The following is a 144179-nucleotide window of genomic DNA, read 5'->3' as shown; positions in this document are numbered from 1 at the left end:
ACCGCAGAGGTCAACACCACAGCAACAGCCGCCCTGCCGAACATATAAACTCAGATATCCCCTCAATTAACGAAATAAACGCGGCAATAGCGCAATTAAAAAAACAGCAGGTATCGACAATCTGCCAGCAGAATTCTATAAATGCGACCCACAATATTTCGCCGAAATACTTAAGGTAGGGTCACATTAGGCAAATATTTGCTCCAGCGACCGACATTGTCCGCTTACTGAGATCAAGTGAGTGTTAATAATACGTTGAATTTATGCTCACTTGCTCTCAGTAAGCGCACAATGCCGGTCGCTGGAGCAAATATTTGCCTAATGTAACTCTACCTTTAAGCCTCTAATAACGAAAATCTGGGAAACAAAAATGATTCCATCGGAATGGAAAGAAAGTCTTATTATTAAAATACCTAAGAAAGGGGACCTTAAACTTTGCAGCAACTGGAGAGGAATAGCTTTAACACCAACGATATGCAAAATCTTTAATAGAATTATACTCACCCGTATACTTGATCCACTAGATAAATGTCTTCGCAAGGAACAAGCAGGGTTCAGGCCTAATCGTTCCTGTGTGGACCAAATAAATAGTCTACGATTAATAATCGAGCAGTGCAACGAGTTCAACACGCCATTGTATTTAACCTTCGTCGATTTTGAAAAAGCCTTCGACGCTTTAAATAGAAATAAAATCTGGGAGGCACTTAAGAACAAAAGTGTCCCTACCAAAATAATAAACCTGATAAAAGCTCAATATACGAACTCAACGATGAGAGTTTTTCACAATGGCAAAATAAGCGAAGCATTCAAAACCATCAGCGGAGTTAAACAGGGATGTCTGCTTTCTCCTCTCCTTTTCATAACAACTCTTGACGAAATATTGTCATATTCATCCAATCAAAACAAAAGCATCCCCTGGAGGATACATCATAACCTCGAAGATTTGGAATATGCAGACTACATCGTGCTACTTGCAACAAGCAGAGAAAATATGCAAACTAAAATTAATCAACTTTCTGAGCAAGCAGCAAAATTCGGCGTGTACATAAATGCTGAAAAAACGAAGAGTATGCTTATTAAATCAAACCAAAACCCTTCATTCTTTCTGAACGGGAAACTAATTGAAAATGTCAATAACTTCTGCTATCTAGGTAGCAACAACAACCCTAGCGGCGGAGCAAATGATGATGTCGACATCCGCATTCAAAAAGCCAGAGGTGCATACTGCAGCCTAAAAAATATTTGGAACTCTGGTGCATATTCTCCAAAAACGAAACTGCACCTTTATAATGCCTGCGTCAAGTCAGTACTACTGTATGGATCTGAAACCTGGCTAGTGAACGAAAGAATTAAAAATAAACTGCAAGTTTTCACTAATAGATGTCTTCGCAACATTTTAAAAATATGGTGGCCAAGAATTATCTCAAATGAAGACCTCCTACAACTGGCTCAACAAGAAGATATTAACATACAAATAAAACGACGCAAATACAACTGGATCGGTCACACACTCCGTAAGCCTTTTGATGATATCTGCCATGAAACACTAAGCTGGAATCCCCAGGGTAATCGCAGCAGAGGACGGCCAAAAACCACTTGGCGAAGAACCATTTCCAATGAAACCGGAAAAACATTCAATGAGTTAAGATACATTGCATCGGATAGAGTAAGATGGAGATTCTATGTGAATAGTTTATGTTCCTGATGGAATATGCTAATAAATAAGTACTTTTCGCACCCATTAGTACGAATTCCCAAAACTACGGGGCCGACCATGTAATACCCTACACCTTTACCCCTGGAATTAGCTTTCCACATATCAAAATTTCTTTATGGAACAAATAAACTTATTGTAAGAAGTAAATTTGTGGATTCTGGTACCGTATCACATCAACCTTAAATAATAACATAAAATTTGTTTCACAAACATCCCAAAAGGGACAACGCTCAATGATATGGAACCCTCAGCTTATCTCCGAGTCCAAACGGCGTGTCCTAAGACACCACTTGTAGAGTAGTTTTACATGACTGAAATATTCAGAAAATGTCGAAAACCTTTCTTAAGAATATTTTGCAACCGTTGAAAATACGATTTTGCCTGGCTGGGGAATCGTTTTGAGAAAAAATTGTAAGCATCTTCCTCTACCTAAACTCGTACCTCGTGCAAAATTTTGTGATTATTGAGCTATAATTGCGACCTCTAGCGTTTATGGTTACACTATAATCAAATAACAGGGTGTATTAGGCTGTAACTCTGTTATCTTATCATGTACACCAACGTAATTGACATCAATAGAAAGGTCAAGCGTTCTTCCAAGGAATATCTCTTCCAGGAAAAAAGATATAAGCTGTATATTAAAAATTTTCACAATTTTCACACAAAAGTTGTGGTCCATTTAACCCTTTAAATATTATCTGATCGCCATCTCAGATTGCAAGCTTCTTCTTTGTCATATACTCTTACTTTATTTAAAATTTCGAGGCGATCGGAATATTATTGCGACCTACAGAGCAGCTACAAAATCGGATAAAAATTATGTTTTTGGTCCATTTCACCCGTTAAATATTTCACGATCATCACCAATTAAAATAGCGATCTATTCTGATGTGAAACCGACCTCCATACCAAATTTCGTGACGATCGGTCCATAATTGTGGCCTGGGGGGTTACTCTGTATTGCGATGCGTAAGAAAAATTGTACCGAATCAAGTAATTGGTACTCTCTAATGCGTTTTCGCATCTCCTTTCGCATCTAATTTTCGCAAATCTGGTATCAGCGCACTCTGTAATACGAAAGCGTGTGTCAAACTCGTGCGATAAGCGCAAATATCTTGCGTTAACAAAATATCAAACGCAAAGGAAACGAATCATGTAACTTAGCACAATTAAATGTTTGTATTTCTATCAGAATTGTTTATTCTTTTAGGGAAATGTTGTTAAATGTTAACGTATAATAATTTAATAAATTATTATTAAAAAATCAAATTACAATTATTAATTATTTGCGGCAATGGAAAGTACTCTTCGTCGTGTCTCATATTTCATAGGTTTTAGTAATAATGGTGATACAAGTAAAAAAGTTAAGACCCATATCTCGGAAAGTATAGACTTAGCTCTGGAAAATTAAATATCGTTATAATCAGGGTACCAAGGGCTGCCTATGGTAAAAATTTTAGACCCATCCGAGAGGTGCTTCTAAACGACACTTGTTCCAAATTCTGGCTTAAATCTAGTTTAGTAAAAACCCAGTGAAGGTATTATAACAAATGGCACCATTTTGGAAAGGTTGAAGTATGAGCTATAAAATTACGTGAATTAATTGAGCACCCATAATGGGCCCTTTTTCGACTTTTTGAGGGTTTTATGGAAAAACCCGGGTCCAAAAAGAGGTATTTTGGTTATAACTTCTGAACCCCTGGAGATAACCCCATCATATGACCACTTGTTGTGATAGGTAGTTTCATAAGCTTTCCAACGATACCCATTTGTAAGAATCGGTTCAGTAGAACCGGGTCTATCGGGTACCGGGTACGCGGACTTTCGGGTCGAATAACCGGGTAACCGGGTCCGTCCCCCAAGAAAATTTTATATTCCCGTAATCAGCGTAAAAATACCTACCTCTGGAAAAAATTTCAAAAAAATCGGAGAGTTTTTACTAAACTAGATTTGTTTCCAAATTCTTTATTTTTCACCCAAAGTAGTAGGCAATGCTTATTTTTCACTGTATTTTTTATAAATTGTAAAACACTTTGTATAGTTAAATGGAATAATGTTTTGAGGACCAATAGCAAGAGATTTGCACAAGAAACCGCATAGCTTTTACATAATTTGTTGCTATAAACGAACAATTAAAATGAAAATTTCTAAATTTTGGTTTTTGCAACACATTAGTTGCCTAAATATACATAACCGCATCATTATTGAGAAGAAAATTTTTTTTCTCCTTGTTATCCGTTCCGCCACCGAATCCATAATTATTTTTTTGTTATAAATGATTAGCATGTTTTAAAAACGCACGTACAGAACAAAATCTTTTTAAAATGTTGTTATTTACAATTTTTTTGACATTTCTTTTTCTCATTCTTCGTTATTGTTTACATTGTGCAGCCAGCGTTGCCATATTTTCGGTTTATTTTGCGGAAGCGTTTGCGTTTGTGATACAGAGTACCAAATTGTACTCTTAACGCATTTAACTTTCGCATCGCATTTGCTTTCGCATCGCAATACAGAGTAACCCCCCTGGAGTTTGATTACAATTTATAATGGACAGACAGACGGGCGGACACACATCTCAAAATCGCTTTATCTCGCCGAAATATAAAGATTGAATTGGTCTCCGACGAATATTTCGCGGTGTTACATGAATTTTTACCAAAACAAACTATAAATTTCAGATTTCCAGCTCTATCCGATCACTCAAATCCAAACCTTCCCAACCTTGATTTCCCTTTCAAAATTCAAAAATATACACTGGTACCAAATATAGTAACTTATAGTACTTTTCGTACACTAATAGGTCGAATTTCCAAAAATCCTTTAGTACATCTCTCGAACTCTCCATCAGTGACCCTCATTCCAAATTTCAGAATTCTAACTCTACCTGATCGCGAAATACAAATGATACCATATTTAGTACCTTTTAGTACTTTTCGTATCCTTCTTGTTCGAATTTTCAAAAAACCCAGCCTTATGTGACCCCATCGGACCAAGAGTGACCCCCACACAAAATTTCAAGGTTCTACCTTCAGCCGTTTAGCCTGGGCGTTGATTACACTGTGAACCGAAATTTTGGGGGGGTGGAAAATTCCTTTTGGGGATGAAAGCTCTTGGTGATTATATACACGCAGAGAAAAAAATATGTTTGATCCAACAATATTCCAAGAGCAAAATATGCATTGTTAACATATTGTTGGATTCCTCATGTAGTATTGTAAATCCAAAAATAGTTTGTGTCAACTGAACAATATTTCTCTCTTTTCTTCGAAAATTTGTTTCTCTTCTCTCGCTATTCGATGCCGTGTTGAAAAAACAATTTTGGTGAGTTGTGGTGTGTTTGTATGACATGCTGCCTTTACCTTTGTTTTTGTGTGTATGTACTTGTGAGACTCTTGTTTTTATTTGTTTCTGTTTTGTTTCATTCTTCTTTCCTTTTCATGTTTGTTGTGGTGTTTATTCCTTATGTTGTGGTGGCTGCTTGTGGCTTTTTGTTTGTCTTTGTTGTCAACTAAAGTAGCAAACCATGTATTGCGTTCATCAATGCTCGTAATATTATACGCGATATTTACATCAAAGTTGTGTGGAAAGTGTATATGAGAAGTATATACACTCAAATCAAAAAATTTAGTATCTGGTTTCAAGAGCTGACAATATGTTTTGTAAAAAATTTAGATTATGATTGTTCCTACAATCGGTATTGTTAACGATTTTTACAATATTGCGGAAATTCGAAAGTTGTTTTTGTTTTCTATGTTCGGAACAAAAGATGGTATTTTTGGATTTGGATTACAATATTTGTACAAAACAAACACATTTTTGGAACCAAAATAAATATTTTTGTTCCAACAAAACCGAAAAATTTTATTTTAGCGGCTCTTAAAATAAAGGACGAAAAGGACATTGAAGGAAACGAGTTAGAAGGTCAAAATCCTCTACGAAAATAATCCTCATTTGATTTGGCTGAAGAAATGTGATCTCAAAAATAATCTAAAACCACAGCGGACAAATATATAACGCTAATATCTGAGGGCTTATAGGGTCTCCAACAAAATATTCATCACACCATATCTCAAAAGTTCGACTCACGGCGGATCTGTCCTTCTAGGTTCTGTATGTATGTACCAAGAGCTTTCATTCCCAAAAGGAATATTCCACCCCACAGTGATGGCACTTACATGGGAAGGTGTGACAAAAATACTTCTAAATGCTATATCGAACTGAAATTGTTATCAATGGGTCATAGTGGCCTAAAAACACTCTACGTAAAATATTGTGGTCCTCGGTCCAAAATTTCGCGTGGTTCACATGAAACGAATCATCTGGAATTTAAGTATTTTACTGTTACCAAGACATTGTTCAACCAAATTTGCTGTAATCCGGTATCAGGAGTTATTATTGCATTGTAAGCATCCCCACGAAAAATGTCAGTATTGGTCCATGATTTGGTTTACTCCCCTATGATTTATATATCGATTTATTTGGGCAGATGTCAACAAAATATTATAAGCGACTATGTTCTTATAATGATCTCAGACTTCCGAACACCATCTTATAAAGAATTGTCATATCGGTCCACTTTTGACCACAGCCTCCATATAGGGTTACCATCCTTTTCTGGTACTTAATAAGATTTAACCACATTTGTCTGCAGAATTACTTGTAATAATGAATTTTTGGTTCTCAATGCGGGGAAAAATCTCCACTTGTTAGCGTGGTCCAACATTAGCGTGTCACAAAAATAAAATAAGTTATTTGTTAAAGTAAATACCCCCAAATATTTATTTTTGCGAGTTTTAGTTACAACTCTAAGTTATCATGGCCATAGAAATCGCTAATGATACAAAAAACTTTATATTGAAACCACATTTAGGAAAGGATAATAAAATTACTTAAACATATTCCAAAAAATATAGATTCAGCAACTAAAAAGGGGTGTTAAACTTTTGGTCATAACTGCCAAAACCGCAAATTTCCGCAATAAGTCTATACAGTTTCGAAATCAACAGGCGCTAGGCTACAATTTGGCACTAGTGGCCATTTGTTCGAATTTGTTGAAAGTGACTAAAAGTTTAAGGAAATCCATACATCTAAATTAAATAATTTCATTTTTACCAATATTATAACCAAAATATTTGGCAACCCTTGCGATTTAGAGGAATTTTCATAACTAGAAAAATGAAGATTAGGCAATTTACTAAATGAGTCATCTTAAGTTAAGGCATTAAAAATAGTCCTTTGTATCATAAATTCGCTTAGAATATAAGTATTTTTTCTCATTTTTTAATACATATTTTTCTTCAAAATTAGTCATGTTCATGAGGCGTTTTTTCCTTAAGAACCGCGAAAAATGGAAAAAATAAGTTGAGTATCGAAAAATTTGGAACGTTTTGAAGCTATTGGCATTTTTAAATTTTTGAAACGACGACATGATTTTTTTGATTTTTGTCGTTGGGCACATCCACTGTGCACCCCCCACACTTTGAGCTCCATTTTGTTGCACAGTGTTATAGGTCAGCCAGTCATCATTACTAAACTCTTTTATAAGTACATATAGATTATAAATGCACTATAAACTAGAAAATAATTTTCCATGGTGGAATCTCTCAAATAAAGGGTTTGTTTTTAAAATTAAAAATGATGACAACATTAAACGGCAAGCGTTTTATTTGGGAGATTCCATCATGAAAAGTTATGTTATAGTTTATAGTGAATTTATAAATAGATCACTGTAACTTAATTTTTAAAATATTTTTCTCATCTATGAACACTGTAGTTTCAGAATCCGCAAAATCTTCCCAGGTGTAAGCTCCTTTCATTTAAAGTTGGTTCAAGAGCACCGTGGATAGTATATGTCATGTTCAAGTATAGAACGTATCTGTCCACTCCTCCGGTATATCCCCCACAAAAGTTCAAAAATTTTAGCTAAAAAGGTGTGCACGATAACATTCGAAGGAATTAACCGAATTGGTCATAACTTACCCCCTGTTTTTGTAAAAAATGTTATTGTCCTCACACGAATTGTCAAATTTTGTAGATCGATTTACTCGCCTTAGCGCAAATGTGGAACGCTGATTTTTTAATGAAGAATTCTTTACAATATATAGAACGTGTCTACGAAGAATTAGTAGGTCTGTATGTCAACTAGGGGCTGAGCTATGGATGCCCAATTTTTTACGAATATAGACGATCGAACAAAAAATATTTACAAAAACAGGGGGTTAATATTACTTAAAGACATATACATATCAGGTTTGGACTAAATCGGTATACTCCTTCGTATACGTCCCACGCAAATTTGGGAAAAATGCAGTTTGAGGACTTGTTTGGGATAGTTTTTAATTTTTTGGCAACATGTTGTGTATGCGACCCTAGTTACGATGGTATTTTTTTTAGGGAGCAAGTCCAAACTTCCTGAAAACTAGGTCCAAAAACCCCTGTAGACGTCAGAAGACTTATATGAGGCTGAAGGTATCTCTGTGTCGGCAAATCGACTGTTACACTTTTACTTTACTTTATAGAGACCATCGAGCATGCAGATAGCTTTTGTCACTAATAAAGAACTTCATTATCTAAGAAATTCTTTCACTCCTGGCAAATTATTTGTTAATCCCCACCCATATTCATGTGTACTGTGACAAGCATTTATACTAAAAATTCGTTATCTTTTAAACAATGCATGTACCTTAGTTCTTCTAACTACTCAAGTAGCTAATCAGCAACATATGTATTTGTTTAAGAATAGTCTTAAATAAATTCTACAATAGACTAATCTGGTGGCGTCACGAATGAATGAAAGAACGCTTTTCATACATAAAAAATAAATATTTTACACGTAAATGTTAATTTAATTGTTCAGATGGCAGTCAAGCAGGCGGTTGGTTAGACAGGTGGATTGGCAATTGTGATGACGGAAATGGAACTAGCTATTAGATTTGTTATTGTCGGAGACATATGTATGCCGGTCCAAATAGAATGAATACCTACTTGTTGAAAATAGCAATGCTATTGTTCTTCAAAAGTATTTACTTATCGCACATTTATTTGTATTTTTTTTTTGCGCGTCAGTCAGTAATGTGCTTGCGGGCAAACATTCATATATTAAGGGAATTCCTCTGGAGATAAGTAGCCCGCCCAGCTCAGGCTTTACTGTTGTTGAAGAGCATTTTTTTATCGTTAAAATTATCATGGTAATTATAACTGTCAGAATGACTCAGTACCAAATATGTGAAATGTACAAAACACGTTTGTGTGGCGACAGTCAAATCGCCACAGACACACAAGATAATTGTGTGATATTATTAACATACATTTTAACGGGTTTTATATAATCTGTATTTTTTTATATTTCGCGGAAAAGGAAATTAATGGGAATTTTGAGATATGAAGTAATGATTTTGGGAGATGTGTTTTGGTATAGTGACAACCTTTTTATACCCTCTGCCTTTAGGCTAAGGAGGTTATATGAACTTTGCCAAGATTACAATGTGGCCCATCGAAATAATGGTTTTGGACCCCAAATATGTTTGGACGGATTTCGTCCGATTCTATTTAGATAATTTGGAGTGGATTTAGCACCGTATGTTGGGCTGGAGCGCATAACTCTCGAACGTCTTAAGCGATTATCCAAACCTAGATTAAGTTCGAGATGGTCCATATCGGTCCACACCATCACCAATTTCGCTAAAATGGTGCACAGGATAACTGTCGATTGGTCCAAATTTGGTCCTTATATTTTATCCAAACCTAGATTAAGTTCGAGATGGGCCATATCGGTCCACATAATCACCAATTTCGCTAAAATGGTGAACAGAATAACTGTCGATGGAAATATATCGTAATATTTCTTTCAGACATAGATTAGATTTGAAAATGCGCTATATCGGTCCACTACTTTGGGTACCTTCCATACAAATTTTCAAACATTTCCCAAAAATTCAGTTAAGAACACGCTATGAATCAATTTTAACTTTGAACATTAAAGGAACCAAACAAGCGAAAATTTTGTATTTTATCAAAAAAGAAAATGACACGAAAAAAAAGTAAATTTTCCATTTTGCAACAAAACAGTTGACTTATTTCCACAACAAAATTGTTTTAAATTTGCACAAACATAAGGTCTGTTCGATAATTTCGCAAGTAAAAAGTACTTGCAAGTACTCAGCAAATTCTCAGTAACTTCTCTCAATGAATTTTACTCTCTCGATGCTAAAAATTTGCAGAATGTTATCGAACAACAATTTGCAATTACTTGCAAGAAGTCAGCTGATTTGACAAATAAGTTTGGCGGACAAAATTTAATTTAACAATTGAAGGTAGTTAACGAAAATTATTTGATTTTCCACTGAAATTTAAATAAATATTTGCAGCAAAATGAAAATAGATCCAGTGTCTTCTGCAGGGGCGCCTACATTGTGTTCCTCCTACTCCACGGATGCACCGCTTTTGCTGGGATTTGATACCTTTTTTTTCTAAGTTTTGGTTTGGCTTGAGGTCAGCAAATTAAAAACATTTTATTTTGTTTTTAATATTATTTTTATTTTCCGATATTTCGGTCATCTCCGACAACCGTCATCAGGGATTTAATCTTTAAAAAGAGCAAATTACATTTTTATATAAAAACATTAACAAGAAATTTGTTTTTATCACAATAATTACATTTGTTATACCCTCAGCCTTTAGGCTAAAGAGGGTATTTACACTTTGATACGGCCAAAAATGTGCCGCATCGAAATAATGGTTTTAGACCCCAAGTATGTTTGTACGATATCCGTTTCAGACAATTTTGAGTAGATCTAGCAATGTCCGTCCGTCTGTGTCTGGCTGGCTGGCTGGTGCGCACGATAACTCTCGAAATATTTTGTCCAGATTTGATTTAAGTTGGAAGATGGGCCATATCGGTCCACTCCTTAAGGTACCTCCCCCACAAAAGTTCAAAAATTGTCCGCACGATAACTCTTGAAGGGAGTAACCGAGTTGGTCCATACTTTGTATATCGTAAACATTCTACAAGAGGAAGATGAGGTTCCAATATGGCCTCAATCGGTCCACTCCTTCGAGTACCTCCCACACAAAATTTCGGAAAAGTTCAGTTTCGGGCCATCTCTCGAATCACTTTGATTTTTATTTTAGCAACTTCTATTCACTGCCCTCCATACGACGGTACAAGTTTCATTAGGGGCATGTCCATACTTCCTGAGAAAATAGCCTGAAAGTTGTAAAAAAACTCCTATGACACCGTGTGAGGTGGTTGGAGCGCAAAATAACTTTAGCACGGATCTGCCGATTCGGTCCAAAACTTGGCCTTAGTAATATTTTGTCCAAACATAGTCTAAGTTTGAAGATAAGCCATATCGGTCCACTCCTTCATATACCTCCCCCACAAAAGTTCAAAAATGTTCGGAAAAATTGTTCGTACGGTAACTATTGAAGGGAGTGGCCGAATTGGTCTATACTTTACACATCCTAATATATCTACCAGATATGGATCAGGTTCAAATATGGACTATATTTGTCCACTCCATCCGGTACCACCCACACAAAATTTCGGATAAGTTCACTTTAAGACCTCATATCGAATCAATTAATTTTTGTTGAAGCAACTTGCATTCGCTGCCTCAATTACGATGGTAAAAGGTTTTTTAGGGGCAAGTCCATACTTCTTGATCAAACTGCCCGAAGAATGTAAAAACCCCCTATGGCACCATATGTTGTGGCTGCCATTCCTCTTCGTATCTCCTTCGGATATCTTTTGATCTTTAATCCTAATCAACATTTTTGTCGGTTCAAACGCCCAAAATTTTTAAACCCCCTAAATACACACATATTTTTGGGAAAAAATTGTTTCCATACACACAGGCTGAGGGTATATCTCTGTCGTCAAAGCCGACTGATACTTTTTTTTACTTGTTTGGGAAAAAATTGTTTCAATATATACAGGCTGAGGGTATATCTCTGTCGGCAAAGCCGACTGATACTTTTTTACTTGTTTTATTTTGTAATCACTAAAAATTTACTTCCTCATCTTTTCAGAAATACTTTCCAACCAAAGTTTTTGATGTTTTTCTATCAAGTTTCTGTAGATTTGCGCACAGTGATCTGTGTCTGTCTTGTAATTCATCCGATTTTCTGCCGGAACATTTATTATGTGGAGCATTTCTAGCATAAATCTTCGCTTGTAGTTATTTTCTTGCGTTAAAATGTCCACATTTTTGAAGTTAGGAGTGTGTTCTGTAAGAGCACAATGGGCGGCAAGTGCAGTTTTTTGTTCCATAGGTCTGTTTTTTGCTTTCTGGTCCGACTTATGTGCACTTAACCTAGTTTTAAGCTTGGATTTTGTTGTCCGAACATATACCTTATGGCATATGTCGGACCCGTCACCATTGCATTTCACTTTGTAAACGACGTTAGACTTGTCTTCTGGTGGAACTTTGGACTTCGTACGACTAAAAAAGTTGTTATTCGTATTTGTACTTTTTAGTGCCAACTGAAGGTGTTCTTTGTTATAAAGATAAGAGTGAGAGAATCTTTCTGAAAAACCTGGAACATATGTCGCGCGTTTATCGGGCATGTTCTGAAATTCACCGTGCATCCATTTCACATCACATATGCACTTCACCTGTGAAAGCAATTGCTGTTCTGTATTTCACGTGAAAAGAGCTTTCATATTTCAGGAAAGAACTTTAGAAAGCTTTATTAGAGCTTTCAAACTTTATCAATAACAATGAGAAAAATATCAGTCTATGTTGGCGCATCAACGAATACACATGCGTGTGTGGGTATGTACGCTTTGTTCTTTTGATTCTTTACGAAGCAGACGTAAACAAAGAAACGAACTCTTACTAGAGCTCGCTCGTACATGTTGAATTTAGTACTTCAAGAACAAATACATTTTTAAATCATATTTTGTTAAGAAAATTAAATATTTTTTAAATGCTCATAGAAAACAAATTAAATTTTAGTTCTATGCAGTTATTTGTAGAAATTTTAAATTATTTTCTTTAAAAAATAAGGATTCACTCAGCTCTCGCCATCGAAATTTCAGTGTGAGGAATACTCCCCAACTAGGTGTAAAGTGTGTTGCAAAACAGCTTTAGGTGTGTTCGATACACGTGAGGTGCAGAGGTGAATGCCAGAACATGCCCGTATACATCTTAGGGGGGTTTTGCTCTTTATTATCCTTTTTGCATCGAACTTGGTTGATAAGATCTTTCACCGTTTTATTGGGGAAATCATTCATTTTTAAAATATTTCTGATTTTAGTTATATTTTCGGTATGAAATTGTTTGTCGCTAATGTTTAACAATCTGTGGATAAAGTTCGTTGCAGTATTTATTTTAATTCCTCGTGTATGTTTGGAGTTGAAGTTGATTAATCTTCCCGACGATGTGGGTTTTTGATACCAGTCTAGTATTAGTTTATTACCTTGTCTAAGTACTAAAGAATCCAGATATGGTAATTTGTTATTGAACTCACACTCCATGTTGAAACGCAACTGATTATTGTACTTATTTAGAGTCTCTAATGTGTTTTGAACCTCATCCGTTTTTATTGAACTCGTCGACATATTTTGTTAGAAATCTTGGTTTTATTGTTAGGTTTTCCATTGTGTCGTCAAGTAGCTTATCCATCACTATGTCGGCTATAATGGGAGAAACTGGAGAAGCCATTGGCATCCTTTTCAATTGTTCGTATACTTTATCGCGGTATACAAAGTATCGAGAATCCTTTATGCATAGTATCAGGATTTCTATAAAGAGGTTTATAGGAATATTCGTATGTTCCTGGAGAATATACCACTTTGTATTAATGACCAAGTTTACAGGAATACTTGGAAACAACGATATGACATCGAAGGATATCAATATTTCGTTGTCGTCAATGTGCTGGTGATTTATTCTGGATTTGAATTCTACAGCATACTTTATGTTGTATTTGGACTCTATAGTCAAATGTTGAAGAATTGGTGCCATATACTTGGAAAGCTCGTACGTTGGAGAGTTAATGAAGGAACAAATTGGTCGTAATGGAGTTCCTTCTTTGTGGATTTTTGGCAATCCATATATTTTTCCGGGAATTGAGGTTCTCTTTGAAAGCCTGTTCCTCTCTGTCTTACTGATCACGTTTAAGACCAATAACTTTTGGACCGATTTATTGCTCTTTTCTTGTAATCCAGTAGTCCGATCCTTTCTCATTCTCCTATATGTACACATGTCCATGAGTATTGCGTTCATTTTTGATTCGTAATCCGTTTTCAGCATCGCTACTGTCTTTCCTCCCTTGTCGGAGTTAAGTATTAATATGTGCTTGTTCTGTTTAACGAATTTTGTAGTTTCGCCCACTGTGTTTAGTGTAAATCGGTCTATTTTTCCTATTGTTGTGTTTCTCATGTGTTCGTTAATGAGTGTTATGAAATTGATTCGTGCATTTGATACCTTTAAAATAGAAAAATAGTCTTCACAAACTACAAAATAAGTTATTTTACTTACCACCTCGTTTTCCATAATTTATTTAGTTATTTCTTCCCTTTTTATCTTAATTATTTTAATAACCAAACGTTTGTTTATGTTTTTTGCCAAGAATTGCAATGTCCTCCACAAAACGTTCGAATTTAAACAAGTGAGAAAAGGCTATAGTCGGTACGGGGCCGACTATGTGATACCCTACACCACTACCTCTGTGCATTATCTTTTCACTCGAAAACATTTCTTTTAGGGAGATACGAAAGTTCTCACCTATCTGGCTTTTATACCAAATTACTTAATGCGAACTGAACCAAAATAATTAATATTTAATTTTATATTTGGCTACTACTACTGTTGGTTATGTCGAACCAACATCATTAAGTTTCTATCTCTGTGAGGAAATTTTGTGATGATCCGATCAAAATTCCGAAAAAAAGGGATGTGTTACCGACTATTGCGATATCTCCGGTGTTTGGCCACATACGCTAAACTACTTTGCATAATTTTAAAGATGGAATTTTCTACTTATATCTTCAGGCTTTGCTTTTAGATGGTCCCCAACCAAAGGTGTGATATCCGTCATTATTATTAAAATCGCAAAAATGAAAAGTTTAGTTCTATAAGCGACTATTGCGATATCTTCGTTGTTTGACCACCTACATCGTAACATCGTTGTAAAGGTGATATTTTCTACTTTCATTGCCAGGTTTTGCTTTTTATACACCCCTTATAAACGCTGAGATATAGGCTTTGGATTAAAATTGACTTTTTCTCCAAATAAATTTTTTGCTCATTCCGACCCCTAAATATTATCCGACCATCATCAAAATCAATAGGCTTCTTCCTCTGTGAGACCCCATTAACCCTTAAAATTTCTCGACGATCCGATCAAAATTGCGACCTGTAGCGTGATTTCCAAAAAAAAAAATGGATAAAATGGATGTATTACCGACTATTGCGATATTTCCGTTATCTGGTCACCTACGCCGACCTAGTTTGCATCATTGTAAAGATGGAATCTTCTACTTTCATAGCCAGGCTTTGCTTTTGGAAAGTCTCCAACCATAGCTGTGATATTCGTCATTATATTTAAAATCGCCAAAATGAAAATTTGGGTTTTATTTGCGACTATTGTGATATCTTTGTTGTTTGATCACATACTTTACATCATTAGAAAGGTGATATTTTCTACTTTAATTGTCAGGTTTTGCTTTTGGTATACCCCATACAGAAGCTGAGATATTCGCTTTGGAAAAAAACGTTGTCCACGTAAGTTTTTTGCCCATTCCGACCCCTAAATATTATCCGACCATCACCAAAATCAATAGGCTTCTTCCCCTCCGGGACCCCCATCAACATCCAAAGGTTTAGATGGACGGACGGACACACATAGCCAGATCGACTCAGCTCGTCGAGACATTCATTTTCGTATATATAAGTATGGGTCCACGACCATTATTTCGATGCGTTAAAAACTTGTTGGCCAAAACCAACTTATAATACCCTCCCCACATTGCACAGTTGTCGCAATCACAAAATTTTTGGCCAAAATTATTTTTTTGAAGTTTCATATTTTTACTAGCAAAATGCCCGCTACTTCGTATGCGGAAAGGGAATAATACACAAATAAACAATATTTCATATGAAAATGGTGGACACTGAAAATTTTGATGAACTAATACCTATTTTAATTGATATTTAATTTCTTTTAAGTACTGCTCATATACCTAAAGTTCGAATTTCCAAAAAATACCTAATTTAAATTCCAGTCCATGTTTTATTAGAACGGTACGGGCATTTTGAAGATTTTATTCACATTTTCCAACGGAAGTATCTGTAATTTCGGCATTTGTGATACCAACATGTAGAAAACCTTTAGTCACTTACTTAATGCGCACGCTTTGTTTGACATGGCCCCTATATAACAGTAATTTTTTACTCATTTTAATTTAGCCCCTTTTATACACAGGGGATAACATATCTTCTTGTAAAACAATAGTCACATAGATCAATGAACTTTTTAAAACGTTCACAATAAAAAAGAAATAATTTTTGCACACATAAGAACGAATTTCCAAAATCTGTCCCAATCCTCCGCGCAAAAGTAATCATAATTCCAAATTTCACGATACTTTTCGTACACATAAGTACGAATTTCCAAAACTACCTCAATCCTGTACTCAAACAGTAATTATTATTACATATTCTAGGTTCCCAGCTCTATCTGTTCACACTAATCAGAATTGTACAAAATTTTTTACCACTTAGAACTTTTCGTACACATAAGTACAATTTTCCAAAACTATTTCCATAACTCAATCCTACCCTACAACGGTAATCGTAATTCCAAATTTCCGGTTTGCAGCTCTATCCGTTCACCCAAATCCAAATTGTACCAAATTTAAAACAGTTTAGTACTTTTCGAATACATAAATACGAATTTCCAAAACTACCACAATTCTATACTCTAACAGTAATGCCTATTCCAAATTTTAGGATTCCGCCTCTATCCATTAATCCAAATCCAATTTGTACCAAATTTAGTACACTTTATTACTTTTCGTATACATAAGCACGAATTTGCAAAGCTACCTACATAACTCAATCCTGCACTTCAACAGTAATCCTAATTCCAAATTTCAGGTTTCCAGCTCTATCCGTTCACCCAAATCCAAATTGTACCAAATTTAGAACAGTTTAGTTCTTTTTGTACACATAAGTACACATTTTCAAAACTACCACAATCCTATACTTCAACAGTAATCACTACTCCAAATTTTAGGATTCCGACTCCATCCATTTATCCTAATCTAAATTGTACCAAATTTAGTACTATTTAGTACTTTTCGTACACATAAGTACGAATTTTCAAAGCTACCTCAATAATCCACATTTCAGGTTTGCAGCTCTATCTGTTTACGTAACTCCAAGCTGTATAAAATTTAGTACCATTTAGTACTTTTCGTGGACATAAGTACGAATTTACAAAACTACACCCATATCTCATTCTTACACTTTAACAATAATCATAGTTCCAAATTTCTGGTTTCCAGCTATATCCGTTCATCCAAATCCAAATTGTACTGAATTTAGTACCATTTTAAACTTTGCATACACATGAGTACTAATTTCCAAAACCATTTCCTTTTATAAACACCACTTGCCAACCTTGATTTCCATACCAAATTCCAAGTTTCCATGCTAAATCCATTCAAAATATACAATTGGTACTACATTTAGTACTTTTCGTATACTTACAGGTCGAATTTTAAAAAACCCTTTCGTACATCTTTCTAACTCTCCAACAGTTACCCTCATTCCAAATTTCAGAATTCTAGCTCTTCCCCTTTGTCTAATACAAAGGGTACCATATTTCGTACCTTTTAGTACTTTTCGTACCCTTCTAGGTCGAATTTCCAAAAACCCAGCCTTATCTCACTCCTACACAGCGACAGCAATCCACAGTCAAAATTTCAGCTTTCTAGCTTCAGCGGTTTCGTCTGGGCGATGATATGTCAGTCACTCACTCACTAAACTCTTTTATATGTATAGATTATTACTTCCTTTTATAAACACCACTTCCCAACCTTCATTTACAACCCAAATCCAAGTTGTACTAAATATAGTACTTTTCGTTCACATAATATACGAATTTCCAAACCTATCTCAATTCTACACTCCAACCGTAATCTTTATTTCAAATTTCAGGTGTCGAACTTTATCCGTTCACCCAAATCCAAGTTGTACTAAATTTTGTACCATTTAGTACTTTTCGTATACATAAGTTCGAATTTCCAAAACTACCCCAATATCTCAATCCTATACTCCGTCAGTAATCTTAATTCCAAATTTCAGGTTTCCAGCTATTTCCGTTAACCCAAATCCAAGTTGTACTAAATATAGTACTTTTCGTTCACATAATTTACGAATTTCCAAACATATCTCAATTCTACACTCCAACAGTAATATTAATTCCAAATTTCATGTTTCTAACTTTATCCTTTCACCCAAATCCAAGTTGTACTAAATTTAGTACCATTTAGTACTTTTCGTCCACATAATTACGAATTTCCAAAACTACCCCCATATCTCAATCCTATACTGCGTCAGTAATCTTAATTCCAAATTTCAGGTTTCCAGCTATTTCCGTTAACCCAAATCCAAGTTGTACTAAATTAAGTACCATTTAGTACTTTCATACACATACATATGTACGAATTTCCAAACCTATCTCAATCCTATACTCCAACAGTAATCTTAATTCCAAATTTCAGGTTTCGAACTCTATCCGTTAACCCAAATCCAAGTTGTACTAAATTTAGTACCATTTAGTACTTTCCGTACATATAAGTACGAATTACCAAAATCACCCCCATATCTCAATCCTATACTCCGTCAGTAATCTTAGTTCCAAATTTCAGGTTTCCAGCTCTATCCTTTCACCCAAATCCAAATTGTACTAAATTTAGTACCATTTAGTACTTTTCGTACACATGAGTATGAATTTCCTAAACCATTTCCTTTTATAAACACCACTTCCCAACCTTCATTTACATACCAAATTCAAAGTTTCTAGCTAAATCCGTTCAAAATATACAACTGGTACTAAATTTTGTAACTTTTAGACATTTTCGTACACTTAGAGGTCGAATTTCCAAAAACCCTTTGGTACATCTTTCTAACTCTCCATCAGTTACCCTCATTCCAAATTTCAGAATTCTAGCTCTTCCCGTTTGCCTAATACAAAGGGTACCATATTTAGTACCTTTTAGTACTTTTCGTACCCTTCTAGGTCGAATTTCCAAAAACCCAGCCTTATCTCACGTCTACACACCAACAGCAACGTACAGTCAAAATTTCAGCTTTCTAGCTTCAGTGGTTGCGTCTGGGCGATGATATGCCAGTCAGTCACTCACTCACTCACTCACTCACTCAGTCATCACTAAGCTCTTTTATATATATAGATAATTTTTTTGCGCGGAATAATAAAAAACACTTCAAACCATCCGAAAATAATTGGTTTTTCTAAATACCATTAATAGCCGCTCGTTGGTGTAATGCTAAAGTTGAAAAATTTTTGTATAAAAAATAGAACAGACTGTGTGCTGTAAAATATATACTTTTTGGTGTGCTGTGTGGTCGAATGGGTATACGAAATTCAGACCAAAGTTATTATGAATCTGGAAGCTGATAATAAGTGCTTTCATAATATATAAAGAAAGAACGAAGAAAGTTGTAATATCTGGGTAGGGAGATAAAAGTTTGTGTGTATATTGAAAATTATTTTTTACAAATATTTTTGAAATCTTCTTAAACTTTAGAAAAAATGTAAAAATATCGTCTCCTCCAAAAAATTTTTGGAAGCTGGCAGGGGTATGTACTATCATATTCAGATGAAATATTTTGCCTTATTTTGCCTTTTTTAGAAAAAATGTATTTTTCTACTTTAAGTTGAGTGAAATTTTTTATAAATTGATGTTTTTATTGTATATAGTATTGAACTGAAAATGTGGGATAAAGACAAAGTTTCATCCGATTTTTCTTAAAATTGATATTTAAGGTTTTAATAGTATAAAAAACATTTCTGCAACATTTTTTGAAAATTGGCCCACACTGTGACATAGCCGTACCGTCCGATTTAAGATATTTTAAAGATTTTAGCGATATTATTTAACCGATTCGGCTCTAACTTTGCATTTTGACTTCATGGAAAGTATAAACTGTTTGTACCAAATATTTTGGTTAAGACCTCCCACAACGGCGCCTCACTATTTAATTAATTTTCGCTGTTTTTGGCGAAAATACATTTCATTTGTTGCGAAAGAAAACAACCTTAAACATGGAATGAGCCCACTTCACTGTCGTATTCGATTTTTCGAATTTTTATTACATTTGGGGTACAAATGTGAAGTAAAAAAATGGCAGATTTGAGGGCAAGAAGACAAAGAAAATGTTTCTAAAAGGAAGCAAAAAATTCAAAACGACTTCTGGACAGAGTTTGGAATTCGCGTTGACGTTCCCAAAGTTGGTGGTTTTGGTTCCACTAATGATGGTAACACATCCCGTCGTGCTTTTGGTAGTTACCAGAAGTTTGCTCAAATTATCGGAATTAAAGAAGAGATTGTTTACCGCCTTCATATAATTCTTGTATGTTTAACATGTCAATTTCCCCTTGATTTGGAAAAATTTGAAAAATACTGTTTCGAAACAGCTAAATATATTCAGGGCCATTATCCTTGGGTAGCGATGACACCAACAGTGCACAAGGTCTTGATTCATTCTAAGCAAATAATGCAGAATGTTGTGTTGCCAGTTGGATGTTTTGGAGAGGATGCTGCTGAATGCAGAAACAAAATATATAAAAATGACAGATTATTACACGCTAGAAACAGTAGTCGTGTCAATAATCTCACAGACGTATTTAATAGAGCATTGGATACATCTGATCCACTTATATCATCTATACGCCTAAACGCCCGCTTACAAGAAAGAAAGCGGTTAAACCTGTCATCTGAAGTAATCGAATTGTTAGTTTGTGAACTAAACGATGAATTACGGCCCGCGAATGATACTGATTGTGATGAAACCACAGATGAAGAATTCGAAGAAGAATATGGCGATGAAAATATAGTTCTGGAAAACGAAATATCTACATATATTCAATAATTAATTAATTTAAAACTTAATAGAGTTCTTTTATTTTCTTTACTTAATAGTATAAAACAATCTTCTTAAGCCTGTTTTAAGTCATACTTTTATAAAAAGAGTAAATTTTGAATTATGTTTACCGCATTTTATTTTGTTTTACAACTCATGTTTGTACTAAAACATCACATTTTGTACCCTAACATTTTGTATGCCTTTGCATATCTAAAAACCTAATAAATAGTACTATATTGTACCTTATGATTGCAGAAACGCGTTTTAACGGATTTGCAATAAATATTAATATTATTATAATAAATATTAATCTATTTATAAACGAAAAGTATACATTATGTTGTATTAAATAATTTTGGCCAAAAAAAATTTAATTGGGACAACTGTGCATTGTGGTTTAGGGTATAAAAACATTTTGATTTATTGAATTTTGATACTCCAAGAATGGAAAGGATTTTAAACTACTCCAAAAGAAATACAGCATTATATTTAAAAATTATATATGCGAATTTTATAACCAACCATTGTGTTTTTTGACAACAAACAGAATGAAACAACCCCTTGATGTTAGACATATGCCAAAGGTGGTTGTTGTGCGACGGGAAATTTGTTTCCGACATATCGATCCGAATTCGGAAGAAAAACATTGATATATTTGAAGGGAAATTTACTTAAGAAATTCTCTCCGATATCGGAACGAAATCTGAACGAACTCCTTTACGAAAAATCGGAACGAAATCTGAACGATTTTACTTCCGAAATTGTTCAGATGTGTCGGACATCCGTTTTGGGAGGTATTGATTTAAACCCACCCCAACGTACACCTCTCTCTTACGCCGCTGACTGCAGCATTATTTCCTCAGACAGAGTTGTAAAAACGATAGAGGTTTTACAACTCTGTCTGAGGAAATAATGCTGCAGTCAGCGGCGTAAGAGATGAGGTATACGTTGGGGGTGGGTTTGGTGCCTTAGCCACGTAAAAATTGAAAAGAAGTGTGGATAGTACTCCACCTTGGGGGTTACTCTCTATTGCGATGCGTAAGAAAAATGCGATGCGTAAGGAAATTAAATGCGTCTCTAATTCGTTTTCGTATGTCCTTTCGCAGCTATTTTTGTTCCTTTTTCCTTTCTGGCATCGTCGCAATCTGTAATACAAAAGCGTATGTCAAAATCGTGCGTTAATGCAAATATCTTGCGTTAACAAAATACCAAACGAAAACGCATCCCAATACAGAGTAATTCCCCTTATTTGTTCCTTTGTTTGGATTTTACACCTTTGAATTCGACATATGATTGTCTTCCAATCATATCATTTGCAAACCATCATTTTAGGGTACTGGGAAGGGAGGTCTCTCTAATGTCATTTAGCAGAGTAGTAGGCTGACCGTGTCGATGGCCTTCGACAGATCTAAAGCCACGAGAATGGAGCGTTTGTTATTTTTTACTTCTGCGATTTTCGCTGAGATCTCGCAAAGGGCTGTAGTGGTACTTCTCTCTGGACGGAAGCCGTGTTGGTGTTCAGCAAGTTTATAGAATTTCTTAGATAGGAGATAAGGGAGTAGGATGGTGGTAGGATTACCGTAAATGGGCAGGTCAACAGTTTTCGGGAGGGGTATAATTTTCCATATATAAGGGATTTCTTGGCAGGTTTACAATTTTCGGGAGGGGTATAATTGTCCATATTTTCAATACATAAGGGATATTTATTGCAGTGGAGCCTTTAGCTGCTTTGATGGCGTTGATTACTGGTTATGTGAAAATGGGTTATGTGGTGTTATGCGAAAAGGGGATGGGTGCTTGATTATTCGAAAAAAATATGTATACACCAAAATCTGTGTATACGGAGAACAAAAACCTATGTCACCTAAATTCCCCGTGAATTTTGTCTTCTGCCGTTTCAACTTAAAGGTGAAATTTTTCATTCATTTGGTCAATTGTTGGTAATTTTAGGATACTTTGATTAGCTTATTGGCCTTTCATACTTTAGCAAATAAAGCAAGGAGGTGTACTGCTTTTCATTCCAGCGTTTCGTCAGAATTCTTTCTTACAAAATATCATCGAGATTATTGTGTTTAATTTCCAACCCTATGAAAATATCAATGCAGGTTATTAAAATGTATTATCGAATGAATAACACGTTAACATTCCAATTTGTGTGTGTTGAAATATTTTTTAATGAAAATTTATAATCATTTATTAATTGGTTAATTAACTTGAATAGTTAATAACTTACCGCGTGTGAATTGAATATAAGCATGCACAATCAACCTACTAGCCTTTGACGAGGATGATGATGATGCAAGTTGTGTCACATTGACATTCTTCAAATGCGGTTGAGACAAAAAAAAAAAAAAACTTACGAGGAAAAAACCATTTTATTCTGATGGATTGCAATTATTTACAATTGCATTTCGTTTCAATTCGTCAAAGCTAATTAAAGTTTGAATTCATTTGCCGCAAATATGTTTCCATAACAATGAATACCAATTAATTAATTAATTGATAGATTGGACTGAGTGGTGATTTAGATAAGATATTGAATGGATAACATGAGCAAAGCTGGCGGCTGACTAGCTGAGAACGTTATAAAATGAAAGTTTTTTTCCAATTGTATTTTGCAACCATACTTTACAATTTTAGTACTCTTTTTTGTATTATTCAATGTTAAGAAAAAATGTTGTGGCATTTGAGAAATAGTTTAGGTTTTTTATAAAATAACACTTGCGTTGCAACTTAAATGGCGTTTTAGAACATTTTTTTTAATAATGTAAAATAATGTCATTCATTTGATTAATTCGACACATAAATGAATGATGTTTTAATATTATGTGAAATCTATGGAGTAATGCAAACAAGTACAACAAAACTTGTCGATAAATGGTCAGTTACTTACTTTCTTAAGAAAACGACAATTGCGATCTTTTATTTTTAGTATTCACTTGAATTTATTTCACTCTTAGAATATATAGATGCGAATAAATTAATAATAAATTGGATTGGATACTCCATGTATTATAAACATTATTTATTGTTTTTTTTTTTTTGGGGGGGGGTTTCTCATATGGGTTTATGTCGTATATGTCTAGTATTCGTTATTACGCTTGTTCGTACATACGAGTATATGTGTATATTGTTAATAAATATCGAAAAATATTTGATATTATTCAATAAACTGGGATGGGACACAATAATAGATTTATAATATGTTTGTATATTGAAATTTGAATATAATAATACCGTTATTAAAGAATTAAAGTCATTATTATACAATAATATTATTGTTATATGGAGAGAGAAAAAGGGAGGGAGGGAGAGAAAACACAAGGTGCTAAACATTTAAACATGCAAATATTTTCAAGTATTTGAAATTGGCCTGGGATTTTGAATATATAGAATAACTAACATTCATTCATTGCATAGCTATTGCTTCCGTATATTATGTGGTTGGAGTGGGAGTACTAATAATAATTGTAAAGATTACAGTAATAATAAATAATTACTTAAAATTTATATGATTACAGCTTAAAAATTATGGTATAAAGTTCTAACAAACAAATAATATATGTCGTATATTTTTTTAAATATTATACAAAAAAACATCATAACAAATTGTTTTAAATTTTAGAAGAAAAACAAAGGGCTAACTTTTTCTAATGATTTACACCATCATCTTAGATGTGAAAAAAGGAAAATCCAAAAAAGAAACAAACAAAATAATAAATTATAAATAATAATAATAATAATTCACAACATTAGATTTCTTTCTGGGATTTATTGTTCAAAATAGTCCATGGTCTTAATAAATTTCACCACCGAACCAAATAATGTCCAATGAAATTGTTCTTCACCATTCAACTTTTCGCCAATAAAGCAACTGATATATTCCACAGTTGATAATAGATATGGGGGATTAGCCTAGAAGAAAGAGATTGGATAGGTAAGAAATAAAATTCTTTTGAAATTTCAGTGTAGTTTTTCAAACTTACCATAATTACAACATAAATGAGTACGGGTAAAATATCATCGGCAGCTGGTACTCTACCACTGGACATGGTCAAAAGACTCATTATACTGGATATACATCTGTACAAAAAAAAAGAAAGATAACGTATATAAAATAAGAATCCTCCTTAGATTACGAGGTTGAATAAATGAAAAATAAATACGATTCAGATTTCATTCCTAAAATATCGGTCTGTGGAACCAATATAAAATTCTCTGTGACAATGATTTATACCCCCAACGACGACCAAATACCAAATTTCAGCCATTTCGTTTGGATGATGTGGCTGACTTCCCAGCAAACCAAACGTCTGATGTCCGACACGTCTGAACAATTTCTGAAGCAAAGTCGTTCAGATTTCTTTCCGATTTCTAAACAATTTTTCGGAGACGTATAGCTCAGATTTTGTACCGATTTCGGAACGAATGTCGTTAAGATGTCGTTACGATTTCGAATCAGATATCGGACGTATCGTCCGAATTTTGTTCCGATTTCGTTAGGATGTCGGTACGATTGGTTTGCTGGGTTGTTAAAAAATGCAACACAATGGCAAGCACTTATTGTTGTTGTTGTAACAGGTAGTCTGCAACCAATCGTTTTTCCCTGTAAGGATGTTGAAAACATTAGTAATGTTTGTGTGTCAATTGCGGATTGGGGATGTGGGAATTTGTGTGGATTCGTCGATGAGCTGGGTTATTGTGTTGATGTATGTGTGTATGAGATGATATTGAGGGTGTGCTGGCCCAGCAAAACAATCGTACCGACACCGTAACGAAATCGGAACAAAATTCGGACGATACGTCCGATATCTGATCCGAAATCGTAACGGCATCTTAGCGAAAGTTGTATGAAGTGGTTGACATAATTTCGGAACGAAATGTCGGATCGACATCGGATCGATTTCGTAACGAAATCTGAAGAAAATCCTTGGGAAATTCGGAAAGGAAATTTCTTTCCGACATTCGTTCCGAAATCGGTACAAAATCTGAGCTATTCCGTCTCCGAAAAATCGTTTAGAAATCGGAACGAAATCTGAACGACTTTGCTTCAGAAATTGTTCAGACGTGTCGGGCATCAGACATTTGGTTTGCTGGGGGGTTATTGTGTTAATGTTGTATGAAAGGGGTGATATTGTGGATGGGAATGTGTGTAAGGTTCTTGATGGAGTGTGTTCGGTGCATATAGACATTTGATTTGCTATTGTTCGGGGAGCTGTAAGAAAATGGCCACTTCCACTGGTCTTGTCCATAGGTCCACAGGGCCCAAATTTGTGGACCTAGCTGGGCAAGAGAATAGGTGCGCTGTGTTGTGCGGGCTTTGTCGGCAATCTGTCGAGGATGCCTGAAACTATTCTGGCTTCATAACAGTTGAGAATAGTGCTCCATCCAGACCTTAATTGTGCCAGGATTGTTCTGGTCCGTGTGGGTAGGAGTCTTTCACTGTCGTATATGGCTGGGGGGTGTTCATTAAGGACGATGTTGCAGCGGTATCTTACGATGGTTTGGGAAACCGTAAGAGTGTGTATCTGCCGCAGGCCTGCCGCTATTCACAATCTGTTGACGTCAGATGGAACTACGTCTTGGATGTCAAGCAACATATTATGTTGCCGTACCGACAGCATCCTAGTCTCCTCATGTACTCGACATCTGCACACATCCGGTAGCAATCCGAAGCGCACTATTTTGAACCACTTGCAGTTTACGCCATAGCGTTTTGCTCAGGAAAGAAGTCCATACTGGGGCGGCATAGCTCAGCACTGAGCGACTGATGGCCTTATATGTCGCGATGAGCGTTTCTTTATCCTTTCCCCAGGAGGTGCCTGTTAGAGCTTTCAGGATCTAATTTTTCGATTGGACTTTACTTTTTATATACGCGTCCAGGAAGTAAAGAAGGTGGCAGTCGATTTCGTTGGCGAGATTACTAGGTTTCTTCCATGCATGAAGGTGGCAAGGTAGCTGTTAAGGCGTGCACTTATTTCCTCGACATTGACTCCGGATGACATTATTGTACAATCATCCGCCTAGGAAACCACTTTTACGCCAGGTGGTGGTGCAGGAAGCTTTGCAAGGTACGCGTTAAACAGGAGCGGTGACAGAACTCCGCCTTGCGGGACGCCCATTTTAATTTTGCGATACTGGACTTGCGGCCTCTAAACTCCACATATGCCTGTCTACCAGCGAGATAATTGGGCAGTGTGGAGTCCATGATGTCACCAATCAAGACCGAGTGATCCACTGTGTCATATGCCTTGGAGAGATCTAACGCAGCGACCACAGTACGCCCTGGCGATCGGTTTCGATTGAGGCCATTCGCAATACGTGACGTAATCTCATTTAATGCCGTTGTGGTGCTGTGAGCTTTACTAAATCCGTATTGATGGTCTACTGGCTGTAAATGTTCGGCGAGTGTTGGTAGCAACAGCGCCTCCAAAACCTTAGTCATTGGTGACAATAAGGAGATAGGGCGGTATGACTCTCCTAGATTGTCCGGTTTTTCTGGTTTCAGAAGCGGAACAACCTTTGCAACTTTCCATATCTCCGGTATTACCAGTTGGTTAACCGAGAGAAACAGAAGTTGCGCAAGAAATTCCGTCGCTGCTGGGCCGAGATGGCCTTGGAAATTACAGCTTTAACTTCAGTCCGTGTGAAGGAGCAAGGCGTTGGCTCACGTTGACCGATCCTAATCACCATATGGTGGATGGTGCCCCCCACCAAGGCATGTCAGGAGGGATCTTCATTATCCAGAAGGATAGGTCCAACGTTACAAGAGATAACCCCTGGATCAGCAAGCCTGTCAAGCAGTTTTGAATAGCATTCACACAGATGCAGTCGCAGATACCATAAACAACTATCGTGTAAATGCGGTACTGGGAGAACATCCCTCATCTATTAAAGCTGAGAAGCGTCAGCTCCCACGACAAACCAGAGTAGTTTTGACACAACTTCACTCCGGATGGTGCAGCCTTCTGAATTCCTTTAGTAAATCGATTGACAACACCGTACAAATCATCTGCCCAGTATGCCGCTCAGACGAGCAATACTCCCTGCACCTTTTCAAATGTCCTGCCAAACATACCCAACTAACTCCAGTAGCTTTGTGGTTACAACCACATTCCTACAACTGTTAATAGACTTGGTCATTGCCGGCAGCTATACAGTTGCTGGGTTTATGAAACGCATCTCTATCACCTCCCGCCTGGTTCTCTGTCCCGGATTGACCCGAGACCACACAACCGGGCAGCGGCTGCCACCTCAGTGTACATGTGTTTGTATTTGTTTCGTTTTTCTGTGCTGGGAGCGGCATATCCCGGAATGTCTGCTCCGGATTCTTTTGGTCCGTGCCGGGACGGAGGAAAACCCAGGACCAATATATATGTGCTCGGTTTGTCACATCCGCATCTTCACCCATATCTTATCTTCGGTGAGATGCAATAGATGTCAGGAGTGGGTGCATTTAAAGGGTTGCTCTGGACTTGCCCACGCGAGGGACTACGATAGGGACTATGTTGCTGCATGCTGCGCGAACACAGTCCCCAGTGAGTCGTCGGATTACGAAACTCCCTCGTCGTGTGACTACGAAAATCCCCCGCAGTCCCCTCGACAACAACCGCACGCGCAGCGTCTAACACCAGCCGTTGCTGTTCCAATCCCAGAAAATGCATCCTTTTTGCAATTTAATTGCAATGGGCTCCGAGGTAAGATCGATGAAAAAGTGGACTTTATGAATCGGAAGAAGATCAAGGTCGCGGCGGTGCAGGAACCATGCCGAACGACCACAGCTCAGTACGTTATGATGGTTACAGCGTAATAAGGAAGGATCGCACCAGATGAGGTGGGGGATTAGGTTTCCTTTTGCACCAGTCTGTTCAATACAGACCTATCTCGCTTGAGCCTGCCTCTAATGACCCGTACATGGAATGTATGGGGGTAGCAGTCAGGTGTGGAACTGCCGAGATAGAGTTGCTGAACGTATACATCCCGCCGAGAAATAGCTGTATCTCAGATTATAAGCCTGACATTAGCCCGCTTTTGGAAGGTCATAATCGTCTGGTCCTGGGGGACTTTAATGCGCATCATGAGATGTGGCAGAGAAGTATAGCACTGGCTGAGCAGATTGATAGCTCTACGTTTTGCTCGGTCAATGAGAACGCCCCTACCAGAATTAGAGGAGCGTGTCACAGTTCGCCAGACATTACCATCGTGTCACCTGGTCTGACAAATGACGTCACCTGGCAATCCGTCATTTCCCTTGGATCAGACCATCTCCCCATAATTGTCTCCATCAGCAGACCACCCGATTTCATCACCTTTGAACGCCGCACATTCGTCAATCATGGGAAAGCTAATTGGCCGAGTTTCAGAGAGTTCACCAATCACCGCTTCAGAGAATTGCCCAATCCTTCTGATGTTCGGGTAGCGGAAAGGACGTTCCGAGACATCGAATACCCGAAGTAAGACCAAATTTCCCAGCAGAGGCGACGGGATTAGCAAATGAGCGTGATGAGCTTCGTCGAATCAACCCCGACGACCCCAGAGTCAGGGAGCTGACACTGGACGTTAACAGGCCGGTCGGCGAACATAAGCGGAACAAGTGGTTAAATCATCTGAAGAGTTGCAACATTGGAGCCGGTATAAGCAAATTGTGGACAACGGTTAAGTCACTCTCGAACCCCGGAAGGAGGGATGACAGGACCTTAGTCACGTTTGGCGACGTTACGTTGACTGACCCGAAGAGGTGTGCAAGTTACTTCAATCGACTGTTTGTCGAGCACCCCGAGAGTGACAGGGCGAAGAGAAGAGTGTTAATTCGCACTAGATCTCTTCCTGCCGAGGATGAACCACCACCGTTTACAATGGATGATGTAAATCATCCAAAGCGTTGGGCCCTGACGGAATTTCCTCGGTAATGTTGAAACAGCTGGATGAGCCGGGAGTGGAGTATCTCACTAAAGTTCTCAACCTGTCGCTAGCCAGCTTTACAGCTTTAACTTCAGTCCGTGTGAAGGAGCAAGGCGTTGGCTCACGTTGACCGATCCTAATCACCATATGGTGGATGGTGCCCCCCACCAAGGCATGTCAGGAGGGATCTTCATTATCCAGAAGGATAGGTCCAACGTTACAAGAGATAACCCCTGGATCAGCAAGCCTGTCAAGCAGTTTTGAATAGCATTCACACAGATGCAGTCGCAGATACCATAAACAACTATCGTGTAAATGCGGTACTGGGAGAACATCCCTCATCTATTAAAGCTGAGAAGCGTCAGCTCCCACGACAAACCAGAGTAGTTTTGACACAACTTCACTCCGGATGGTGCAGCCTTCTGAATTCCTTTAGTAAATCGATTGACAACACCGTACAAATCATCTGCCCAGTATGCCGCTCAGACGAGCAATACTCCCTGCACCTTTTCAAATGTCCTGCCAAACATACCCAACTAACTCCAGTAGCTTTGTGGTTACAACCACATTCCTACAACTGTTAATAGACTTGGTCATTGCCGGCAGCTATACAGTTGCTGGGTTTATGAAACGCATCTCTATCACCTCCCGCCTGGTTCTCTGTCCCGGATTGACCCGAGACCACACAACCGGGCAGCGGCTGCCACCTCAGTGTACATGTGTTTGTATTTGTTTCGTTTTTCTGTGCTGGGAGCGGCATATCCCGGAATGTCTGCTCCGGATTCTTTTGGTCCGTGCCGGGACGGAGGAAAACCCAGGACCAATATATATGTGCTCGGTTTGTCACATCCGCATCTTTACCCATATCTTATCTTCGGTGAGATGCAATAGATGTCAGGAGTGGGTGCATTTAAAGGGTTGCTCTGGACTTGCCCACGCGAGGGACTACGATAGGGACTATGTTGCTGCATGCTGCGCGAACACAGTCCCCAGTGAGTCGTCGGATTACGAAACTCCCTCGTCGTGTGACTACGAAAATCCCCCGCAGTCCCCTCGACAACAACCGCACGCGCAGCGTCTAACACCAGCCGTTGCTGTTCCAATCCCAGAAAATGCATCTATTAGGGTAACCCTAGTACTACCACATAAAATGCAACAATCTGGCAGCATCATAGCAGTGTTGCATGCATCAGTAGTTTTAAGTTATTATCTCTCTCTACTCATTGTCAGTACACAGTCAGTTAGTTACTTTGCAACCACCAATTAATAGACATCTCATCTGTACATATTTCGTCATATTTCATTGTTCTTCATAATTAATACTTTATTTCAACTCATAAAACAACTTAAAGTTTTATTCAATAAATGAATTGATTGTTATGTTTAAACATCGTCTTTCATTCAATCGACCACCTCCGTAAGAACATAACAATTTGGCGACGAGGATTGTGAATTGAAAACAGCACTCAGTAACAAAAGGAATTTCACAATTTCATCAGAACTTTCAACAAGGCTGCGTAATAACATCAAGACATCGCACACAATAAAAGTTGTGGCAGGAAGATTTTCAAGGAAAACATCAAAACGCACAGGCGCAAGTTCATCAGGAACATTCTAACAAGAATTTTCAAGAAATCTTCAGCGATCAACACTCACACAAACAACAGTTTGCAGTCTCACACATACAGAATTTTTTTTCAGCTCAACACACACACCATAGCAACGTGGGAAATTTCATCATTTTTGCAGCGCACACATACAGACATACGACGGCAGCGTCTCTAACAAAATTGTAACGGCTGAAAACACAGACACTAGAAAAATCTAGACATGTCGGAACAAGCGAATATTGTAAAATTACTTGCACAGCAGCAAGAGCAAATAGCTAAGCAGCAGGAACAATTTGCGCAACAACAGGAATTACTAAATAAACTCACACAATTCATCGCTGGACAACAACAAGGTGCAAACACAGTTTCATCATCAATTCCAGGTGAATCATCAGTGGCAAAAGCCCACCTCATGGAATCTTTAGCTAATTCCATGACGGATTTTCACTATGAGCCTGACAGTGGTTTATTATTTGAATCGTGGTACAATCGTTTCAAACACATCTTCGAAAGGGAAGCAAGTGCACTGGACGATGCAGACAAAGTAGGACTTTTGTGGAGAAAAATGTCCAACCACATTCATGAGCGTTTCAAGAATTTTGTTCTACCAAAACAACCCCAAGAACTTTCATTGGCAGACACAATCAAACATCTTACAAAGCTATTTGGCCGAACAGAAACACAAGTAAGTCTACGTTATAAGTGTCTCCAAATCACAAAGATGGAAAATGAAGATTTTAAAGAATACGCCAGTCGTGTCAATCTTCAGTGTGAACTTTTTAAACTGGATGACTTAACTACAGACCAGTTCAAGTGTTTAATTTTCATACTTGGTCTTAAATCATCACAAGACAGTGACATCAGAATCCGTTTATTAAGGCATCTCAATGAAAGTAAGGAAGTAGTCAACCTAGAAAAGCTAGTTGATGAAACACAAAGCATTTTGGATTTGAAAAGTGACACAGCACTAATTGAGGGAAGTCAAAAACAGTGCAACAAAATTGGTAAGCCTCAACAAAAACAAAAGATACCAAAAACAGCATGTTGGTATTGTGGAGATATGCATTATGCAAAACATTGCCCCTACTCCAAGCACAAGTGTACCAAGTGTCAACAGATTGGTCACAAAGATGGTTTTTGCAACAGCATGCACAGGCAGAGCAAATCAAAACACAACAACAAACCTCAAAAGAGCAAAACCAATCACGACCAAAATTCTAAGAAGAACAGTGTGACTCATCAGAATTTCAACAAGAATAAATCAAAATTTAATACAAAAACTATATTGTCAACAAAGCAAGTACACTTCAAGGAATTAAGAAAATATGTCACAGTGAGTATTAATTCAAAACAAGTGAAATTACAAGTGGATACAGCCTCCGACATAAGCATAATTTCTGAGTCAACTTGGAAACGCATAGGAAAACCTGAAACAACCCCAACAACAGAGACCGCCAATGCTGCAAATGCTGAGGAGATGAAATTTCTAGCTAAATGTTCAACCGAAGTCTCAATAGGAGATAAATGTGAAATAGTGGAATGCTATATTTCAGACGTGGAATCACTAAATGTAATGGGCATAGATTGGATTGAGAAATTTAATCTATGGAACATTCCAATTACAGCATGGTGTCATCAAATAAATTTCAACGATGAAATATCAAAAATAAAATCATCATTCAAAGAAGTATTTGACAACAGTTCAATGGGTTTATGTACCAAAACAAAAGTAAGCATCAAGGTACTTCCAAATGCAAAAGAAGTTTTTATACCAAAAAGACCAGTTCCATACGCAGCACGCAGTGAAATAGAAACCGAACTGCAACGTCTTGAAAATTTAGGTATAATAACTCCAGTGGACACATCAAAGTGGGCAGCACCTATAGTCGTAAGTAAACGCAATGGAAAAGTAAGAATTTGCGGAGACTATTCAACAGGTCTAAACAATGCCATAGAACCTAATCAATATCCGTTGCCTACACCAGAAGAGATTTTTGCAGAATGTCACAACTGCACAGTTTTTACCCATTTGGATCTATCAGACGCCTACCTACAAACAGAAGTAGATGACGACAGTAAGGAGTTGTTAACAGTCAACACCCACAAGGGATTGTTCAAATTCAACAGATTACCTCCAGGAGTGAAATGTGCACCAGGTGCATTTCAACGAATAATGGATCAACTATGCACAGGTATAGATGGCGTTAAGGCATATATCGATGATATTATGATTGCCAGTCCAAACATTGAAAAGCATAAGCAATCCTTACAAACATTACTGCAACGTATACAAGAATTCGGATTTCGTCTAAAATTTGAAAAATGTGCGTTCTTTCAAAGCTCAATTATTTATTTGGGACAAATAATTGATAAAACAGGAATACGTCCAGATCCAGAAAAAATCAAAGCAGTTCAACAGCTCAAAGTGCCTGAAAATATATCCGAGGTAAGATCTTTATTAGGTTCAATTAATCACTATGGAAAATATGTTCCTAATATGAGAAATCTGAGAAAGCCTCTTGATGACCTTTTAAAGAAGGAAGCTCGTTTCAAATGGACAACCGAGTGCCAGGCAGCACTAGATAAATTCAAAAGTATTCTTTCATCAGATCTCTTGCTCACACACTATGATCCAAATTTACCAGTCCATATAGCAGCTGACGCATCAAGTCATGGTATTGGTGCTGTTATATATCATACATTTCCAAACGGAAGTATGAAAGCAATTCATCATATTTCAAGGTCATTGACTCCTGCAGAAAGAAATTATAGTCAAATTGAAAAGGAAGGTCTCGCTTTAATTTTTGCAGTACAAAAATTTCACCGCATGATACTTGGTCGAAAATTCACTCTTCATACAGATCATAAACCATTATTAGCCATATTTGGGTCTAAAAAAGGCATACCTGTTTATACAGCGAATAGACTTCAAAGATGGGCGCTAATTCTACTTGGTTATGATTTTGACATCAAGTATACGAACACTCAAGACTTCGGACATGCCGATGTTCTCTCAAGGCTTATAAAATCTCATGAGAAGCCTTCAGATGATTTCATAATAGCATCAATCAACTTTGAGCAGGACATACAAAAAGATTTAAATGAATCAATATCAAAATTTCCAGTAACAAATGCTATGATTGCAGAAGAAACTAAATCTGATAAAATTTTTCAGAAAATTTTATCATACATGAAAAAAGGATGGCCTGAAAAACAAAATCAAGTGGACCAACAAGTAGCACCTTATTTCAAACATAAGGATGAATTATCACAGGTTGACGGATGTCTACTTTTAAATTCAAGAATAATCATTCCACAAAAATTCAGGAAGAAAATTTTAACACAACTTCATCGTGGACATTTCGCAATTGAAAAATGCAAAACGCTCGCAAGGAGTTATGTCTATTGGCCCAACATAGACAGAGATATTGAAGACTACGTCAAAAGATGTCAAAATTGTCAATTAGTATGTAAAAATCCAGTCAAGACAGACTTATCATCATGGCCATTAACAACAAGACCGCTAGAACGAGTTCACATCGACTACGCTGGTCCAATTAAAGGATTTTACTACCTCTTAATAGTGGATGCATACTCAAAGTATCCAGTCATTTATCAAACATCGTCAATCACAGCTACGTCTACAATCAAATTAATGAACGAATATGTTTCACAATTCGGAAACCCGGAGCAGCTCGTGTCAGACAATGGAACACAGTTCTGTTCTAACAATTTTGAGCAATGGTGCAAGGAAAGAGCCATTCAACATACACGCACAGTTCGTTTTCATCCCAGCTCAAACGGACAAGCCGAAAGGTTTGTTGACACTTTCAAAAGATCACTCAAAAAAATGGAAGGGGAAGGAACGATACCGGAAATACTTTGCAAGTTTCAAGAAGTATACAGATCTATGCCAAATGTAAATTCACCAAATGGTTCATCACCTGCAGAAGCATTTATAGGACGCAAAATGAGAACCATATTCGACGCTCTTAGAAAGCCTTCAACATCAGCTCTGGAAAGAAACGAGAAAATGGAAAATCAGTATAATGCCAAGCACGGAACTAAGCCTAAATCGTTCAAGCCAGGAGATTTAGTATATGCAAAAGAGTTCCGTCACAACAAATCAGAATGGGTTCCTGGAGAAATAATCAACAGAACAGGTACAGTCACTTACGACACAGCAATATGGGTCGGAAGTCGCAAAAAGTTAATCAAGGCTCATGCAGATCAACTTCGAACAAGATTAGCAGATGAGGTTCCTCCATCATCAGACAACGCATTACCTCTTGATATATTACTTCAAGACTTCAACATTCAATTGCCTCCTACGGATCATACAGCATCACAACAGTCAAGTGAAGATTTCATTACTCCACCAAGTTCACCCATCATCAACTATCAACCAAGAAGGATCACACAGAGAAGACAGCCAGTTGAAGTAATATCCAGAAGCCCGGTTCAAACTTAAAAGGGGAGATATTAGGGTAACCCTAGTACTACCACATAAAATGCAACAATCTGGCAGCATCATAGCAGTGTTGCATGCATCAGTAGTTTTAAGTTATTATCTCTCTCTACTCATTGTCAGTACACAGTCAGTTAGTTACTTTGCAACCACCAATTAATAGACATCTCATCTGTACATATTTCGTCATATTTCATTGTTCTTCATAATTAATACTTTATTTCAACTCATAAAACAACTTAAAGTTTTATTCAATAAATGAATTGATTGTTATGTTTAAACATCGTCTTTCATTCAATCGACCACCTCCGTAAGAACATAACAGCATCCTTTTTGCAATTTAATTGCAATGGGCTCCGAGGTAAGATCGATGAAAAAGTGGACTTTATGAATCGGAAGAAGATCAAGGTCGCGGCGGTGCAGGAACCATGCCGGACGACCACAGCTCAGTACGTTATGATGGTTACAGCGTAATAAGGAAGGATCGCACCAGATGAGGTGGGGGATTAGGTTTCCTTTTGCACCAGTCTGTTCAATACAGACCTATCTCGCTTGAGCCTGCCTCTAATGACCCGTACATGGAATGTATGGGGGTAGCAGTCAGGTGTGGAACTGCCGAGATAGAGTTGCTGAACGTATACATCCCGCCGAGAAATAGCTGTATCTCAGATTATAAGCCTGACATTAGCCCGCTTTTGGAAGGTCATAATCGTCTGGTCCTGGGGGACTTTAATGCGCATCATGAGATGTGGCAGAGAAGTATAGCACTGGCTGAGCAGATTGATAGCTCTACGTTTTGCTCGGTCAATGAGAACGCCCCTACCAGAATTAGAGGAGCGTGTCACAGTTCGCCAGACATTACCATCGTGTCACCTGGTCTGACAAATGACGTCACCTGGCAATCCGTCATTTCCCTTGGATCAGACCATCTCCCCATAATTGTCTCCATCAGCAGACCACCCGATTTCATCACCTTTGAACGCCGCACATTCGTCAATCATGGGAAAGCTAATTGGCCGAGTTTCAGAGAGTTCACCAATCACCGCTTCAGAGAATTGCCCAATCCTTCTGATGTTCGGGTAGCGGAAAGGACGTTCCGAGACATCGAATACCCGAAGTAAGACCAAATTTCCCAGCAGAGGCGACGGGATTAGCAAATGAGCGTGATGAGCTTCGTCGAATCAACCCCGACGACCCCAGAGTCAGGGAGCTGACACTGGACGTTAACAGGCCGGTCGGCGAACATAAGCGGAACAAGTGGTTAAATCATCTGAAGAGTTGCAACATTGGAGCCGGTATAAGCAAATTGTGGACAACGGTTAAGTCACTCTCGAACCCCGGAAGGAGGGATGACAGGACCTTAGTCACGTTTGGCGACGTTACGTTGACTGACCCGAAGAGGTGTGCAAGTTACTTCAATCGACTGTTTGTCGAGCACCCCGAGAGTGACAGGGCGAAGAGAAGAGTGTTAATTCGCACTAGATCTCTTCCTGCCGAGGATGAACCACCACCGTTTACAATGGATGATGTAAATCATCCAAAGCGTTGGGCCCTGACGGAATTTCCTCGGTAATGTTGAAACAGCTGGATGAGCCGGGAGTGGAGTATCTCACTAAAGTTCTCAACCTGTCGCTAGCCACCCTTATTGCATCCGAAGTCTGGAAATGGGCAGGGTGGTCCCGCTACTGAAGCCAAGCAAGGATGCCAGCAGAAGTGAATCGTACAGGCCGATTTCGCTTTTGTCATCTGTAGCGAAGACCCTTGAGGCCTTAGTCCTCCCCAGCATTAGAAATAACTATCGAGTTGCCGATCATCAGCATGGATTCCGTAAGCAGCACAGCACGACAACAGCGCTGCACGCCATCTCCACACATATTTGTCGAGGACTCAACCAGGAGCGGCCGTGTGATAGAACAGTGATGGTGACATCGAGCAGACAACCCTCCGGCCAAGTCTGAAACGTTGGATAATCAACTATATGTGTGGTCGCCAGTCGTATGTGGAATTCAGGAACAAAAAATCCAAGCCCCGTAGAGTGAAACAGGGAGTTCCCCAAGGAGGGGTGATATCTCCGCCAGACGGCATTGAGATCGTAACGTATGCGGATGATTGTACGATCCTGGCGTCAGGTACCTGAAGAGCGTCAGCTGCCACGACAAACCAGAGTAGTTTTGGCTCAATTACGCTCGGGATATTGCAGTCGCTTAAATTCCTATTGGGCGGGAATCGATCGCACCGTGCAAGACATCTGCCCAGTATGTGGCTCGGGCCCGCACGATACTAAGCACCAATTCAACTGTCCCGATAAGCCCACTCATCTGACTCCAGTGGATCTGTGGTTACATCCCATCGAAGTATCCAACTTCCTGGAACTGGAGATAGACCCATAGCCAGATAACAGTTCAACACTTTTTCGTTTAAATCCAGTGTAAGACTACTTTTCGGATCGTGATGCGACCTTGAGTACAACAGTACAATTTTCCTCTTCTACTCCCCTAGATAAGGGCCTAGAAATGTTCAAAACGCCAGAGCTCTGGCAAATTTTGAATTTTTTGAAAACATTATTAATTGGATTTTATTTGGGTAGCCGCTATTGCGCAAAAAAAGTTCAAAATCTTTGCATTATGTGCAGCGAAATCCAGGTTTTTACTGCATATGGGATTTGTGGCGTATATTATAACGGTTCCAAAAATCAACGCAAGTAGTGTTTTTGTAATATATGAAGGGTTAGTGTAGACTGTGTTGTTAGGATCTGTCAGTGGATGTATAATTTTGCCAAAAAATGCACAAACATTTTCTCCTAAATTCAGTTTATAGCCAGCGTTTGAAAATGTCCAAAAAACTTTGTTGTTTCCCACGAATATGCTACCTCCTTTAAGGAAAATCGAAAATTTTTTATTGATTTATTATAAAGTAGAAGTAGCATAGAATATGTGGTAACATTTACATGTCAATCGGAACAATATTGCCTGAGATATCAGCTTTGGAAGGGAAATATTTATTGTGTTTTGTATGCAACATAGAAACTAAAAACGCGCCAACTCTAGCTCGAAAACTAATGAGCCGATTCTCGTACAATTTTGTGGAGTTAATAAGGACATCAAAATGTAGACCTTCATCGATCGACTTTATTTTGAATTTTTTTGCTCGTTTCATGACCAGTCAGTTTTTTATGCCAAAAATTGAAAATTTTTTTTTTGGTCCACCATTTCAGTAAAACATCTACTAAAAAAGTTTGGTAGTTTTCTTGGAAAATTGCCTTCTTTGGGCTTTACAAGTGGGGCTTACCCCATCTGTTAAATGACATTTTGGCCCACCTCTTCTCATTTTTTCTTTATACAGGCATTGGCTAAGAGAATTTAGCTATTGACAAAGCCTACAGATTTTTTTACTCGCATTGTCTAGTATTTACAAAACATTACTTACCTTACAACACACTGAAGTTTCTCGCGAGGCGTTTTATAGGCTGATATAAATGACAGTTGTTGCTGGGCAAAACTCCATGGGGCTTCGGATAAATAAATTTGTGGTATGCACAAAGCGGGATGAGATGGCGTTATTATATTTTGTAATTTGCGTATATGTTCCGAAAGCACCCTAAAATTAAAAAAAAAACATTGCAATTTAAAATATTTAACACAAAAACTAATATTTTAATACTTACGTATCTCTTGACAAGTCGGCATCCTCATTGGGGAACATAACCTGTTGATAGATGCTCTGCAATAGAATGCGTTCCAGTGCCAAACGCGCCTCAATGGCCTGCCATTCAGGCATACCATTTAGTATGCCACCTGCTGCCACCAATTCCTCCACCAGACTATCAAGAAACTCTTCGATTAAATCGATTTTATCATCCGACACGGTGAGACGGGCAAATTCTTCTTGGAATGTCACAAATCTATCTTGCTTCTTTTCAAAGAAAATACGCATACACAATGCCATTAGATAACGATTACATGTGGTGCTTTCACTCCTCAGCCTAGATTCAAATTGATCTATATTTTCCATTATCATGAGAAGATTTTGCCGATAACGCATTAAATATTGCAAATAACTTTGGCGTTTTTGTATATCGTTTTGTAGCTCTTGCATTAGCTGGGTATGCTGTGAAACGTCAAGCGTTGATATACAGCGAATGGCTTCCGAAACATAGGAGATTTGTTGGAAATTTTGTAGATTTATAGCTTGAGCCAATTGGATTTGAAGATATGTTAAAAGGGGAGACATGTTGGCATGCTGAAAGAGAAATGCAGAATTAAAAGTTATTTGGGGGTTGACATTGTGTTTGGTTTTGCCTACCGTGGTATGTCTAAAATCTCCAGAATGTAAATCAGTCTTTGACAATACAGTTCGTATCTTCTTTTTGATAATGTTGAAGGTTAAGGTCTTGTCATGCATGGATGGATGTTGATTGTTGCTGGAAATGGAATAACATGTTAATTATAGAGCTTCTGTTTTGTTTTGTCACTGCTTAAAATCCTTACCTTAACAGTTCTTTACTTGACTCCTCAATTGTTGAACCACCACCTCCTACAGCTCCCCCACCACCACTTGCACCATTACCAATCGATGAATTTGTAGCCTCACTTGAGGTACTAACTTTCCGCCGATATTTTGCCAAAATATCCTCACTAATGTCATAATAACTCCTATCCTGTGTTGATGCAGCCGCCGCAGCTGCTGCCGCCGCACTTGTACTGGGTAAATTGGCACCTAAGATATCCAGTGAAACCTCGGATGTGTTGTTGGAAAATGAAACACTGCGTGGACATTGTGTTATATCATCACTATTCGCACTGGCATGTCGAGACTTGTGGCCTCGTCGATGTTTAAAGATGCCCTGTTTCAATTTGTTGAAAATACCCGCCGAGTTGGAGGTGGATGCAGCATTTAGACCACCATTGCTACGTAGCGAATCGGGTAAACGTGATGAAGATGACCTTTGTTGTCTACTAGAGCCAATACCAGACGAACCGCCAACACCTCCTGCTGATGTGGATGGTCCTCCATGTGTCGTCTTATCAGCTGAGGCATCAAAACTTATACTCTTGGGTATGGCTCCAGTTGATTTTGTTGGTTTGCCAGAGGAGGCTGATTGTGTCATAATACCACCACCACCACCACCTCCGCCACTGCATGATGCCACCATATTATTTGTCGGTGTATTACGGGCAGCCTCAAGTGAATTATCCATTGTTGAATCGTTGTCATTATTATTGTCTTGGATTTGTAAATCTGAAGTCTTATTGCACAATTGTAATAATTCATCCGACGACTGTTGCTGCCGTTTATTGTCACTTGGAGGCGATAGATTTGGCATGGCTGATATTCTAGTGGGAACGGTGTTGAGGACAATTTCATGATTTTCATAATTTAATGACTGGTGTCGGCGCAAGTTGGGTGTAGAATTTCGGTCCGAAGATTCTCGTCCACCCTTGAGGGCCATAATACCATTACGCCTACCATCATCTCCTGCCGTCCTTTGTAGGGTGGTACTTTGCCTTCTCTCCACAAGGTCATCAGATAGCCCGTCTAAATGTTGTACCGGTGGATCGGGTGGGGCTATAGAGGGAGGTGTCAAATCTTTGTCATCACAAAAATCTGAAAAGTCTATTAAATCTTTTGATTCATTACTGGCATTGTGTTTTTTCCGTGACGATGAGGAGGCAAATGGAGACGGCAATTTACCGGCTGCACCTTGTTCTTCCAGACTCAAGCTTTGATTAGAAATACTACTTTCCGCCGATGTTTGTCTTCGCATGCGATTACGATGGGCATTGGCGGCAGCCGTTGATGTGCTGGGTGTAAGAAATGCATCTTTATCAGCTCCCGCCTCATCATTGGCAATACTTTTATAGTTTTGTTGAAAACTATCCTCAGCTGTGCCATGTTGATTTGTGGTCCGTACAGAACTCCTGGCCAATGAACTACCATCCCTATAATGATGTTGCGAGGCACTATTCGCTATGGGATTGGAGTTGTCATCATAAGAATTAATGGCATCATAAAAGGCGGAATCTTCTTGAGAACGATCACTGGCATTACCGCCACTGCTGCCTCCACTTAAATTCACATCATCCACACTTCCTGTTGAGGGAGGTTTGGCTGCTGCAACATTCTGTGTAGCCATAGAAGGTCTGGTGGAATTGCGATTAGCCCTGGCTCCTGCAGCTCCCATACCCGAGAAAAATTGTTCCGACAAGGAAGGCCGAGGGTGATGGCGATTTGAGGGTGCCGATGATATGGCCGCTGCCAATTGGTTTCTCTCCCTCTCGGAACGCATACTAATCAAGGAGGTATCTGACCTGGCCGTTATGCTGGCATTATCATCTGTATCCACCTCATTTAACTTCTCCGAATCTGAGGCCAACACATCTGTACTCCAATTCGATTCGGATCTTTGATCCGAAGCATCCAAATATCCGGCACGAACATCAAAATTATTATCTCCCGGCAATATGACAGCTGCTGGTATCAATGGTGTGGAAAAATTCCTCTCCCGTTCCCTTTCCACCGCATCCACGGCCTCTGAATCACTGGCCAATACATCTGTGGACCAGGTATCTGATATAATGGACACAGTTTCATCACCCTCGAATTTCTTAATTTCAAATTTACAAAATTTATCTTCAATATCAGATCGAGCCTTGGATATGAGTTTCTGCATTTGTGGTGTAGGCATGGCATTGTTGAGAGACTCTCCATCCGTCACCATGGAGGAGGGTGTATCTCTGCCACTAATATTTGGCGTTCCTCTGCCCGAAACATTGGCTGATACCATATCGGAGAGATTGTCGTTTTCTGCATTCTCTTCCAATTCCAAAGAACTGGTCACAGAATGATTAGAGGGTACCTCACTGACGGCCTCCAAATTATCCGAATTACCAATGGAGGCATCATCATGTGATAGGGAAAATCTGGGGGTTTTATTGTGTAATGGCCTTAGAACATCTGACATGCCATCAATACCATCGAAACCATTTACCACAGACGACTTATCCACTGTCGATTCTTGTTGATAGTTTTCAGTATCCACCAAATCACTATTATCCTGGCCTATGCTATTCATTTTCAAGACTTCTTCTTCCGATAATGGTTGTAACTTTTGCTCACCACTACAGTTGTAAAGATTGAAGATCAATATTGGTTCATTATCTACAGCTTCGGGTGGAGCCAACGATCTCGTAGGGGATGAATGATTAGAGTTGTGATTGGATGGGGGATTATCCAAACCGTTGCCATTATTGTGATGGCCATTTACCATCAACGAATTACCCGCCGCCGAGGAGGAGTTCGAGGCTTCATTATTGCCATTATGACTAAAACTCATGGTCTTGGCCAGCTTACTTTTGGTAGCTTTGCTAATAAGCGACTGTTTAGATTTCGATTCTTTAACCGGTGACGAATCATTGCCTGCTGCTGCCTGCTGCAATGCCTCAGAGCTGCCATTATGATGTGTACTACTTTCCGGCAAATGCTTGAGGATTTTCTTCAACTTTTCCTTATCTTCGTCGGGCACATCATACTCATCTGAAGCCGTCAAAATGCGAAAGAAATCCACAAAATAATTTAAATCCCTTTGAGTGGCCAACAACTGGGTACGTTCAAAATCACTTTGTTGCGCCAATATGGCCACCACATCTTCTCCCGTCTGCGTAACCAATAGCAAATCAATTAAACGCGTAACCATATTCGATTCAAATTTTCCATAAACCTCAGCATAGCGTGCATCAATTTCATCATGTTTTGTCAATGCCAACATTTGTATAATTTGACCAATTTGCATGAGGTTAAAGCGAACTTGTTCCGATATGGGAGCATCTATGATACCCATTACATCGGGACTAACGATGGCCGGACAAATGAAATGTGTAAATACCATATCGGTTATTATTTCATTCATTATCTTTTCGGAGAAATGATGCGACTGTTTCAACTGGTGGCACATTGTCTGCACCAGCCAACGCAGTGTGGAGGGAAATAGTGACCAATTATACATTAAACTATCGATAAAGGTCTTGGCTAAGTTATGTAGCTTTGTTATTGTCTCTTCGTGGAATTTATCAATGTTGTCGGCATATGAAGCTGCATCCTCGGGACCAAATCTGAAAGCAAAGCAAAAAAAAGAAAAAAAAGTTAATTAAATTTTTAGAAGCCGTAAATATGAGGGGTTGTGAGGGCCATTTCTCTCTGTCCACTCCTTTGGGTACCTCCCTCGAAAAAATTCAAACGATTTTGCTCGAACCGATTTGGACCAAACTTTGCACTCATTCCAGACATTGATCAGCTTCGAATATAGACTATATCGAATATTCATTCTCTCTCCTCAGGCAGATGAGCCACTTATGATATGAGGTGGCATCCTGTTGTCGCCGCTCAGGTTACAATAAACCGCATATACGTTACGATCTCAATACCGCTTGAAAGGGTGGAATAAAGAAGAGGTAGATGTTGAACAGTTCCGGAGGTATCACCCCACCTTGGGGAACTCCCTATTTTCACTCTACGTGGGTTCGACTTCTTCCTGAATTCCACTTTCAATTAACGTCCACATATATAATTGGTTCAAATTTGGCCGGAGCGAAGTCTGATCGATATCCTCAACAACGTAGAGTTGTTGAAAGCATCAAAGATTTTTGATATGTCAAGCGCCACAAACACTGGTGAGTCCTCGACTAACATGTGTGGAGGTGTCGTACGGCGCTGTGCTGCATACGGAACCCATGCTGATTGCGGGCAAATATATAGCTATTTCTGACCCTGGTGAGGAGTAAAGCGTCAAGAGTTTGGCTGCGGACAACAAAAGCAATTGGCCTGCACGATTCACCTTTACTGGCAACCATGCCTAACTTCAATAGCGGGGCCACCCTACCCATTTTCTACACTTCGGGAAAGGCTAGCGATAGGTTGAGAACGTTAGTGAGATACTCGACTCGCGGCTCATTCAGCTGTTTCAGCATTACCATGGAGATACCATCAGGGCCCAACGCTTTGGACTATTTAGCGTTCCATTGTAAATTGTGGTGATTCCTCCCCGGCAGGAAGAGATCTAATGCGACGTAGTACTCTTTTCTTCGCCCTGTCTGTCGATTAAAATAACTTGCCCACCTCTTCGGATCAGTCAGCATAACGTCGGCAAATGTGACTGAGGTCCTATCTTCCTTCTTTTCAGGGTTCGAGAGTGACTTAACCATTGCCCACAATTCCACAATGATTTAGCCACTTGTTCCGCTTATGCCCACCGATAAACGTGTTAACTTCCAGTGTCAGCTACCTGACCCTGGTGTCACTGGGGTTGGCACGACGAAGCTCATCACGGTCATTTGCTAATACAGTCTCCTCTGCTGGGAAATTTGGCCTCCTTTCGGGTATTCGACCAGCTGGTATATGGCGAGTGGCTACATCAGTGATAATGAAGAGATGAGAATACACCCTGTTGCAGTTATCAGGGCGGCATTCTGACGAATAGCTTATCGCGTTAAATGTGGTCAACAAGGGTTCTCCGGCTACAGCAGTGATGATGTTTAGGAACGTCTTTTCTACTACCCGAACATCAGAAGGTTTGGGCAGAACTATAAAGAGGTGATTAGTGAACTCTGTGAACTCGGCCAATCATTTTTCCCATGATTGGTCAAAGTGCGGCGTTTAGAGGTGATGAAATCGGTTGGTCTGCTAATGGAGAAAAAGGATGCATTTCCAGGGGTTGGAACAGCAACGTCTGGTGTTAAGTGCTGCATGTGTGCGGCTGCTGTTGGGTCATGGTTTCTCATGAAATCCACTATTTCCTTGACCTTACCTCGGAGTCCATTACAATTAAATTGCAAAAAAAAAAATGCATTTGCAGGGGTTGGAACAGCATCGGCTGGTGTAAAGTGCTGCATGTGCGCGGCTACTGTTGGGGAACAGCGGGGGAGTTGCGTATTCTAATGACAACGACTCACTGGGGGGCTGTGTTCTAGTCGTAGTCCCTGAACAACACCTGAGAAAGACCCACTCCCGACATATATTGCATCTCACCGAAGTTTGTGTGGTGCATGCGGATGTGGCAAACTGATTTTCCTCCGTCCCGGTACGGACCAAAATAATTCCGCTTCAAGCACAGAAACACAATACAAATAAAAACATGTGTACACTGAGGTGGAAGCCGCTGGCCGGAATACGAGTCTTGTGTGGTTCCGGGTAAATCCGGTATCGAAGATCCCGCTGCAGTGGGATTGAGGTGTGTCAGTGGATAGTTAGCCCATATTTTTATGATAGCTACCCCTCACACACCTACAAGTAAAAAAATATCAGTCGGCTTTGCCGACAGAGATATACCTCAGCCTGTGTAAATTGAAACAGTTTTTTCCAAAAAAATTTTTGTATTAGGGGGTTTCAAAATTTTGGGCGAATGTTGATTAGGATTAAAGTTCAAAAGTTTTGCGGAGGAGGTACTTAAAGGAATGGACCTACATAGACCATGGGGGTGCCATAGGGGGTTTTTACAACCTTTTTCCTCAAGAAGTATGGACTTGCCCCTGAAAAAACGTTTACCATCGTAATTGAGGCAGTGAAAGTAAGTTGACTCAACAAAAATCAAAGTGATTCGATAGCAGGTCTTAAAGTGAACGTATCCGAAATTTTGTGTGGGGGTTTTTTGAACTTTCAGGCTATTTTCTCAGGAAGTATGTACTTTCCCCTGATGAAACTTGTACCTTCGTATGGGGGCAGTGAATACAAGTTGCTACAACAAAAACCAAGGCGATTCGAGAGAAGGTCCTAAACTGAACATTTCCGAAATTTTGTGTGGGAGGTACCCGAAGAAGTTTACCGATTGTGTCCATATTGGAACATCTTCTAAGTCTGGTAGAAGTTTTACGATGTGCAAAGTATGGACCAAATCGGTTACTCCCTTCAGGAGTTATCGTGGGCACAAACCTTTCGAATATTTTCGAACTTTTGTGGGTGAGGTACCGGAAGGAGTGGACCGATATAATCCATCTTCGAACTTGAACTAAGTTTGGACCAAATATTACGAAAGCCAAATTTTTGACCGAATCGGAAGATCCGTTCGAGAGTTATCTTGCGCTCCAACCACTACACACGGTGTCATAGGGTTTTTTTTTGTAACTTACAGGCTATTTTCTCAGGAAGTATGGACTTGCCCCCGATGAAACTTATAGCGTCGTATAGGGGGCAGAGGCTAAAGTTGCTACAACAAAAATCAAAGCGATTCGAAAGCAGGTCCTAAACTAAACTTTTCCGAAATTTTGTGTGGGAGGTACCCGAAGGATTGGATCGATTGAGTCCATATTGGAATCTCATCTAAATCTGGTACAAATTTCACGATGTGCAAAGTATGGACCAAATCGGTTACTTCCTTTAAGAGTTATCGTGCGCACAAAATTTCCGAACATTTCCGAACTTTTGTGGGGGAGGTACCGGAAAGAGTGGACCGATATAACCCATCTTCGAACTTAAACTAAGTTTGGACATAATGTTACAAAAGCCAAATTTTGAACCGAATCGGTTGATCCGTTCGAGAGTTATCGTGCGCTCCAGCCAGCCAGACAGACAGACGGACGGACATGGCTAAATCAACTCCAAATTGTCTGAAACACATTTCGTCCAAACATACTTGGGGTCTAAAACCATTATTTCGATGAGGCACATTTTGCCCGTATGAAAGTGTATATACCCTCATTAGCATAAATGCTGAGGGTATAAAAAACGAAAAAATAAAATAAAACACTCACCTTCGTATTCTCTCCTTGCTACTAAAACCCTGGATAACTTTTTGTGGATCCAAATCAAGTATGGTATCTGTTTCAGTCAATACACTCATGATGGGTTGAAAAAGGGCAGCTGTTAAAAATATTTTCGCTGAAAACATTGATTCATTTAAACGATGATAAAGGCGGGAAAATGATGAAGCATTTGCTCTCAGCAATCGACGGGGGTTATCACTGGTGACAATTTGTATTTCAATAAGTTCACGCAATAATTTCAATGTCATCTCCACATCTTTCGTGTTGATGGCATTACCAAATAGGCCTGTGCTTATCGTCTGTACTACTGAATTCATGTGATGTGGGGAGATTTCAGCAATGCTATCTCCCGTCGCCAAGGATACAGCCAAAATATATGGAGATTTGTAAAGATAATTGAATAATTCTTCATAGGCAATGGCATGCTGAAATAATGGAGAGAGAGGTAACAATAAAATGTTAATTTCAAAGGCTGATGGTGGTTGTATTACTCACTTCATAATTTAAAACCTTCTTGGAATCAATAAAATTAGATTTTTCGTGGTTATTGGCACGCCGACAACACAATGATGGTCCCAATTCTGGACGTGATACAATCAAATCATTGAGATTCCGCCTTTGTTGGGCACAAATATAAGCTAACTGCAAATGATATAACAAGAACAACAAAATAACTTTTTACAACAAAAACAAAACAATATTATAATTAACAACAACAAAATTGTTATCTGCCATACGGCTTAATATTGCACGTTATTAAAATATAAAATAAAAATAACTAAATGGCTTTGTTTCCCGCCATCGTCATCATCATCAGCACCTATCCTACCTACCACTCACCTTTGTTATCGATGTTGAATTCTCCGACAATGCTTCACTCAGCTGTGCAAATGTTGCCTGCTCCTGTTGTATGAATAACTGTTCTTGTCTCAGTGTACGTGCTAAATCCATTATCTCTAAGAGATTTCCTTCCGTATTCGATTCCATTTTGCTTTGTTTTTTATATTTCAATTTTTTTTTACAGCGAGTATTGCTTCTGTGATTTTTACTACAAAGAATCACCAACTGCGTTCTCCGATTTTGATTTCTTTTTTCTTCGGCCTTTATTAAACATTAAATATTGCGATACTGAAAAGTAGAAATGTTGAATAGCTATTCACAATTAATGGCCAAATTATAAGGAAAAGGAGAAACTACAAACAAAATATAATAATATTCTATACTAATACTGAATATAAACTTGAACTTGTGCGAGGGCGTTTCTAAAAGCGCGCTATGTTATCAAGGCATGTCTGGCATTAGGACACCAACAACAACAATAATAATATTTTAATAATTACTTGGACTAAATTATTGTGCAAGGCGCTAACAAGTACTTGATGACGTAGATAAACATATCGTTTTCAATACGATGTTGGTATGAAAATGTTTGGCTAAATATATTGGCTAGTCGGAGGGCAAATATGCAAACTGTCGGATATAAAAATTCTCAAGGGAGTCACTGTAGTGACTATCCAAAATTCTGTACATTTTTATCTCGAACGGATCAATGGATTTGATCCAAACTCTTTTGTACGGCACTAAAACTGAAATGATTGATGAGCACGAAACTTACAAATTGAGACTATATTGCTTCACTCTTCGGGAACCTCCCACACAAAATTTTAACATTTTTCTCAGAAGTGCTGTCTGTTTAAAAGGACATGTCTTGGATCATTTTCAGAAGTTTTACAGCGGGTTATTATCGCGGCACTACATTTTTTTGGAAATACGTCCATTCTTCCTGAGATAAATGCCCAAAAGCTCTAAAAAACCCCTGCCGGCGCCCAGTAAAATGACTGTTGAGCACACAATCCCACTGCGTCGGATTCTTCGATATCGGATTGACCCGGAACCACACAACACCCGTGTTGTGGACTGCGGACTATATGTGGAATATATGTATACATATCTATAACATGCTTTGGTGATGGGAAAAACTGTCGGATATAAAAAAATTCTCAAGGGAGTCACTGTAGCGACACTATTCAAAATTTTGTACATTTTTATCTCGAACGGATCAATGGATTTGATCCAAACTCTTTTGTACGGCACTAAAACTGAAATGATTGATGAGCACGAAACTTACGAATTGAGACTATATTGGTCCACATCTTCGGGTATCTCCCACACAAAATTTTAACATTTTTCTAAGAACTGCTGGATCATTTTCAGAAGTTTTACAGTGGGTTTTTCTCGCGGCTCTACAATTTTTTCGGGGATACATCCATTCTTCCTGAGATAAAGTCCTAAAAGATCTAAAAAACCCTGTCGGCGCCCAGTAGAATTACTGTTGAGCACACAATCGCATTGCGTCGGGTTCTTCGATATCGGATTGACCCGGAACCACACATCACCCCTACCAAAATTATGTACACAGCGGCTTCCACCTCAGTGTATATATGTTTGTATTTCTATAGTTTTTCTGTATTGGGAGCAGATGCTTTTTTTGGTCCGAGCCGGGACGGAGGAAAACTCAGAACAAATATGGATGTGCTCGGTGTATCACATCCTCATCCACCAAATTCAAACTTCGGTAAGATGCAATAGATTCCGGGAGTTGGTATATCTCAGGGGTTGCTCTGGACTCGTCCATGTGATGGAATACAACCGGGACTAAGTTGCTGTATGTTGGGTGAACACATCCTCCATCGTCATCAAAATACGAGGCTACCCCGTACCACACAACTGCAGCCGCACACACTTAAAACCAATCCTTGAAAATGCATCCTTTTGCAATTCAATTGCAATGGACTCCGAGTAGGATCGAGGGAATAGTGGATTTCACGAATCGCAGCGGCGCATGAAAGCAGGCGCAACAACAACTGCAGCTTACAGCGTTGTGATGGTGGTACTTTCCGGTTGCAACAGTATGTTCAATATGGACCTATATCACCTGAACCTGGCTTTAATTACTTGTACATGGAATGTATGCGGTTCAGGGACATACGCAGGGGGGGGCACTGGGGGTCCGCCCCCCCCCCCCCCCCCCCCCCCGAAATGGTTTGGTCGACTAAAATTTTTTGAGCTACTTTAAGTAATTATTACGTTTTTTCACTAAAACAATTTTTAGTTTTGGAATTATCAAAAGAAAACTTAGATTGTTCTGAATGTTATGTACTAAAAATGTAATTTATGAACAAGTTGTCTAAGAAATATTTATTTTTTTTTTTTGTTTGAATACTCTTTTTGAGAAAACTTCCAGTGAAATCTGAATGACTTCTTTTTCTCATGTAGTTTCATTATCAAATAATAAAGGGTCGAGGAATTCATAATGAATATAAAGGTCTTGAGGCTTTAAACTCATTCTGTATTCAAAAAATTACGAGCTTAGTATTGTTCGGATTGGAAGTGCATGGAATGACATTTTTACATTTTTCCGTGGAGTATATCCCTAAAACCAATAAGAAAATTGTTTTACTGCCTTAATTTTTTTTATTATTTATTTAATGGAGAAAAATTATTGTGTTGTGCGTCATAAAGTGCTAATATCTGCTATAAGTAGCATACCCACCTGAATTTTTTCTATCATTAAAAAAGTTGTACCTAAAAACAACCGCAAACAAAATTAATGCTCAAACATTGGTTAAATGGTATTAAAATCTTCTGTAATTTCGGGCATTAGGCTAACGATAAAAATCTACCTCATCGAAATAATGGCTTTTGACTTCTCATATGTTTCGACAAAATCCGCTTCAAATAATTTGGTGTCGATATAGCCCAGTTCTTTCGTCTATCTGGCTCTACCGCATGATAACTCTCGAACGGATCAACCGAACATTAAGCAATATCGTTCCATTTCTTTTTCCCACAAGTCTACAAAATGTTTCACTAAAATGGTGCCCACAATAACTGTCGAAGGTCCAAATCGATTTCTTCGAGACATAGATTAGGTTCGAATATGGATTATATCGGTTCATTCCTTCAGGTACCTCCCATACAAAATTTCAATATCTGATTCCACCGAAACTTTGAACATCCTAAAATTACTTCCGGACGTACATGTGTATATCAAGTACCAAGAGGGTCTATATGGGACATCTTCGGATACTTTCCTCACAAATTTTCAAAATAAGTGCAATATAAGCGATGTTCGAGAATCCGTTGGAAATTTTTGCCAATGCTACTCCTTGCGATATTCGATGTTTCCTGACATAACAGTTCAAAAGCTCTAAATCTTACCATGACCAACTAAAATTATCGTGTCAATAACTATCAAAAGGAATGACTTCCAAGATTAGTCCACTTCCAAAATGGACCATATCTTCTCCACAAAATAGCAAAATTTTGTGCTGTTATCGAAGTCACATCTATGACCACAACATAAACATTTATTCGCAACGCTCACAATCGTGAAGTTTTATACCCAAATGTTTCGATATTTTTTGTCGGAAAGTGTATACGTCCTAAAAAGAACGAAATTCTGAAACTCCCTGACTACACAATTTTTAGGACAGAGATATTGTTTGTGAAGCCCTGTTTATTGATAAAAGTCTCAACTCAAACAGGCTGAGGGTACCCAGCAAAATGTTCGATGTCAAGGATGCCATCCAATCATGGGTGCAAGTGATCTGGCATGTCATCTTTTTAGCATCTTCTTCGATGAATTTTATTTGAGCGTGGACCACAAAAGATGCTATTCATTTTTGGATGCAAAGCATGTCATTTACACCAATGCTTTGACATGTCATTTTCACCAATGCTTTGGCATGTCATTTCCACCAATGCTTTGACATGTCATTTTCACATTATCATTACAACGAGAGTTTTAACAACGTTGGTTGTGATTTCGAGTCTCCGACAGCATCAAGCCTATTGTAAATAATTAGTCGTATATATTTAGAAAGATGTGCATAAATAAAAACACAAAATTCATCTGTATTGGATCGATGGAATGGGGTCAAATGCTGATGAAAAGATCGGATCTTTCACGACTTCGTTTGAACCAATGCAGAAGATGTCATGAAATCACGTCATCGCATGGAACCCCTTCCTTCAAATTTTGCTGGGTTTATATATCTATGTCGGCAAACCCGACTGATACTTTTTTACTTGTTTTCGAGAAAACAAAAATTATGAATTTCATAAGTTGGTGCCGACAGAAGTGCGTACTCTTTGGTCATAGTCCTTGGAAAGTTTTAAATGTCATCGAGTTCATTAACATCTAATCGTATAATTAAGGTAGAAATAAGGCGGAACAACCATTGGGTTATCAGATGGAGTTTTTTCGACTTAACCTATTTTGTCAGGACTTAGCTAAATTTTGCCGAGCCCGAATGTGGGTTTCGTAGTCTCAAATAGTACTGCGTGTAGAATTCGAAGTATATGAATCGGTAATTGGTATTGCTCGACTCCTGATAAAAATGTTTTCTGTTATAAAAGCCTGTTCCAGAACCTGCAAGAATCTACACATTTTTACTACTGAAAATGAGTAGATTCTTGCAATACTGCAACAGACCATAAATGTAATTTTCTAATTTTTTTAGTTGGCTTGCATGGACTCTATAACTTCTGGTAAAATAGTAAAGTTTTCGTGTATTTATGACATAAAAGAATATTATTTTCTTACAATAGCTGGCAATGTTTGATTGGAATTGTTCGGTACAAGTCTAATCTGCACTCGGGGATTCGAGTTATTCTTTTTTTGAGTTATTTATTTCAATTAATTAATGGTATACAACTAGCATTAATAGGTTTTTAAATAGATCTTCTTATCAGCATCAGTCCTCGCGGCAAAAATGTGTCCAATTGATAACTTAATAAGGCAAAAGTAAAACAAAACTTTTTTAATGGGACTGAAGTTAATGTGTGATATATGGATATGCACTTTAAAGAATACGAAATACTGAAAATCTTTGAAATAGAATTGAAAATGCGAAATAAGAGCTACTGTGGTTAAAAATTCTGGGATACAAAACGTAAACCTACATGTGTAATATTCATGTGAAAGATTTTTTAGTTATTGCGTCAATTCTGTTGGAGAATTTGGTTAAAAACTTCAAAATACCATGCGTAACTTTTGTATGGGGACTGTACTGAACGTATTATGAAATGCTTCATTTAACTCTGTTCCAAATTTCAAACTAATATCTATTATAATGTAAACTCTCTCTATTGAAATTATATACTTTGTGTCAATATTTCATATAAAATCAGCTAAAAACTCTTTAAAATAGCTTTATGTAACGCTACACAACATTTTTTAATTTGTTTGTTTGTTTGTTTATTCATTCCATTCTTTAATACTAAAGCCTCCAAGGCCAAAAAATAGTATTAACAATATATCCTTATACTCAATATCACTAAATAATCCACAATGTTACTTTATATAATTGGCTCCCCAGCCATAACTACCAAGAAGAGAAAAAAAATATTCATGATTTTTGGTCAAGGTGGGCCCCCCCTGAAATGAAATCCTGCGTACGTCCCTGATGCGGTTAGTAGTCAGGTGTCGAGGTAGAATGCCCTAATTTATACAACCGCCGATAATTAGTTGTACTCAAGATTAAAGGCCCAAAACTGGCCCGCTTCTGGAAGTTCATAACCGACTGGTCTTGGGGGACTTCAATGCTCATCATGAGTTGTGGCATTTGGTCCTCGGAAACGACCAGAGGAATATTGTGCTGGCTGAGCAGATTGATAGCTCTACGCTTTGCACGGTCACTGAGAACGCCCCTACCACAATTAGAGGAAGTATCGTAGTTCGTCAGATATCAGATCAAATCATCAGAAGAATTGTAACATTGGTGCTGGAATAAGTGAATCGTGAGCAACGGTTAAGTCTCCCTCGAACCCTGGGTAGAAAGAGGATAGGACCACAGTCACGTTTGACAACGTTACGCTGATTGATCCGTAGAGAGCTGCAAGTAACTTTAATCTTCTACAACAACTACAATGGATGATGTCGCAATGAAACATATGGATGAGCCTGAATTGAGTATGTCACCAAAGTTCCCAACCTGTCGCTAGCCTACATCGAGTCTGGAAAATGTACAGGGTGGTCCCGTTGCTGAAGTCACAAAAAAAGATGCCAACAAAGGTGAATAGTGTAGACCGAATATACTCCTCTCCAGCACCAAAAATAGCTGTCCATATACCGATCATCAGCATGGGTTCCGTTAGCAGTGTTAAGGTTCCACCCCAACCGCTGCAATCCGCCCTAATGGACATAGAGAAGGGGCTGATCGATATCGATTTATAATCGATAGATTCCCGCCTCTAATAATCCTTTACTTTTCGAGTAGTCGTGAAAGTGTCAAGATCGCCCCGATCGCCAAATTAAAAACCCCCAATTTAAACCCCAAACAATAAAAACATCTGTCGTCTGGCAGTGATTTTACGAATTTAAAATAAGTGTTTTTCCTCATTGTGCCAAATAAACATCACGTACATAAGTATTCATATACTTGTGGTGTCCAATATTTGCTGTGTTGTAGTTGTTGCATTTGCCGGCAATAAACATTTCAAAGCTCTAAATTACGTCGGTAATTTGGAACAATAATTACAGATTCCTCCTCCTTTTGGGGAAATCTGTACAAGCAGTATAGCACTACAATAGCTTCGAACGTCATTTCCGCACATAATAGTCGAGGAACCAGAAAAAGGCGTGCAATAGGACGCCCCAACAGTACGGTTACCTTGAGAGTCATCCTAATTACCATATGATGAATAGGACTCCCTCACTCTGGCACGTCAGATCTTAGAGAGATGGGGAGAGGTCCAACGATACAAGACAGGACTCCTATATCAGCAAGTCTATCAAGCAGTTTTGAATAGCATTCACACAGATGCAGTCGCAGACAACAGAAACTATCGTGTGATTGTGTCCATCGGAGTACAACCAACCTGAATAAACTATTTTGGCTAAAATAAGTTGGGGATGCTGCAGTCGTTTTAATTCCTATAGGACAAGGATTGATGATACTGTGCAAAACATCTGCCCATCATGAGGCACAGGCCCGCACTGCCCTGCCAAACCTACTTAACTAAAGACGAAAACGGCTTAAACCTTTGAGTAAAGTTTTGCGTTGGGCGTTGAAAAGAAAACAATAGCAACAGGTCGGCGTCGATCTGATTCTGTTTTTGGCTTAACTCCTCCACTAGCTTTATTGTTGCAACCTACGAAGAAGCCCCAATTTGAGACCTGGAGATAGAGCCACAGCCGGATTGAGCAGAAAAATCAACAGCTGTTACAACAACAATGATGACTGATTTTACTTACGAACTGAGTATCCTATTTGCCTCAACACTTTGCACATTGCAAAATTTCTTCCAAACCCACATCTAGTACAGTGAAGGTCTTCATCGAACACATCTCAAGGTGTTCGAGGATAGTTTTTAAATTTTTACAAAAGGAGGTACTCTTTGTGGTCCCGTTTCTGATATAGTGGTACAAAAGCTGTATAAAATTCTGGAATGCCCAACTAAAACGGTTTATGGGCTATCCATCAAAAAAGTCTCTGATATATGACTTCAAATATTTTTTCAAACGTAAATCAAGTTCCCTCACAAAAGTTCAAGATTTTCGGTTAAGCGCAGTTTAAGGCCTGTTTGAAAATTGTTTTAACAACTTTTATCAAAGGTATTCCTCGAGATTCAGATACAACAATTTAATTTTTTCTTGAGCAAGTCTATGATCGCTGAGAAAATGACCCAAAAGCTCTTTTAAGCTATTTCTCGGATAGTGTGACAATATTAATAGCGGGTAGTCGTTAAGATTGTTACAACTTTAAAATTTTATATTTTTAAAATTTCCCAATATTTAGGACCACTACTTTGTACACCCCTTGCACTCAAGTAGTTTGTGGTGTTTGCTACAACGCTCACGGTGCTCTTGAAACAAATTTAAATGGAAGGTGCTTACACCTGGGAAGTTTTTGCGGATTTTGAAACTACAATGTTCATAGAAAAATCAAAAAACAAAAAAATCACCGGCGCGCTTTTTAAATAAATCGTTCAAATTGAAATTTTTTAGGTTTTCACGATTTTGCTTGGAAATCGCAAGTCATATCGAAATGGGACTAAAGAAAATGTTGTAGCTATGAAAATTCTCTACAAGATTGACTTTTATGATATCTTCGTAGTTTTTACCTTTACTGAGATATATAAGTTCAAGTTAGGAAAATTGATTGACTGCATCGCCTCCCTATAAAACAATGTCATGTCTGCAATTTCCCAACTTAAACGTATGTGTCTCAAAAATGGTAAATTTTCACAGCTATAAAATATTCTTTAGTCCCATTTCGAAAGGATTCGCAGTTTTCAAGCTATATCCTGAAGATCTAAGAAAAAAATCCGACAGTTTGATCTGAACCTCTATATCTCAAAAATGGTAAAACCTAGGAAAATACCAATCAACCAATCTTGTACAGAATTTTCACTGCTACAACATTTTCTTTAGTCCCATTTCGATTTATTAAAAAATCCATCCAGCGATTTTTTATTGTTTTTGGATTTTTACCATCTATAAACAGTGCTGTTTCAAAATCAGCAAAAAAAATTCCCTGGGGTAAGCGGTTTTCATTTAAAGTTAAGGTGCACTGTGCATAACATTGTAATATGAGGAGGCGATACAGTCAATCCATTGTCCTAATTTGAACTTCTATATCTCAATAACCGTAAAAACTACGAAGATTTCATAAGAGTCAATCTTGTAGAGAATTTTCATAGCTACAACATTTTCTTTTGTATACATAGGACTTTCGGCTTCCAAGCAAAATTGTGAAAACCTAAAAACCCTTAAAAATGTCAACTTGTATCGCGATTTATTTCATTTCTCATCTATGAACATTGTTGTTTCAGAATCCGCAAAAACTTCCCAGGTGTAAGCTCCTTCCATTTAAATTTGGTTTACCTTGCGCTTTAAAGGGTGACCCCCCATTTGCAAACTTCAGAAAATCGAAAGAAAATTCATTGACTTATTTATTGGCTAAAAACTGGGTTTTCTTGAAAAGACATTTTGAAATCGGTGCCAACTTTAGCTCGAAAACTTATCAAGGATTTCAAAACCTAGTCCTTCACCGACCGTTTTTATTTTTAATTTTTTTTTGCCTATTTTATGAACAAATAACATAAGTTTTTTAAGCCAAAAATTTAATTTTTGATTTTTAGGTCCACCATTTTTTTAGTCGATCGATAAAGGATTAGATCTTCATGTTCTAATTAAGATTTCGAGCTAGAGTTGGCACCGCAAAGGTAGTGAGCTAACATGTGACGCGCGTTCACCCATAAGAACGTTAAAAACGTGGGTTTGGGCGTCGGGTTAGTAACCCTCTCCTAGAAAAAAACAGCCTACTATGAAAAAACGAAAGAAAAGAAAAACAAACCCCTCTAAAGTTGACGAACCCCGCAAACGTTTTAAGGACCTTGATCAACGAATCTGCACCTGGAATGTTCGCACTCTTTATAGAGAAGGTGCAGTCTTCGCATTGGCAGACGTACTTGAAAAGTACAAGGCCGATATTACTGCCATACAGGAAATACGATGGATTGGGAAAGGCGTCACAACAACACCTAAAGGTGACGCACTGTATTACAGCTGCCATGACGTAAAGCATGAGTTTGGTTGCGGATTCGTAGTTAGTCGGAGACTAAAACATCTTGTATCCAGCTTCACCCCAGTGAATGAAAGACCTACTGCAATTCGAATAAAAGCTAAATTCTTCAACATCAGCTTTATTTGCGCTCATGCTCCCACTGAAGAAAAGGATGAACAGACCAAAGATATATTTTACGAGCGCTTAGAAGAAACATATGCCCTGCCCATGACATTAAAATCATTCTAGGCGATTTTAATGCCAAAATTAGAAAGGGGAATATCTTTGGCCCAACAGTCTGGAAATTCAGTCTCCACAGTGAAACATCTGACAATGGTATGAGGCTGATAGACTTTGCAGCTGCAAAAAACATGGTAGTTAGCAGTACCAGATTTAATCATCTCGATATTCATAAGGGCACCTGACTGTCTCCAGATCAAAGAACAAGTAATCAAAATGATCATGTTGTGATAGATGGAAGACATTCATCGAGCGTGTTGGGTGTACGATCGTTCCGAGGCGCAAACATTGATTCGGACCACTACCTTGTTGCAGCAAAGGTACGTACCCGTCTAAACGTTGCAAATAAAGCACGAACAGACACAACGCGGAAGTTGGACATCGATAGGCTGCAAACACAACAGATAGCCACAGCACATTCCACTCAACTAGCCAAATTGCTTAATGCGAGCAATCCTTGTCCCGATAACATAACAATACAATGGCAAAATATTGCCCACTCCATGCAAACAGCCGCAAAATCCATACTTGGATTCCAGAGACCTCCACAAAGGAATTCATGGTATGACCAGGAGTGTCGTGCTGCTACCGAAGAGAAAAATGCGGCATATAGGGCTACTTTACAATCCGTAGCAACGCGTAGCGCACGAGAGAGATACAGGGAGAAAAGGAGAGAGGGGAAACGTCTTTTCCGCAGGAAAAAGAGAGAGATGGAAAAGCGGGAGTGTGAAAAACTCGAGATGTACAGGAGCCAGAATGAAGTCCGAAAATTCTACCAAAGTGTCAAGCATCAAACTGATGGCTTTGGTACAGGCACATCCTCCTGTAGAGACCAGCAAGGTAATTTGGTAACTGATACAGATAGTGTACTCAGGATATGGAAAGAACATTTTTCAAAACTGTTGGTATTCAATAGCAGCGAAGACGACGAAGATACCACAGTCCCAATCCCAGAAAATGGTATTGAATGTATACCGCCCAGCCAAGATGAGGTAAAAACAGCAATAAACCGGCTGAAGAATAATAAGGCAGAAGGAGCCGATGGCTTACCAGCCGAGCTGTTTAAAACCGGAGGTGACGCGCTGATAAGGTGTATGCATCAGCTAGTTAGCACCATCTGGCAGGAAGAACGCGTACCCGACGATTGGAACCTGAGCATCCTGTGTCCCGTCCACAAGAAAGGAGGTAAGACTGTATGCTCCAACTATAGGGCATAAGTCTTCTCCCTATTGCCTATAAGATCGTGTCAGGGATATTGTGCGAACGTCTAAAGCCCATGGTCAACGAAATAATTGGACCATACCAATGTGGCTTTTGACCTGGCAAGTCCACCATTGACCAGATATTTACCCTGCGGCAAATCCTAGAGAAGACCCAAGAGATGCAGATCGACACATATCATCTTTTTGTCGATTATAAAGCAGCTTTCGACAGCCCCCTCCGATCAAAGGTATTCCATGCAATGTCTGAATTTGGTATCCCCGCAAAGCTCATCCGGCTTTGTAAAATGACTTTAACTGATACTAGGTCCTCAGTAAAAATTGGAAAGAACCTCTCCGAACAGTTCAGCACCAAAAGAGGTTTCAGACAAGGAGACAGCCTTACGAGATGCAAATGTCAAAAGAAATGGCACAATTTACACCAATAGCCACATGTTACTTGCTTATGATGTTGACATAGACATCATGGGACGATCAGTAAAGGAAGTAACTGATACCTTTAGGAAGGTCGAAGCAGAATCTGCGAAAGTGGGTTTGGCGGTAAACGGCGAAAATACCAAATTAATGGTGTCGACGCGCAAAGCATCCATAGAGCTCGGACCAACTGTGGAAGTTGGTACCTATAATTTTGAGGTAGTTAAAGACTTCGTCTACCTCAGCACTGCCATAAACACAACAAACAACATCAGTTGTGACATAAGAAGAAGAATTGTATTGGCCAACAGATGCTACTATGGTTTAAGTAAGCAATTTAAAAACAAAATCACATCTCGTCAAACAAAAGTAACACTATACAAAATGCTGATACTACCCGTGCTAATGTATGGCTCTGAAGCATGGGTACTTGCGCAAGCAGATAAGGCAGTGCTTGGTGTGTTTGAGAGGAAAATTCTTCGAAAGAACTACGGGCCGATTTGCGTTGACGGTGAATATCGACGTCGTATGAACCACGAGCTATATAAGCTATACAAAGACATGAATATAGTTAAACGTATCGAGATGCAACGATTGCGTTGGCTAGGCCATATCATAAGAATGACCGCTAAAAAAGCGTATGAATACATGCCACATGGCGGTGCACGCAGAATCGGCAGGCCTAAGCTTCGATGGAGCATACAAGTGGATGAAGAAATGAAAAGGCGCGGTATCCCAAAAAGCGAAGCGAAAAACAGAGAGGAATGGAGATCTTTTCTTAGTTCGGTCTATGGAACAAATGTTCTGTAATGGGCCAGCTAAGTAAGTAAGTAAGTTGGCACCGCAAAACGATTTAATAAAAACAGTGTTTCATAGACGGCCACAAAACTACGTAATATTTTTCATCAATATAAATTCGAAAAGTAGATTAATTATTTGAAATGAAAAAAAGGTACCAAAAAAGATTCGTAGTTTTCTCGGAGAAAATGAATAAAAAATGGCTTTAATTAGGCTTTACAACACCCCTTAATTTTATTGTCCATACTTCTTTCGATAATGGCCGGAATGTTTCCAAAAAATCGTCAAAGTGGTATTCATGCAATATAAGAAGCACTCTGTTTATTTTTTCTACACTGTGTTGATTGGATCTGTCAGGGAATAATAAGGCTCACTGTTTATTATACCCTAAATGCTTAAAAAATGTAGGGACTTCCAAAACTTATTTTGTCACCTTCAAAATGTTATTTATATTCAAATTATTATCGAGCTTTTTGTAATACATTTAGGTCAACTCCACTCACTCCCTTAGTTATATTATAGAACCATGGCCTAAAGGTATTTAGCTATCGGCAAAGCCGAGTGATTTTATTTTATTTGCTAAAATATACTCAAATCTCACTATCTGTCAATGTCAATTTGTATACATCCCTCGTTTATAAATGATATTTTAAAGGCGTACATTTTCAATAGCAAAGCAAATGAATAAAATAAACAGCAAACAATTGGGTTATTACAAAAATGCATATTGTCTAAAAAAAAATAATATTTAAAAATAACAAATGATGAAATACTAACACAAATATTAATATAAATATAACGGTGAAAATGAGAAAAACTTGTGATTAAACAGGGACCATGTAACTACAATAACTTCTTCATCAAAGAAAGAAAAAAATTGTATGCCTAACCCCAAAATTCCATCCATCTTATTTCCTCAAATAAAATATTTACATATTTTAATGAAATAAAAAAACTCTGGAATTTATACACGCAGAAATAAAAACATCAACATTGCTCTCCATTTGCCCCCAAAAACTGGGTTTTGTAAAACTGTTCCTTTGTAATAAATTGTATTTAATCGTTGATCCATAGTTGACATGTTTAAATTTGAGATTATATATTCTCTTAGCAATGTACACACATACATATGTATATGAAGTATGTACATTGTGCGCTTTATTAAATTTTCACTGGACCCCAGACGTTATACTGCCAGTAGTTGAGTGTTAATTATAGCGTGTAAACAAAGTTATATACGTTTTACTTTTTATTGAACTTGACTGACAGACACACACGCTTAAATTTTGTAATAACTCTCAACTATGTAGTATTAAGCTGGAAGTAATTACTTTGGTTCACAAACAAAATATTATCTCCCCAGGCACGACGACAAACACCCATAATGTAAATATGTTTGTTCGTTCGTTCATACATATTTAATAAAACGTTTGTTCTAATCGATGTCATTTTACATTTTGTATGACATCAATGAATATTAAGGTGGTTCATTAAGAGAACTCTATACAATGTACTGGTCTGTCACAGAACATGAAAGAATCTACTATTGAAATTGTTACCATTTTTTTATACATTTTCTCGTTTAGAGCTAAGCTTGACGATCGAAATTTTTTGCAATTGAAAAAGGAAAGCCAAGGACTCGAACCCATACAGCCATCAAATTATGTGACTATGTAGTTTCGCTGTTAGTTTTTATTTTTTTTTTTTTTTCTTTATAAATTTGAAAACTTTTGCAAATATTTCTGTACGGGAGTACTGCGTAGCTCTTTTATATTTAAATAATTTTGTGATTGAGCATTTTTTTAATCAGCCATAAATGATTGCATCGTATAAAATTAGAAAGTCACGAGTGTTTATAACGCAAATTATAGCTTATATTAGTTTCAAATAAACTCTTATTTTAAATCTCAACATTTATGAACTTAATATACGACCCCTCTATATAAATGTATGTAAGTACATACATACATATGTATATAAAATGTTCATTAATTGATTGGCATTAATTTCTCTTATGTGCACATTAAACGCACATATAATCTCTTATCAAAGTTCAAAAACCTATTGGAACACGTATTTGTAAAAACGGTTTGTTTTATTTTCACAAGTAAATTGTTCCAAAATGTATAAATAATATCGGAAATGAAATCTGATACTGCTGTCTTATTGTAGGTGATTGCATAAATAAAAAAATACAAAAATATACTACCACTACTATGTGCCAAAAAAAGATATGCCCTCAGCCCCGGACCTAAAGAAAAGAACTAAACACAGCACATCTATAGGGGTTTGTTGTGTTATTGGGACAATTTCTCAGGAAGTATGGACATGCCCCGAAAAAATTGTACCGTCGTAACGACGAGTAGGGCCGCATATACAACATATTGAAAAAAATTATATTCGGACATACTCCGAGTCTGTGAGAAATAATACGATGTACAACGTTTGGATCAAATCAGGTTTGAGGGTTATCCCAATTTAGTTAGTGCCTGCAGGCTTTTTTATCGCTTTTGGGCCAATATCACAGGAGTATCGATTTGCCCCAAAAGAATTGCTCCGCACGCACAGTGGTTCAGAATCGTTTTTTCCTGGCCAAAATTCTGTAACTTTTGAATGGATAGAGATATTTTCATATTCAACCAATTTGGTTGATAAGTTTAGCTAAAATATTCAAAATACTGAAACATTAAGAAGTACCGTTGCATGTGGACTATCCCAAAACGTGGACCGACCTTCGCAATTTTTTGCTCTCGACATTGTCAGTGAACTATAAATATTTATACCAAAATTCATTTGCCAACGCCAACTCCTTTTATATTTGGCCACCGTTTATTTGAACTCGCGACATAGTGCAGCATTTTTTGAGGTTATGCGCCATTATCTCGGGAACTATGGACTTGCCCTCGAAAAAAAATACAATGGCGTAACGGGGGCCGCACGAACATCCTGCTACAAAAAATTTTATAACGATTCGTGAGGTGTCACTAAATTGCACGTATTTCAAATTTTGTGTGGGAGGTACCTGAAGGAGTGGACCGATATAATCCATATTCGAACCTGATGTATGCCTAGAGGTAGTATTAGCATATGCAAAGTTTCGTTCAATTCCGTTACTCCCTTCGAGAGTTATCGTGCGCACAAATTTTGCGACAATTTTTGAACATTTGTGAGGGAGGTACCTGATGGAGTGGACCTATTTCTATTTGACCCATCTTCGAACTTACAACTAAGTTTGGGCAAAATATTACGAAAGCCAAAATTTTAACCGAACCGATTGATCCTTTCGAGAGTTATCGTGCGCACCAGCCAGACTGACGGACATTGCTAGATCTACTCAAAATTGTCTGAAACGGATATCGTACAAACTTACTTGGGGTCTAAAACCACTATTTCGATGAGGCACATTTTTGGTCGTATCAAAGTGTAAATACCCTCTTTAGCCTAAAGGCTGAGGATATAAAAATGTCGATTTGTGTAACAAACTGTAATTAATATGGACAACGGTATTGAAAAACAAGTAAAAACGGCGTTAAGTTCGGCCGGGCCGATGCGGGGGCTAGACGTCACAATCCTCTCATTTAACTTCTTGTAGTGTTGAACTGGGAGGCTGTGATAGACCAAAGGTTATCCACTCTGTCACGCTCGAAACTCATAGTGCATCTCTGGACTGAGTGACACATATTTGGTAGCGATCTCATACCAAAGTAATGGTGAGATCCCCTAACACCGGGGTGTAATGCGACCTCGTGCCTATCGGTGTTCCAAGGTTTGCAGTTAGGGTAACAGTAGTTAGCGCCCTAGTCATGGTAGTGGAGGGCTATGCCATGGCTGTCCTCAGCTCCCCCATAAACTCATATTCTTATGGATACTCAATTAAACAAACAAATAACCCCAATTCCGATTCACCCTCATCATCGACCATTGCTATGCACCCGGACAATGTTGCACCTCGTGCGAATACCCAATCCCTGGGAGGGGACGTCAAGAGAACGACACTGGACAGTGTTAGCGACGCCATAAATAAGCAGAGGGAATTGCTCGAGCTCCTGAGGGACAACGAGAGTCTCCGACTAAGTCAGGAGAGCCCCCCCCCCATTGGACTGGGAGAATTGGGAGGATGATGAGATGGATATTACAATTATCCCATCTCGATTTTCAGCCATTTCGGTTGGATACTGACGTCGCAATCTTCAGTATTACGAAAATCGGGAGTTACCGTTCTATGGGGGCTATATCGAAACGTGGACCTATACCGACGAATTTTAGTCGGAAATGGGGCAATATGAAAGCGTGGCGAACAGTTTTATATCACATTGAAGACTAAATACCAAATTTCAGCCATTTTGGTGCAATATTGCAGACACAACCTTCAAAATACGAAAAATCGGGAGGTACCTTTCCATGGGGGCTATATGAAGGCGTGAACCTATACCGACAAATTTAAAGAGGAAGTTTGAGTACCCCCAACGAAGTCTAGATGCCAAATTTCACCCATTTCGGTGGAATATTGAGGCCACAACGTTCAAAATACGAAAAAACGGGAGGTACCGTTCTATGGAGGCTATATGAAGGCATAGACCGATACCGACAAAGTTCTGGGGGAAAGTTTTATACCACCAACGTAGACTAAGTACCAAATTTCAGCCATTTTGGTAGGATAATGAAGCGAAAACCTTCAAAATACCGAAAATCGGGAGGTACCGTTCTATGGGGGCTATATGAAAGTGTGGACCGACACCGACAAAATTCTGGGAGAAAGTTTTGTACCCCTAAAGAAGACTACGTACCAAATTTCAGCCATTTTGGTAGGATAATGAAGCTAAAACCTTCAAAATACCGAAAATCGGGAGGTACCGTTCTATGGGGGCTATATGAAGGCATGGACCGATACCGACAAAGTTCTGGGGGAAAGTTTTATACCACCAACGTAGACTAAGTACCAAATTTCAATCATTTCGGTGTGATATTGAAGCTAAAACCTTCAAAATACCGAAAATTGGGAGGTACCGTTCTATGGGGGCTATATGAAGGTGTGGACCGATACCGACAAAATTCTGGGGCAATTTTTATACCCCTAAAGAAGACTACGTACCAAATTTCAGCCATTTTGGTAAGATAATGAAGCTAAAACCTTTAAAATAGCGAAGATCGGGAGGCACCGTTCTATGGGTGCTGTATGAAGGTGTGGACCGATACCGACAAAAATTCTGGGGGAAAGTTGTATACCCCTAAGGAAGACTACGCACCAAATTTTAGCCCTTTTGGTAGAATAATGAAGCTAAAACCTTCAAAATACCGAAAATCGGGAGGTACCGTTCTATGGGGGCTATATCAAAACGTGAACCGATATATCCCATTTTCAATACCAACCATACTGCAAGTAATAAAAACTTCTGTACCAAATTTTGACTCTCTATCTTTAAAATTGCGAGCTGTATCTTGATTTCAACAGACAGTCAGACGGACGGACTGACGCACGGACAGACGGACATGGTCAAATCGACATGGAATTTTATGCTGATCAATAATATATATACTTCATAGGGTCTCCGACGAATATTTCGATGTGTTACAAACGGAATGACAAATTTAATTATACCCTCCATATGGTGGAGGGTATAAACACACATTTTTATCCATGTAATTTCAATATATTTAAAACAAGTCAAAAAGTACTAGTCGGCTTTACCAACAGAGATATACCCTCAACCTATGTGAATTGAAACTTTAATCTACGGTATTTTCAGAATTTTGTGGCCATTTTTGGTCATTTGAATTTGCCCGCAAATATGTGGATTAGGACTAAAGTTTAAAAGTATTGCGGAGGAGGTACTTAAAGGAATGGACCGACATAGTCCCTTATTGAAGTGGATCTTATTATCTTTTCGATAGATATGGCGTCCACTAGTCATCGTATACATTTTGGAAGCAAAATATCCCTGCAAATAGGACCACAACGAACATCATCGGTAGACGTTTCCAAAGGATCTTCGAACAACGCCTAAACTACACTTAGACACAAATGTTGAACTTTTTTGGGGAAGGTATCCTAAGGAGAGGACCGATATGGGTCATTTTAGAAGTACAAAGTTTGGACCAAATTGGTTGCCCCGTTCAAGAGATATTATGCATCATATCGGTAGTGCACATCTTCGAACTGAAAATAAGTTTGGACAAAATATGACGAAGGCCAAATTTTGGACCAAATCAGTTCGAGAGTTATTGTGCTCTCCAGCCACTACACACGGTGTCATAAGGGTTTTTTGCACCTTTCGGTCTATTTTCTCAAGAAGTATGGACTTGCTCCTCAAAAAACTTTTACCGTAGTAATTGAGGCAGTGAATGCAAGTGGCTTCAACAAAAATCAAAGTGATTCGAGAGCAGGTCTTAAAGTGAACTCATCCGAAATATAGTTCATATTCGAACCTGATCTATATCTGGTATATATCTTAATATGTCTAAGGTATGGACCAAATCGGTCACTCCCTTCAAGGGTTATCGTGCGCATAATTTTTCCGAACATTTTTGAACTTTTGTGGGGGAGGTACCAGAAGGAGTGTACCGATTTTCTCAGGAAGTATGGACTTGCCCCTGATGAAACTTTTACCGTCGTAAGGGGGACAGAGAGTAGAAGTTGTAGTTCCTAAACTGAACTTATCCGAAATTTAATTTTAAACTAAATTTGGACAATATATTACAAAAGCCAGATTTTGGACCGAATCGGTTAATCCCTTCGAGAGTTATCGTGCGCTGCAGAGAACTTGATAGAGCTTCTGAAAACTTGATGAATGTTTGGAAGACATGTAAAAAGTTTCGGCTAAGTCGGATACCGAATGCCCATCATTAATTTTTGTAGGGTCCGACAGGGTTTTTTTTTAACTTTAGAGTCATTATTTCAGGAAGTTTTGACTTGGCCCTGATAAAATTGTACAGCAAGGACTAAATGGAATGATGAGAAGGCACCATTTAGGGTGGTGTTCTGAAAGTGTAAATACTCTTTCATTACGTTGCATTTTTAATAAAGGACACACTGGAGTGGCATAGAGTACCACAAACTGATCTATCACACTGTAAGAATTCAATAAGGTTTGTTTTTTATCTACACCTCGATTCCTGCCGACAAAGCTTGCCGCCCCTCAACTTTTAGCTGATGAATTCCACGTACGACTAGCGTATATTACTGACTGTTGGTTTGATTATCTAACGTTTCAAACTAGACTCTAGCTCGTCGAACAGTACAACGTTTTGCACGATCTTGGCGCAAGGTACCTTCTCTGATTTCATCCTTTTCCACGCGATAGCATTCACACAGATGCAGTCGCAGATGCCATCGTGTAAATGCGGTCTTCAAAGAACATCCCCTATCTATCGCAGCTGAGCAATATCAGAGTAGAGTAGTTTTGGCTCAACTACGCTCGGGATGTTGCAGCCGTCTAAATTCCTATATGGCAAGACTCAATGACACCGTGCAAAACATCTGCCGAACATGCGTCACAGGCCTGCACAACACACTGCACCTTTCAATCAACTCAACTAACTCCAGTAGCTTTGTGGCTACAACCCATCGAAGAAGCCACATTCCAAGAACTGTTACAACAATGTATTTGAAAGATGGTTCTGATTAAGTTATCGACTAATATGTGGCGGAGATGACAATCGGCAACCTGAATAGTTTCTGATGCTGGGAAGGTCTGACATCCTGCTTGACCTCAGTAGCGCGACTATCGTGCTCATTTTGTCGACTTTGAGAATTTTAGCGATATACTCAACTGCTGGAACAGTCAGCTGTTTCTGTATAACCACAGAAATTCCGTCAGGGCCCAATGCCTTGGACGATATAGCGTTCCGGATGGCATTTGTAACAATAATACTTCACCCTATTATTCTCGTGTGCTCGACTAATTCTGGGGGACTGCGGGGTCTCCTAAGGTCTTCTATAGTAGACAGAAGATCTTTTCTGGCCTTCAATAGTAGACAGAAAACTTCTTAAATTCTTCCCTAGTAGACAGAAGACTTTTTAAGGTCTTCTGTACTAGACAGAAGAACTTTAAAGGACTTCTTTAGTAGACAGAAGATACAGAAGATCTTTTAAGGTATTAACTAGTAGACATAGGACATTTTAAGATCTTCTATAGAATATAGAGGACTTTTGAAGGTCTTCTCCAGTAGGCAGAACACCTTTAAAGGTCTTCTATAGTATACATAAGACCTTTTATGGTATTCTCTGGTAGTCAGAAGCCCATTTAAGGTATTCTCTAATAGACGGAAGACCTTTTAAGGTATTCTCTAGTACACAGAAGACCTTCTTATGTCTTCCCTAGTAGACCGAAGACCTTTTAAGGTCTTATGTATACTATAGAAGACCTTTAAAGGTGTTCTGCCTACTGAAGAAGACCTTCAAAAGTCATCTATATTCTATAGAAGATCTTAAAATGTCCTAAAGGTCTTCTATAGTAGACATAATACTGTTTAAGATTTTCCATAGTAGAAAGAAGACATATTAAAAATCTTTTGTGGTAGACGGAAGATCTTTTAAGGCCTTCTATAGTAGACAGAAGATCTTTTAAGGTCTTCTATAGTAGGCAGAAGACTTTTTAATGCCTTCCCTAGTAGACAATAGACCTTTTAAGGACTTTTCTAGTAGACAAAGGACCTTTTAAGGACTCTTCTAGTAGGCAGAAGACCTTTTAAGGTCTTCTATGTAGACAAAAGTCCTTTTAAGGACTTCTCTAGTAGAAAGAAGACATTTTAAGGTCTTCTTAGTAGACATAATACCTTTTAAGGTCTTCCCTAGTAGACAAAAGACATTTTAACATCTTTTATAGTAGACAGAAGAATTCTTAAGGTATATTCTAGTAGACAGAAGACATTTTAAGGTCTTCCCTAGTAGACTTTTAACTCCTTTTCTAGTAAACAGAAGACCTTTTAATGTATTCTCTAGTGGACAGAAAGCTTTTTAAGGTCTTCCCTAATAGACAGAAGACTTTTTAAGGTCTTCTATAGTAGGCAGAAGACCTTTTAAGATCTTCTCTAGTAGCCAGAAAACATTTTAATGTTTTCTATAGTAGGAAAAAATACCCTTTAAGGTCTTCCGTAGTAGAAAGACGACCATTTAACGTATTCTCTAATAAACAGAATACCTTTTAGAGTCTTATATGGAAGACAGAGGCCTTTTAAATCCTTCCCTAGTAGACATAAGATCTTTTAAGTTGTTTTCTAGTAGGCAGAAGATCTTTTAAGTTGTTTTCTAGTAGACATAAGACGTTTTAAGGTATTCTTTAAAAGAAAGAAGACCTCGCAGGATGAACCAATATGGTCTATTCGCTATAGTTCCACTACCACTATAGTTCCAATACTATTCGCTATTGTTCTACTACCATGGGATTGGCCATATTTTGTTGTAACATTCATCCAAAGGATTTGAATTTGGATTGGATCTATAATAAAGGCCAACTTCATCAAGGCTTGACTTGACGCCCGTACAGACAATTTAATTTGTGAGATTGGAATTCGTGGTATCGCAAATCAGCATTGTATGTTCGTTCGACTGTGTCAAACGCATTTAAGAAAGTTATTTGAGACAAAGAAAAGGCAGACCACTTTAGTGGATGCAAAGGAGGATTTAAGAGGGTTTTACACATGCAGTCGGTATTTTTTTTTACAATAGGTTCGTATAAGTATTCTGATCCAACATTTTATCCGGGGTAGACTTGAAGACATGTTTATAAAAATGTTAAAAAAAAAATCCAAAGACTCGGTAAAATCTGATTCCTCGTTGTGTTCAACATAACAAGGACTATCTATGGAAAAAATATTAAACCTATTTGAGGATTGCCCCTGCATGACATAATGGATTTTTAGAGTAACTAAGAAATTTAGGTGGTTTCCTTGTAATTATTTAAATTGGCCGCAAAATTATAAATTGACTTCAATTACAAAGTAAATAAATAAATAAAAAAACCATAACATTTTCGAAAATGTAAAGACTCATATTTCGAGAAGTATAGAGTGCAACCAGCAAAATTATCGATGATCAGCGTTACAAGAAGCATTATATATGGTACAAATTTCAAAATGATCAGGGAGGTGTCCCTGAACAACATTAGTTCTCTCACTTTACTTGGGCTTATCTTTCCCTTAGGGTGCACCTGGATGAGAAATTTTGGTATTTTCACCACAGGTAGCCCTTTCGGTCCTGATTCCAATTTTTTTTTTTTTTTTTTTTTTTTTTTTTTTTTGTTACAGGCATGTTTTGACCCTCCGAACACACGAGTATAGGTACTATATGTATGGGGGAAGACGTAAATCCACGACCGAAAACAGGATTCTTAGAAAAAATTCAATTTAAAAGAAATGTTGATCCCTTAAGGCCAAGATAGGGTTTTTGTAGAACTTTCAAGACATATTTCTTAGGCTGGGGATTTAAGATTTTCTCCTATGGACAGATGCAAATCTCTGGAATGGGATCAAAATTTCTTTTAAATTGTAAATTTTTCTCTAAGGTGCCGACCTTCGGCCGGGGATTTACGACTTTCTCCTATTGACAGTTGCAAATCTCTGGAGTGGGATCAAAATTTCTTTTAAATTCTAAATTTTTCTCTAAGCTGCGACCGGGGATTTAATACTTTCTCATATAGGCAGGTGCAAATCTCGGGAATGGGGTCAACATTTCTTTTAAATTGTAAATTATTTCTATGAAGCCGGCCTTCGGCGGTGGATTTAACTTTCTCCATACATATATACTGGTGTGCTCGGGGGGCAATACTTATCTGTAATAACAAAATTTTGACAAGATTTGAGTCTAGTAAATGCATTTAACTTAAGTCCTAGTTGGCCTAATTGGGGTTTTTGCGGAACTTTCGAGGCCTTTATCTCGTGAAGTAAACATTTCCGGGATAAAAGTTATACACCGTTGGAATCAGGACCGAAAGCGTTAAAATGCCAAATTTCTCCTCCAGGTGCACCCTAAAGGAAAGATAGGCCCAAAAGTTATACACCGTTGAAATCAGGACCGAAACGAATACCTGTGATGAGAAGCAGTTCCCTTTACTTGTTCGAAGCGCTATTATAGTAGGTATTTTAATTTCAATATAAACCTAGTTAGCAACACATTCATTCTCTATTGTCTATTGTTGTAATATTGAATTGAGCACTGTAATTATTTTTAAAATCTTCATTTGAATCATTTGCAAACATCAAACCAAAAACACCCCCTATTTCTTCTTCATATTTAACAAAAATAGCAGCGAATTTTGTTCCGCACAAAAATAAACAGTTTCAACAATAAATTGACATCATTTTGATAGCGCGAAAAAATCACAATCATACAAAATAAACAAATCAAATTAACTTAAAAAAACGTTAGCAAAACTAAACAATGTGACTGTGGGTAATGGAAACACAAATAGGAAAGGCATTTCGCCAAAAAGAAAAAAATAAATCGCTCTCATAATAGAGGAGGGTACAAAATACAAAAAGCAAACAAAAAAATCACTGCCCGTCACTTTGTACAAAAGTAAATTAAAATAAAGCAGATTTGTGGTGGACAGACAAATGAGATGTATTGTGGATGCATTTCCCGTAATTTGCAGTCTGTAAGTGCCATATAAACACCATTGATGTGGTGTCGCCCCCCATGCTTGGCCATTTTACACGTCCCTCTTTTCAACCATCAACAAACATCAAACAGACTAAGTTTGATGACGACCAGACTTGCAGACAGACAACGGGGACAACGGGAAGAAGAAAACCATGAATGATGGGGAACAATCCACAAATTAACTGGTCGGGGCTGTGTGGTACTTGCTATAGCAGTTGTTTGGTTCATTGTTTCTTGTTTTTGTTACATTCCAAACATATTTGTTTTATTGTTGTTATTGTTAGACAATATATTTATTTAATAAGTCACCAAAATATCGTGATGATTAAATATAACCACCAAATATTCAATATGCACCCATAATACTTCTTTTTATTTCCCTTTTTCCTCTTTGTATTACTTTTTTACATGTTCATGATTGTGCGGGTGGACGCCAGAGGATGGACTTGTTTATTGGCGAAAAGGGGAGGGCGGCAATGTAGACAATATACATCCGTCGTTTCTGCTGCTATCGTCTTCTTTATAAGGAAATTTGCAAATTACCTTAAATTCACAAAATGTTGCTAATTTTTAAGGTTAATTTTGTATGAAATAAATAAAACAATGATTAACCAATAGTTTCACAATTTCTCTTGATTGTTTGTTGTTTTATTGCACCTTCTTTTTCAGAGATCATTAGGTGACGATTTTTGGGCAGATTTTACTTTTGTGTTTGTATTATTGTTGTTGTCGTCGTTTTTTATGCGTAACAAAGTAATTTCTATTGTTTTGCCTTTTTCTTATTTTTTATGGTATTATTTCATTTATTTTATTGCCATTCCACACATATACACATTTGTTTTTTATATTTTTATCACAAATATTTATCTTGAATGATTTTTAAAGGAGAATTATTTACATTTAATGCCATGTTCATACTAGAATTTGAATCACGTAGTTCGTTCTCATAATTACGTACACGAATTAACCCGTTCATACGACATGGTACACAATTCATAGCAACATGATTCATATTTTCATAGTTTTTATTTTCTGATTTTAAAGAAAGTTTCGTCCAAAAGACGAGTAAAATTAATTGATATGAACTGAAAAACTATTTGTCCTTCTTTCAGATATCTATTTAATATTTAATTACATTATTTTCATTCATCTTTTCTATTTTTTTCTCACAATTTTGGTGTTTTCAGCAAATAAAAATATTTTTCTATTTTCAAAATTAAGAAGAAAGTGACCTGCCAAAATAACTTTTTGGTATACAGACTTTCTGGCAGGCATTTGATTTTTGTTTTTAAATTTGTACGCGAATTTGAAACGAAGGACAAGAAATGCAACTGCAATAAACGAAAATAGAAAATTTGCTATGATTTGAATGTTTATTTGTCCTTAAAACGTTTACTTTTCATTCAGGTTTTGCAGTTTTACTAAAAATTTTTGGGTTTTTAATAAATTTTAAATTTTATATTTTTCCTGTCATAATTAATTTATTTCGATAAATTCTCTCATTTGTTAGAGATGGGACATATTTTATCGTCGTTCTGAGAGTAATTTAAATTGAACAAAGTACACAAATCGTTGTTCGTTCTCAAAATTTTGTATGGGAAATGAAGTAATTATATCGTAATTTGGGGTCGAACAACGAATAGAGAACGAATTACCGTCAGTCTGAACAAGGCATTAATGGAGAACACAATTTTCTTGGCGACTTGAAACAAGTTTTCTTCGATGATACCGCAACACTGAGGCGATAGAGTGAAAAGCAACGGCGTCACTACATTTGCAAATTGAAGGCGATGTATTGTAATTGACATGGGTCTTGAGGTCTATATAGCCGTTTTGTGAACAGCTGATGTACAAAGAATGCAACCTAATTCAAAGTCGTGCTTGGTTTGTTTTGTACAATAACCCAGCAAAAAGTTTGCATCTTTTCCTATGAAAATTTTTTTTGCTGGGAAGGTACATACATGTGTATGTATGTACATATGACAACTTACAAATTTACAAAAACAACATTATTGTTATTGAAAATTAAATGTCAAAGAAAATATTGAATAATATGGCCTGTTCTCGTACTTTATAAAGTGGTAAAAGTCGTAAACGATTTTCACATAAATTTTGTGTACGGGAACGCAAAATGTGTAAAATTGGTAAAAATTGTAAAAACTTTTTAGTTCTGGAAAAGAGCTATAGGGTCGCTGACAATTGCATCCGCATAGCTTACCGCCGAACGTTCTATTGCTTTGGAAGAGGTCAACACGGCTTCTTTGTCAGCACCCCAAGTGCGGTTGGCCAGCGACTAGAGAATCTTGTTCCTACTACTTATCTTATCGCAAATAGCTTGGGTTGCGCGGACTACTTAAACATGCTATCGAACCTTACAACCAATATTTTTGTGTAGTTAGCGGTCGGAATGAGGACACCATCGATCAATATTTTCAGTGGGAGTGAACAGTGTGGCGAATATGTTCATATTCCTCGGATGGAAGAAGTGCACATTGTCAGCTATGTAGAAATGGAACCTATCACATATGTCTTTGACGGTAGGACCGTAGGCCAAGATCGTGCAATCATCCACATACCTTACGATATCTATGCCGTTTGTAGGGTGTGGAATTTCAGAAAGGTAGAGGTTAAGCAGTTCAGGAGATATCACCCCTCCTTTGTTTCACACTACGGGTTTTTTTCTGAATTCCAAGAACGACTGTCGTTAACACACATGCTGGAGGATAGTCTTCTCTCTATCCTCGATCAGCTTGGCAGACGGTTTGACGGTATCGAAGGCCTTCGATAGATCACGAGCCACCATGACTATTCGGTCGGACATGTTGACGGCGACGAAGTAGCGGGCACTTTGCTAGTATACAAATATTTAGATTTTTCTGAACTCAAAAATGATTTCAACCAAGGCAGATTTATGTAAGGTATATGCATGAATTACAACAACTAACAAATTTACAAAAACAACATTGTTGTTGTTGAAAATGAATTGTCAATTAAAATAATGAATAATAGGGTCGTTCCAAAAATTTTCTCAGGAAAAACATAAATACATTTTGAAGATCCTCTAAAATAGAACAAATTTGAATCAAAATTTAAATATAAAGCAATCAGAACTGGCATAGATCATTTTTATTACACGTTTAGGATGCAAAGAAGTATTTTATGGCATGGTAGAACAAGAAAAGGTAGCAGCAATACCCAGCTGACTGAACTGGGTTGTAGTGTTAGTGTCAAATTCCATTCGACATTTTATGTATTTATTTCTATGTTCGATGTATATTAGGGATATATATTTTTGAAGAACAAATTTATTCATCAGAAAAAAAACTATTTCCCATAAAGACGGCTTCATATCATTGACATGTAACCTCCTCCAGGTCCGAACGACATGCCGCACACTAAAACACCGCTTATAGAGGCGGTACAATATTTGTTAATATGTGTGGTATTTTCTTAAACTTGAAAAGAATAAAGCCCTAATATACATGTGCTTTTCTGTTTTCAAAAGCAAATGATTGAAACATCTTCTCTTTTTTCAATGAATAACCAGCGACCCGAAACATTTTTGCAAGTATTCTACTTTCTGCGAGAAATTATGCATTTAGTGGAATGATATGGAAACATTCAAATTGAAAATCTAACGAGTTTTCATTCATGTTTTCCAAAATATTCAATCAAATGTGAAAAATTATTAGTTTTTTAAATTCCAATAATTTATAGACATTTCCTTGTTTTGTTTACATTTACGTTGACACTAAGGTTTACAAACAAAAACAAATTCCTATGTGGTTGTTGTTCGAGTTGTATTTGTTGTAGTATTAACTTTACCTTGTATTTGTTCTACCATGATTTTATGGTAGAAAATTTCGAAGTTTCAAATTTCATGAGTAGACCCTATAACATATTTAGACCCAATTTTACAAAAAAGTAAAAACAGCTGATTGTCAGTTCTACCTTCTATATATGTGCCTTGGCTAGAATTTACTTTTTCAATACGAAATACTAGCTCAATTAATTAAAAATTTTCATAGGTTATGACACTCGTCCTAATAATACAACAATAATCATAAATTCAGAACAGAGCACGGCTAAGGTTTGACCCTAGGTCCTCTCCAACAAACAATGTTGCCGGTGTCGTAGTGTCCTAAGCCACTGCCATTTTAGCAAACTTCCGAAATGGAGGCCTTACAATTCATGAAGGAAAAACCCTTTAATTGTACATGTGTATGTATTGTATTGAGAAATTATTGCTTTGTCCCTTTACTTTTTTTAATGGTAAAAGTGATAAACGAGAAAATTCTCAAAATTGCTCTCTCATGAACAGTTTTACTAGTAAACGGCTGGATTCTTGTTCTATAAAAATTTGAAATGAAAAATATTTCCTATATAATTTTTTCATTTGACAGTTTTTTCCTTTACAAAAATGTTCATTTCATATTTTCATAGAAACAGAATTGAGCCCCAAGTAGTCAAAATGAAACATAAAAATTCAATTTTCTTCTTTTATTCCACAGTTTTAAATTTTTTGTCAGCGTTCGCCTTTTTCTTCTGTTTTTGTTAATTTTTTTCTTCATTGTCAAATAATCGTCAAACAAATGTCGAAAAATCAGTCCTACTATTTTTTATACCCTCAGCCTTTAGGCTAAAGAGGGTATTTACACTTTGATACGACCAAAAATGTGCCTCATCGAAATAATGGTTTTAGACCCCAAGTATGTTTGTACAATATCCGTTTCAGACAATTTTGAGTAGATCTAGCAATGTCCGTCCGTCTGTCTGTCCGTCTGTCTGTCTGGCTGGTGCGCACGATAACTCTCGAACGGATCAATCGATTCGGTTCAAATTTTGGGTATCGAAATATTTTGTTCAGATTCGATTTAAGTTCGAAGATGGGCCATATAGGTCCACTCCTTCAGGTACCTCCCCCACAAATGTTCAAAAATTGTCGCAAAACTTGTGCGCACGATAACTCTTGTAGGGAATAACCGATTTGGTCCATACTTTACACATCGTGTAATTTCTACCAAACTTAGATGAGGTTCCAATATGGACTCAATCGGTCCACTCCTTCGGGTACCTCCCACACAAAATTTCGGAAAAGTTCAGTTTAGGACCTGGTCTCGAATCGCTTTGATTTTTATTTACGCAAGTTGTATTCGCTGTCCTCTATACGACGCTGTAAGTTTCATTAGGGGCAAGTCCATACTTCCTGAGAAAATAGCCTGAAAGTTACAAAAAACCATATGATACCGTGTGTAGTGGTTGGAGCGCAAGATAACTCTCGAACGGATCTGCCGATTCGGTCCAAAATTTGGCTTTCGTAATATTTTGTTCAAACTTAGTTCAAGTTCAAAGATGGATTATATCGGTCCACTCCTTCCGGTACCTCCCCCACAAAAGTTCGAAAATGTTCGGAAAATTTGTGCGTACGATAACTCTTGAAGGGAGTAACCGATTTGGTGCATACTTTGCACATTATGAAATTTCTACCAGACTTAGATGTAACATCTTGCTTGTTGTAACATCTTGTATTCACTGTACCCTATACGAAGGTACAAGTTTACTCAGGGGCAAGTTCATACTTCCTAAAAAAATAGCTTGAAAGTTGAAAAACAAACCCTATGACACCATGTTTATGGGTCGAAGCGCAAGATAATTCTCGAACGGATATATTTGTCCACTCCATCCCGTACCTCCCACACAACATTTTGGATAAGTTCACTTTAAGACCTGCTATTGACTCACTTTGATTTTTGTTGAAGCAACTTACATTCGCTGCCTTAATTACGATGGTAAAAGTTGTTTCAGGGGCAAGTCCATACTTCTTGGGAAAACAGCGCGAAGGGTGTAAAAACCTCCTATGGCACCCCCATGGTCCATTCCTTTAAGTAAATTTTCCGCAAAATTTTTGAACTTTAATCTTAATCAACATTTTTGTCGGTTCATACGACCAAAATTTTGAAACCCCCTAAATACATAATATTTTTGTTAAAAAGTGTTTCAATTTGCACAGGTTGAGGGTATATCTCTGTCGGCAAAGCCGACTGATACTTTTTTACTTGTTACCTCTAGAAATTTGTCTGGTAGCCTGTGGTAGAAGAGAAAGGCATTTTTGCTCTCTCATTCTCTTAAAAATTACTTCCAGTTTTACCACTTTTTGGGGTTAAGGTACCCTTTGGATGTTAAAAAAGTAGAAAGGAACACAACTTATACCCCAGTTGCACTTAACCGGATTAACCCAGTACGTTTGGATTTCAAATATCAATTCCATAGCGCAAACTTCAAATAAATCCTCTCGAAGTGGATTAACCCGGCAAAGAACTCTAGTGTAACCGTACTATTATGATCTGTTCCAGAACTGCAAGAATCTACTAATTTTTACTATTTTTTCGATAATCTGGAAAAAATCTCTAGTGTAACCGTGCTATTATCGTAGTTAAAACTAGTAGCTTCTTGCAGGTTCTGGAACAGGCATTTAGTCTAGACAAGACACTAGGTGGACTTGATAGAAAAAGGCTTCAGAATACTTCATATCGGCACATTTGCAATAATGTCTGTATAAATAGATGTTATCAAAGTTTTCTAGTCATGCACATCCGATATGCCTGATTAACTAATGGTCTGTTCCAGTACAGCAAGAATCTACTAATTTGTACTATTTTTTCCGATAACATAAAGGAAAAAATGTTATCGTAGTAAAAAATAGTAGCTTCTTGCAGGTTCTGGAACAGACCATAAATAACCACCAGGGAAAAGATCGCAGAATATTTGTTAGTCAGTAGTCAAGCGCAAAATTTACGATAAAGATAATTGAGTTTTTGGGTGGGAGCGGGGAGGAAAGAGTTAAAGACTCTCTCTCCGTTCTCTCGCAAAAGCTCAATTTTCTTTATAGTATATGCAAATAGCAAAGATTATCCCACAGGGTTTAATAGATCCAGTGCGTTCATTTTTATAAGTACAAATAAGCTATTGTATAGGGTGTTTTTTTAAGCTTTTAAATTTTTTACTTTTAAATGTTTTCTTTTCTCAGACCGCACGCTTTTACTCAATATTTATTAAGTGCGAACCTCCTTTATAACGATATGTGAAGTTTATCGATAACAACACATAGGTATCACTCCTTGCGATATTTTGTGTTATCGCTATTTCACAAACACACATCACTAAATGTCAAAGAAAAACAAACGCGGCGCAAGTGAGGCAACTAGAAATTGTTATTTCTTAAACGTTTTTGGAAGAGTATTTACCATTGTAATATTTTGCTGATATGCCAAAAGTCCGAAGATCACGTAAACCACCTCCAGATGGCTGGGAATTGATAGAACCAACCCTGGAAGAATTGGAACAGAAAATGCGAGAAGGTAAGATCCATTATTTAGTGTATATGGTCAACAATATGTGATTTACTTATGAGTTTTTAGGCAAGTAGGGCAATTGTGTTTGAGGACGAAGTGAGGTCAATGTTTGTTGGGCAGTTGTGAAATTATCATTATTTAGGCAGGTAACCAACTTCGTGTTGATAAACCACCAAATACGGAGACGTGTTTAAAATATTCCATACATTTGTTCTGTCGTGGCTGTAGCAGTCGTGGTAGTATTACAGAAGGCGAAAGTCCATGTCTCCGTAGCACTTGAGTCGTTTTGAAACTTTTTGGTAGGCACACGGTCAAAAATTTGTTGATAAATTTTTGTGGTTTTATTGAGAGTGCGTAGGTGAAAGAGCTCCATTTTATTTTTAATAATTAACCCTGTGGCTACAGAACTAATATAGTGGTGAAACGGTGCGGATAATACCATCTTAGTCGAAAGATATGCGGCGTGACGTTTGAGCCGTTTGGGTACGATCCGTTTTTTGTGAGCAAGTCCAATTTTCTTGTTCCAACCTCTGTACATTGTCGCAGCAAAAAGGTTGCCTCCAAAGAAGCAGTTCAATAATATGTACAACTGATTTGGAAGTGCATCAAATTGTGCATTTCCGCTCACTAATTTTCCCAAGAGAGTGACCCCGAAAAGAGTCACTCCATTAGCACTGCCCTTTGGCACTCATTTTAAATAACCCTTTGGGGTAGAAAGATTGATGACACCGTGTAAAACATCTGCCCAACATGTATAGGACCACACGACGTACTGCACCTTTAGTTTTGGAGAAGATCCCATGGTATTTTATAAGAAAATCCTATGGTCTATAAGAAGATACTATAGTCTATTATAAGAAGACCCCATTCTCTTCTATAAGAAAACCGAATAGAATAGAAGACCATTCGGTCTTCTTATGGAAGACTTTTTCTAAACCCCGTTTATTGCTGCTTTTAGTTCTTAAAAATCTTAAAGTCGGCATGCATGAATTGCAATTTTTCGTCCTCCGTATCTTCTAAAATATTTCATAGCATCTAATATTCTATTAACCTTTTACCTTTTCAGCTGAAACCGAACCACATGAGGGTAAACGTATCACAGAATCCTTGTGGCCCATCTTTAAAATTCATCATCAAAAATCCCGCTATATTTACGACCTGTTCTATCGTCGTAAGGCCATCAGCCGTGAATTGTACGACTATTGTCTGAAAGAGAAAATAGCTGACGCAAATTTAATAGCCAAATGGAAAAAATCAGGTTATGAAAATCTATGCTGCCTTCGTTGTATACAGACACGTGATACAAATTTCGGTACAAATTGCATCTGTCGTGTACCTAAATCAAAGCTGGAGGAAGGACGTGTTGTAGAGTGTGTACATTGTGGTTGTAGAGGTTGTTCCGGCTAGAGTATGATTGGAATAAAATTGGAAAATGTTACAACAAAATACTGGTACAAGATGATTATGTTTCACACCATCAGAATAAGAGTAGTTGTAGTTTGTAATTTTAGTAATTAGTAAATTAAAAATAGACTTGTGAGGAAATAATTTTATTCTCGATCAATCCACTTTTTCCAAATATTTACTAAACAACTTCTTTTGTAATAAATAAACAAGATTATACAATCAAATTTACTATTTTTTTCAATTGAATAGTTGTCTCACAGCCAGTCAAGCATTTTGAAAATACAAAATTAGAGCATACTTTTAGGCGTTTCTTACAATTATAAAACGACTGTAATGGAATGTCAGGACGCTTTTGAAAACAAACATTTTAAATCCCACGGCGTCGCTTCTTCGATGTCGGACTGACTAAGAACCACATAATTTTGTTCCGACCAGCGGCTACCACCTCCGTATACATACATACGTTTGTTTTTCTGTGTTGGGAGCTGCTCCGGATTCTTTTGGTACGTACCGGGATGGAGGAAAATCCAGAACCAATATCGATGTGCTAAGTTTGTCACATCCACAACACTCAACCTTCGGTGAGATGCAATAGGATGTAGGGAGTGGGTTCATCTCAGGAGTTGTTCTGGACTCGTTCATGCGACGGACTATGTTGCTGCATGCTGCGTGAACACAGCCCCCAGTGAGTCGTCGTCATCAGAATACAAGACTCCTCCGCATTCCTCATAGCAGAATCCAATCCCTAAAATTGAGATAAGATCGAGCAAATAGTTGATTTCATGAGTCGGAAGAATATCATGGTCGCATCGGTGCAGGAAACCAAGCTCAACAACAGAAGCGTTCCCACGGCAGCGGGTTCTTTCGTACCGGATTGACCCGGAACCATAGTGTTTCGGCCAGCGGCTGCCAACCCAGCATTAAACCTATGCTTCTACGTAGGTTTAAATGTTGCTACAACAACAACAACGACAACAGAAGTGTTCCCACTACTGTTCGCTCCGGAAGCAATCAAGCGAACATAGTTAGACCAAATTTAGTCAATACAGCGACAGTTGTACAAACCGTTGATTTTTCCCAAGGCAAAATTTAATGGTTCCAGCAGTAGACCTTGATGGTTACAATGTACTGATGAAGGATCGCACAGCAGTGGAAGTGGGGACTAGCTTTTCTATTGAATAGTAATACAGACCTGACTCTAATGATCGGTACATGGAATGTATGGGAGTAGCAGTCAGTTGTGGAACTGCCGAGTAGAGTTGCTTAACATATACATCCCGCCTATAAATAGCTGTACTTCCTGGTTATAGGCCCAACATTAACCCGCTTTTGAAGGTCATAACGTCTGGTTTTGGGGGACTTTAATGCGCACCGTGAGTTGTGGCATTCGGTCCTCGGAAATGACAAGAGGGGTGGAGTGCTGGCAGAGCAAATTGATAGCTCCACGTTTTGGACGGTCGATGAGGATGCCCCTATCAGAATTGGCGGGGAGTATCACTGTTGCCCAGATATAACCATCGTGTCACGTGGTTTGATAAATTACGTCACCTGCCTACCCGTCGTTTCAATTGGATCAGATCATCTCTCCATAATTTTCGTCAATCATGGGAAAGCAACATTGGAGCCGGGATAAGTAAACGTTGTGAGAAAGAAGAAAGATAGGATCTCAGTCAAATTTGACTGGCTGATCCGAAGAGATGCGCATGTTATTTTGATCGACCATTTGCCGAGCACCACTGGAGTGTCAGGGCGAAGAGAAGATAACGACGTCGTTTTAGGTCTCTTCCTGCCGAGGAGGAACTACCATAATTTACCATGGATGATGTTGCGAATGCCTTCAGGAACGTTAAATCATCCAAAGCATTGGTCCCTGATGGAATCTCCATGGTAATGCTCAAACATATGGATGTGATGGAAGTCGAGTATTCCGCCAAAGTTTTAAACCTGACGCTGGCCAACCACATCGTTCCCGAAGACTGGAAAATGGGCAAGGTTATCCCGTTATTGAAGCCAAACAAAAAGTCCAGCAAAAGTGAATCATACACCCCGATTTTGCTTTTGTCGCCCATAGCAAAGAATCTTGAGGCATCAGCAATAGCTATACAGTTGCCGATCATTAGCATGGGTTCCGTAAGCAGCACAGCACTACAATAGCTCCGCACGTCATCTCCACACATATCAGTCGAAGCCTCAACCAGAACAAGCCGTGTGATACTTCAAGCACTCCATGCTTTTTGAGGACATTGGAGAGACTACCCTCCGGCCAAGTTTGAAACGTTGAAGTGTTATAATTATGACTGATCTTACCACCTTTTTCCAAGCAAATATTCGCTACTAAATCTATGGCCACTATTTTCACCACATAGACTGCAGAGAAAAGCACTGGTCGATGGTAGCAGAAATTTAGGCGTCAAATTGGACAGCATGTTCATGTCGTCCGTGCATGCCACAGCTATCTGCGACAAGCTGAGATGTAGGACAAGGTCCTTAAATCCCTTACCGGCAGCACTTGGGGTGCAGATAAAGAAACCTAGTTGACCATGTATAACGGAATAGGTCGACATGTTGTAATATAAATGCAACGCGATGGAAAATTATTCAAATCTGTCAGAATGCCGCCCTGAGAACTGCAACCGGTTGGCTCTTCATGTCTTCAGTGGACAATCTACATGAAGAGACAAAGATTCTTAAAGTAAAGCAAAACAATAACATGCTCGACAATAACATGCTGGATAAGACCCTCCATCCAGGTATGTCAGGAGAGATCTTCATGATCTAGAAAGAGAGGTCTAGCGTTTCAAGAGAGAACCTCTGGATCAGCAAGCCTATAAAGCGGGTATGAATAGCATTGCCATAAAGAACTGTCGTGTGAATGCGGCCCTCGGAGAACACCCGCATCTATCGCAAATGAGGAGCGTCAGCTGTCACGACAAACCAGAGTAGTTTTGGCTCAACTACGCTCGGGATGGTGCAGCCGTCCTATAGGACAAGGATCGATGACAACGTGCAAAACATCTGACGAACTTACAAATATATAATAAATATACTGTTACCACAGGTTAGGATGGGCAGAATCTCAGATATATATATATATATATATATATACCACAAATGAACTACTTGTAGCTAGAGTCCTCAATTTTTGCCATTGAAGTTCTTATAGTAATAGAGTGTGGTTCCTTTTTCAGTTTAGCTTCGAGAGAAAACTCTAGTGTCACTTCATCCAGAACTAGTGACTGAAAATGGAGAAGTTTGCTCTTCCTGGTGTTCATCGGAATATACTTTTCGACCAAATTTAGTATTCTGTCCAGCTCCATAGAAGAAGGAAGTTACCATGTCACATATGTTCCCACAACCTTCCCTGAGCAGTCAAAGGGGATTTCTCTTATGTCAATGAGTGCACCCCAATTCATATTAGGTCAAAGATGTGGAACCTACTTCTTATAGCCGAGTCCGAACGGTGTGGCTAAGAACACCACAATTTGTGAAGTATTACACAGCTGAAATACTTAGGAAATGTCGCCAACAATACGCTGAGGGCAATTTTTGTCACCCTTGAAAATTTTATGTTGTCTGATCTGGGAATCGAACCCGAAGTTTCAGTATGCAAGGTGTGTGTAGTTTGATAACCTCCAAATTACTGCCAGCATATTTTCGTTCAGAATAACCTCCTCTGTGATGTGATCAGTAATCGCAGCGTGGTTTGTGCAAAAAACTCGGATTCCCACTAAACTTGCTCTTCTTTGTAGACCTACACGATTATTGGGAAGTAGCACTGACTAAAAGGATTTTATTCTCTTCAATGCTCTTCTCTCTATCCCTCATTGTCAGCGAGACAGACGGAACTGATGGATGGACCGGTTGTGACAGTTGTTCGTGGCGCGCTGCTGTTCCTCCGAAGACCTCATAATCTTCACAACCACTGGTTGTGGTTTCGGGTTAGTCGACTGCTGACTGAAGAGGTCGATGCAGTCACAGACACATTATAGTTACGACTTTTCTCATTTGTACACCTCTTAGATGGTTTCTCGCTCTGTAATAAAACCGAACTCTTGGATGTAATCTGCGCCTTTTTGGGCTTTGTCGCAGCCATTTTGGAGTACTGTGACTTAGACGCATTTGTTAAAGATTCTCTATTTGCGTTGACAGGGGGACCTGACGGTCTCAACTCCTTTTCAACCAATAGGTTGACGACTATGTCGTTAGCTATTGAAGGGGGTGACCTTTACATTCTAACCTCCATGCCAATAAGCGTCGTTTTATGGATGATTCTCCATCCCTTATCAAATTCTGCCTCAGAAGTAATGACTTTTCGGGTTTATCTGAGTTTAACCACTTTGGTCACAAGTCGTTTAAGCATCCATTCCCACGATTTGGGGTACACAAGCATATGTACACGACACTGGGTGTCACCGTAGAGCAATGTAACAAGCACGGTGGCCTTGCACTATTATGTAAACCCGGGTTAGATTCCAAGGCAGGGCAAAAACCCTAATCGAAATGAGTGTATGTGAATTCAAGATCTGGATATATTTCCAATAGTTCGTTGTCCGGAATAGTTTTCTGGAACTAGTTATTTTCGTAACTACACTACTCTAGAACATATGTATGTATGTGTATGCACACTGAGGTGGAAGCAGCGGGCCGGAATGCGAGTGCTGTGTGCTTTCGGGTATCAATCCGGCATCAAACCTGTCAAAAAGGCTCCTTGAGAACTGCCAGTGGACCATCTATATGATGAGACAAAGATTCTTCCAGTGCAGCAACACAATAGCATGTTTTCGTTGCAGTATATACTAATCACCATATGGTGGATAGGATCCCATCAACCAGGTATCTCAGGAGGGATCTTCATGATCTAGAAAGAGAGGTTCAACGTTACAATAGATAACCCTTACATCAACAAGCCTACCATGTAAGTCCGAATAGCATTCACACAGATGCAGTCTCAGATGTCATAAAGAACTGCCGTGGGAATACGGAACTCGAAAATTATCCCCCATCTTTACACCACTGTAGTTTTGGTTCAGCTACCCTGGGGATGGCATTAATTCCTTTAAGACAAGGGCTGACTTCCCTATCGTCAGTTGCTTGGCAAATGACTGCAAATGTATGAAGTATTATGTTGCTTAACGTCGTTGTAGTAAACTACTGCGAACCTATGTGTTTCAAAACGTCAAAAATACGCAATTTTAACGAAGTTAAGAAGCATTTTCGAGGAACAACGCATAAGTGTGCAAATGAAAGCAAATGACGATACGGATACGCACGACACAGTACACTTTTTCAACTGCCCCGCAAACGTAGTTAACTAGCCGCCACATTGCTAGAAATGGAGATATACCCAGAGCCAGATTAACAGAACAGGTAAAAAAGGCTTAGCCGACAGAGATATACCCTCAGCCAGTTTACTTTGAAACATTTTTTTCCATAAAATACTTCATACGCACAAAAATGTGGATTATGATTAAATTTCAAAAGGAATGCGGAGGAGGTACTTAAAGGAATGGACCGATATATTTCATTATGGAAGTGGATCTTATTTTGGGAGTGATATCTTTTCGATTTATATAGCGCCCACTAGTCATTTCAGTTGGTCATCGTATAATTCGTGCACCAGTATTCCAGAAAGGACTTGTTCACGGAAAACATAATATCCCTAAGGAGAAACAAATTTAGACAAAATATTGGGATATCCAAATTGGTTGCTTTGCGAGTTATCGTGCTCTCAGCCACTACATACGGTGCCATAGCGGGTTTTTCTTCTTCTTCTTCTTTCTTTTCTTCAACAAAAATCAAAGTGATTCGAGCGTAGGTCTTAAAGTAAACTTATCCGAAATTTTGTGTGGGAGGTACCCGAAAGAGTGGACAAATATAGTCTATATTCGAACCTGATCTACATCTGGTAGATATATTTGGATGTGTAAAGTATGGACCAAATCGGTCACTCCAATCATGAGTTATCGTGCGGACAATTTTCCGAACATTTTTGAGCTCTTGTGAGGGAGGTACCTGAAGGTGTGGACCGATATGGTTTATCTTCGAACTTAAACTTTGTTTGAACAAAATATTAGTTCATTTATTAGTTTAGACCCAATCGGCAGATCTGTTCGGGAATTATCGTGCGCTACACACGTTGTCATAGGTTTGAGGCTATTTTCTCAGGAAGTATGGACTTGCCCCTGATGAAACTTGTACCGTCGTATAAAGGTTAGTGAATACAATTTTCAACAACAAAAATTAAAGCGATTCGAGAACAGGTTCTAAACTGAACTATCCGAAATTTTGTGTGGGAGGTACCCGAAGGAGTGGACCGATTGAGTCCATATTGGATCCCCATCTAAGTCTGGTAGACATTGCACGATGTACAAAGTATGGACCATATTGGTTACTCCCTTCAAGAGTTATCGTGGGTAAAAATTTTCCGAACATTTGTGGGGGAATACCGGAAGGAGTGGACCGATATAACACATCTTCGAACTTAAACTAAGTTTGGACAAAATATTACGAAAGCCAAATTTTGGTTGATCCGTTCGGGAGTTATCGTGCGCTCCAGCCAGACAGACAGACGGACGGACGTGGTTAAATCAACTCCAAATTGTCTGAAACGGATTTCGTCCAAACATACTTGGGGTCTAAAACCATTATTTCGATGAGGCACAGTTTGCTCGTATGAAAGTGCATATACCCTCGTTAGCATAAATGCTGAGGATATAAAAAGGAACTTAAAAACATATCATATGCTGTTATAACAACAACGATTTGTGGAAAAGTATCCCGACTGGTGGAAACATTGATTAATGTTGCGTCCATAGTTTTCTCCTCTTCCGTCAGTGATACATTTTCCTAAATGTCGTCCGAGATGCTCTGTTCCCGAAAACATTGGTTGACTTTCTCCTTGATGGGGTTGAGATGAACCTTGCCCTGTCTACCTCAGTATAATCAATAGGATATTTTAGCCCAACACCATAACTAACATGGAATTTAAGGAGGCAGGAACTAATACTAGAACATATACGCTTGAATGGAGATGGATGGACACATATTAAGGAAACTGTCCACATGAGTGGAATTCGCGAGGATCACGGAAATGACACAATAATAATAACCCCAGAACTAGGACAATATAACCTTGTATGCTAAGATGCAAAAACAACGTCAACCTATAGTGTAAGATGGCGCTGCTTTGTGAAAGCTCTATGTTGCCCTTTAAAGTCTAAATATTACTTAAAAATCCACCCTAGCCTCTATAAACTTCTTGCAAAATAATCTCCATTTAAAGTAATGAGAACAATCATGTGCCGCTGCGGCGCCCTCATTAAGCATGTGGTATGAGGGTCAAGAACATTTTCGGAAATTCTAGTATTTACTCTTTTAATTCTGGTGTGGTATTTGCTCTGCGATAATTGTCGCCATCATTTTCATCATGAATTATAAAATTTAACAACATTTATATCACGAATGTTTTTTGTTGTTGCTATTGTTTATTTAATCTCAGTACAGTTAAGATGCGAATTGTAAATCTTTTCGGGTGTATCCACAGATATTAATTTTAATCTTTTCATTTTATATTATAACAAGTAATGCTGATGTGCTGTTATTTTTTGCGGGACGTGTTGATTTTTCGCTGGTGTACGAGTATTTGAATAAGAATTATTATTTACTATTATTTTTGTTATTATTTTTTCTTGAAAACTTTTGAAACGTTTATTTTAGTTATTTATTTTAAAGTAGACTTCGTTGTTGTTTGTATTTAAGACAAGTTCCTTATTGTCCGGGAGACATTTGCTATGGTAACGTGGGTATTGAAATTTTGAGGACATTAGAAGTGGCCTATGAATGTGGCTGCTTCGATGGTTTCTAACCACAAAGTTTCTGGAATTAGTTGAGTAGGTTTGGCAGGGCAATGGAAAATGTGCTGTGTGTCATGTGGGCCTGTGTCGCATGCAGGTCGGATGTTTTGTACGGTGTTATCAATCTTAGGAATTTCCAAGTGTAATTGAGCTAAAACTACCTCAGCTGCGATATATGGGGGATGCACTCCAAGGACTGCAGTCAAACGATAATTGTTTATGGCAACTGTGACTGTATCTGTGTGAATGCTATTTAAATCTCAGCTAGCCTGATCTAGGGGCTCTCTCTTGTGAAGATAGACCTATCTTCCTAGATCATGAAGATCACTCCTGGCATGCCTGGGTGTGAGGGTCCTATTCATCATATGGTAATTAGGTTGGCTGTCACTGTAACACCCGAGCAAGTACTGCAACGAGAGCATGTATTTATTTTGCTGTACTGGAAGAATCTTTGTCTCCTCATGTAGATAGTCCACTGAAGACATGAGGAGGATGGCGGCATTTTGACAGATTTGATACTGGATTGACTTGGAACCTTACAAAATCTGTGTTTCCCCCAGCGGCTGTCATCTCAGTGTGCATATGTTTGTGTACTCCACATTGTCGGAACCGATGCTGAACAGACTTCTGACATTAGACCGAATTTGTTAGCATCATATAAACCCGATAAGTCATTACTTTTGATGCAGAAAACATTGGAAGACAATGTTGATAAGGAGGGAGAATTATCCATCAAAAAGACGGTTGATTTGCTGACACCTCCGACTTCCAAAAGCCAACATTACACTGAGGCGATTTGCCACCGAAAATTTTGATGCTCTGGTCAGGGATTGAACCGCACACCTTATGAGTGCAAGACGGACGTGCTCCCCATGCCCCCATGTTTGCAATGGAGTTTTAAAGGAACTATCCTCCATCGACCGTGGTGCAATGGTAAGCACACCCGCCTTGCACGGTGAAGGTCGTGGGTTCGATTCCCCGCCAGGCAAAATCAAAACACTTTTCAAATGTTGGCGACATTTCCTGAGTTTTTAAGCCATATAAAACTTCTCTATAAGTGGCGGAGTGCACTCATTAATATGAGAGAAGTATCCCTTGTCCCGCCTGGGATGTTTGTGGAAACATTATTATTATTATCCCCCATCCTCAGCACACACATTACTTGCTGGAGTGATCCTTGTCGAGCGCCTAATGTAGGAACCCCCTGTTCTAATGACATAATGATTTCGAAGGCTATGGCACAAGCACAACCTAGGAAGGTTAAGGAGGGCCATCGGTTACCCCCTCCATCCCAAAGGGAATCCTTAGCTGACGACACAGGCAAAGCCCAAATGTTGTGCGAAGACCTGGGCTTTCTACCCCGAAGCAAGATGACAAGGCTTTACTACGGTTGCTCCCCAAATGATCTGAGGGTTACAATAATAGACAAGGCTGCTATCAATGGGTGTACCAATGAAAGTCATTGGTTGCTGAACGAAGGTCATCTCAAGAAATCGCGTGATTTCTTTATGGATCACATTGGGAAGGCAGTAATTTGGAGGCAGCGCGGGATGGTAACCGTGGGTGCCACTTTGGCGGCAATGTTAAACACACCTGACTTGCACACTGAGTGCCCAGGTTCGATTCCCAAACCAGTATATGATCTGTTTGTAAGTTCGTCTTTCTGCTTAACCTGGCTCTGGGTCTATTTCCAGTTCTCGGAATAAGGCTGCGTCGATGGGTTAGTTGGCATGATAGTTGAAAACCTGCAGCGTGTCGTGCGGACCTGTTCCGTATGCTGGACTGATGTTTTGCACAGTTCCATTGATACTTGTCCTATAGGAATTTAGACGGCTGGACCATCCTGAGCGTAGTTGAACCAGCTGGGATAGATGGGATATGTTTTCGGGGACCGCACCTTAGTGTGAATGCTATTAAAACCAACTTAGTAAGAGTAGGCTTGGTGATCTAGAGGTTCTCTCTTGTAACTCTGGACTTCTCTTTCTAGATCATTAAGATCCCTCCTGACACTCTTGGAAGAGGGGTCCTATCCACCAAACTGGCGCGGCATAACTTACCGCAGATCGACCTATTGGCTTATATATGGTCAACGGTGTGGTTTATTATCTGCAGCACAAATGCTGCCGGCTAGGGAATAGAGGACCTTTTTCCTACATCTCAGCTTGTCGCAAGCACGGAAGACATGAGCATGCTGTAGAAAGTAAACCCTAGAATTTTGGGGTAGTTTATGGTCAGAATTATGCTACCATCGACCATGTCAATCAACTCAGTGATCCACTCTGCCGTACGTGTGGCGAACTGAGCGGCCGTAGATTTAGTGGCGGATATTTGCATATTCCTCGCGTAGAAAAAGGTGGTGACATCAGTCAAATAGTAGTTCAGCTTTTCATAAATGACATCAGGGTAGATATCTGCCGCCAAAATCATAAAATTATTTGCATACATTACGATGTCAATGCCTTTTGGAGGGGGTGGAATACAGGAGAGGTAGATGTTAAACTGATCCGGAGACATTACCCACCCTGGGGACCCCCTGTTTTACTCTACGGGGCTTGGGCTTCTTGTTCCTGAATTCAACGTACGACTGGCATCCACACATATAATTGATTATAATTGATTTGAAACTTGGGCGGAGGCTAGACCTATCGATGTCTTCAAACAACGTGGAATGTTTAACAGTATCAAATGCTTTTGATAAGTCGGGCGCCACCAACACTGTCCTATCGCACGGCTGGCTCTGGTTGAGTCTTTGACTGATATGTGTGGATATGGCGTGCGGCGCTGTTGTGGTGCTGAGATGCTTACGGAAACCATACTGATGATCAGCAACTGGATAGCTGTTTCTGAGGCGGGGGCTACAAAAACGAAATCGGTCTGTTCAAATAACCTTTGCTAGCTTCCTTGCCTGGCTTCAGTAGCGGGACCACCCTGCCCATTTTCCACACTTCGGCAACGATGTGGATGGCGAACGACAGGTTGAGAACTTGAGAAGCTGTTTCACCATTACCATGGAGATTCCATCAGTGACCAACTCTTAGGATGATTTAGCGCTCCGGATGACGTTCGCAACATCATCCATTGTAAATTATGGTGGTTCCTTCTCGGCAGGAAGAGATTTAATGAGACGTAGTGCTTTTCCCTTCGCCCAGTCACTCTAGGGGTACTCAACAAACTGTCGATTAAACTAACTTACGCACCTCCTCGGATCAGTCAGCGTAACGTTGCCAAACGTGACTGTGGTCCTATCTTTATCTTCCTAGGGTTCGAGAGTGACTTAACCATTGCCCCCAATTCACTTATTCTGGTTCCAATGTTGCAACTCTTCAGATGATTTAGGCACATGTTCTGCTTATGCTAACCGACCAACCTGTTGATTTCCAGTGTCAGCTTCCTGAATCTGGGGTCACTTGGGTTGGCTCGAGGAAGCTTATCATGCTCATTTGCTAATCCTTTCGCCTCAGATGGGAAGTGAAGTCTCACTTCGTGTATTCGACCAGCAGGTATAAGGCGAGCATTTGTAGCTGTGATGATGTCTCGGAACGTCCTCTCTGCTACCGGAACATCCTAGGGGTTGGGTAGATCTCTGAAGCGGTGATTAGTAAAGTCTCTGAAACTAGGCCAATTTTTTCTTTCCCATGACTGATGAAAGTGAAGCGCTCAGGGGTGATGAAATCGGTCGTCTGCTGATGGAGACAATTATGGAGATATGGTCTGACCCAAGAGAAAGAAACGAAGGCTTGTGTGGTGACGTCAGACAATTATTCCGCTTATTCTGTTAAGGTCGTCCTCATTGACTGGTCATTTCAAAGGACCGAATATCACAACTCATTATGAGCAGTCATTTATGACGTAATTTGTCAGATCAGGTGACAAGAAGGTTTTATCTGGCGAACCGTGGAACTCTCCGTTAATTCCGGTAGGGCGTCCCCATTGGCCGTGCAAAACCTAGAGCTGCTTAGCCGTTATTATACCCCTCTGGTCATTTCCGAGGAACGAATATCACAACTGATGATGATGATGATTAAAGTCCCCAAAGACCAGGTGGTTATGACCATCCAAAAGCGGGTTAATGTTGGGCCTATAACCTGGGGTACAGCTATTTATCGGCGAGATGAATACATTCAGCAAATCTACCTCGTCAGTTTCACACCTGACAGGTATCCCAATACATTTCATGTAAGGGTTATTAGAGCCAGGCTGTATTGAACAGATTGGGGCAAAGTCGATTCATCCTTTTTTACTAATGTGGAATTACTTCGACTCGACCTTCAGTGGAACTTTTTGAAATGATCATGAATAGTGATGATGATACGATGAAATTAGGTTATGTTTATCAAAATACCATAAAGTAATAAAAACAGCAAAAAACTACTAAATGGGATTTCCTACAAACAAAAATAAGCTTCACGAAAAAATAAACATACAATTCTGGAAATGACTGCCGCCTATTTCTGTATAATTAGAACTGGAAAATACTACGGAGAAAAATAAATCATAAAACTTCTTAAAAAGAGATTAAACCATATATCTATTTGTGATATAAAAAATAATTCCACGTAGTCATTACTATAGCTGTTGATAAATATTTAAAGATTGTGCGAACAAGAACTTACAAAAGTTTTGATACTTTTTCGGAAGTAGTAAATTTTTAAAAGAATACACCTGAAATTTTAGACAAAAATAGGAAAAACGATAAAATAAGAGGTTATAGGTCACAGGCGTATCATGTGATAGCAAAATACCACTGCAATACCATGTTCGAAATTTTTAAAAACTATAACGTAAATCATTTCGTCTGTCACAAGATTAGTTTGACACTTTGAAACATAAATATTTACTCTATTATGATATCCAAGTGTTTGCCTTTTTTTATTCCATCCAAAACAATACCAAAAGTTTAAAATCGCTTTCAGTCACATTAGGAATAGTTTTATTACAATTTTTAATTGAAATATAATCATCGCAACACTTTATATGGAACATAATGCGGAAGCATGTCCATATTTATAAATCGTTTTGTAAATGTATGTCATTTATTGCTCCAAATTATAGTCGATTCATTGAGAAAACGCGTTTCCAAAGAAAACCGGTAGAATTTCAACGGTAAAATAAGGATTTGAAATATTTTAAAACTGTAACAATTATTTCATGACTAACGCGTACCATATTCGTAATAGGTCACTTCCCACAAAATATAACTGCGTTTTATGAACACTTAATGACATGACACTTTTCCGTTTATGTTTCTTGGGGAGTTATTTTGTAATTGTTGTAATTTATCTGATAATGTTCACATGTTGAAAAGATGATGATGAGGCGTAAAGAAATTCCAATAATTTTGTTAAATACGCACCTCAATCTGGGTGTGGGAGACAATGACTATAAATGACAATGATGTTATATTTTATTTTATATTTTATATTTTATATTTTATATTTTATATTTTATATTTTATATTTTATATTTTATATTTTATATTTTATATTTTATATTTTATATTTTATATTTTATATTTTATATTTTATATTTTATATTTTATATTTTATATTTTATATTTTATATTTTATATTTTATATTTTATATTTTATATTTTATATTTTATATTTTATATTTTATATTTTATATTTTATATTTTATATTTTATATTTTATATTTTATATTTTATATTTTATATTTTATATTTTATATTTTATATTTTATATTTTATATTTTATATTTTATATTTTATATTTTATATTTTATATTTTATATTTTATATTTTATATTTTATATTTTATATTTTATATTTTATATTTTATATTTTATATTTTATATTTTATATTTTATATTTTATATTTTATATTTTATATTTTATATTTTATATTTTATATTTTATATTTTATATTTTATATTTTATATTTTATATTTTATATTTTATATTTTATATTTTATATTTTATATTTTATATTTTATATTTTATATTTTATATTTTATATTTTATATTTTATATTTTATATTTTATATTTTATATTTTATATTTTATATTTTATATTTTATATTTTATATTTTATATTTTATATTTTATATTTTATATTTTATATTTTATATTTTATATTTTATATTTTATATTTTATATTTTATATTTTATATTTTATATTTTATATTTTATATTTTATATTTTATATTTTATATTTTATATTTTATATTTTATATTTTATATTTTATATTTTATATTTTATATTTTATATTTTATATTTTATATTTTATATTTTATATTTTATATTTTATATTTTATATTTTATATTTTATATTTTATATTTTATATTTTATATTTTATATTTTATATTTTATATTTTATATTTTATATTTTATATTTTATATTTTATATTTTATATTTTATATTTTATATTTTATATTTTATATTTTATATTTTATATTTTATATTTTATATTTTATATTTTATATTTTATATTTTATATTTTATATTTTATATTTTATATTTTATATTTTATATTTTATATTTTATATTTTATATTTTATATTTTATATTTTATATTTTATATTTTATATTTTATATTTTATATTTTATATTTTATATTTTATATTTTATATTTTATATTTTATATTTTATATTTTATATTTTATATTTTATATTTTATATTTTATATTTTATATTTTATATTTTATATTTTATATTTTATATTTTATATTTTATATTTTATATTTTATATTTTATATTTTATATTTTATATTTTATATTTTATATTTTATATTTTATATTTTATATTTTATATTTTATATTTTATATTTTATATTTTATATTTTATATTTTATATTTTATATTTTATATTTTATATTTTATATTTTATATTTTATATTTTATATTTTATATTTTATATTTTATATTTTATATTTTATATTTTATATTTTATATTTTATATTTTATATTTTATATTTTATATTTTATATTTTATATTTTATATTTTATATTTTATATTTTATATTTTATATTTTATATTTTATATTTTATATTTTATATTTTATATTTTATATTTTATATTTTATATTTTATATTTTATATTTTATATTTTATATTTTATATTTTATATTTTATATTTTATATTTTATATTTTATATTTTATATTTTATATTTTATATTTTATATTTTATATTTTATATTTTATATTTTATATTTTATATTTTATATTTTATATTTTATATTTTATATTTTATATTTTATATTTTATATTTTATATTTTATATTTTATATTTTATATTTTATATTTTATATTTTATATTTTATATTTTATATTTTATATTTTATATTTTATATTTTATATTTTATATTTTATATTTTATATTTTATATTTTATATTTTATATTTTATATTTTATATTTTATATTTTATATTTTATATTTTATATTTTATATTTTATATTTTATATTTTATATTTTATATTTTATATTTTATATTTTATATTTTATATTTTATATTTTATATTTTATATTTTATATTTTATATTTTATATTTTATATTTTATATTTTATATTTTATATTTTATATTTTATATTTTATATTTTATATTTTATATTTTATATTTTATATTTTATATTTTATATTTTATATTTTATATTTTATATTTTATATTTTATATTTTATATTTTATATTTTATATTTTATATTTTATATTTTATATTTTATATTTTATATTTTATATTTTATATTTTATATTTTATATTTTATATTTTATATTTTATATTTTATATTTTATATTTTATATTTTATATTTTATATTTTATATTTTATATTTTATATTTTATATTTTATATTTTATATTTTATATTTTATATTTTATATTTTATATTTTATATTTTATATTTTATATTTTATATTTTATATTTTATATTTTATATTTTATATTTTATATTTTATATTTTATATTTTATATTTTATATTTTATATTTTATATTTTATATTTTATATTTTATATTTTATATTTTATATTTTATATTTTATATTTTATATTTTATATTTTATATTTTATATTTTATATTTTATATTTTATATTTTATATTTTATATTTTATATTTTATATTTTATATTTTATATTTTATATTTTATATTTTATATTTTATATTTTATATTTTATATTTTATATTTTATATTTTATATTTTATATTTTATATTTTATATTTTATATTTTATATTTTATATTTTATATTTTATATTTTATATTTTATATTTTATATTTTATATTTTATATTTTATATTTTATATTTTATATTTTATATTTTATATTTTATATTTTATATTTTATATTTTATATTTTATATTTTATATTTTATATTTTATATTTTATATTTTATATTTTATATTTTATATTTTATATTTTATATTTTATATTTTATATTTTATATTTTATATTTTATATTTTATATTTTATATTTTATATTTTATATTTTATATTTTATATTTTATATTTTATATTTTATATTTTATATTTTATATTTTATATTTTATATTTTATATTTTATATTTTATATTTTATATTTTATATTTTATATTTTATATTTTATATTTTATATTTTATATTTTATATTTTATATTTTATATTTTATATTTTATATTTTATATTTTATATTTTATATTTTATATTTTATATTTTATATTTTATATTTTATATTTTATATTTTATATTTTATATTTTATATTTTATATTTTATATTTTATATTTTATATTTTATATTTTATATTTTATATTTTATATTTTATATTTTATATTTTATATTTTATATTTTATATTTTATATTTTATATTTTATATTTTATATTTTATATTTTATATTTTATATTTTATATTTTATATTTTATATTTTATATTTTATATTTTATATTTTATATTTTATATTTTATATTTTATATTTTATATTTTATATTTTATATTTTATATTTTATATTTTATATTTTATATTTTATATTTTATATTTTATATTTTATATTTTATATTTTATATTTTATATTTTATATTTTATATTTTATATTTTATATTTTATATTTTATATTTTATATTTTATATTTTATATTTTATATTTTATATTTTATATTTTATATTTTATATTTTATATTTTATATTTTATATTTTATATTTTATATTTTATATTTTATATTTTATATTTTATATTTTATATTTTATATTTTATATTTTATATTTTATATTTTATATTTTATATTTTATATTTTATATTTTATATTTTATATTTTATATTTTATATTTTATATTTTATATTTTATATTTTATATTTTATATTTTATATTTTATATTTTATATTTTATATTTTATATTTTATATTTTATATTTTATATTTTATATTTTATATTTTATATTTTATATTTTATATTTTATATTTTATATTTTATATTTTATATTTTATATTTTATATTTTATATTTTATATTTTATATTTTATATTTTATATTTTATATTTTATATTTTATATTTTATATTTTATATTTTATATTTTATATTTTATATTTTATATTTTATATTTTATATTTTATATTTTATATTTTATATTTTATATTTTATATTTTATATTTTATATTTTATATTTTATATTTTATATTTTATATTTTATATTTTATATTTTATATTTTATATTTTATATTTTATATTTTATATTTTATATTTTATATTTTATATTTTATATTTTATATTTTATATTTTATATTTTATATTTTATATTTTATATTTTATATTTTATATTTTATATTTTATATTTTATATTTTATATTTTATATTTTATATTTTATATTTTATATTTTATATTTTATATTTTATATTTTATATTTTATATTTTATATTTTATATTTTATATTTTATATTTTATATTTTATATTTTATATTTTATATTTTATATTTTATATTTTATATTTTATATTTTATATTTTATATTTTATATTTTATATTTTATATTTTATATTTTATATTTTATATTTTATATTTTATATTTTATATTTTATATTTTATATTTTATATTTTATATTTTATATTTTATATTTTATATTTTATATTTTATATTTTATATTTTATATTTTATATTTTATATTTTATATTTTATATTTTATATTTTATATTTTATATTTTATATTTTATATTTTATATTTTATATTTTATATTTTATATTTTATATTTTATATTTTATATTTTATATTTTATATTTTATATTTTATATTTTATATTTTATATTTTATATTTTATATTTTATATTTTATATTTTATATTTTATATTTTATATTTTATATTTTATATTTTATATTTTATATTTTATATTTTATATTTTATATTTTATATTTTATATTTTATATTTTATATTTTATATTTTATATTTTATATTTTATATTTTATATTTTATATTTTATATTTTATATTTTATATTTTATATTTTATATTTTATATTTTATATTTTATATTTTATATTTTATATTTTATATTTTATATTTTATATTTTATATTTTATATTTTATATTTTATATTTTATATTTTATATTTTATATTTTATATTTTATATTTTATATTTTATATTTTATATTTTATATTTTATATTTTATATTTTATATTTTATATTTTATATTTTATATTTTATATTTTATATTTTATATTTTATATTTTATATTTTATATTTTATATTTTATATTTTATATTTTATATTTTATATTTTATATTTTATATTTTATATTTTATATTTTATATTTTATATTTTATATTTTATATTTTATATTTTATATTTTATATTTTATATTTTATATTTTATATTTTATATTTTATATTTTATATTTTATATTTTATATTTTATATTTTATATTTTATATTTTATATTTTATATTTTATATTTTATATTTTATATTTTATATTTTATATTTTATATTTTATATTTTATATTTTATATTTTATATTTTATATTTTATATTTTATATTTTATATTTTATATTTTATATTTTATATTTTATATTTTATATTTTATATTTTATATTTTATATTTTATATTTTATATTTTATATTTTATATTTTATATTTTATATTTTATATTTTATATTTTATATTTTATATTTTATATTTTATATTTTATATTTTATATTTTATATTTTATATTTTATATTTTATATTTTATATTTTATATTTTATATTTTATATTTTATATTTTATATTTTATATTTTATATTTTATATTTTATATTTTATATTTTATATTTTATATTTTATATTTTATATTTTATATTTTATATTTTATATTTTATATTTTATATTTTATATTTTATATTTTATATTTTATATTTTATATTTTATATTTTATATTTTATATTTTATATTTTATATTTTATATTTTATATTTTATATTTTATATTTTATATTTTATATTTTATATTTTATATTTTATATTTTATATTTTATATTTTATATTTTATATTTTATATTTTATATTTTATATTTTATATTTTATATTTTATATTTTATATTTTATATTTTATATTTTATATTTTATATTTTATATTTTATATTTTATATTTTATATTTTATATTTTATATTTTATATTTTATATTTTATATTTTATATTTTATATTTTATATTTTATATTTTATATTTTATATTTTATATTTTATATTTTATATTTTATATTTTATATTTTATATTTTATATTTTATATTTTATATTTTATATTTTATATTTTATATTTTATATTTTATATTTTATATTTTATATTTTATATTTTATATTTTATATTTTATATTTTATATTTTATATTTTATATTTTATATTTTATATTTTATATTTTATATTTTATATTTTATATTTTATATTTTATATTTTATATTTTATATTTTATATTTTATATTTTATATTTTATATTTTATATTTTATATTTTATATTTTATATTTTATATTTTATATTTTATATTTTATATTTTATATTTTATATTTTATATTTTATATTTTATATTTTATATTTTATATTTTATATTTTATATTTTATATTTTATATTTTATATTTTATATTTTATATTTTATATTTTATATTTTATATTTTATATTTTATATTTTATATTTTATATTTTATATTTTATATTTTATATTTTATATTTTATATTTTATATTTTATATTTTATATTTTATATTTTATATTTTATATTTTATATTTTATATTTTATATTTTATATTTTATATTTTATATTTTATATTTTATATTTTATATTTTATATTTTATATTTTATATTTTATATTTTATATTTTATATTTTATATTTTATATTTTATATTTTATATTTTATATTTTATATTTTATATTTTATATTTTATATTTTATATTTTATATTTTATATTTTATATTTTATATTTTATATTTTATATTTTATATTTTATATTTTATATTTTATATTTTATATTTTATATTTTATATTTTATATTTTATATTTTATATTTTATATTTTATATTTTATATTTTATATTTTATATTTTATATTTTATATTTTATATTTTATATTTTATATTTTATATTTTATATTTTATATTTTATATTTTATATTTTATATTTTATATTTTATATTTTATATTTTATATTTTATATTTTATATTTTTATATATTTTATATTTTATATTTTATATTTTATATTTTATATTTTATATTTTATATTTTATATTTTATATTTTATATTTTATATTTTATATTTTATATTTTATATTTTTATATATTTTATATTTTATATTTTATATTTTTTTATATTTTATATTTTATATTTTATATTTTATATTTTTTTATATTTTATATTTTATATTTTTTTATATTTTATATTTTATATTTTATATTTTATATTTTATATTTTATATTTTATATTTTATATTTTATATTTTATATTTTATATTTTATATTTTATATTTTATATTTTATATTTTATATTTTATATTTTATATTTTATATTTTATATTTTATATTTTATATTTTATATTTTATATTTTATATTTTATATTTTATATTTTATATTTTATATTTTATATTTTATATTTTATATTTTATATTTTATATTTTATATTTTATATTTTATATTTTATATTTTATATTTTATATTTTATATTTTATATTTTATATTTTATATTTTATATTTTATATTTTATATTTTATATTTTATATTTTATATTTTATATTTTATATTTTATATTTTATATTTTATATTTTATATTTTATATTTTATATTTTATATTTTATATTTTATATTTTATATTTTATATTTTATATTTTATATTTTATATTTTATATTTTATATTTTATATTTTATATTTTATATTTTATATTTTATATTTTATATTTTATATTTTATATTTTATATTTTATATTTTATATTTTATATTTTATATTTTATATTTTATATTTTATATTTTATATTTTATATTTTATATTTTATATTTTATATTTTATATTTTATATTTTATATTTTATATTTTATATTTTATATTTTATATTTTATATTTTATATTTTATATTTTATATTTTATATTTTATATTTTATATTTTATATTTTATATTTTATATTTTATATTTTATATTTTATATTTTATATTTTATATTTTATATTTTATATTTTATATTTTATATTTTATATTTTATATTTTATATTTTATATTTTATATTTTATATTTTATATTTTATATTTTATATTTTATATTTTATATTTTATATTTTATATTTTATATTTTATATTTTATATTTTATATTTTATATTTTATATTTTATATTTTATATTTTATATTTTATATTTTATATTTTATATTTTATATTTTATATTTTATATTTTATATTTTATATTTTATATTTTATATTTTATATTTTATATTTTATATTTTATATTTTATATTTTATATTTTATATTTTATATTTTATATTTTATATTTTATATTTTATATTTTATATTTTATATTTTATATTTTATATTTTATATTTTATATTTTATATTTTATATTTTATATTTTATATTTTATATTTTATATTTTATATTTTATATTTTATATTTTATATTTTATATTTTATATTTTATATTTTATATTTTATATTTTATATTTTATATTTTATATTTTATATTTTATATTTTATATTTTATATTTTATATTTTTTTATATTTTATATTTTATATTTTTTTATATTTTATATTTTATATTTTATACTAGCTGACCCGGTTCCGCGTTGCTTGCCCGTCGTTTTGGATTTCCGTGTAAGCCTTTGTAATCTGTTTACAATTTATGAGTTAAATATTGATCCCTCTAGATTTTCGAAACGCATTGTTGGCCCATCGTTTTAGTGACCAATGCACATTATCGGTGTTGTACTGTATTCTAAAATGTGGGATTGATCGCGCTTTCCCACCTATTGCAACCCGGGTTAAAAGCGTTTTTGTAGTCACGCTTACTAAAATTAAGGATATCTATAATTATACATTTTTGAAAAATTGGGTTGACCGCGATATCCCATTTCCGAGATGACCATTCAAGATCAAGACAGTAAAAATCATATTATTGCAAACGTTTTTTAAACAAAACGTTCAGAAATAACTTTCATTTCACGATTTCTAAAAAAATTTTGTGGGGGAGGTACCCTGGTCACTCCACTGACCACTATAAAAAGTAGTTAAAAACCTATTCTCAGACCTACAAACTCCACATACAAAATTTCATCAAATTCGGTCCAGCAGTTTCGGAGGAGTTCAAAGCCGAACACCGTGACAGGAGAATTTTATATATATATAGATTTTATATTTTATATTTTATATTTTATATTTTATATTTTATATTTTATATTTTATATTTTATATTTTATATTTTATATTTTATATTTTATATTTTATATTTTATATTTTATATTTTATATTTTATATTTTATATTTTATATTTTATATTTTATATTTTATATTTTATATTTTATATTTTATATTTTATATTTTATATTTTATATTTTATATTTTATATTTTATATTTTATATTTTATATTTTATATTTTATATTTTATATTTTATATTTTATATTTTATATTTTATATTTTATATTTTATATTTTATATTTTATATTTTATATTTTATATTTTATATTTTATATTTTATATTTTATATTTTATATTTTATATTTTATATTTTATATTTTATATTTTATATTTTATATTTTATATTTTATATTTTATATTTTATATTTTATATTTTATATTTTATATTTTATATTTTATATTTTATATTTTATATTTTTTTATATTTTATATTTTATATTTTATATTTTATATTTTATATTTTTTATATTTTATATTTTATATTTTATATTTTATATTTTATATTTTATATTTTATATTTTATATTTTATATTTTATATTTTATATTTTATATTTTATATTTTATATTTTATATTTTATATTTTATATTTTATATTTTATATTTTATATTTTATATTTTATATTTTATATTTTATATTTTATATTTTATATTTTATATTTTATATTTTATATTTTATATTTTATATTTTATATTTTATATTTTATATTTTATATTTTATATTTTATATTTTATATTTTATATTTTATATTTTATATTTTATATTTTATATTTTATATTTTATATTTTATATTTTATATTTTATATTTTATATTTTATATTTTATATTTTATATTTTATATTTTATATTTTATATTTTATATTTTATATTTTATATTTTATATTTTATATTTTATATTTTATATTTTATATTTTATATTTTATATTTTATATTTTATATTTTATATTTTATATTTTATATTTTATATTTTATATTTTATATTTTATATTTTATATTTTATATTTTATATTTTATATTTTATATTTTATATTTTATATTTTATATTTTATATTTTATATTTTATATTTTATATTTTATATTTTATATTTTATATTTTATATTTTATATTTTATATTTTATATTTTATATTTTATATTTTATATTTTATATTTTATATTTTATATTTTATATTTTATATTTTATATTTTATATTTTATATTTTATATTTTATATTTTATATTTTATATTTTATATTTTATATTTTATATTTTATATTTTATATTTTATATTTTATATTTTATATTTTATATTTTATATTTTATATTTTATATTTTATATTTTATATTTTATATTTTATATTTTATATTTTATATTTTATATTTTATATTTTATATTTTATATTTTATATTTTATATTTTATATTTTATATTTTATATTTTATATTTTATATTTTATATTTTATATTTTATATTTTATATTTTATATTTTATATTTTATATTTTATATTTTATATTTTATATTTTATATTTTATATTTTATATTTTATATTTTATATTTTATATTTTATATTTTATATTTTATATTTTATATTTTATATTTTATATTTTATATTTTATATTTTATATTTTATATTTTATATTTTATATTTTATATTTTATATTTTATATTTTATATTTTATATTTTATATTTTATATTTTATATTTTATATTTTATATTTTATATTTTATATTTTATATTTTATATTTTATATTTTATATTTTATATTTTATATTTTATATTTTATATTTTATATTTTATATTTTATATTTTATATTTTATATTTTATATTTTATATTTTATATTTTATATTTTATATTTTATATTTTATATTTTATATTTTATATTTTATATTTTATATTTTATATTTTATATTTTATATTTTATATTTTATATTTTATATTTTATATTTTATATTTTATATTTTATATTTTATATTTTATATTTTATATTTTATATTTTATATTTTATATTTTATATTTTATATTTTATATTTTATATTTTATATTTTATATTTTATATTTTATATTTTATATTTTATATTTTATATTTTATATTTTATATTTTATATTTTATATTTTATATTTTATATTTTATATTTTATATTTTATATTTTATATTTTATATTTTATATTTTATATTTTATATTTTATATTTTATATTTTATATTTTATATTTTATATTTTATATTTTATATTTTATATTTTATATTTTATATTTTATATTTTATATTTTATATTTTATATTTTATATTTTATATTTTATATTTTATATTTTATATTTTATATTTTATATTTTATATTTTATATTTTATATTTTATATTTTATATTTTATATTTTATATTTTATATTTTATATTTTATATTTTATATTTTATATTTTATATTTTATATTTTATATTTTATATTTTATATTTTATATTTTATATTTTATATTTTATATTTTATATTTTATATTTTATATTTTATATTTTATATTTTATATTTTATATTTTATATTTTATATTTTATATTTTATATTTTATATTTTATATTTTATATTTTATATTTTATATTTTATATTTTATATTTTATATTTTATATTTTATATTTTATATTTTATATTTTATATTTTATATTTTATATTTTATATTTTATATTTTATATTTTATATTTTATATTTTATATTTTATATTTTATATTTTATATTTTATATTTTATATTTTATATTTTATATTTTATATTTTATATTTTATATTTTATATTTTATATTTTATATTTTATATTTTATATTTTATATTTTATATTTTATATTTTATATTTTATATTTTATATTTTATATTTTATATTTTATATTTTATATTTTATATTTTATATTTTATATTTTATATTTTATATTTTATATTTTATATTTTATATTTTATATTTTATATTTTATATTTTATATTTTATATTTTATATTTTATATTTTATATTTTATATTTTATATTTTATATTTTATATTTTATATTTTATATTTTATATTTTATATTTTATATTTTATATTTTATATTTTATATTTTATATTTTATATTTTATATTTTATATTTTATATTTTATATTTTATATTTTATATTTTATATTTTATATTTTATATTTTATATTTTATATTTTATATTTTATATTTTATATTTTATATTTTATATTTTATATTTTATATTTTATATTTTATATTTTATATTTTATATTTTATATTTTATATTTTATATTTTATATTTTATATTTTATATTTTATATTTTATATTTTATATTTTATATTTTATATTTTATATTTTATATTTTATATTTTATATTTTATATTTTATATTTTATATTTTATATTTTATATTTTATATTTTATATTTTATATTTTATATTTTATATTTTATATTTTATATTTTATATTTTATATTTTATATTTTATATTTTATATTTTATATTTTATATTTTATATTTTATATTTTATATTTTATATTTTATATTTTATATTTTATATTTTATATTTTATATTTTATATTTTATATTTTATATTTTATATTTTATATTTTATATTTTATATTTTATATTTTATATTTTATATTTTATATTTTATATTTTATATTTTATATTTTATATTTTATATTTTATATTTTATATTTTATATTTTATATTTTATATTTTATATTTTATATTTTATATTTTATATTTTATATTTTATATTTTATATTTTATATTTTATATTTTATATTTTATATTTTATATTTTATATTTTATATTTTATATTTTATATTTTATATTTTATATTTTATATTTTATATTTTATATTTTATATTTTATATTTTATATTTTATATTTTATATTTTATATTTTATATTTTATATTTTATATTTTATATTTTATATTTTATATTTTATATTTTATATTTTATATTTTATATTTTATATTTTATATTTTATATTTTATATTTTATATTTTATATTTTATATTTTATATTTTATATTTTATATTTTATATTTTATATTTTATATTTTATATTTTATATTTTATATTTTATATTTTATATTTTATATTTTATATTTTATATTTTATATTTTATATTTTATATTTTATATTTTATATTTTATATTTTATATTTTATATTTTATATTTTATATTTTATATTTTATATTTTATATTTTATATTTTATATTTTATATTTTATATTTTATATTTTATATTTTATATTTTATATTTTATATTTTATATTTTATATTTTATATTTTATATTTTATATTTTATATTTTATATTTTATATTTTATATTTTATATTTTATATTTTATATTTTATATTTTATATTTTATATTTTATATTTTATATTTTATATTTTATATTTTATATTTTATATTTTATATTTTATATTTTATATTTTATATTTTATATTTTATATTTTATATTTTATATTTTATATTTTATATTTTATATTTTATATTTTATATTTTATATTTTATATTTTATATTTTATATTTTATATTTTATATTTTATATTTTATATTTTATATTTTATATTTTATATTTTATATTTTATATTTTATATTTTATATTTTATATTTTATATTTTATATTTTATATTTTATATTTTATATTTTATATTTTATATTTTATATTTTATATTTTATATTTTATATTTTATATTTTATATTTTATATTTTATATTTTATATTTTATATTTTATATTTTATATTTTATATTTTATATTTTATATTTTATATTTTATATTTTATATTTTATATTTTATATTTTATATTTTATATTTTATATTTTATATTTTATATTTTATATTTTATATTTTATATTTTATATTTTATATTTTATATTTTATATTTTATATTTTATATTTTATATTTTATATTTTATATTTTATATTTTATATTTTATATTTTATATTTTATATTTTATATTTTATATTTTATATTTTATATTTTATATTTTATATTTTATATTTTATATTTTATATTTTATATTTTATATTTTATATTTTATATTTTATATTTTATATTTTATATTTTATATTTTATATTTTATATTTTATATTTTATATTTTATATTTTATATTTTATATTTTATATTTTATATTTTATATTTTATATTTTATATTTTATATTTTATATTTTATATTTTATATTTTATATTTTATATTTTATATTTTATATTTTATATTTTATATTTTATATTTTATATTTTATATTTTATATTTTATATTTTATATTTTATATTTTATATTTTATATTTTATATTTTATATTTTATATTTTAGGAAAAATATAGAAAAATCTTTCACTGTGTTTAAATTCATTTGCCCGAACCCTATCATCGTCGACTTCGCTCATTCAACCCAATAATGTGGATGCCGACAAAAAACAATCTGAAAATTATACAGTAGCCATCCATCGTCTAGATCAAATCGGTATTATCTTAACATTAAACGTTATAATTAATAGCTGACGAACGAACTGTATCCAATCCCCCTACCTACCTATCTATGCCATCGTCCAACTTTAGTTATGTGAGTTTATATTTAGATTAGATTTACAAATATTTTAAATAGTTTATTTTTACTACGCAATAAATTATTAAACAGAATGTATCTCATCTTTGTTAATGTTGTAAAAAAAAAAAAAAAAAACGCCAAAAAGAACATGTAAAAAATTATCATCATTAGCATCTGATATAATATGACGCAATTCCCTTTTAAGCTCCGTTTAATATTTATTTGAAAAAAAAAAAAAAACAAAAAAACAAAAATCAAATTAGTTTTGTTTAAATGAAAGCCAAAAAACTTTGTTTTTTTAAAAATCATTCTAATCAATCAATTTAATTGAATAAATAAAAATATGTATAAATATTGAAATATAATCCCTCTTATAAGCGGTTTTTTTGTTTAGGGATTTTTTTCTTCATTGCTTATTATTGATTTAATTCTATTATTGGTTGGTTGCCTAAGATGACAAGTAAGAATTTTTTAAAGTGTTGCGATATTTTGTTATTGAGTATTTTTCTTAATGAATAAATGTCTTAACAGTCTTTAGAATAATGCAAGGAATTCGGCGCCACAAATGAATGCGGTTGTGCCTGTGGATATTTGGATAATTTGAAACATGTGTATTTCGGCTGAGTGAGATTTTCTTATACAGACCACTTGTTATATAACAAATTGTGTCGTTTAAAAATATTCTTAAAAATTATCTTTTTTAAGATACTGACCCTTCTATGTCTGTGGATCATTCTAAAAAGTTCCTCAATATTTTTGAAAACATTTCCCACTGTGTCTCTTAGCACCACTGCTAATGTTTGGCGGTGGAGTCATCGTAACCTGAAGTGTATGGTTGGTTGGACTGTGGCGGTGAATTGTTAATTTATCTCTATCACAGTAGACAGAAACAACAACAACACTACCAACAAAATAAAAACATTTAGTTAATGCTAATAGTTGTTAATAATAGTTAATTATATCTGTTTGTTTATTTGATTCGATTTGATGCGATGAGACTTATTTTGCGAGCATCACATCTGTCTGTTCTGTCTGCCGGTCGGCGGGAACATTTGCTAAGTAAACGATGTAATGCGGCGGGAGTCAATATCGATTGACATTTGTGCTACCCGATGCAATGTAATCTGCATTTTAATGTAATGAACGGCTTCATATCAAAATGTAAAAAACGATATTGTTGAGCTATTTAATCTGGGAGGTATTACAACAACTGACTGACTGATGATGATGACGTTTGACAAGCTATTGTTTTATTGAGTTTTTTAAATCCCATTTTTAACACCATCGACTTTCTATTGTTTTCGTTTCATTTAATTCCATTTCATGAATGATGTTTGGTGTCTCTAAATGACATTTTGTTACAATTGTTAATTGTTTTTGTTATACATATTTATTATGGCATGAGTAATGTCTAAGGGAAGCATACACGCGTCAGTTGGACTTTGTAAGCTATTAAAACAATTGCTATCGGTCATTGTAAATGTTAAATAATATTTTATTCTAATAAATATTCAGTATTTAAAAGAAAAAAATATTTTTCATTCGAAATCATTAATATTAAATGAAATAATTGGAGCGTATGTATGCTGTCACTACGTATACGCCATTATGACCGTACATTATAAGTCATTCTTATTATTCATTATTGGGTAGTTGCCCAAAAATATTCTTATAGATTAGGTTCAAGTGTTCTCATAGAACACTGGAAGGTCTAAAACGAGACATACTTATATTAGGGTGGGGCGATTTGAACACCATCACGGGCGCCTGGAGTTTCTGATTATTGGGATTGTCCTCAGCAACAAAGTCTACTAGGCCATATGACTAAAGTGAAAATCGGGCCTTCAAATCTTCTGAGCAAAATTTTTGTAAAATATTTGGATGTTAAAAAATCTCATCTTTTAGTACTTTTGCTACAAATAAAGGAGGAAAAAGGTCATTAAAGAAATTAAACATGAAAGGAATTGAAATGTTCTACGAAAAGATTCACCATTTGATTTAACTGAAGACATGTAATCTCAAAATGAAGCTACAATAACGCTAAACGGAGGAACAAAGCTATTTTATCACAAGTTAAGGGATCAAAATTGAACCATTAATCATGTGATATCTCAGAAACTTGACCTATGGTGACAATTTCCTTTTGGGTTCTTAGTATTTAATTTAATTTTCCACCCACTGATATTGAGTTTGATTTTGTAGCACAGTGTCATTTATCGATATATTCCGAAAATGTTCCACATTATCAAGGCCGAATCTGCCTGAAGGAGCATTCCAATGCTTTTGAGATGTTCCAGAGAGTTCTTAATTATTGTCTTGGCTATATTTTTTGGAAGAGGCCAAGGGACGGTGCTGACCGGCTTTAACATGGCAAAGCCCAGGATTTATCTTGGTTTCTCTTTCATCTCAAGTGGACACTGACCTACCCGTGGTGTCACCTGGGGAACTGCCTTTAACACCCGTTAAAGGTAGTGAGCTAACTTGTTACGTTAAAAACTTGGGTTTGGGCGTCGGGTTAATAACCCTCCTCTAGAAAAAACAGCCTACTATGAAAAAACGAATGAAAAGAAAAACAAATCCCTCTAAAGTTGACAACCCCCGCAAACGTTTTAAGGACCATGATCTGCGAATCTGCACCTGGAATGTTCGCACTCTTTATAGAGAAGGTGCAGTTTACACATTGGCAGATGTACTTGAAAAGTACAAGGCCGACCCTACTGCCATACAGGAAATACGATGGAACGGGAAAGGCGCCACAACAACACCTAAAGGTGACGCACTGTATTATAGATGCCATGACACAAAGCATGAGTTTGGTTGCGGATTTGTAGTTGGTCGGAGGTTAAAACATCTGATCTCCAGCTTCACCGCCAGTGAATGAAAGACTTGCTACAATTCGAATAAAAGTTAAATTCTTCAACATCAGCTTTATTTGTGCTCATGCTCCCACTGAAGAAAAGGACGAACAGACCAAAGATATATTTTACGAGCGCTTAGAAGAAACTTATGACCGTTGCCCTGCCCATGACATTACAATTATACTAGGCGATTTTAATGCCAAAATTGGAAAGGAGAATATCTTTGGCCCAACAGTCGAGAAATTCAGTCTCCACAGTGAAAAATCTGACAATGATATGAGGCTGATAGACTTTGCAGCTACAAGAAACATGGTAGTTAGCAGTACCAGATTTAAGCATCTCGATATTCATAAGGGCACCTGGCTGTCGGCAGATCAAATAACAAGAAATCCAATTGAAATTATTTATTCAATAATTATTAAGGGTTACGTATAGAGTCTAGTTCCTAGTTCCTTGTACTAGTTCCAAAACGTATGAGTAACGTCATAAAATATAACGTGTGATATTACGTACAATCAGTTTGTTCATACAAATGATGTGGGCTATTGGAACTGTGTAGTGAACTAGAATGTTCCACATATAGTTCATTTGGCACAACTCTAGTTACGTATACGTTCTCTCATCCCGTATACGTCCCACTAATTAAATCATTATACAACATTTATCGATGTTATATTCCCAGACTTTAAACAGTTTAATTACACATATAAATTTGTTTAAAGACTTCTGCTAATTTGCTAATATCTGATTTAATTTAAGACTTGTTTTTCAATTTTTTTGAATATTAATTTTAAATGTTTTTTTAAACGCCAGAGGCAAATTAAATGTTTTGTTTTTTTCTGCGAAAGAGGGAGAGAGCTAATTATAATTATCATATTTTGTTTTCATTGGTTAAATCGATGGGTGTTTGCTTGAATTTTGACGGTATTTTCGATTTTTAATTAATTTTTAATTCGGCACAAAATCTATGTTCCAAATCAGTTTTGATTTTTTGACGTCATCCTATTAATAATAATGGTTTTATTAGATTTTTTGGGAGACATTAATATTGTAGTGTTTCTAGTTGGTTGGGGATTTTTTTTAAATATTGATAATTAAATAGGAACAACATTTCTTTAGCATTGAAAAATGGAAATAGAAAATGAAACTCATTTAATCCGAGAAGAATAACTTACTAAAGATGAACTGAAGTAGGTTAAGTTAAAGGACGAGTAGATGTCGTAATTGACAGTCCTTGAAAGTACCGATGGAAAGGTTAGAGAAAGTAGAGATTTTAAACAGGAAGAGATTATAAATATAATGTAAGCATTAAGAAGCGATGAAAAGGGGTTTTAATAATTTCCCCTGCAGCGTGGTGTGCTAAATTCTTCTCGTTGCAGGGAATTACATCTTTGGCAAAGAAAAAAAAAAACACACACACACACACACACTTTTCGGCTCAGTTTCGGATAAGGTTGTAAGTTATTTAAGGGAAGATTCGTATTCAAACACGTCTTTTTTAGGATAAGTTCATCCATCAATTTTCACAACATATCTTGTCTACGTCTAGTGACCTAAGTAATTGTACTCTTTCAGTCTGTGTCGCTACTTGCATATATGTTAGGCCGAGGCGATTTGTATGGAAGGAAAAGAATGTTAACGGGCGCCTGGAGTTTCTGATTCTTGGGATTGTACTGAGCAAAAAAGTCTACTAGACCGTATGACTAAAGTGAAAATCGAGCCCCTGGATTTCGACTTGAAGTTTTTTAACCAGGGTTTTTGGATATTTTGGCATATAACAGCCAAACCATTCAGATTTCGGATCCAACACAAAGACAAAAAATATACTTACTACTTACTTAGCTGGTCCATTACATAACATTTGTTCCATAGACCGAACTAAGAAAAGATCTCCAATTCTCTCTGTTTCGTGCTACGCTTTTTGGAATACCGCGCCTTGTCATCTCTTCATCCACTTGTTTGCGCCATCTATTCTTTGGCCTGCCAATTTTTTTTTATTTTTTTTTTTCATAATTCTTTATTCATTGTTAATATAAATCCCCAGCGCCTTAAGGCTTTATAGGGGCAAAACTGACAACTATAAATTACAAACAAAATGTATATATACATATAAAAAAAATTATTGTATGTACATAAATTACATATTATGTAATAGAGTGATAAACTCATGCTAGAAGTGTGTCAACACGATCTAATAAATACTTCTTTAATTTATATTTAAAAGAAGATATGCTATTGCAATTCTTTAAGATTTCAGGTAAATCGTTGAACTCACTTGGTCCAGCAAAACCAATTCTTTGTTTTGTGATCTCAAATCTGCATCTCGCTACTCGTAACTGCTCAGACTGCCGAGTTCTGCCATAGTTTCTATTGAAAACCATTGATCCAGAACCATTCAAATAGACAGATTTATAAACATATCGTAATATGTGTTGCTTGTATAAGCCTCATATTGGAAGAACATTTTTATACCCTCCACCATAGTATGGAGGGTATATTAAGTTTGTCATTCTGTTTGTAACACATCGAACTAATCATTTGCGACCCTATAAAGTATATATATTCTTGATCAGGATAAAATTCTAAGACGATCTAGCCATGTCCGTCTGTCCGTCTGTCTGTCCGTCTGTTGTAATCACTCTAGCGTCCGCAATAATTGAGATAGAGCGCTGAAATTTTGCACCCGAGGGTCTTTTTTCCATAGGCAGGTCAAGTTCGAAGATGGGCTATATCGGTCCACTTTTTGGTATAGCCCCCATATAACGGTACCCCCGCATTTGAGGTATTTTGACGTTCTTCGCCACATTTGCAGACCGAATTAGCTATAATTTGGCACTTAGGGTTCCTAGTGATCAACAAACTTATATCCCAAAGGATATGGGCATAGGTCTATGTTTTGGTATAGCTCCCATATAACGGTACCTCCCGATTTTCGGTATTTTGAGAATTTTAGCCAAAATTTGTAACCGAAATATCTGCAATTTGACATTCGAGGTTCTCAGTGGTCATGAAACATCTCCACCAAGCATCGTCAACATAGGTCCATGTTTTGGTATAGCCCCCATATAACGGTACCTCCCGATTTTCGGTATTTTGAGAATTTTAGCTAAAATTTTTAACCGAACTAGCTGTAATTTGCCACTTGAGGTTCTCAGTGGTCATGAAATATCTCCACCAAGCATCGTCAACATAGGTCCATGTTTTGGTATAGCTCCCATATAACGGTACCTCCCGATTTTCGGTATTTTGAGAATTTTAGCCACAATTTGTAACCGAAATATCTGCAATTTGACATTTGAGGTTCTCAGTGGTCACGAAATATCTCCACCAAACATCGTCAACATAGGTCCATGGTTTGGTATAGACCCCATATAACGGTACCTCCCTATTTTCGGTATTTTGAGAATTTTAGCTAAAATTTTTAACCGAACTAGCTGTAATTTGCCATTTGAGGTTCTCAGTAGTCATGAAATATCTCCACCAAGCATCGTCAACATAGGTCCATGTTTTGGTATAGCTCCCATATAACGGTACCTCCCGATTTTCGGTATTTTGAGAATTTTAGCCACAATTTGTAACCGAAATATCTGCAATTTGACATTTGAGGTTCTCAGTGGTCATGAAACATCTCCACCAAACATCGTCAACATAGGTCCATGTTTTGGTATAGCCCCCATATAACGGTATCTCCCGATTTTCGGTATTTTGAGAATTTTAGCTGCAATTTTTATCCGAAGTAGCTGAAATGATCCGTATTTTGAGAATTTTAGCTACAATTTTGTCTATTCAAAAATAATCGTCAATATAGGTCCATGTTTTGGTATATCCCCCCATATAACTGTACCTCCCGTTTTTCGGGAATTTTCAGTGGTCACGAAATTTCTTCACTAAAATTCGTCAACATGGGTCCATTTTTGAGGGTCTACATTGTTTTGATGAAACTACCCTCAATTTGACTCTTGATGTTCCCTGCACCTATAAAACTTTTCCGCCAAAAAATTTAATGATAGGTTGACTCTTTGATATAGCCCCGTAAGTGGTACCTTTCACCTAGCTGAACACATTTTTTTAGATTAGATCAGATAACATTGTGCAACAAAATGGAGGTGAAAGCCTGGGGCACGGAAAATTCCTCTTGGGGAAGAAAGACCTTGGTGAGTATATTATGAACCCAGAAGGACAGATCCGCCGTGAGTCGCACTTCCGCCTTATGGCGTGATGAAATTTTTGTTAGAGACCCTGTGGGCCATCAGGAATTAGCGTTATATCTTTGTTTACTGTTGCTTAAGTGCTCTACAAAAACAACAAACAAAGATATAATGCTAATTCATGATAGCTTACAGGGTCTCTTGCAAAAACTTCATCACGCCATAACGCGGAAGTTCGAATCACGGCGCATCTGTCCTTCGGGGTTTTTAATATACACACACCAAGGGCTTTCATCTCCAAAAGGAATTATCTCTGTCCCAGCATTTGTGTTCACAGTGTAATTTAAGCAATAGCGGGAGGCAGTAGAAGTCTAACCATTATCGAACAGTTGTCCCACCTAAAATTGTAAAAGGACCCTAATTATTCCATTTTAATTAAGACTATCTTATGGTGGAGGGTATAAAAAGTTCGGCCCGGCCGAACTTAACGACTTTTTACTTGTTAACTTTATCCTTGTAAAGTCTTATTGTGGGGTATCGTCTTGGTTTGTTTGTTGCAATCTTTAGTGCTTTATTTTGGGCCCGTTGCAATTCCTTCAATGATCTGCTATTCTTGCAAGCATAGACTCCTGGGAGGTACGTCAAGTGAGAGTGTATCAGTGCATGATATATCATTAACTTACTCTCTGTATCCAAAACATGATTAAATTTGCGCATTATTCCGGTGGCAGATGAAACTTTTGTCTTTAATTTCTCAATATGCGAATTCCATAACAAATTGTTTTGCATAATAAGACCAAGGTATGTTACCGATTTAGACTCCGTAACAGGGACCCCATTTATAAACACCGACATAATATCTCCGGTTTGATGTGGTTTAAATCTCACGAATTTTGTCTTTGAAGAGTTTAGCACTAAATAATTCAACCTTGCAAACTCCGCCAAGATAGCAGCGTCATATTCCATTTGTGGCGAAGTACTTTATCATCCTTGTAATTATAAAAAAGACATACGTCATCTGCAAACATTATCAATTTCCCATTAAATGGGATGTTTTTCAAATCATTTATATAAACCTTAAATAAAAGAGGGCCCAGCACGCTACCCTGAGGAACACCATGATTGACTGGTAGCAAACAACTCTCTTCTCCTTCAATTTGTACATATTGGTACCGACGGCTTAAAAAGTTCTCAAAAAACAGCAAGGTCTCTCTATTACAACCAGTATGTTCCAACTTTTTCACGAGAATGCTATGGTCCACAAGATCGAATGCTTTGGTAAAGTCAAAAAATACTCCAGCTACTCCTTTACTGCCAGAATCCAAACCCTTACATATGTATTCAATAACGTTAAAAACCGCTTCATCTGATCCAGATGCTTTTTTAAATCCAAACTGCTCCACATATATAATTTTCTTCTCATCAAGGTATGAAGACATTTGCTCGTAAATAAGCTTCTCAAATATTTTATCGATCACCAATAACACCGCCACTGGTCTATAGTCATTGGCATTATTTGAATGGATTTTTTTAGGTACTGGTATTACTCTGTGAATCTTTAAACAATCTGGATATTTCCCACTTCCAATAATTTTGTTAAAAATGTTGGTTAGAACATCAGCTACCGCAAATTTTCTTATTAACATCATCTTTGGCTTAATCTTATCTGATCCGCAGCTTTTTTTAACGTCTAATGAATCAAGTTCTTTTATCATTCGATCCTTGGACACCTCCGCTAGACCAAACCGCCTACCTTCAGTCGTTAGTGTTCCAAAGACATTTATGCTATCAGTTTGATGCCGTTGGATGGAACTCCTCAACTCTTCAACAGAATTTATAAAATGCCTATTAAATTCCTCGGCCTTGTCACTATCTGAAAGAAGAACATTTCCACTACCATCAATTATTTCTCCCAAAGTTTTTTTATCCGTCCCATTTCCTTGTTCAAGAATTGCCACACCTTCCTCACATCGCCATTACAATATTTAATGTTGTTTCGATAATAATCGTCTCTTAAAATTCTGCCAGTTATCCTTATGACGTTACTAATCCATTTTAAACGATTGTTGACATTGACATCTCTTCTATTTTTACGCCTTAGAGCAAGCAATTTCTTCTTGTAGTTTATTAATGAAATCAGCTGATCGTTTAACCAAGGAGCAATGTCCCGCCGTCCTGCGTGCACCGCCATGTGGCTCGAATTTAAAAGCCTTTTTAGCGGGTTCATCATCGCTCATTCTTATTATATGGCCTAGCCAACGCAATCGCTGCATCTCGATACGTTTAACTATATTGATAGCAGATACAGCTAGTGGTTCATGCGACGTCGATATTCACCGTCAACGCAGATCGGTCCGTAGATCTTTCGAAGAATTTTTCTCTCGAAAACGCCAAGCACTGCCTTATCTGCTTGCGCAAGTACCCAGGCTTCGGAACCATACATTAGCAAGGGTAGTATCAGTGTTTTTTAAAGCGTTATTTTTGTTTGACGAGTTGTGACTTTGTTTTCAAAGTGCTTACTTAAGCCAGAGTAGCATCTGTTGGCTAATACAATTCTTCTTTTACTACCTTAAAATTATAGGAACAAACTTCAACAGTTGGTCCGAGCTCAATGGACGAATTGCGCGTCGACACCCTCAACTTGGTCTTCTCACCGTTTACCAGATTTAGCAGATTCTCCTTCGACCTTCATAAAGGTATCGCTTACTTCTTTTACTGATCGTCCCATGATGTCTATATCATCAGCAAAAGCAAGTAACATGTGGCTATTGGTGTAGATTGTGCCACTTCTTTTGACGTTTGCCTTTTCTACTCGTAGCAGAATGTTGAAAAAGATCACACGAAAGGCTGTCTCCTTGCCTGAAACCTCTTTTGGTACGAAACTCTTCGCAGAGGTTCTTTCGTATTTTAACTGAAGATCTTGTGTCAGTTAGAGTCATTTTACAAAGCCGAATGAGCTTTGTGGGGATACCAAATTCAGACATGGCTTGAAATACCTTTGAACGTAGCGGGCTGTCGAAGGCGGCTTTATAATCGAAAAAAGTGGTAGGTGCCGATCTGCATCTCTTGGGTCTTTTCCAGGATTTGTCGCAGGGTAAATATCTGGTCAATGGTGGGATTGCCAGGTCTAAAGCCGCATTGGTATGGCCCAAATATCTCGTTGACCATATGCTCTAGTCGTTCGCACAATATCCCTGACACTATGTTGTAGGCGACAGGGAAAAGACTTATGCCCCTGTAGGTGGGGCATAAAGTCGTATCTCCTTTCTTATGGACCGGACACAGGATGCTCAGGTTATAGTCGTCGGGTACGCGTTCTTCCTGCCAGAAAGAGCTAACTAGCTGATGCATACACCTTATCAGCGTTGTCGCCTCCGGTTTTAAACAGCTTGGCTGGTAGGCCATCAGCTCCTGCTGACTTATTATTCTTCAGCCGGTTTATTGCTGTCTTTACCTCATCTTGGCCGGGTGGTATACATTCAATATCAACTTCTGGGATTGGATCTGTGGTATCTTCGTCGACTTCGCTACTGTTGAACACCATCAGTTTGGAAAAATGCTTTTTCCATATCCTAACACACTATCTGTATCAGTTACCAGATTACCTTGCTGGTCTCTACAGGATGATTTGGTAGAATTTTCGGACTTCATTCTGTTTCCTGTACATCTCGATTTTTTGACACTCCCGCTTTTCCATCTCTCTATTTTTGCTGCGGAAAAGACGTTTCTCTTCTCTCCTTTTCTCCCGATACCTCTCTCGTGCGCTACGCGTTGCAATTGATTGTAAAGTAGCACTATATGCCGCATTTTTATCTTCAGTAGCAGCACGACACTCCTGGTCATACCATGGATTCCTTGGTGAAGGTCTCTGGTATCCAAGTACTGATTGTGCGGCTGTTTGCATGGAGTGGTCAATGTTGTGCCATTGTCCTGATATGTTATCGGGACGAGGAGTGCTTTGATTAAGCAGTTGGGCCAGTTGAGTGGAATATGCTGTGGCTATCTGTTGTGATTGCAGCTTACCGATGTCCAATTTCTGTGTTGTGTCTGTTCGCACTTTGTTTGCTACGTTTAATCTGGTACGTACCTTTGCTGCAACAAGGTAGTGGTCCGAGTCTATGTTTGAACCTCGGAACAATCGTAAGTCCAACAGGCTTGATGCATGTCTTCCATCTATCACAATGTGATCAATTTGATTTCTTGTTCTTTGATCTGGCGACAGCCAGGTACCCTTATCAATATTGAGATGCTTAAATCTGGTACTGCTAACCACCATGTTTTTTGCAGCTGCAAAGTCTATCAGCCTCATATCATTGTCAGATGTTTCACTGTGGAGACTGAATCTCCCAACTGTTGTGCCAGGGATATTCTCCTTTCCAATTTTGGCATTAAAATCGCCTAGTATAATTTTAATGTCATAGGCAGGGCAACGGTCATAAGTTTCTTCTTAGCGCTCGTAAAATATATCTTTGGTCTGTTCGTCCTTGTCTTCAGTGGGAGCATGAGCGCAAATAAAGCTGATGTTGAAGAATTTTGCTTTTAATGGAATTGCAGCGAGTTTTTCATTCACTGGCGGTGAAGCTGGAGACCAGATGTTTCATCTTATTTCCTGTATGGCAGTAATATCGGCCTTGTACTTTTCAAGTACGTCTGCCAATGCGAAGACTGCACCTTCTCTATAAATAGTGCGAACATTCCAGGCGCAGATTCGCAGATCATGGTCCTTAAAACGTTTGCGGGGCTCGTCAACTTTAGAGGGATTTGTTTTTCTTTTCTTTCGTTTTTTTAGTAGGCTGTTTTTTCTAGGGGAGGGTTACTAACCCGACGCCCAAACCCAAGTTTTCAACGTCCTTATGGATGAACGCGCGGCACATGTTAGCTCACTACCATTAACGGGTGTTAAAGGCAGTTCCCCAAGTGACACCACGGGGAGGCCAGTGTCCACGTGAGATGAAAGAGGGACCAAGATAAATCCTGGACTTTGCCATGTTAAAGCAGGTCAGGACCGTTCCTTGGTATCTTCCATCCCCTACGTCACACAACGGTATTTACAAAATCTAATTATTTTCGGTTGATTTGAAGTGTTTTTTTATTATTCTGCACAAAAATAGAATAACATTTTTAAACTTAAAAATTATAGCTTTGGCCAAAAATTTGCTGATTGAAACCATAGTGCTTTGTTACAAAATTGAAAGATTGGCATTAGACCTTTCTGTGTTTTTTTTTTCGAACATTATTGCACTTAAAAACTACATGATTAACCTGCAATTCTCACCCAAACCAAATATTAATGTGTATGTGTGTACCTCAAAACAAAATAATTTCTGTTTTTTTAATTGCAAAACAAAAAGTTCTGTTATTACTGGTTTTTGATTGTTGCTTGTGGGGAATGTTGTTGTTGTTTTTATTTTGATTATTCAATTTTAAAGTTTTGTACAAGTTTTGATTTTCAAGTCGTGGAGTTCACAGAACTCTGGGCGAGAGAAGAAGTCGAAGAAAAAGAAAAAAAAAATCGTCAATAAAACATAAAAATCTGCTTCACACTTTTAGACATACAAAGTAGTTGAAGTATATTTCAACGATGATTCTACTTTGTGGTTATTTTTTTTTTGTTGCTGTTGTTGACGACGACGACTTTCAAAAAAACAAACAACTGACAGCAATCTATGTTGTTGCTGAAATGAATTTTTTGGTAAATTATTTACCGGGTCTATACACCCAAAGAGAACAAGTAATTGAAACATAGCTAACGGTTAGTTACGGCTAGTTTAGGTCTTCGACATTGGAATTTAGATATGTATTTTGTTTTGGAATTTTGGAATTTTTTTATGGCGCCATATTGATGATAACTGTTGGTTGATCCGCTGATCTAGTTTCGCAGACGATAATCTATTATTGCACAATTTTTTGTTTTCAGTTTCTGATTTGGTGAGTTTATTCAACCAGAAAATTCTAGCATTTTGTGCATTTTTTACAAGGTGATCAGGTGTTGAATGAACTGCAAATAGCAGCAGCAACAACAGCATAAGATGCTGTTTACACGATTTTTGACATTGTTTTAGAATGTGTTTACAACATTTTTAAAATGTTTGAAAACCTATTTTATTAGCAATAATAAAGCTGAAAACACATCCAACGTTTGGTTAAAGTTTTGTGTCGTTTTGACCGTTTTTACACTGTAGGGCATGATGCCGAAAAATTCAATTTCATTTGAAATATATGCCGGCAAACAGATCAACGCTGGACTTTGGTGTCGGCGTCGCCCTGTTGTTCTTGTTTTTTTTTCTGAACGCCCAACACAAAACTTTACTTAAACGGTGGATGTGTTTTCAGCTTAAGTAATACGAGTAATGGATCAAGGGGTTCTCTCACGGTGCTTTTGAACCAACTTTATATGAAAGGAGCCTACACCTGGGAAGTTTTTGCGGATTCTGAAACTATAATGAGAAAAAAAAAACATAGACAAAAAAAATTGCCGGAGTGCTTTAGGTTTTTTCGATTTTGCTGGGAAACCGCAAGCCGTATCAAAATCAAATTGAAGATAATGTTGCAGATGTAAAAATTCTCTACAAGATTGTCCTTCATCATATTTTCGTATATTTTACCATTTTTGAGATATAGAAGTTCAAATTCGGACAATTCACTAAATGTATTGTCTCCTTATAAAACAATGTCATGACTGCAATTTCCCAACTTAAAGATATATATCTCAAAAATGGTACAACCTAGGAAAATATTACGGAAGCTAATCTTGTAGAGATTTTTCACAGCTATAAGATTTTCTCTTTTGAGTAACGTAGGGGATGAAAGATACCAAGGAACGGTCCTGAACGGCTTTAACATGGCAAACTCCAGGATTTATCTTGGTCCCTATTTCATCTCAAGTGGACACTGACCTCCCCGTGGTGTCACCTGGGGAGTTGCCTTTAAGACCCGGTAAAGGTAGTGAGCTAACATGTGCCACGCGTTCACCCATAAGAACGTTAAAAACTTGGGTCTGGGCGCAGGGTTAGTAACCCTAGAAAAATCAACCTACTATGAAAAAACAAAAGAAAAGAAAAACAAATCCCTCAAAAGTTGACGCACCCGGCAAACTTTTTAAGGGCCATGATCTGCGAATCTACACCTGGAATGTTCGCACTCTTTATAGAGAAGGTGCAGTTTACGTATTGGCAGATGTACTTGAAAAGTACAAGGCCGACATTACTGCCATACAGGAAATACGATGGAATGGGAAAAGCGTCACAACAACACCTAAAGGTGACGCAATGTATTATAGCTGCCATGACACAAAGCATGAGTTTGGTTGCGGATTTGTAGTTGGTCGGAGATTAAAACATCTGGTCTCCAGCTTCACCTCAGTGAATGAAAGACTCGCTGCAATTCGATTAAAAGCAAAATTCTTCAGCATCAGCTTTATTTGCGCTCATGCTCCCACTGAAGACAAGGACGAACAGACCAAAGAGCGCTTAGAAGTAACTTATGACCGTTGCCCTGCCCATGACATTAAAATTATTCTAGGTGATTTAAATGCCAGTTGGGAAATTCAGTCTCCACAGTGAAACATCTGACAATGGTATGAGGCTGATAGACTTTGCAGCGGCAAAAAACATGGTAGTTAGCAGCACCAGATTTCAACATCTCGACATCCATAAGGGCACCTGGCTGTCTCCAGATCGGAAAACAAGAAATCAAATTGATCACGTTGTGATAGATGGAAGACATTCATCGAGCGTGCTGGATGTGCGTTCGTTCCGAGGAGCAAACATAGACTCGGACCACTACCTTGATACAGCAAAGGTACGCACCCGGTTAAACGTAGCAAACAAAGTACGAACACACGAAGACACAACACAAAAGAGAGACATCGGAAAGCTGCAATCACAACAGATAGCCACAGCATATTCCACTCAACTAGCCCAATTGCTTAATCAAAGCACTCCTCGTCCTGGTAACATATCAGGACAATGGCAAAACATTGCCCCCTCCATGCAAACAGCCGCAACATCAGTACTTGGATTCCAGAGCCCTCCACCAAGGAATCCATGGTATGATCAGGAGTGTCGTGCTGCTACCGAAGAGAAAAATGCGGCATATAGGGCTACTTTATAATCCGTAGCAACGCATAGCGCACGAAAGAGATATCGGTAGAAAAGGAGAGCGGAGAAACATCTTTTCCGCAGGAAAAAGAGAGAAATGGAAAGGCGGGAGTGTGAAAAAAATCGAGATGTACAGGAGCCAGAACGAAGTCCGAAAATTCTACCAAAGAGTGAAACATCAAACTGATGGCTTTGGAACTGGCACATCCTCCTGTAAAGACCAGCAAGGTAATTTGGTAACAGATACAGATAGCGTGCTCAGGATATGTAAGGAACATTTCTCCAATCTGCTGGTATCCCATAGTAGCGAAGACGATGATACCACAGATCCAATCCCAGAAGATGGTATAGAATGTATACCGCCCGGCCAAGATGAAGTAAAAACAGCAATCATAAGAATTGTATTGGCCAACAGATGATGAAAGAAAAGAAAAACAAATCCCTCAAAAGTTGACGACCCCCGCAAACGTTTTAAGGACCATGATCTGCGAATCTGCACCTGGAATGTTCGCACTCTTTATAGAGAAGGTGCAGTTTACGCATTGGCAGATGTACGTGAAAAGTACAAGGCCAACATTACTGCCATACAGGAAATACGATGGAATGGGAAAGGCGTCACAACAACACCTAAAAGTGACGCACTGTATTATAGCTGTCATGACACAAAGCATGAGTTTGGTTGCGGATTTGTAGTTGGTCGGAGATTAAAACATCTGGTCTCCAGGTTCACAACAGTGAATGAAAGACTTGCTGCATTTCGATTAAAAGCAAAATTCCTCAACATCAGCTTTATGTGCGCTCATGGTCCCCCTGAAGACAAGGACGGACAGACCAAAGATATATTTTACGAGCACTTAGAAGAAACTTATGACCGTTTCCCTGCCCATGACATTAAAATTATTCTAGGCGATTTTAATGCCAAAATTGGAAAGGAAAATATCTTTGGCCCAACAGTCGGGAAATTCAGTCTCCACAGTGAAACATCTGACAATGGTATGAGGCTGATAGACTTTGCAGCTGCAAGAAACATGGTAGTTAGAAGTACCAGATGTAAGCATCTCGATATTCATAAGGGTACCTGGCTGTCTCCAGATCAGAAAACAAGAAATCAAATTGATCATGTTGTAATAGATGGAAGACATTCATCGAGCGTGTTGGATGTGCGTTCGTTCCGAGTAGTAAACATAGACTCGGACCACTACCTTGTTGCAGCAAAGGTACGCACCCGGTTAAACGTAGCAAACAAAGTACGAACAGACACAACACGAAAGTTAGACATCGGTAAGCTGCAAACACAACATATAGCCACATCATATTCCACTCAACTAGCCAAATTGCTTATTCAAAGCACTCCTCGTCCCGATAACATATCAGCGCAATGGCAAAGCATTGCCCACTCCATGCAAACAGCTGAAAAATCCACCAGAGATCTCCACCAAGGAATACATGGTATGATCAGGAGTGTCGTGCTGCTACCGAAGAGAAAAATGCGGCACACAGGGCTACTTTACAATCGGTAGCAACGCGTAGCGCACGAGAAAGGTATTGGGAGAAAAGTGAAACGTCTTTACCGCAGGAAAAAGAGAGAGATGGAAAAGTGGGAGTGTGAAAAAATCGAGATGTACAGGAGTCAGATGAAGTCCGAAAATTCTACCAAAAAGTGAAGCATTAAACTGATGGCTTTGGTACAGGCACCTCCTCCACTAGAGACCAACAAGGTAATTTGGTAACTGATACAGATAGTGTGCTAAGGATATGGAAAGAGCATTTTTCCAAACTGTTGGTATCCAATAGTAGCGAAGTCGACGAAGATGCCACAGATCCAATTCCAGAAGATGGTATTGAATGTATACCACCCGGCCAGGATGAGGTAAAGACAGCAATAAACCGGCTGAAGTATAATAAGGCAGCAGGAGCTGATGGCCTACCAGCCGAGCTGTTAAAAACCGGAGGCGACACGCGGATAAGGTGTATTCATCAGCTAATTAGCACCGTCTGGCAGGAAGAACGAGTACCCGACGATTGGAACCTGAGTATACTGTGCCCCGTCCACAAGAAAGGAGATAAGACTTTATGCTCCAACTATAGGGGCATAAGTCTTCTCCCTATTGCCTACAAGATCGTGTCAGGGATATTGTGCGAACGACTAAGGCCAATGGTCAACGAAATAATTAGACCATACCAATGTGGCTTTAGACCTGGCAAGTCCACCACTGACCAGATATTTACAATGCGGCAAATCCTGAAGTAGACCCAAGAGATGCAGATCGACACCTACCACCTTTTTGTCGATTATAAAGCAGCCTTCGACAGCCCGCTACGTTCAAAGGTATTTCAAGCAATGTCTGAATTTGGTATCCCCGCAAAGCTTATTCGGCTTTGTAAAATGACTCTAACTGACACAAGATCTTCAGTTAAAATAGGAAAGAACCTCTCCGAAGAGTTTTGTACCAAAAGAGGTTTCAGGCAAGGAGACAGCCTTTCGTGTGATCTCTTCAACATCCTGCTGGAAAAGGTTATATGAGAGGCAAACGTCAAAAGAAGTGGCACAATCTACACCAATAGTCACATGTTACTTGCTTATGCTGATGATATAGACATCATGGGACGATCTGTAAAAGAAGTAACCGATACCTTTATGAAGGTCGAAGGAGAATCTGCTAAAGTGGGTCTGGCGGTAAACGGTGAGAAGACCAAGTTAATGGTGTCGATGCGCAATGCGTCCATTGAGCTCGGACCAACTGTGGAAGTTGGTTCCTATAATTTTGAGGTAGTAAAAGACTTCGTCTACCTCGGCACCTCCGTAAAGACAACAAACGACATCAGTTGTGAAATAAAAAGAAGAATTGGATTGGCCAACAGATGCTACTTTGGCCTAAGTAAGCAGTTTAAAAACAAAGCCACATCTCGTCAAACAAAAATAACGCTTTACAAAACACTGATACTAGCCGTGCTGATGTATGGTTCCGAAGCCTATCTATCCGTTCACTTATTATCAAACGGTACCAAATTTAGTACATTTTTGTACTTTTTGTGCACTTCTAGTTCGAGTCAAAAGTCAACACTCATTTCAAATTTAAAAATTCTAGCTCTACCTGTTCGAGCACCTTCGCCCCAAGACTAACCGTCACCCAAAATTTCAGGTTTCTAGCTTCAGATGTTTCGTCTGGGCGTTGTAGATCTGTTAGTCATCATCACTCAACTCTTTTATATATAAAAGACGTTAAAAAAAGACAAAACACTGATATATTCACTCACTTTACCGTCTTTACTCAACGATTGTATTTAGACAACTGAAGAAAAAAGAACAACATAATTAATACCATTTTTTTTTTCTTTTCCTCTTCGCTTGCTACGTTGATTAACAACAACAAAGCTTCTGCGTCTCCTATTACACCATACACACATCTCTTTAATATAAAACAGCATTCCACAGCCGCGAGAGCCTAGTTGTTACTCTCTTTGACACAAATCCTCTCTCCACCCATAAAAAATATGTTCTAACATAAAAAATATGTTAGTACCCAAACAAATAAAATTGATATATGTAACAAAATGTTGCAAACATATATTTGTTTGGACACAAACAAATTATGTTTGGATCCAAACATATATTTGTTTGCAACCAGTCCCAAACAAATATTTGTTTGGATCCAAACATATTTCTAACATATATTTTTCTGCGTGTATTCCCATTCCGACAAGACGCCGTTTTCGAGCAAATCGTGAAAACCTAACAAAAACAAGTAAGAACGGCGTTAAGTTCGGCCAGGCCGAACTTGTTATACCTCCCACCACGAGTTGTATTGATGTTTAATGGAACAATTAGTTTCCTTTCGTTTATGAAGAAGCTTAAATACATACCAAATTTCAGCAAGTTCGGTAAAACAATGTGGATTACCTTCAAAATACCGAAAGTCGGGAAGTACCATCCCTTGGGGCTATATCAAAACGTCGATCTATACCTACTGAAAATCAAGAGGTACGCTTCTTTGGAGGATATAGGAACCCACGGACCTATACTGATAATTCTTTTCTGGAATATTTGATAACCCCATGGAAGACTAAATAACAAATTGCAGTCTTTCGATGGGATATTGACGTCACAAACTTAAGAATTACGAAAATCGGGAGATGCCGTTCTATGGGGGCTATACCGAAGCGACGAACCTATACCGATAGATTTCAGTCAGAAAGGCTTTTACCTTCAACAAAGACTAAGTACCAAATTTCAGTCATTTCGGTGGGTTGCTGCGGTCACAACCTTCAAAATATCGAAAATCGGAGGTACCTTTCTATGAGGGCTATACTAAGGCGTAGACCCATAGCGACAAAATTCATATGGAACGTTTAATACCCCAAATGAAGACCAAATGCCAAATTTCAGCCATTTCGGTGTAATATTGAGGCCACATCCTTTAAAATACCGAAAATAGGAAGGTACCGTTCAATGGGGGCTATACTAAGGCGTATACCTGTACCGACAAATTTCTGGGAGAACGTTTTACACCACCAACGAAGACTAAGTACCAAATTTCAGCCATTTCGGTGTGATAATGTGGCTAAAACCTTCAAAATAACGAAAATCGGATGGTACCGGAGGCTATACTAAGGGACAAACCTATATCTACAAATTTCATATGGAACCTTTAATACCCTAAATGAAGACTAAATACCAAATTTCGGTGGAATATTGAGGCCACAACCTTCAAAATACCGGAAATATACCCCCAGCGAAGACTAAATACCAAATTTTAGCCATTTCGGAGGAATATTGAGGCCACAACCTTCAAAATACCGAAAATCGGGAGGTACCGTTCTATGGGGGATGAATCATGAAGGATTCATCTTCACATGGCTGGTTGGTGATTATGATGACTCTTTCGGTAACACCCGAGTAAGTACTGCAGCAAGAGCATACAATTGTTAGATCGGTTAAAAAAGAGTTCAGGGTTTCACAGATGATATTAGGGAAGGTAGCCCACATTTTTTCTATGATAAAACACGAACCCCCAAGATGTTTAACACCACAAACAATTGAACAATGCATTTTTATTATAAAGTAAACAAAATAAGTTAAAAGCCCTAGTAAACAATTACCTACATATGTATTTTTGATTAGCGTACTTTTCAATCAATCAATTATTTTTGTTGATTGGGTCACTTATTCCACCTAAGGTCTTGTCGATGATCCCTGTGTAATTTTCCGCTATTAAAAGTGTTAAAAACATATTTGCCTCCCATCAATATTTTCACACTCCAATACAATAAAAATCAATTAAATATTTATGAAAATAATATAAATATTTTCAAAGTCTATTGAATAGATTTATTTGTGTGTTATGTTTTTATTTGTTATAATGTTAAACTCTCATCTTGACCTATGAATTAATCATTTCGCAAATTTTTATGAGTAAATATGAAAAGTCGCACTTTTTTCAATTTTTTAGAGTGAAAATATTTAACAATTTTCCATTGTAGAGGGTGGGCTTTGAACGCCATCTGTTAATATGTACATATGTATGTGCTAATAAGGTAGTTGAACTCGTATTTAACAGTTTCTATCATTTTACTTAACAAACAATTACGACCTTCACTGATTTTGGTAGGAAATTTTTGATTTGTTTTAATTTCTAATGTATAAGATAGTGATCTTTAAAATAATCTCAAAATATTTATAAAATACTTTTAATCAACTCGAACTTGTCCCCGAAAAGCATTGTACCGTCGAAAAGGGGCTGCGAGGTCAAAAATCAAAACGATTCGAAATCTAAATTGCACTTTTGTGAACAATTTTGAGGGGTGTAACCGAACGCGTGAACCAATATAGTCCATATTCGAACCTGTTGTACGTCTGGATGAAATATTACGAGAGACCCATTCTGGGCGATATCGGGCTCACTATTGTAGGTAAAACAAGTAAGAATGACGTTAAGTTCGGCCAGGTCGAACTTGTTATACCATCCACAACGAGTTGTATTGAAGTAAAATGGAAAATCGGTTGGAACGTTATTTGCCCCCAGCGAAGACTAAATACCAAATTTCAGCGATTTCTGAGGAATATTGAAGCTACAACCTTCAAAACACCGAAAATCGGGAGGTACCGTTCTGTGGGGGCTATACTAAGGCGTGGACCTATACCGAAAAATTTCATATGGAACGTTTAATACCACTAATGAAGACCAAATACTAAATTTCAGTCATATCGGTGGAATATTGAGGCCACAACCTTCAAAAAACCGGAAAGAAGGAGGTACCGTTCTATGGGGGCTATATGAAAGCGTGGACCTGTACCGACAAGTTTCTGAGGGGGAGTTATTTTCCCCCAGCGAAGACTCAGTACCAAATTTCAGCCATTTCTGAGGAATATTGAGGCTACAACCTTCAAAACACCGAAAATCGGGAGGTAATTTCTAAGTAGACTATATGAAGGCGTGGACCCACACCGACATATTTAGTATTTAACGTTTAATACCCCAAATGAAGACCAAATACCAAATTTCAGCCACTTCGGTGGTATATTGAGGCCACAACCTTCAAAATACCGGAAATAGAGAGGTACCGTTCTATGGGGGCTATACTAAGGCGTGGAGCTATACCGACAAATTTCTGGGGGAAAGTTGTATACCCCCAACGAAGACTACGTACCAAATTTCATCCATTTCGGTGTGATAATGAGGCTAAAACCTTCAAAATACCGGTAATCGGTTGGTACCGTTCTGTGGAGGAATAAGCAGGGCGGAATAAGGAGAGGAAGAGGGTTAACAGATCCGGAGATATCACCCCACTTTGGGGGACTTATTTTTTACTCTAGGGGGCTTCGACTTCTTGTTCTTAAATTCCACGTTCGACTGGAGTCCACACATAAAATTGATTATCCTACGTTTGATTGATTATCCTAAATTTGGCCGCAGGGTTGTCTGCTCCATGTCATCAAACAGCGTGGAGTGTATCAGAGGCTTTTCATAAGTCAAGCGCTACCATCACTGTTCTGTCACACAGCTTGCTCTGGTTGAGACCTCGACTAATAAGTATGAAGATGGCGTACAGCGCTGTTGCCGTGGCATGCTAATGATTGGCAACTAGATAGCTATTAAAGGGAGGATTAAAGACTCGAGTGTCTTAGCTACGGGCGATAATAGCGAAATCAATCTGTGGGAACGTTGTGCTGAACTAGTGTAGTGAACTCTCTGAATCTCGGACTGTTAGCTAACCTTGATTGATTAAAGCGTGGCATTCAGAGGTGATGGAATCTGGTGATCTGCTGATGGAGACAATTATGGGGGGATGGTCTGACTCAAGAGAAACGACGGGTTATCAGCTGACGTCATTTGTCAGACCACGTAACACGATTGTTATGTTTGGAGAAATGTGACATTCTCCTTTAATTCTGGTAGGGGTCTCCTCATGCGCAAACGTAAAGCTTGTAACGTGACCGCTACATTGCAAAACGGCCCTCTGATATAACATCCAGTATCGATACAAAACTACCTTATCAGTGCATGCATAATCCCAACTTCATGCCTCATTTCCTGGTTGTCTCGCCTTACAAATAATTCTCATTCACTCCGTAAACCCAGATGGATAAGATGTTTAATTTTCGTCACAAACCCAGATGGATAAGATGTTTAATTTTCGTCACTGAATTTGTCGAGTGCTTGCGTTAACCGACGTGAAAGAGAAGACGTGTGTCATTGTCCGCAGTCCTATTCGATTCAACCGAGGACTACATCAGTCATTGACCTTGCGATACGTTCGCTCCTGCCGATTCGTTCGATCCTGCCGATTCGTTCGCTCCTGTCGATTCGTTCACTCCTGTCGATTCGTTCGCTACTGCCGATTCGTTCGCTCCTGTCGATTCGTTCGCTCCTGCCGATTTGTTCGCTCCTGCCGGTTCGTTGGATCCTAACGATTCGTTCGCTCCTCCCGATTCGTTCGCTCCGTTGTCTAACTGTATCCGACTCCTTTCTTTACAGAACAGCAATCCGAATGGGAACGAACCGAACTCAACACCCGAAGACTACCGAGCCGAACTCAACACCCGAAGACTACAGAGCCGAGCCCAACACCTGAAGACTACCGAGCCGAACACAACAACCGAAGACTACCGATCCAACAGCAATCCGAATAACGCCGAGCCGTGCGATACCTCAACAACGGGAACTACCGACCCATTACCAATTCGAGTATTACCGAGCGAGGGCTGACGATCAGAAGATTGCCGATTTCATTATTGCCTAGCCGAGTGTTATCGACCGACTGTCAACGACCAACTCAATTCTGTATCCGCCGATTACCACCTACTTTATACCAACCAATTCGAAGCGATTCCACCCGATGCTGTTCCCCAACTTTACCAACATATACTACAATATCAACTAATCTCCATACTATCTGAAACTTATGTTTACGAAATTATATAAATAAAACTCTGAAGCACGTTCCATCGTGTCTCATCTTACTTAAGGTTTGTGGGTCCTTGAGTCGACCCTGGTTGCATATGAGCTAATCTCAGCCTCTGGTAAAACCACTCGTTATAAGCTATCAATCTGGTCAACTAGCGCCATATGACACTGGTCGTTTCCGCGGACGACGGTTGTGATCTTCCAAAAGCGGGCTAATGTTGTTCCTATATCCTATTCCTGTAACGTTCAGCAACACTATCTCGGCAGATCCACACCTGTAGTGCGAATTTCTAACTAATTTTTTGAGTTACCGACAAAAAATCTGTAAAATAAAAATGTTTATAATTTCGGTAATTAACGATATTTTTCAGTAAGTTAGCGACCAAAAAAAAGTAGTCGTAAAGTTCGAGCGATAGCAACAGTGTTGTCAACTTTTATTTGAACTTTTCATTCATAATTTCGCGTTTAAAAAAAGTAAAGTTAGGGAATCCCACTACTGATTGCTACCTCCATACATTCCATGTACGGGTCATTAAAGGCAGACTCAGGCGAGGTGTTAGGTGTGGAGTGTGTGGCTGATGTTTGCTGGAATACGGGGATCGTATATTCAGATGAGCACGACGACTTACTGTTGGCAGCATTCAGCAACCCTTGAGATGTACGCACTTCCCGCATCTATTGTATCAGCGAAGATTGAGTGTGGTGGATGCGGATGTCTCAAACTGGGCACATCCATATTGATCCTGGGTTTTCTCCGTTACGGCATAGACAAAAAGAATCCGGAGTAGGCATTTATGTGTATACTGAGGTGGCAGCCGCTGGCCGAAACACGGGTGTTGTGTGGTTCCGTATCAAAGGATTACCAGATGTAAAAATTGCAAACAAGTCGTAGAATTGATTTTAAACTTAGATTCCTCCTGGAGCATTATTGTGCTTACTAGTCAGACGTACATACATATGTTCGTATCAAGAGCTATACGGCCGAGCCATATGAATTTTCGTATTTATTTCAGGTGGTTCTTTGGTAGATTGTTAGTTCATTGCTCACGTTGAATAGCGCGAATCAGCCCAGGTATTTCTGGTAGTAGTGTATCAAAATAAAAAAAAAAAGTTTTTTGCATATTTCCGGAAACATTTGAAATCTCACAGAAAACAGTCAATGACCCTCCTCATAACCAATGGGTTTGGAATTCGAAGACAAATATACGGCAATGTTTGTGAATATCCATTTTAATGGTCGGAACAATGTGACCGCTATAAATCAATGGTCATTTGATGAACATAAACATTGGTGGTGGCGGTGGCATAACAAGTTCAAGCTGTGCCATTTTTATGATAATATTCATTCTATAGTATTGTTGTTATTGGTGTAATATGTACAACAACGATCACCTGTGTGATTGAGATATTCGATGATCACCATCCAACTATCGTTATGAAGAAGAAACCTTCAGGGGAGTTTATATTACGTAGATTGAATGATGAAGAGGAGCATTGAACAAAAATGCGACCGCATTTTAAAAACTGATGACACCTCAGCGTTTCAAGTGCCAGAGGGTTCTTGACACAATGTTTATTTTTTTGAGTTTCTTCTAAGGTGATAGGAGTTAGCCACGTTATTAGGCTATACGATTTAAAACCAGTGGTGATGGCTTCACGTTATTAGGCTATACGCTTTAAAACCAGTCCCGCTGTCAGTTACTAATTAATTCATTTTGATTAACTCCAACTGATTAATTTTGTTTTTGCAAAAAAATATAAATAAAAATATAGAATGTCAAGATGTAGACTATTCGAACATCAATCAGTATCATCCCCAGCCATGTGTGGGTTCGCATTAAATCAAATGGAGTTCAACAAACTCAAGACTAAAATGTATTTGCATAGAAGTATTTATTGCTTCCCCCTATGACTACTGACTGGCGGGGTGGCTGGTTTACTTTGGTGCTTGGCTCTCAACATTGTTTTTATTGAGTTGGGTCGTCGTCATTATCGTTTATGTTGAGCTTTGTTGGCGATTTTAAGAAACAGGATTTTTTTGCGGTTTCTGAGAAGTGTTTTTATGTTTTGATGTCACAACAAGTGGAACTCAGGGGTGAGTGACTGGTTTATTGGAAGTAAAACAAGCAACAGATTGCTGAATTTCATTGATTTTTTGAAAATAACAAATAAACAAAGAACCTTCCCTTTCATTAGAAATACATTTTTTTGCAAAAAAAAAAACAATAATTAGCAAAAACTAGTTTCCTTAACTTCAAATCATCACAAATTAGATCATAGATTTGCATGAGAAACAGAACACACATGTTGTGGTATGATACGTATAGCTAGCTACGTATGATTTATTCAAATTAATATATTCCCTAGAACTTGGCACGTTTATCAGCCGTATTTTTTTGTTTTTCTAAGAAACCGGAAAGAAAAGGCGCTGCACTCCAATTCCATCAAAAGGTGACAACAATAAACATCCCGTGATATTTACTTTACAAAGTTAACATGACACAAAAGGACAAAACACTAAGTAGAAAACATAGCAACAGAATTAATGTACGAATGAATGAATGAATGCTGTCATTTCAATTGAAATTAAAAAAAAATACAAAACTGCTGTGCTTATAGTACTGACAGAGTAACTGCCAGTCAACTATTCAGTGGAGAAGTAAATATTTTGCTTATTAACCCTTTACAGATAATTAAGCTTCACTCTCTGCAACACCGGGTATCTGCCAAAAGGTTTTAAAGACACTAATGCAGAATCTACTACCAACTAATACTTACTTACTTAGCTGGCCCATTACAGAACATTTGTTCTATAAGCCTAACTAAGAAAAGATCTCCAATTCTCTCTGTTTACTGCTTCGCTTTCTGGAATACCGCTCCTTTTCATCTCTCAACTTGGTCTTCTCGCCGTTTACCGCCAGACCCCCTTTAGCAGATTCCCTTTCGGCTTTTGTAAAGGTGTCAGTTACTTCCTTTACCGATCGACCCATGATGTCAATGTCGTCGACATAAGCAAGTAACATATGACAGTTCGTGTATATTGTTCCACTTCTTTTGACCGTCGCGTCTCGTATGATCTTCTCCAGCAGGATATTGAAAAGATCACACGAAAGTCGGTTTCCTTGCCTGAAACCTCTTTTGGTACAAAACTCTTCAGAGAGGTTCTTTCCTATTTTAACTGAAGATTTTGTGTCAGATAGAGTCATTTTACAAAGCTGTTATTTCTCTAAAATCTGTAAAATGTACGAGTAGAATATTTTTTTGGGTAATAGCATGCTTTGAGATTTAATATTATTATTTGGAATTAGCATGCCTTGAATTTGAATGTAACTAGAAATTATTTTAATATTTTTTCATTGTTGAATTGTATTTCGAATTGAACGGGGTAAATTGTTAAGTAAGTTTTATTTGTCATATATTGAATATGTATACCAATTTTATTGTAAATTTCTTTTCTTAGAATAAAACGTAGTTTTTAACAATAAACTAGAGTTTTATGAACGCAAGACCCCGCAGGCAATCAACAAATTTTTATTAAAACAATTTTGGACCTGTAGTGCGATTCTCTAACACATTTTTTGAGTTACCGACAAAAATCGGTAAAATTAAAACGCAAAATTATAAATGAAAAGGTCAAATACAAGTTGACAACACTCTTGCTATCGGTAGAACTTTACGACTACTATTTATTCGTCGTTAACTTACCGACAAACATCGTTAATTACCGTAATTATAAGCATTTTAATTTTACCGACAATTGTCGGTAACTCAAAAAATAAGTTAGAGAATCGCACTACTGAGTCCGTATTTTACTCGTAGGTCGGGATATTGCAGCTGAATCAATAATAGAAGATGACAGCCTATCGAACTCCCAACTCGAAAGGAAGAGGAGGCAAGAAGACGTTAAACCAAACGTCTGATGGAAATGAAGAACGTAGTCAAGAAGAATCAAGAGAAAATCAGTTGAATAAAAATTCCGAAGGACATACAGATTCTATACAGAATGTCGAAGATTCAATTGTGAGTATGACCCCAAACGCCGCGGAGAATTTGAACATTAGTGATAGGAAAGATTTGGAAGCAAGATTAGATCGAATGCAACAACAAACGGTGGATATGCAAAATATGATATTGCCTCAAGTTCAGGCGTTAAGTTTGCAGAATTTCCAACACGTTCCGTCAACTGCTCAGTCCGGGAATGTTTCAAGCGCTAGGACTGAGGCAGGTAATCTGCCGGTTCAAGCAGGAGTAATAGCAGCTGCTGGTACCGTAAGTGAACAATTTCCAATGTCCACAAACTTAACTGGAGCTGTGCCAAAAACAAAGAAAATTTATCCATTGCCGGAATTAAGTGGCAGCCAGAAGAATGGGCAATTTTCATAGAGGATTTTAAGTGTTCCACGCGGGAATTTGGCTATTCACAACTGCAGAACCTAATGCGGTTACGTGATTCATTGGAGGGCCGCGCCAAGGAAACTGTGGAGACCCTTCTAACCAATTCGTCGAATGTGGATGAGGTAATACATACGTTGGAAGAGACATTTGGTCGTCCGGATTTGCTTATAAAGAGCCAAATCTCTTATATTAGGAAAATCAGACCAGTTGTGGATGGTGACATGGAAAGTTTTGTGATATTTGCTAATAAGGTAATAAATATGGCAATCTTCTTACGTAACGCTAGAAGAGAACACCATCTGTCTAACCCATCACTTTTGAGCGATCTTGTTACCAAGTTGCCACAGAGTCGGCAAATACAATGGCCTGAGAAAAGTTTAACCTTGAGTGGACCAGCAACTGTTGCAGATTTTAGTGCTTGGCTACTCGCAGTCCGCAAAGTTACCAACGTTGTCATTGATTCACTTCCAGTAACAGATTCGAAATTCCAACGATCTAGCGGCATTAAGAAAGTACACCAAACATCAGTTACTGTCAATTTATGCGTCATTTGTGGGGGAAGTAGCAATCAAGCGAATCTATGTATGTCAAACGTTTTTGGATTCCAATATTAGTGAACGCATCGAGATAGTGAAACGATTAGGAATGTGCTTCAGTTGCATCAAGCTTGGACATCGAGCTGTCCGGTGTTTTAAGAATTTAAGATGTCCACAGTGCGAGGTGCATCATGTTTTACTTCACCCAGATAAGCAAAATATAAGTGACAAATCCGAGATGCGTAACTGTCACGTTGGACGTGACCGAGGAGCTATTTTATTTCAAGTGGTTCCAGTTATCTTATATGGTAAAAAGAAAACAGTACGAACATTTGCGTTTGTGGATGACGGAGCGGATGCTACTATAATCGATAAGGCGCTGGTAAATGAACTTGGCATAAAAGGCGAGAAAGATTCTCTGAACATCCAGTGATTGAATAAGCAAACTTCGCGTGAGGACTGCGAAAATATTAAGTTGAGAATAAGTGGTACTTATGAAGGAACAGAAAAATATGAGATATAAAATGTGTACGTCGAACCTTTCGCTACCAGAACAAAATTTAGATAAAACTTGGTCGAGTGACAATTCGCATCTTAATCTAGTCCCATATGAGAGTTATCGTGCGGCAAAACCCCGTATTATTATCAGTCTAAATCTCGCATTTCTGACAACTCCTTTAGAAACTCCAGTTACTTCACCCAATTCTGGTCTAATAGGAGTGAACACAAGATTGGGATGGATCGTTTATGGACCCAAAAATAAGCCCTCAAATGCATCCTGTAATGGCTAATCGATTGGAGAAAGGTATGAAAAGTAATATGGAAACTTTTGGGGTGAACTCTGATATGAAAACGCTTACGTCAGTGGAGGATAGACGTGCTTCGAGTACATATTTTGAACAGTTATCCAAATGCTGGTAAACGACTGATGTTGGATGATCCAGAATATGCGATAAATTATTATTAAAATATTGAAGGTTTTCCGAAAAAGGGAAAAGAAAAAGATTGGATACGATCCGAACATCGCTGCTATATACGATATGTTGCGAACAGAGCATCTAATATGATCGAGTCAAGTAGAATTAAAACAATGACATTGGATACCCAACAAAGAGAATCCTGCGGACAAAACAACCAGAGCAAAGGTACAAATGGTACAATGGCGAATGGACCGAACATTTATTTTAACGTTGAAGAAAATTGGCGGAAAGAGCTTTTTATACCCTCAGCCTTTAGGCTAGAAAGGGTATATACACTTTCATACGGGCAAAATGTGCTTCATCGAAATAATGGTTTTAGACCCCAAGTATGTTTGGACGAAATGTGTTTCAGACAATTTGGAGTCGATTGAGCAATGTCCGTCCGTCTGTCTGTCTGGCTGGCTGGTGCGCACGATAACTCTCGAACGGATGATTCGGTTCAAATTTTGGCTTTCGTAATATTTTGTCCAAACTTAGTTTAAGTTCGAAGATGAGCTATATCGGCTCCTCCCGGTACCTCCCCCTCAAAAGTTCCAAAATATGTGGGCATGATAACTCTTGGAGGGAGTAACCGATTTGGTCCATACTTTACACATCGTGAAATTTCTACCAGACTTAGATGAGGTTCCAATATGGACTCAATCGACCCACTCCTTCGGGTACTTCCCACACAAAATTTCGGATAAGTTCAGTTTAGGACCTGCTCTTGAATCGCTTTGATTTTTGATGCAACAACTTGTATCCACTTCCCATCATACGACGGTACAAGTTTCATCAGGGGCAAGTCCATACTTCCTGAAAAAATAGCCGGAAAGGTGAAAAAAGCCCCTGTGAAACCTTGTGTAGTGGTTGGAGCGCAAGATAACTCTCGAACAGATCTGTCGATTCGGTCCAAAATTTAGCCTTCGTAATATTTTATCAAAACATAGTTTAAATTTGAAGATGGGCTATATCGGTCCACTCCTTCAGGTAGCTCCACACAAAACTTCAAAAATTTTCGGAAAAATTGTACGCACAATAACTCTTGAAGGGAGCGACAGATGTAATCTATACTTTGCACATCCTAATATATCTACCAGATATAGATCAGGTTCGAATATGGACTATATTTGTCTACTCCTTCTGGTACCTCTCACACAAATTTTCGGATAAGCTCACTTTAAGACCTGCTTTCGAATCTTTGATTTTTGTTGAAGCGATTTGCATTCGCTACCTCCATTACGACGGTAAAAGTTTTTTCAGGGGCAAGTCCATATTTTTTGGGAAAACAGCCCGAAAGGTGTAAAAAACCCCCTATGTCACCATATGTGGCGGTCGGAGAGCACGATAACTCTCGAACTGTTCAACCGATTTGGTCCAACATTTGGTCTTCGTCATATTATATCCAAACTTAGTTTCATGGGCAATACCGGTCCACAACTTTCGGTACTTCTCCCCAATGATTAAAAAATGTCACTAAAATGCTAGGACGATAGCACTTGAATGTGGCAACCAATTGGGTTCAAACTTTGGATCTCCTAATATTTTTATCAACATTTAGTTTAACTTTTAAAATGGCCCATATCGGTCCTCCCTAAGGGTACCCGCCCTACAAAAGTTCAACATTTGTGTCTTAGTGCAGTTAATTCCTAATCCACATTTTTGTAGGCAAGTTCAAATGTCCAAAAAGGGTAACAAAATTCTAAGGATACTTTAAATCCAATCGATCTATCCGTAGGTGAAAGTTTCACTTCACATTGGCTGAGGGTATATATCTGTCGGCAAAGCCGACTGACACTTTTTTACATGTTTAAAATAATTTTTCAGACCTATTAAGGAGGCGTGGAATTTTTTAAAATAATTTTCAGACCCTTTTAAGGAGGCGTGGGATTTTTAAAATAATTTTCAGACCCTTTTAAGGAGGCGTGGGATTTTTAAAATAATTTTCAGACCCTTTTAAGGAGGCGTGGAATTTTTTAAAATAATTTTCAGACCCTTTTAAGGAGGCGTGGAATTTTTTAAAATAATTTTCAGACCCTTTTAAGGAGGCGTGGAATTTTTTAAAATAATTGTCAGACCCTTTAAGTGGGCGTGGAATTTTTTAAAATAATTATCAGACCCTTTAAGGAGGTGTGGAATTTTTTAAAATAATTGTCACACCCTTTAAGGTGGTGTGGAATTTATAATAAAATAATTTTCAGGTCCATTAAGGAGGTGTGAAATTTTTTAAAATAATTTTCAGACCCTTTTAATGAGGCGTGGAATTTTTTTAAAATATTGTTCACACCCTTTTAAGGAGGCGTGGAATTTTTCAAAATAATTTTCACACCCTTTTAAGGAGGCGTGGAATTTTTTAAATAATTTTCAGACCCTTTTAAGTTGGTGTGGAATTTTTTATAAATTATTTTTCAGACCCTTGTAATGAGGCGTGGAATTTTTCAAAATAATTTTCAGACCCTTTAAAGGAGGCATGGAATTTTTTAAAACAATTTTCAGACCCTTTTAAGGAGGCGTGGAATTTTTTAAAATAATTTTCAGTCCCTTTTAAGGAGGCGTGGAATTTTTTAAAATAATTTTCAGTCTATTTTAAGGAGGCGTGGAATTTTTTAAAATAATTTTCAGTCTATTTTAAGGAGGCGTGGAATTTTTTAAAATAATTTTCAGTCTATTTTAAGGAGGCGTGGAATTTTTTAAAATAATTTTCAGTCTATTTTAAGGAGGCGTGGAATTTTTTAAAATAATTTTCAGACTCTTTTAAGCAGGCGTGGAATTTTTTAAAATAATTTTCAGTCCCTTTTAGGAGGCGTGGAATTTTTTAAAATAATTTTCTGTCCCTTTTAAGGAGGCGTGGAATTTTTTAAAATAATTTTCAGTCCCTTTTAAGGAGGCGTGGAACTTTTTAAAATAATTTTCAGTCTATTTTAAGGAGGCGTGGAATTTTTTAAAATAATTTTCAGTCTATTTTAAGGAGGCGTGGAATTTTTTAAAATAATTTTCAGTCTATTTTAAGGAGGCGTGGAATTTTTTAAAATAATTTTCAGTCTATTTTAAGGAGGCGTGGAATTTTTTAAAATAATTTTCAGTCTATTTTAAGGAGGCGTGGAATTTTTTAAAATAATTTTCAGTCTATTTTAAGGAGGCGTGGAATTTTTTAAAATAATTTTCAGTCTATTTTAAGGAGGTGTGGAATTTTTTAAAATAATTTTCAGTCTATTTTAAGGAGGCGTGGAATTTTTTAAAATAATTTTCAGTCTATTTTAAGGAGGCGTGGAATTTTTTAAAATAATTTTCAGTCTATTTTAAGGAGGCGTGGAATTTTTTAAAATAATTTTCAGTCTATTTTAAGGAGGCGTGGAATTTTTTAAAATAATTTTCAGTCTATTTTAAGGAGGCGTGGAATTTTTTAAAATAATTTTCAGTCTATTTTAAGGAGGCGTGGAATTTTTTAAAATAATTTTCAGTCTATTTTAAGGAGGCGTGGAATTTTTTAAAATAATTTTCAGTCGCTTTTAAGGAAGCGTGGAATTTTTTAAAAAAAGTTTCAGTCCCTTTTAAGGAGACCTGGAATTTTTTAAAATAATTTTCAGTCTATTTTAAGGAGACGTGGAATTTTTTAAAATAATTTTAAGTCTTTTTTAAGGAGGCGTGGAATTTTTAAAATAATATTCAGTCTATTTTAAGGAGGCGTGGAATTTTTTAAAACAAATTTCAGTCTATTTTAAGGAGGCGTGGAATTTTTTAAAATAATTTTCAAACCCTTTTAAGTGGGCGTGGAATTTTTTAAAATAATTTTCAGTCTATTTTAAGGAGGCGTGGAATTTTTTAAAATAATTTACAAACCCTTTTAAGGGGGCGTGGAATTTTTTAAAATAATTTTCAGTCTATTTTAAGGAGGCGTGGAATTTTTTAAAATAATTTTCAGTCTATTTTAAGGGGGCGTGGGATTTTTTAAAATTATTTTCAGTCTATTTTAAGGAGGCGTGGAATTTTTTAAAATAACATTCAGTCTATTTTAAGTAGGCGTGGAATTTTTTAAAATAATTTTCAGTCTATTTTAAGGAGGCGTGGAATTTTTTAAAATAATTTTCAGTCTATTTTAAGGAGGCGTGGAATTTTTTAAAATAATTTTCAGTCTATTTTAAGGGGGCGTGGGATTTTTTAAAATTATTTTCAGTCTATTTTAAGGAGGCGTGGAATTTTTTAAAATAACATTCAGTCTATTTTAAGTAGGCGTGGAATTTTTTAAAATAATTTTCAGTCTATTTTAAGGAGGCGTGGAATTTTTTAAAATAATTTTCAGTCTATTTTAAGGGGGCGTGGGATTTTTTAAAATTATTTTCAGTCTATTTTAAGGAGGCGTGGAATTTTTTAAAATAATTTTCAGTCTATTTTAAGTAGGCGTGGAATTTTTTAAAATAATTTTCAGTCTATTTTAAGGAGGCGTGGAATTTTTTAAAACAATTTTCAGACCCTTTTAAGGAGGCGTGGAATTTTTTAAAATAATTTTCAGTCTATTTTAAGGAGGCGTGGAATTTTTTAAAATAATTTTCAGTCTATTTTAAGGAGGCGTGGAATTTTTTAAAATAATTTTCAGTCTATTTTAAGGAGGCGTGGAATTTTTTAAAACAATTTTCAGTCTATTTTAAGGAGGCGTGGAATTTTTTAAAATAATTTTCAGACCCTTTTAAGGAGGCGTAGAATTTTTTAAAATAATTTTCAGTCTATTTTAAGGAGGCGTGGAATTTTTTAAAATAATTTTCAGTCTATTTTAAGGAGGCGTGGAATTTTTTAAAATAATCTTCAGACCCTTTTAAGGAGGCGTGGAATTTTTTAAAATAATTTTCAGTCTATTTTAAGGAGGCGTGGAATTTTTTAAAATAATTTTCAGTCTACTTTAAGGAGGCGTGGAATTTTTTAAAATAATTTTCAGTCTTTTTTAAGGAAGCGTGGAATTTTTTAAAATAATTTTCAGTCTTTTTTAAGGAGGCGTGGAATTTTTTAAAATAATTTTCAGTCTATTTTAAGGAGGCGTAGAATTTTTTAAAATAATTTTCAGTCTATTTTAAGGAGGCGTGGAATTTTTTAAAATAATTTTCAGTCTATTTTAAGGAGGCGTGGAATTGTTTAAAATAATTTTCAGTCTATTTTAAGGAGGCGTGGAATTTTTTAAAATAATTTTCAGTCTATTTTAAGGAGGCGTGGAATTTTTTAAAATAATTTTCAGGCCCTTCTAAGAAAGCGTGGAATTTTTTAAAATAATTTTCAGACCCTTTTTAGGGGTCGTGGAATTTTTTAAAATAATTTTCAGACCCTTTTTAGGGGTCGTGGAATTTTTTAAAATAATTTTCAGTCTATTTTAAGGAGGCGTGGAATTTTTTAAAATAATTTTCAGGCCCTTCTAAG

At 34.5% G+C, this 144179-nt stretch overlaps 2 protein-coding genes across 10 annotated transcripts; one reads left to right on the top strand and one right to left on the bottom strand.

Annotated features, from left to right (window-relative positions):
* Positions 1–23758: 23758 nt before the first annotated feature.
* Gapvd1 (GTPase activating protein and VPS9 domains 1) lies at positions 23759–74229 on the bottom strand. 9 transcript variants are annotated; one of them, XM_073976754.1, is made up of 11 exons: positions 74068–74145; positions 72956–73279; positions 48408–48695; positions 48063–48209; positions 47556–47992; positions 40305–43925; positions 40120–40237; positions 39482–40056; positions 39244–39414; positions 24825–24921; positions 23759–24753 (listed from the first exon to the last, which is right to left on the bottom strand). In XM_073976754.1, exons 3-11 carry the CDS (start codon positions 48552–48554, stop codon positions 24610–24612), a joined length of 5457 nt encoding a protein of 1818 aa, XP_073832855.1. In that variant the 5' UTR covers positions 48555–48695; positions 72956–73279; positions 74068–74145; the 3' UTR covers positions 23759–24609. The 9 variants fall into 9 exon arrangements, with proteins under 9 accessions (XP_073832855.1, XP_073832856.1, XP_073832857.1 ...); XM_073976755.1 differs by having other exon boundaries at positions 48408–48719; positions 73070–73279; XM_073976756.1 differs by having other exon boundaries at positions 73185–73279.
* Positions 74230–79558: 5329 nt separating this feature from the next.
* l(1)10Bb (BUD31-like protein) lies at positions 79559–81395 on the top strand. Its single transcript, XM_073976764.1, has 2 exons — positions 79559–79770; positions 80831–81395. The coding sequence occupies exons 1-2, from the start codon at positions 79677–79679 to the stop codon at positions 81169–81171; spliced, it is 435 nt and encodes a 144-aa protein (XP_073832865.1). The 5' UTR covers positions 79559–79676; the 3' UTR covers positions 81172–81395.
* The last annotated feature ends 62784 nt before the right edge of the window (positions 81396–144179 follow it).

The sequence above is a fragment of the Musca autumnalis genome, unplaced genomic scaffold (genome assembly GCF_047663935.1).
Source record: "Musca autumnalis isolate F117 unplaced genomic scaffold, ASM4766393v1 scaffold_3, whole genome shotgun sequence".
NCBI lineage: Eukaryota > Metazoa > Arthropoda > Insecta > Diptera > Muscidae > Musca > Musca autumnalis.
The sequence above is the reverse complement of the archived record's forward strand: the minus strand, read 5'-3'. Positions and strand labels throughout refer to the sequence as shown.

Excerpts from the sequence above, each read along its gene's own strand:
- Gapvd1 (XM_073976753.1), bottom strand. The coding sequence starts at position 48,554 with ATGGAATCGAATACGGAAGGAAATCTCTTAGAGATAATGGATTTAGCA. Across the intron at positions 47,993-48,062 it reads AGAAGGTTTTAAATTATGAA|CATGCCATTGCCTATGAAGA; the intron begins GTGAGTAATACA and ends CCATTATTTCAG. Across the intron at positions 24,754-24,824 it reads TCATTTATGTTGTAATTATG|GCTAATCCCCCATATCTATT; the intron begins GTAAGTTTGAAA and ends TCTTTCTTCTAG.